The sequence below is a fragment of the Balaenoptera acutorostrata genome, chromosome 2 (assembly GCF_949987535.1).
Source record: "Balaenoptera acutorostrata chromosome 2, mBalAcu1.1, whole genome shotgun sequence".
In the NCBI taxonomy this organism is placed as follows: domain Eukaryota; kingdom Metazoa; phylum Chordata; class Mammalia; order Artiodactyla; family Balaenopteridae; genus Balaenoptera; species Balaenoptera acutorostrata.
Window position 1 is genome coordinate 68,800,789 of NC_080065.1, and position 144,179 is coordinate 68,944,967.

A 144,179-nucleotide genomic window follows, 5' to 3' on the forward strand; every position below is an offset into this window, starting at 1 on the left:
TAGGTGTTAAAACATCTTTGGGTTTTTGTCCTCTGCTTTTATTCCTGAGGTTGGGGCTTTATACCCCCTTTCTGATTCTGCATTTACCAGTGACATTGTGGAACTTTTCTCTAAAGTGGCCCACTGCTCCATAATTAGGTCAGCTGCTGCCATCAAAGCAGTATGTGAAATGTGCAGGTTGCAGGTTCTGCAGCCTGGATCATGCATCCGCAGATCCTCACCACTCTGGGGACATTTCATAAATGATGTCAAACCACAGGCAACTTCTCACGACTGTTCTCAGCTGTGATTAAATTGGAAAATTATGTAATAATTATGTAATAATCTGCTCACTCATGTACAAATTTAAACAGTAGCTGGTTTCTTGGGAAGAAACCATTCAAAAATCTGAAAAATATATAGCTCCCTTTTCCAGAAAAATGTATGTGTTGGGTATGTGTGTGTGTGTGTGTGTATGCATACACGCACAGGTACATATTTATATCAGAAAATTCTACATACAGTTTCAGGAGGTTCCTAGACCCTCTAAAATATAATCCTAGATCAAGACTCTTAGGCAATAAATCGTTCAAAATGGCTTTCTTCTATTACACACACACACACACACACACACACACACACACATCTATGTTATGTCATGGGTAGGAGAAAAAGGGGTATGCTGACAGGGGAAAAAAAACTACCTAATTATAAACATAAGAAAATGTGTAAAATATAGAATGAACAAAGTCAACTATTGTATATACTGGAATTAAAATTCTAAGGAAATACCTGGAATCTATCAGGAACCTAAGGGGGGGGGCAGTGTGGTCCAACTAGCCTGCAAACACACACAAAAACAGAATACCTGAAACTGTCGAGCTATATAGAGAAAACATATCTTCTTATCAACTGGATAAACAAATTCACCAAGCTGTTGGGGGAGAAAGATATGACAAGACAATCTATTTCATGTCATTGTTTCCAAAGCAGGTGTTAATGGACACAACGTGTTTCAACAAGTAACATTTCCCTCAACTGTTCTCAGCTGTGATTGACATAAAAAAAGAATTATTTAAAATGTGGCTCACTCTGCCCCCTATTGTACAGGTTTAAACGTTCACTGGTTGTTAAAGAGGTAAGAAAGCATTATATTTATCAGCATCTAACCTCATCTTATTTGAAAATTTGGGTATGCTCAGCATGTCCTACACTTGTAACCCAGCCAAGTAACATGACCCATTGTTCGACTTCTAATTAACTACGGTCAAAGAGGTTTAGAAAGCTAGACTTAAACAAAAACTCCTACACTGTGAGTAGATTAGACAATTCATGTCAATAATTTATTACCACAGATAAGCAGATCACTGGTAAGGAACTGCAGAGGAAGCTGACACTTCTCAGACTGGAAGGTCTGAAGGGGTGATCTGGGGCCACAATTTCCTCCTCTCCCTCCTACAGGAAAAGCTCTCCTTAGCGTCAGAATTGCTGTTTGAAAGCTTCAGATCCTCTGGGAAGCAAGGGAGGTCAATGATGTTCATCAAGCCTGGCTCAAGTTCTAAGGGCTGTATGTGAATGGCTCCCTCATTTTGAAGATACACACCACACACTGAAGGCTTAAGTGACAGTCTGAATGAGGTGGCAACTGTTTGTGTGCATATTTGGAAATGTTGGTTATCTGTCACTCCTGGGTCCCCTCAAATGATCACTCTAAAACATTCAGTTGTTAAATGTTTTAATACTTTGCTCTAAAACTCCTGTGGTGACATTACCATGACAATAAGCTTTAAAAAGTCCACTTCTTTTCCTCACATACTAGTAAATATAACATCATTTTACCAAATAATACGGATAGAAATTGTGCTAGAAACTAAGAATGCTTAGTACATCCTGCCAAGGCAGTCCCCCAAGTACAATATCATAAGAAATGTGAGTTAATACTTGGATGATCCATTTTATTTTAGATTTTATAGGTTAGAATAAAGATTATACAAGCAGCTGTTAGTGAAAATTTTATTGTAATATGGTAATTTATGACCTTAGTCTCTTTTCTCAACTTTGTGTAAAATCAATAAAGACATGTTAGCTACTTTGACAAACGTGAAACAGGCTCCAGGAATGTTACCCACAGATGACTATTATAACAAAATCCAGACATTTACCTGGACTGAAACAGAAAATTCATCTATACAAAGATATACATTCAAATTTGCTTACCTGTCAAATTAGAACTGTCTCTCAGCTCTATCAAAAAATAAAAGGAAAAAAACCCATATAGTTGAGGTACTGTGTATTTCCCTAATACAGTTTACAACAAAAACTCTTATTAAATACCCAGCATTATGTATGCCATAATTCGCTAAGCAGCCACCTGTAAGGTAGTGTTTATTATTTTGCTATAAGGTGCATCTCCTACAGGAACAGTTTAATTTAGAGGACAGACTCTTTCTCTAGTTTCAGCTATGCCAATTACTTGGGCAAATTATTTCAAAAATACTTAAGAGCTATCTTTTTCTGGCTTCTGACTTATAAAATGAGGTGGCTGGAATAGAGCAGTAGTATCCCCGTAAGTGCGGACAGCAAGGGGATAGCTTCATAAAGACTGCCTGATAGCTTGTCGGTAAGACAGATTTTTTCCAGAAATACTGTAAAGATTGTTTTCCAGAAGATCAGGAGTATTTGTATAATCTAACAAATACCTTAGGGACTCTGACGTTCTGGATTTGGGAACCACAGGACTAAGTGATCTCCAGATTCTTTCTGCACTAACAATTTCTGATTTGTTTGGGGTTTGCTAGGCAAATGTAAGAGGTCACAGAATTTAAATATTTACTCATTCACAATTTTTAAACCTTTTAATTTGTAACTAAGACTCACAAGAAGTTGCAAAAACAGTATAGTTTGTATACTTCACCCAACTTCCCCTTAATAACATACTTGATAACCAGAGTATATTTTCAAAAGCAGTAAATTGACATTACAACAGTATTAACTAAACTACAGAACTTGCTTTATTTCATCAATTCTTATATGCACTTTCTGAGGACTATGAAATTCCATCACAAGTATTGATTTGTGTAAATACCACCACAATCAGGACACAGGACTGTTCCATCACCACAAAGACACTCCCTCCTGCCACTCTTTTATAGTTTGTCTCTATCCCCATCATTCATCCTTGGCAGCTACCCATCTCTTCTCCATTGCTATGATTTTGTCATTTCAAGAAGTTCATATAAATGAAATGATACAAGACATATGTAACCTTTTGAGATTGGCTTTTTGTACTTGGCATACCACTAAGATCCACAGAAATTGTTGCACGCAACAAGTGTCTTTTACGACTGAGTAGCATTTCATTTATGGATGCAACCAGTTTATTTGCCCACTGAAGGACATTTAGGTTGCTTCTAGTTCTTGACTATCACAAATACAGTTGCCATGAACATGTGTCTACAGGATTTTGTGTGGGCAGACATTTCATTTCTGTGTGATAACTACCCAGGAGTGCAAGTGCTGGATCCTAAGCATACGTTAACTTTATAAGAAACTGCCAAACTTTTCTAGAGTGACTACCATTTCAGAGTCCCACCAACAATCCAGTTGCTCCAGTCTTTCCAGTGCTTGGTATTGTATTTTTAACTTTAGTCATTTGCTAGGTGTATAGTGATATCTCCTTATGATTTTAATTTGCATTTTCCTAATGGCTGATGTTAATCATCTTTTCATGTGCTTGTCATCTCTTCAGTGAAATGTTTGTTCATTCGTCCATTTTGTAATAGGATCGTTTTCTTACTTTTGAGATTAGGGAGTTCTTCGTATATTTTGGATACAAGTCTTTTATTGGATATGTGATTGATTTGCAAATATTTTCTCCCAGTCTGTAGTTTCTTTTCATCCTCTTGACAAGATATTTCACAGAACAAAAGATTTTAATTTTGATGAAGACCACTTTATCCTTTTTTTCTTTTTGTGGAACGTGCTTTTGGTGTAATCTCTTAGAACTCTTCACCTAACCCTAATTCATGAAGATGTTGTTTTTGTCTATAATTTTTACAGCTTTACTTTTTATATTGATATATGATCCATTTTGAGTTAATTTTTGTAAAAGGTGTGAAGTTTAGGTTGAAGTCCATTTTTCTGCTAATCGAAGTCCCCACTAGCTATTGAAAAAACTATGTGTCCGCCCCTCAATTGCTTTTATATCTCTGTCACATAGCAGTTGGTCATACCTGTGTAAGTCTATTTCTAGTCTCCTAGTTTATTGATCTGTGTGTCTGTCCCTCCTCTGACACCACACCCTCTTGATTACTATAGCTACAAATTGTCTTAAAACCAGTTTGTGATTCCTCCACCTTTATTCGTTTTCGATACTGTTTTAGCTATTCCAGTTCCTTTGCCTTTCCATACAAATTTTAGAATTAGCTTTTCTATTTCTACCAAAAAGAGCTGCTGGGATTTTGCTTAAATTTTGCACCCAAGGTTAGTGCCTCATTTCCCTCCCTAGAACTTCGAGAAGGATCCAAGAATGAAGGGGCTTTGTTCACAGGTGGTGGGGGAGTAGCGGGTGGGATGGAGGGAATACACAGGAGGCAGAGGCAACTCACATCAGGGTCCAACATTTGGGTCTGAGGCGCCTGTGGTGGATTTATGGGTCAGTCATCACAGGACAGAGGCATCCTGGGTGTACCCAGGAGACAAGTGTGAATCATCGTCGCAGCGTGTCCTAACTCCCAGGCTTGTTCATCTTTATAGGTTCGGCTGAGGTCTCAGCACTGCAGGAGCTGAGACGCAGGAGTAGGTGGCTGTCTGTTCCACCCGGCCTTATCGCCCGACCCCTCCTCCCTTCCGCGCGCCTGCCCCTTCGCAGAGCTTCCTACTGCCAGGGCCCCGCCCGCCTGCAAGGGGTGCCCTCCCAGCACCTGAGCCCGGGGGTGAAACTGTGGCCCTCAGCAGCCTCTTCTGTTACAGGCGGGCGAGGCCCAGGGGCTCCCCATTTGGGTCAGTTACGCCCATCTGGAAGCATCTGGTCAGCATTTGGGAATGGCTTAACCAGTAACTGTGCAATTAGAGGCACTAGGAACCATTGGGATGGAAACCAAGAACTGCCAGTCTAGCTACCACATACAAATGTACCAAATGACTGACACTGCAGAAATACAAAGGCTCATGAGAGATTACTACAAGCAACTCTATGCCAATAAAATGGACAACCTGGAAGAAACGGACAGATTCTTAGAAAAGCACAACCTTCCAACACTGAACCAGGAAAATATAGAAAATATAAACAGACCAATCACAAGCACTGAAATTGAGAGTGTGATTAAAAATGTTCCAACAAACAAAAGCCCAAGACCAGATGGCTTCACAGGCGAATTCTATCAAACATTTAGAGAAGAGCTAACACCTATCCTTCTCACACTCTTCCAAAATATAGCAGAGGGAGGAACACTCCCCAGCTCATTCTACGAGGCCACCATCACCCTGATACCAAAACCAGACAAAGATGTCACAAAGAAAGAAAACTACAGGCCAATATCACTGATGAACACAGATGCAAAAATCCTCAACAAAATACTAGCAAACAGAATCCAACAGCACATTAAAAGGATCATACACCATGATCAAGTGGGGTTTATCTCAGGAATGCAAGGATTCTTCAATATATGCAAATCAATCAATGTGATATACCATATTAACAAATTGAAGGAGAAAAACCATGTGATCGTCTCAATAGATGCAGAGAAAGCTTTTGACAAAATTCAACACCCATTTATGATAAAAACCCTCCAGAAAGTAGGCATAGAGGGAACTTACCTCAACATAATAAAGGCCATATATGACAAACCCACAGCCAGCATCGTTCTCAATGGTGAAAAACTGAAACCATTTCCACTATGATCAGGAACAAGACAAGGGTGCCCACTCTCACCACTATTATTCAACATAGTTTTGGAAGTTTTAGCCACAGCAATCAGAGAAGACAAAGAAATAAAAGGAATCCAAATCGGAAAAGAAGTAAAACTGTCACTGTTTGCAGATGACATGATACTACATATAGAGAATCCTAAAGATGTTATCAGAAAACTACTAGAGCTAATCAATGAATCTGGTAAAGTAGCAGGATACAAAATTAATGCACAGAAATCTCTTGCATTTCTATACACTAATGATGAAAAATCTGAAAGAGAAATTAAGGAAACAGTCCCATTTACCATTGCAACAAAAAGAATAAAAACCCAGGAATAAACCTACCTAAGGAGACAAAAGACCTGTATGCAGAAAACTATAAGACACTGATGAAAGAAATTAAAGATGATACAGATAGAGAGATATACCATGTTCTTGGATTGGAAGAATCAACATTGTGAAAATGACTATATTACCCAAAGCAATCCACAGATTCAATGCAATCCCTATCAAACTACCAATGGCATTTTTCACAGAAACAGTACAAAAAATTTTACAATCTGTATGGAAACACAAAAGACCCCAAATAGCCAAAGCAACTTTGAGAAAGAAAAACGGAGCTGGAGGAATCAGACTCCCTGACTTCAGACTATACTACAAAGCTACAGTAATCAAGACAGTATGGTACTGGCACAAAAACAGAAATATGGATCAATGGAACAGGATAGGAAGCCCAGAGATAAACCCACGCACATATGGTCACCTTATCTTCGACAAAGGAGGCAAGAATATACAATGGAGAAAAGACAGCCCCTTCAGTAAGTGGTGCTGGGAAAACTGGACAGGTACACTTAAAAGAATGAAATTAGAACACTCCCTAACACCATACACAAAAATAAACTCAAAGTAGATTAAAGACCTAAATATAAGGCCGTAATGTTTGCATATGCAAACTAACAATGTATTTAGCTCCTGCTCTCATGAAACAGATATTTCTCATCTCTCTCCAAATCCTGTGGAATTGATTAGAGAATGGTACTATGTGTGTACGTCTATATTTGATACCTTTGGTTGAAATTTTCAGTGGAGAAAGCTTGTTAAAAGATAGAACATGTCTACGAAAACCAACTTGCTCACTGCTAATTTGGTACACTCCCCTGGTATTATTCAAGTTGTGTGTGTGAATAAAAGCTTTTCCCCTATTAAAAAAAAAAAAAGTACCAAATTAACATGTACATCTTAGTAATATGTCAAATATATTTCAATTAAAAAAATAAAAAACAGCCTGTTTCCACCCTCGTGGAAGGACAATCACACAATTGCGACAAGTATAAGCACAGAAGAGTACAAGTATAAACACAAGTGTGAAGCGTGAATTTGGGATCAGAGAGGTCTGAGGTGGGAGGAGCAGCAGGTGACCTGCCAGGCACTACCTGAAGCTGGCTGGGGAATGCAGGTTTGAGCAAGTGAGAGGTCATGCTGTTGAGCAGGCAGAGAAAAGACAAGACACAACACACAGGGTCTCCTATGCCAGGTATGGATCCTGGTCTTGATCTTATGGGAGATAGCCAAAAATTTCCATTTTCCAAAGATCTTAAACATAACTCAGAGAGCAAATTAACTCATACCTACTAATGCTGCCAAAAGCAGTTCTTCAGATCACAGATTTCATAGGGCTAATAAGCTTTTTTAGATATAATTCTACCATTTTTTCCTATGGAAATCTTCAAGCAATTTGTGGACAGAGGACCCCTATGTACCCAACCAACACCCGCTTCAATTATCAAAAGACAACCAACCCATCTGGACCATTTCTACCTAGTCATTTCCACTACTTTGTGTGCCCTGAAGTAAATCTCAAGGTCAAAATCTGTATTACTGACAAGCTGAAGACAAGAGTACTTAGATCAATCTTTCCGTAACTGGTCTCCCTTACTCTTCCCTTATGCTTTAATTTACCTGGGATACACTTCCATTAACTCCTGTCTACTAAACTGTGTAGTGCCTAAGTTTTGCTATCATAAACACAAAATTACCAGATGGATCCTGATGACCTTTAGAGAAACGAAAATCACCAGAGCAGGGAGTAACCTGACCACAGTATCTATCATATTGGGTCCCTAAGGAGATGGATCCAGGAATGTACATTTAGGGATCCCAAGATGATTCCCACTAGAAGCTCAAAGAGTGTTTTAGACCCTCTACACAGGAACACTGTATATTTATTTCAGATTTAACCAATATTGTTTATTCCATGGAGAAGGGAAAAAAATTTGTTATGAATTCCATTTACTCTAGAAAATCCTGAATTAACTGTTTACCCAATCTCCTAAAATTGGTAAAGCATACAATGCATCTCCGTGCTAAGAAAAGACACAAAACATATTTTTGGCATATGGAAATTTATTACTATCCTGCTTTCATCATCAAAACTTATGATCTTGGTCTTTCCTTCTTGCCTTTGTATAAGGCCAAAAGAGAGACATTGGCTACTTTGACAACCTTAAAGCGGACTCCAGGAATGTCACCAACAGCATGACCTTTGCGACCAAATCCAGCAACCAGAACTTCATCATTTTCCTGGAATAAAATCAACAGTTTACTTCTGCTGTAACTGGCAATCACCAAAAATACCCATTCATCCTATAAACAACTGGGGGAAACAGTTGCTACCCCAGAAACAGAAGCTAACAGACTAAAACACTTACCTCAATAAAATTCAAACAACCATCATTGGGTACAAAGGCGGTGATTTTTTTGCCATTCTTGATTAGTTGAACCCTGACACACTTCCTGATGGCAGAATTTGGCTGTTTGGCTTCAACCCCTCTGAAACATAACAGCATGTAACACAGTAAGCTGGCTTTCTGAAAAGGGACACATTTTAGCTCATTAAGCATAAAACTTATTAGAAATTGTAGTATTCCTACCTTTTCAACATAATCCTAAATTGCTAAACTTAAACCAAGTTTTTCTTTAGTCTTAGTTTCATGAGACCAACAGGGGAAACTTCTGGCCTCTTTATAGTTGTAAAACATGAACCAAGAAATAGAGCTAGAAATCCTGGATTCAAATCCTCAGTACCACTAAATTTGATGGGATCATTTCGTAAAGTCAAAAAACAGTTGCGTGCTGGCAAATTCATGTGGTTCAATCTTAGCTGTACAACATCAGGCAAGAAACTTCTCCATATTAGTTTTCTCTCCGGGAAAGATGTGAATAATTGTAAAGATGAAACAGTTGATGGGTGCGAATTACTTAGAATAGTTTCCACACATATTAAGCTCTCATAATGTCCCTTGTTTCATTATCGCTTTCTCCCCTCCAATGCCACCCCAATTCCTTCCAAACTAATGTTGAAAGTTTAAAAACTTCTGGGGGTTATTTAACTTTCCAAAAGACGCAGATACACAAAGACCTAGAATTTACATCAAGCCTTCTTTAAGTGCACCTATCCCGAGTTACAATACTAAAACCATGAAGGAAACAGCGATGGACTTCGACTTACACTTTTTCAAGCACAATTCCCTTGGCATGAGAAGCACCTCCAAAAGGGTTGGCCTTCAGGGCTGTGCCCAAATGGGCTTTCTTGTACTGTTTATCATGCCACTTTTGGTCTCGTCGGTGGCTACGGAGCTTCCTGGCAGTACGAAGACCGCGACACTTGCCTATAATTCAAAATAACCTTAGATCCCCAGTAAAAACACCCAAATCTTATTTTACATTATCTCAGGTACTAGCCTCCTCTAGACTACAGGCCGGTAGGCTCTGACATCACACCCTGGGCCTGGTTCGAACCGCAGTTTCCCTTGAACCAACCAAGACATGGACACAAGCGCTCCAACAGCTGTGCTCTCCCAAACGAATGAAGCCCCGCACCAAAGCTCGGGGGAAGCGGCGCCCTCCCCAACGCCCCCGCGTCCCTCTCGAACTCCGGCTCCGCGGCCTCCGAGCAGCCCCGGCCCCTTCCCGCCCGGCCATGTGCCTGCGGTAGCGGCGCTCCCCCGGCGCTCCCCATCTGCTCCCCACCGTGGCTCTCCCTCACCGTTCTGCTTCTATCTGCCCGCCCGTCCCCGACACCCCAGTTTGCACGCGCAGCCCCCTCACCCCGGCCCAGGACACCTCACCCATCCTGCCGGCGCCACGGGCCTGAGCGAAAGAGAGAAGCAAGGCAGGAAGGAGCCACAAGCCATCGCGAGCAAGCCCCGCCCAGATGAGGACCCTTGCGGCTGTCTGCGCAGCGCCTGGTCCGGCTGGCGCCTCTCGGTAGAAAACGAGAAGTCTGCACCACTTTCCAGAATCTGCGTCGTGTTTAATTTGTGCGCAATTCAGAGATATCTAATTTACACTGTGGTTTATTTCTTTTTATGTGAATGCCTTAGACAGAAGGAACAGGGACTACCAATCCCAGAAGCCTTTGCACGAGCCCCGCTCATGGCGCAGGCGCTCTGGACAAACCCGCAGGGCGGGCGTTGTGGCGCTGGGTCGGAGGACGGAGAGGTCAGCCGTGTGGGTCTACGTGTTGTTGAGTTTGGAAAATTAGACCTCGGAGGCTTAACTCCTACTCACAAGAAGCACAGTAAATTGAAAAACATTTAGTGAAGCAAGGTGACGTAGTATTTAAAAACCCATGCTTTAGTGAGAGACCCGGCCTTAAACCTCAAAGCTGCCGTCTTGGTTGTGGAATCTTGGGTGATTCATTTAGTTGAGTCTTTAAACTTCAGTTTCTCCTGGAGAATGAAGTAGATATGAAAGTTTTCTGGGATGTTGGTTCATTCCACAACTAGTTTTTAAAATGTCTTCTTTGTTCCCGGCACTGTTCTAGGCACTTGGGGGTACAACAGTTAACAAGAGAGTGAAGGTTTCTGCTCTTATGAAGTTTATATTCTAGGTACGAGAAGACAAAAATATAAGTGTATTTAAAATAAAAAGATAGTTTTACATATGGATAAGGTGCTATAGAGAAAATGCAATTGGTTAAGTGATAGTGACTTGGGGATGCAGGTGGCTACCTTGGGTGGGGTGGTGTTAGAAGGTATCTCTGGCGATTACATCTGAGCTGAGATCCTAAAGAGAGGGAGCCATTCAGGCAAGTGTATGGGTAAAGCCTTCCAGGAAGAGGGATTCTCCATAAGTAGAATGGGCTGGCGCTTCTCAAGAACTGAGGGATCAGGGAGGGGGGAGCTGAGTGCTTGAAGAGTAGTGTGGTGCTAGGTGAGGTTTGAGAGGTGCACAGGGCCATATGGAGCCTGTAGACCATGGTCAAGACTTTGTTTATTCTTCCTGTGATTGAATGCCTTTGGAAAGCTTTCAGCAGGGGAGTAACAAGATAGGGTTTATATTTTTATAGTTTCACTCTGGCTGTTGTGAGGAGAAAAAAAACTGTAAGAGATGAATCTGTGAGGCCAGTTGGGAGGGTGTTACACTACTTCAGTTGGGAGATGATGCCCCTCTCAGTCCAAGGTGGTAAAAGTGGTTGGTTTAGATTTACAGTTTGATGGTAGAACCAACAGGATTTGCTCAGGGCTGTAGGATGTGAGAGGGAAGTTAATTATGATTTGCAACCTGAGCAACTGAATGACTTGTGTTATTTACAGAGTGGGAAATACCGGGAGAGGAGCAGATTTAGAAAGGGATATTAAGGGTGCTGTTAAGGATGCGTTAATTTTGAGAAGCTTGTTAGACTTCCAGGTAGGGATGTGAGGTGGGCAGTTGGATATACAGGTATGGTGTTCAGGAGAGTCATCAGTGAATAGATAGCATTGAAAGCCATGGCTCTGAGTGAGATCGTTTAGGGAATGACTGTAGGTGGAACAGAGAGAGGTTGGAGGCCTGAGCCTTAGGCACACGGAAACTTAGTGGTATGAAAGAGAAGCAGATGAAGCGAAATAGACTGAGGAGTGGCCAATGCTGTCCTCTAATCAAAGCCAAGTGAAGAAGGTGGAAGTGAGCAAGTGTGAAGGAAGGGTAAGATGAGGACTGAGAATTGTCTTTTGGATTTGGCAGTGTGGAAGTTGTTGGTGCCTTTGTCAAGAGGGGATCCCGTGGAGTGGTGAAGATGTAAGCTTGATTGGGTTGGAGTCAAGAGAATATGAGAGAGAAGGAACTATAGACAGCATTATGGACAGTTTTTGCAAGGAGTTTTTCTATAATGTGCAGAGAAAGGGGGCCGTATCTGGAGAGGGTTGTGGAGCCAGGATGGATTTAAGAGGGCACATTTTATGACATTTTTGTATACTGATGGGATTACTCCAATAGAGAAGAAAAAAATAGATAATTCATAGAGAAAAGGGATGATTGCATGAGCAAGTCCTTGAGTAGACTAGAGGGGTGTCTAAGTGGAGGAATTTTTTTTTTTTGGCTGTGCATGCAGCATGTGTGATCTTAGTTACAGGCCAGGGATCGAACCTGCACCCCCTGCAGTGGAAGCGCAGAGTCTTAACCACTGGACCACCAGGGAAGTCCCTAAGTGAAGGAGTTGACCTGAGGAATAATAACAATTTATCTACAGTAATAGAGAAGGCAGAGTATACGGGTACAACTGCAAGTAAATTGGAAGATCTGTTGATAGGAAGACGTGGAACTTCTCTTTTGACTACTCTTATCTCAATGAAATTAGCAGGGTCATTAGTGAAGAGAAGGAGTAGGGAAAAGAGGTTTGAGTAGAGGGGGTAAGATGTGAAATCACGTAGGGTAACAATGCTAGCATTAAACAGTATTTACTGTGTGCCACATATTTTATGTGCCTTACATATATTAACTCATTTAATTCTCATAATTCTGAAAGGTAAATGCTTTTATTACCTCTGTTTTACTGAGGGATAGTGTCTTAATCCAGTCACACTGCTGTAACAGAATACCATAGACTGGATGGCTTATAAACAGCAGAAATTTATTTCTCACAGCTCTGGAGACTGGAAAGTCCAAGGCAAAGGTGCTGGAAGATTTGCTGTATGGTGGGAGCCCGCTTCCTGGTTCATAGACTCTTTTGCAATAACCTCAAGTGGCAGAAGGTCCAAGACAGCTCTGGGGTCGCTTTTATTTATATTCTGTTTTTTTGTTGTTGTTTTGTGTTTTTTTTCCAGTTTTATTGAGATGTATTTGACATATTGGAGCCTCCTTATAGGAGTACTAATCCCATTCATGAGGGCTCCACCCTCATAACCTAATTTACTCCCAAAGGCCCCCCACCTACTAATGCTATCACATTGGGGATTCGGTCTCAACATGAATTTTGCCTTCTAATTCAGAAGTGTGGGAGGATAGATTGACAAGAGAATGTAGGATTGTTGAACAATTTTGAGGACCCATTTGAAACCGTAGTTACAAAGTTACATCAGTTAGCATGGTCTTGTGTATTCTTCAGATTCTTTCAGTGTAGTGACTGAGTAGGTAGAGAGTTGGCTTTTAACAGGCCTGGGAGTGGGATCTAGTTAAGTGAATGTGATGGAGGAAGGGCAAGGGAGTTGAGAGTGATTATAAGGAAAGGAAGAGTGATTATAAGGAATCTCTCTTTCCATGAGATTGAAGCTGGAGGAGTAAAGAGCCAGGGATAGGCAAAACAGTTCTGAAGGCCTGGCCCTACCAGATATGAGAAATTTCTATGAGGCTAAGTAAGATAGTGCAGCATTAGTACAGAAGTAGATAAATTGACTAATGAATAGAATAGAGAGCTCAGCAAAAGACTCCTATAGAATTAGTATAGAATATTATTAAATGACAGAATTAGATGTCAGATCAATGTGTAAAGGAAGGATTGTCAAACAGATGGAACTGCACAAAAAGTAGTTACCCAAATTAAATTGAATCACCATCTCAGGCTAAAAACAAAAATCAACTCCAGGCAGATTGAGGGCCTGTATGTCAGCAATACAATTTTAAAATTCTTAATAGAAAACAAAGGTGAATATCTCCATGAACTTAGGAAAGGAAAATATTTCTAAAGAAGAAGAAAAGAATGATACATTTAACCATATTAAGAACCTTTGTTCAACAAAAACACCTGAAAGAAAGCTAAAAAACAAGTTACAAACTGAGTTGATATTCACAGGAAGTGTTCATATAAAGTTGGGATGGTTTGTTGCTTGAAAGTTTAGTAAAACATCCTGTAAAATCATCTGGGCTGGGTGTTTTCTTTGTGGAAAGGTTGTAAACCTCAGCTTAAATCTCTTTAATTAAATCTCTCATTTAAACTAAATCTCTTAATTTACAGAACTATTCAGAGAACTGGGATTTCTTCTTGAGTCAGACCTGGTAAGTCATTTTTTTTAAGAGTTTGTCTATTTCATCTAAGTTTTCAAAATTGTTTCATAAAGCTGTTATGACATTCTCTCATGCATGAATATATGTATTTTATATATATTTGTTTTTGGAAGGTTTTTAACAGTGAATATATAGTACTATATAGTACTATACAGGTTATCTCTTTCTTTTTGAGTGAGCTTTGGTAATGTGTGCCTTTCAAGGCATTTGTCCATTTCATCTAAGTTGTCAAATTTATGGGCATAAAGTTGTTTGTACTATTCCTTTATAATCTTTTAAATATCTTTAGATTTATAGTGATGTCTCATCTTCCATTCCTGATATTGGTAAGTTGTATCTTCTTTCTCTTTTTTTCTTGGTCAGTTAGAAGTTTCGTAATCTTATTGATGTACTCCAAGAACCATCTTTTGCTTTCACTGATTTTCTCTATTGTTTTTCTGTTTTCATTTTTATTGATTTCTGGTCTTTTTTATTATTTACTTTCTTCTGCTTGTTTTAGATTTAAATGGAAGCTTATGTCATTGATTTGAGGTCTTTGTTCTTTTTTAATATATGTAGTATGACTATCCTAAGTACTGCTTGAGCTGCATCCTGTTAGTTTTGATATGTTATATTTTAGTTTTAATTCATTTCAAAACATTTGCTAATTTCTCTTTTGATTTTCTTTTTGACCTATGGATTATTTAGAATTGTGTTATTTAATTTCCGAATATTTGGAGATTTTCTAAATATCTGTATTATTTATTTCTAATTTAATTCCATTATGGTCTAAGAACATCCTTTTTTGATTGCAATATTTTTAAAATGTGTTGAGGTTTGCTTTATGGACCAGAATATAGTCACTCTTGGTGAATTCTCCATGTACACTTGAAAAGAAAGTATATTTTGCTGAGGAAGAATGTCCTATAAATGTTAATTAGCCCAAGGTGGTTGATAGTGCTGTTCAGGTCTTATGTATCCGTTATTCAGGATGATACTGACATTATGTGGAGAGAGTGGGGATCATAGTTGGATGTTGGGTTATGTTTACTTTAGGTAGTGGGTTTAATTATTATATTATTATAGAAACCAACAAATAAATAAAGCATGAACCAATGGTCAGAATGTGTTATGAACCATGGATTTTGATTACTATAGCTACGAAAATTTTTTAAAAAGGATTTAATTTTTGTTTTTGGAGCTTTGAATTTTTTACTTCGTGATAAAGAACTCATTATGTAATTTGGAGCCTGAAAGGAGACAGAATTTCCTTTGACCTTGGACCCTGAATTTTCTAAAAGGGTACCCAAACATGAATCAGCTTGAGGAATTAGAGGAAAAGAAAGCTGCCATGGCTAAAGTGTAGTGAGCCAGCTGGAAAACAGAGGAAGGTGAAGTCCGAGAGGTGGGCAGGATCAGCTCACGTCCAACCTGTAGGCCAGGTTAAGGAGTTTGGTTTTTATTCTGAGTGTGATGAGAAGCCACTGGAGGCTTCAGGTGAAAGAATGACAAGATCTGATCTGCATCTTAAAAATATCACTGTGCCTGCCATGGTAGGCCACCACAGAGGGACAAGAGAGGACTCGGGCTATCCAAGGAGGGAACTGTTGCAATAGAATAGGTGAGAGATCATAGATAAGTAGCTATGGAGGTGGAGAGATGTCATAAGACTCAGGATATAATTTAGAGTTAGATCATGTTGGAAAGAGCAAAATCATTGACATCATCATCATCATTATCACCACCACCACCATCATGACCATCTAACAGATATTGAGTACTGTTTAGTGTCAGGCTTAGGATTTCACATGCATAATTTCTTTTATCCTCAAAACAACTCCTATGTGGTAGGTGCTGTTATTAGACCCATTTTACCATTTAAGTTGAGACTTAAAGAAGTTAACTTTCTTAACCAGAACACATTTGTTGGTTTCCAGATTAGTTATAAGACATAATTTTGATTTTTAAAGAGTTTAGAAATATTTTTGATGAATGTAAAGTAAATATGGTGCAAAATTGATGGGAAATAATTTTCTATCCAGCAAAACACCAGGGAATCTAAGGGGTATAGTTGTTAAGATTAAAGTATTCTTAATATAAATTGCAACCCCATATCCATGGGTTACTAGAGATATGTGAAAACTGACAGACACTTTGTCACAAAAGGTCCTATTTGGTAGTTCTTAAAATGTTGGGGGAATGGGGGCAGGAAGGAGAACAAGTTTTTCCTAGTATTTCCTCCAAGCAGAAGGTGTTAAATTAGTTTAATTCCTTATTTCTCTGCCAATTTACTCATTCCATGCCAGGTGAGACGAGGTGACATCTCTCTTCATGTGGTAAATTTAGAAAAAATAGTTTAGGCATGTTCAGTTCTTCCTTTTCTCCTTTTTGGGACCCAGCCTGCCGTGGAGCACACATTTCCTCCTGTTTCTTCTGGGGCAGGCCTCTCTTCCCTATTGAGAGCCCAGTGCTGCTGTGATAGGCTGCCATGTCTGTCTTCTGCCAGGAGGGGTTCAGTTACAATCCATTTTGCTCCTGCACTAAGCTTTGTCCTCCAACCTGGCCTTTCATAGTAATAAAGATGGTATTTGGGCCTCTGCTTGTCTTACTCCTTGTTTTATATCTCAGTTAGTTTAGCACTCAGGTGGGTCAGAAGAGTATTATTATTTGACTTCTCTCAGAGCCCCCCAACTAAGAAGAAAGATTGATCTTCATAAATTAGATCAGTTGATGAGGAGACTTAGGTCAAGGGTGACGCTGTTTCTTTGTACTGTATGGGGAAGAAGTTCACTTTTGGGGAAGAATGGCTAAGAGTTTTAACAATGTTGACAATTGATTCTGGAGCATTTGGAATGGTTAGAAGTTACTCTTAGTGTTTTAGCTATAAAAATTGAGGCATTAGTTGCTGTGGAAATGTGACAAGATAAAATAACAGCTTTAAGTGGGGAAGAATAAGCAGTAAAAGTAAGACCAGTGCTTACACGCTCTGTATAACTACTATTAATAAATGTTGAGTGCTTCATTTTACCTGATTAAATTATTAAACACAACTTTTCCTTTATCCAAAATTAATGAGATTTCTTATCCTCTCATTCTAGCTACTTTTTGATGTAGTTGTTGTTTCTTCTCATATACCTATTCTGTGGAACTAAAGAAATATGTGTATTGCCATATAATCTTAATAACATTCAAACCTGATCTTTAAAATCTTGTTATTTAACTAAACCTCTGTGTAGGATCTAAGGGGAATTGACAGTGCTGTTCTTTGATGCCCTTTGTGAAGTTCCTGGAAGAGAGTTATCATTTTAATATGCATGTTAAAAGTTATTCTCCAGGTGTTCTCTAACTTGGCTGAAAACCAAACAAAAGAAAATAGGCCTCTATTTCATCAGGGACCTTTGAATTATAAGAAATGAAAGATAATTTTTCTCACTAGGAAAAGAAAATAACTTTCTTCACTCAGTGGAACATTAAGTTTTAGAATCTTATTCCCTGGAGAGGTTTAAGAACCTGTAGATGGGCCAAATCTGTGCTGTCTGAGTTCAGTGGGGACCAGTTGATGTTTGTGATGGAGAATGGCTGGTGTCACTCTTTCTGCCTTTTCATTCCATAGTAAAATGAAGTTTCACCGGGACTATTTCTAGATTATTTAAATGTAATAATATTATAATATATAAATATAAAACTTTTATGAAAGTAGATGTGTAAAATTTTGAGCATTTTCTGTTACTAAGATTTTTATTGTTTAAAGGACTTTAAATAAGGTTAAACAAGATTTTTTTCCATAAATTTAAAAAAAAAAGGAAAAAAGAAGGAATGAGGAAGTGGAGGAAGAGAGGAAGAAAAGAAGAAGTGAAGGGTTCTGGGTTTTTGTAGCTACAAAAGGACAGAGGTAATTTTTCCACTGCTCTAAACCATTACTTTTTGATCTTGTTGGTTCTAGCAGTCATTACTGATTATGAAGATAACCCAAATGAATGACTCTATAACCAGTTCATATATAAGATCATTTTTTGTACTATGTGCCGATGAATTTTGAAATTTACTTAGATAGGTTTTCAGTTAAAGTTTCCAGGTTTATGTTAATTATGTAGCAGACAACATCTTGGATTTTTACCGAGTAGTTGTACATAATGCTCTCTGAAGTATTAATTTTTGTCCAAAGAATCCATTTTGCTCTTTCTATAAATGGCAGCCTAAAGTATAGGGCAACATCAAATAGCACATATTCTCAATGTGAGTTTTATTTTATGAATTAAAACTCTGATTCCTGTCTGTTGAGGTGAGGACTCTGCAGGTGCCTGTGAGAGCATTTTTGAGAATAGTGGAGGCATTTTCTTCCCTAGGAAAGCTGCTTCAACTCTTCAAAAGAGATAGGTATGACTCATCTCTTAAATCTTTATCTATTATATACCTGCCTCTCTCCCCCTCATCTAATCAGCCATTGCTTGGAGTGGAGGTGGGACTTCAGAGAAGTTTGCTAGGTGAAACGTCCCCAAAGTGTTTACCCCAGCAATTATGTGTTCACATCTCTGCATATCACTCGCTTGGGATCTTTTTGGGGGTGAAGACTAGGTCCTTTTTACCTTGTATTCCTGGCATCTAGCATATGACAATCAATGTTTGCATAATGGACAGATTTATGAAACATCAGGCCTCCTGGTTCAGTTTAGCTTGAGAAACAAGAATGTAAAAGTGTGCCACTAATTTGGCACATTGTCCACATTCCACGAAGTCAAAGGGGGATCTCAAGTAAGAAACATTAACATTTAAATCAAAAGCACTTGTGTTTCATTTGCTAACCTGATTCTAATCAACTCAAGTTAATTTGATGAAAATTGGTAGAAATCATGGCAGCAATTAGGCTCTGAACTTGATAAAGAGTCCGTATTAGGATTCTCCAGAGAAAACCAATAGGAGATATATACATATATATGCACACATATGAATATGAATATATGATTTAATATAGGAGTTGGCTTTTGCAGTTATAGAGGCTGAGAAGTCCCAACATCTATAGCCAGCAAGCTAGAGACCCAGGAGAGCCAATGTTGTATAGTTCCAGTTGTAGTCTGAGTCAGGCAGGAAAAGACTGATGTCCTTGCTACAAGACAGGTAGAGAAAGTGCAGTCTCCCTTACTCCACCTTTTTGTTCTGTTTGGACCTTCAGTGGGTTGGATGAGGACCACTCGCCTTGGAAAGGGCAGTCTGCTTTGCTCAATCTACTGATTCAAAATGTTCATCTCATTCAGAAACACCCTGAGAGACACAACCAGGTATCTGGGTACTTAACAGCCCAGTTAAGTTGACACACATTAACCATCACAGAGTCATACCCCTGACAAGGAGCAAGAAGTACATACATACTATGGTGTTTTGCTAATAAACTAATGTAATGTGGGTTTTGTCCATTTGCATTTTCAAGTTACTGAATTTGATGGAATACTTGAATTAATTGATTTTCTAGCTACAATTGCCTAAATATTCAGGCCCTAGGAGTCACAGCCATGTGGCATGAAGTGGGAATTAATTATGTAACATTTTTGGTAAGCTCATTCATTATCCTGTACACTTTATTTAGCACCAACTTGGACCAGCAGCGTCTTGGTGTACATCAGTTAATTAGACATGTTCCCTGCCCTCATGGAGCAGGCCTTCTGATGAGGAAACGCAATGTAAATAAGTAACAAGAAAATAAATGTCTTGGTACAAATTGTGATATATGTTATGATGAGAGTGAACAGAAGGCAGGGAGAGCTAGAGGGGTGTGAGGTGATCCCTACAGGAGGAACAATATGTGCAGTCATTGAGGTGCAAAAAAGCTTGGCCTATGGAGGGTGTTGAGAAGCTGAGTGCAAGCCAGTGTGCTGGAGCATGGTGGGAGAAGGGCGGCCATAAATGAGGCGAGAGAAACCAGCAGGGGCCAGGTCATGCAGGCTTTGTAGGAGGTATATGGATTTGGATTTTGAATCAGTGTGCATAGACCATTGTAATTGATTTGAACATTTGACTAATGCGATTTTCAGTCTGAGAGCATTTGGATGAATAGAGACTGTGGTCTGACAAACGCTAGATGCTCCTTGAAGTAAATATTAGAATTAAGATAGATCCATTTTTTTCCCATGAGAACTCAATTCTGTATAGTTATATATGATTATGGAAGATAGATTTTTGATATTCATATTTTCAGGTAACATTTCATTTAATAATATATGGTAAATCAGAAAATGAAGCAAATCCAAGTATTTTCAGTTGAAAAGAAGGCACCATGGATGTACAACTTCCTGTTCTCTCATGGAAAATGTTGAGGGAATATTTTCCATGTACCTCTGTATTTTCTGTTTATCTTGTAAGTCACTGATTGCTCTTCGTTTTGGAATATCTTTAGGATGTTTGTATAGCGAACAGCCTTGAAAGGTAGAAATAATGTCTTTCTGTCTAGCAGAGGGGCAGGTTTGTTTATAGCCTTGGAAACTCAGGGTTTTTCTCCTGAGATGAAACCCACCGTGTGTACAGGCGTCCATCTGGGCCCGCCTATATTGCTTTATGGGCAAAGGGAACTAACACAAATAGACTGATGCTCATACTGCTTGTTCTGTGGTGAGTAGTAAATAAAGTTCTTTGTCTCTGACCCATGAGTCTTGTCTTCTGCTAGCATCCATGAAGCCATAGCAGGCTAACTTGTTAGCTTCCAAGCTGGGAAAAACTCAGACCTTCAAAGTTTTGGACAGAGACCCCTTAGCCGTCTGAGCAGGCAGGTACAGTGCCACACAGGTGATACCCTGTGCTTTGCAGCCTGCAAGCTATCATATTAGCATTTTTTTTGTCACTGATTTTCTCCTCCAGAGTCACAAGATGAGCTATTCTCAGACAATCACATTTTAAGTGTGACTTCTATTCTAAAATACATGTGTGAAACCTACTAACTACTAATTATTCTGCCTTAAATATTCTTAACCAAGTGGGAGAAAATTTCGACAACAGAAAGAATGCTATATTAAAATTTTAGAATCATCCAGTCATAAAATATATTAAAATGATACTTGATTTAAATAAAAAATGTTGTATATGTGTATGTGCCTGAAAATATAAATGAAGCGTATTTTCAAGAAAGTTTGTTACATGATAAGCACTAAGGGACTAACCCTGTGGTTTCTGAGTGTTCACAGAACCATTATTATCACAGTACAGGATCATCATGGGCTTGGGCTCTCACCTCCTCCTGACCAGGAGTTTGGGGAGCAATGTGATCAGGTACTACTTCTACTACCGTGGGAGACTATGACGTGTTGCTCCGGCAGCTGGAGATGTTCTGTGTTTGCACTGTCCAGTACAGTGGCCACTAGCCATATGTGGTTATTGAGCACTTAAAGTTTGGTTAGTCTGAATTGAGATGTGTATAAGTGTAGATTAAATCAATGTACCAGATTTCAGATTTAGGGCAGAAAAGGAAGGTGAAATATCTCATTAATAATTTTAAAAATTACTTATGTTTGGAATAATATTTTAGATGTATCAGGTTAAATAAAATATATTATTAAAACTAATTTCACCTGCTTATTTTTAATTCTTTCAATGTGGCTACTAGAAAACTTTAAATTACATATGTACAATAGCTCTTATTTTATTTCTACTGAACAATGTTTTATCTTCGCTACTCACAGAGCAGTCCTCGGGCAAGCAGCATCAGCATCATCCGGAAACTTGTTAGAAACAAAAACGCTCATGCCCCACCCCAGACCTACTGAATCAGAATTTGCATTTTTAGAAAATCTCATGCGATTTGTATGCATGTTAAAATTTGAGTAGCAGAGAGTCCCTAAGACTATGATTGCCAGATTTAGCAAATAAAAATGCAAGGTGTCCAGTGGAATTTAGTTTTCAGATAAACAACAAATAATTTCTTAGTATAATATGTCCCAAGTATTGCATGGGGCATACTTAGTAATAAAATTATTTGTTTTTTTATCTGAAGTTCACATTTAACCGAGTGTCCCGAATTCTATTTGGCAACACTGCCTATGACAAAACTCCTCCTGCCCAGGCCTGTCTTGCTTCTTGAAATTCCGTGGAATCAGGAAGAGGACAGAAAGGTAAAAGAAAAGGTGAAGGGTGGAAGTTGGGTGCAGTGAAAGAACAGAGAAGAAAAGAAATACATGCTGAGAAGTAGGAATAAGATGGGGCATGGACAGACCTTTTTTATTTTATAATTTTTATTATCAGTTTTCTTCCTTATTTCTGTTTTCTCCCACTTCTCCCAGTCATTGTGATTTAATCTCCTCATTTTCCATAGGGCTCCCTAGAGTCATGTTAGAAGATGGTATTTGTGCAAAGTGGACAGTGAGGAAGGTAGTATCTCATCAGGGTCAAGTCCCAAGTCTTCCTATAACACACCCTCTCTGAAATGCCACTTACAAATAGCCCCTTTCAGCTACCAGTACTTTGCCATTAAAAAGATCAAGGTTCTTAAGTGTCAAAAATGCCGACACTTTCATCTTGGAGGATTTTCTTTATTGTGGCTTTTTAATTGTATGTTTTTATATAAAACAACTGTTAGGAATTTTGTTGTTTGTTTGATGCTTTTTAGGTGGTGGTGGGTGGGAGTGGAGGCTGACAAAGAAGGAATAACAATAGATATTCTTCATTTAGCTAGGCATTGAGGTAAGAAAAGGCTTTCATCTGTGTTAATTATTTATTTAAAATTTTATTGTATTGTGATAAAAACACAATATGAGGTGCAGTCTCCTAACAAATTTTTAAGTGTGCAGTACAGTATTGTTAAATATAGATGCAGTCTTGTACAGCAGATCTCTAGAATGTATTAATATTGCTTAACTGAAGCTTTGTGCCAGTTAATTAGCAAGTCCCATTTCCTCGTTCCCCAGCCCTTGGCAACCACCATTCCACTCTTTGATTCTATGAATTTGCCTGTGTTAGACACCTCATATAAATGGAATCATATAGTATTTGTGACTGGCTTATTTCACTTAGATAATGTCCTCAAGGTTCATCCATGTTGTCACATATCGCAGAATTTCCTTTTTATTTAAAGGCTGAATAATATTTCATCGTATGTATATATTACGTATTGTTTATCCATTCATCCATCAACAGAGACTTAGGTTTTTTCTACCTCTTGGCTATAGTGAATAGTGGTGCAGTGAACATGGGAGTGCTAATATCTCTTTGAAATCCTGATTTCAATTCTTGTGGATAATGATCCATAAGAGCAATTGTAGGATCATATGGTAGTTCTATTTTTAATTTTTTGAGGAGTCTGCATATTGTTTTCCATAGCAACTGCACCATTTTGTATTCCCACCAACAGTGTACATGGGTTCCAATTTCTCCACATCCTTGCCAACACTTCTTTTTTTGATAATAACCACCCTGACAGGTGTGAGATGATGTCTCTTTGTGGTTTTGATTTTTATTTCCCTGATGATTAGTGACACTGAGCACTTTTCATATACATGTTGGCCATTTGTGTGTCTTCTTTGGAGAAATGTCTATTCAAATCGTTCGCCCATTTTAAAATTGTGTTATTTGTTTTATGCTATTGAGTTGTAGGAGTTCCTTATATATTTTGGAAATTAACCCTATATCAGACGTATGTTTTGCAAATATTTTCTCTCATTCTATAGGTTGCCTTTTCACTCTGTTGATTGTTTCCTTTGCTGTGCAGAAGCTTTTTAGTTTGATGTAGTCCTATGTCTGTTTTTGCTTTTAGTGCCCATGCTTTGGGATCATAGCCATAACATTATTGACGAAACCAATGTCCTGAAGCTTTTCCCCTATGCTTTCTTCTAGGTTTTAAGTCTTTAATCCATTTTGAGTTGATTTTTGTGTATGGTGTGAGATAAGGATCCAATTTCATTCTTTTGCATGTGGATATCCAGTTTTCCCAGCATCATTTGTTGAAGAAACTGTCCTTTCCCCATTGTATGTTCTTGGCACCCTTGTTGACCAGTTACCCTTATGTGCATGTATTTATTTCTAGGGTCTCTAGTCTGTTCTATTGTTCCATATGTCTGTCTTTATGCCAGTACTGTTCTGTTTTAATTACTGTAGCTTTGTAATGTATTTTGAAATCATGAAGTGTGATGCCTCCAGCTTTGTTCTTCTTTCTCAAGGTATATTTGGCTATTCAGGACCTTGTTTAATCTTCACAACAATTCTTTGAGTTAAGTACTTTTGTCCCCACTCTGCAAATGAGGAAAAGTAACTTGCCTAATATCAGATAGCTAGTAAAAGCTGGAGCTGGGAATGTACTTGAGTGCTGTCTGACTCCAAAGCCAGTGTGCTTTACCATTGCATTCCATGCTTCTCAGCAAATGGAGAGTCATGAATTCAATAGGAAACTGTGTTCTAGGACACATACATAAAATTAGTTTAGCCTCAGAGAGTTTTACTTAGTTATTCACCTGAAAAATGCATATGATATTGTATACTTCATAGATTTTTGAGGAGAATTTGTTTCCTGAAAAGCATTATGAGATTCTTGAGAGAGTACCAAAACTATGCCAGTTTATAAAAAGAGCTTAATAATCTTTCATTGCAATGAATAATCAAACAACCTAAACAGACTCATTAGTTTCACTCCATACTCTAAATTAAACAGTATCAGGCCCCTCCTTCCACCCTCTCCCACACATAATACATCCTGGAAAAGCTATCTTTTTATTGGTTGAATATATTAGTCAGTCACAAGGCGTAAAAAATACTGCCTCTGCTCTGTTTGCATTTATGAATTAACAGATGTGCCTGGTTTGAAAAAACGGATTCATTTCTTGATGGGAAGAAAAATCTTCTTTAGTTTTTCACTTATATTTTTATGTATGGGATTTTCACTGACCTTGGACCAGTTACTTGCCAGGGAGAATGTAAGGTGAGTAACTGCACATCTTTTAATATAATGCATCTGCGAACTTCAGTGCAAGTATGAAATTAGGTGGTTCTGTAATTTCTTTATATTGTTGCACAGCTACATTTGTTAACAATTCAAAATGGATATACTAGATTAGATCATTTGGTAGCTACTAAAATCATTGAATGAGAGTTTATAAATAAGAGATTAAAATATAATCTTTATTATAAGAGAGAAGAGTTAATTTATTTGTTCAAAATATCCAAGAAACATTTGTATTATGTATCAAAGTATATCTCTATGAGAAAATGACTCAAAGCAGTGTTCATGTTTCTTTTATACTTATAAGTAAATGTTAATTTTGGTTTCTCCTGCTGTTTTCATGTGAGAAGAGAGTAAGAAAACATTTAAAAACCTCAGAAATATGTTACCTGTCCCCCAAAGAACAGGTATTAAATCATTTTAACTGGTAGGAGACGGTAATTGTGTGGAGTACATACTATTTAAAACTAACAAGCAAAATTTCTATTTCTATTTCCTTTGTCCTTTTGGCTTCTTTCCATGCCATGTAAGGGAACATATAGAGATTTCTATATAAAGAAGAACATGCAAAATCTGCATAGCAATTAACTTATGTCACATCCCCCAGTTACTCATTATGTGCTCTCGCAACAAATCCATCAGGGGATTTAGTGTGAGCACAAAGGAAGGTGTCAAGCAGGATGATCTGCCAAAACTTGTGTTAAGGAATTCTTAAGTCATCAGCTAATAAAAACAGTAAGTACAGGTATTTTTTATTTGTTTCCCCACGTTGTTTCCAAATCAGTTAGTGCTTTCCTTCAGGTTCACTTTCAAGTAATAAGTGACCTATACTCCTTAGGTGGTTAAAGCTTAGTAATGTTTCCTCACCTGGTTTATACAGAAATGACTGATTTGTGTATTACACTGGTAAAATATACACCAAGAACTGTAAAAATCCCAATTCTGTTTTTGAAGCAAGATTAATGGGTTTAAATAATTTTAGCTCCAGAAGAGACCCTAGAAATCATACAAATCAATGATCATTTGGATCTAATAATATGTCATATTAATTCATTATGAAGGAAACAACAGTTGCTGTTTTGTGAATGTTCTTTCAAATCATAGATCTGGAATTTAAAATATATTTCAATTCTATGAGTAATCCAAGGTTCTTAAGTCTCTAGGAAGGGTGATTGTATTTTAAGCCTGACACATGTTACCTAAGCTTAGAGAAAGTAGGGGTCATCACTCTTCATTTACATATTCCTTCCTCAAATTGGGTTTATACTTAAACAAAAAGGAAATCTTTTCCCTCTCACACAGCACCCCCCGTGATCTCCCATTTCCTACTTGCCTTTCAGAGTTTGTTCGTTCATTAAATTGTTAGCTCATTTATGCATGTAACACATTTCTTTTTTAAATTTATTTATTTATTTACTTATTTATTTTTGGCTGCGTTGGGTCTTCGTTGCTGCACGCAGGCTTCCTCTAGTTGCGGCGAGTGGGGGCTACTCTTCATTGCGGTGCACGGGCTTCTCATTGTGGTGGCTTCTTTTGTTGCAGAGCACGGGCTGTAGGCGCACAGGCTTCAGTAGTTGTGGCACGTGGGCTCAGTAGTTGTGGCTTGCAGGCTCTAGAGCGCAGGCTCAGTAGCTGTGGCGCACGGGCTTAGTTGCTCCGCGGCATGTGGGATCTTCCCAGACCAGGGCTCGAACCCGTGTACCCTGCATTGGCAGGCGGATTCTTAACCACTGTGCCACCAGGGAAGTCCTGTAACACATATTTTTAATGCTTGATACTTTTACATAGGCACAGTGCTAGGTGCTGGTTGTACAATAGTGAGCAAAACAGATATAGTCTCTGCTCTCATGGACCTTTAAATCTAGAGCAGAGGTACTCATTAATCAAATGAATGATATTATTACAAATAAACTGTGAAATGTGCTTTGAAAGAAAAGTATGGTAGACTGTGAACACATATAATAGGGGGATCTGAACTAGTCTGAAAAGTTAGGGACAGTGTTTCTGAGGAAGTTATATTTGAGCTGTGATCTGGAGAATATGGAGGACATGACAAGGAGGTAGGGGGAAGGGCAGGATGGAGAACATTCCAGGTAGAGGGGACAGCAGGTGCTAAGACTCTTATGAGGGAAGAAGGGAACATGAAGCATTCAGGGAACTGAACTAAAGAATGCTAGTGTAGCTGGACGAGAGAGGGGCGGAGGCGAAATGAGCACAGCTAGCAGGCTGAGGCCTTTCAGGGCCTTGTAGGCCTTGGTAGGAACCTGATCTTCACCCTGAGCAGAGCCATGAAGGAGCTACTTCACCTTTATCTTCATGAAGGCATACTTGGGAGACTCATGATGGAACACCTGGTAAATCAAAAATATTTCACCAGCCACTGCAAGCCTAGGGCTCTTGATTACTTTTCATGTATTGCAGAGTTTCCTTTTACTGGAAAAGGGTCTGAATATTTTAGTGCTAATGTAGGTTTACTTTTTTTACATTAAAAATCAGTGTTTCTTAGTTTATTCACATGGATAATTTTAACCAGATAATCCTTTAGTTCTACTTTAGTTCAGAGATCATGTAGTGATGTGAAAACGCATGTGTACAGTATTTTGTCTTTGGTTGAGATTATGGCTTCCTTTAAAACCTCATTAGTTTAGGCTTATGGGTGTGGGCAAGGCCTATGCAAATTAGAGTTTATTTGAAAAAGAATTTCATAGATTCATTGAAATGAAAATAAGCCTATTTTGTGTGCTAAAAGCTTTTCATTAGTGAACACGTGGAAATTTTAATTAGTAGAGTCTCAAGCCAAACATATTAATGATATGATAACTCATTCATTTATTCATATACTTTTATTCAGTAAACATTAAATTCCTTTGCTGACTAGATATTTTCAAATGACTTGATATATTATTATCTTATTTAGGTAAAATATATCTCAATTTTCTGTTTTTGTTCATTAAAACATTTTAAAATTGAATCCTTAACCTTGTATCATGAATTATGATTTTTTGATAAAGTTCAAATTAAAAAAATTTAAAAATCTATTTGTATATGGTGATATTAGAAAGCTTGAAACTTTTCAAGAAATATTTCTGGGGTATTAGTGTTTCTTTCATATATTCAGTTACTATTTAACTTGTACTATAGAATTTGGAGTTTAGGTAGGTAGAGATCTTTTGGCTAAAGCATATCTCTATTGTGGTTATATGATTATTTTGCTTGGAGCCTCATGCTTGCTGCTCAGGAAATTTAATTTCTTAGTGCTCCTAGGTGTGATTTGATTCAGAGGACTGATTAATGCTAACCCTACTCACAAGAGACATAGTATAAATCAGAATGCTAATTTATAAATTTTTAAAGTAAGGCACCTTTTAAAAAAGAAGAAATTAGAAAAATTTATCAAAGTAATACATATACATGGTTAAAACAATCAAATGGTTCCAAGACACATAATAAATTATTAAAAAACTGTCTCCTATTTCGTCAGCTTTTATCTAGTAACAAACAACTCCAAAATTCCAGAATCTTACAATCTCAAACATTTATTTCTCATTCCTGTTACATGTTGACAGCTACAGGTGGGCTGCCATGGCCCTGCTCCAGCTCTGTTTCCCATGTCTTCTCATTTCAAGACCCAGACTTGAAAGAGCAGCCTCTATTTGGACATGCCATTATCATGTCAAAGAGAAAAGGGCAAGGGGTGACAGACGCATGTAACGTCTCTTAAAGCTTCTGTGGAACTGGCACATTATTGCTTCCACTCATATTCCATTGGCCCATATTCCAAGACATATAGCCAAGCCTGATGATGGGGCAGGAAATATTCCCCCCACAGGGAGGTACTACAAGGAATATGGCCAAAGACAAGGATATATTCATCTCTGGGATTGCTGTTCCTAGGGAGTTAGTTGGGAACAATCATACAGTCCACCACTGTATGTATTAAATATTATTATTTAAATGATATATGCAGATGATTTCTCAATTTATACATTTTAGATTTTGTGTAACAACTTCCTTTTATTATCAACAGAGTATTTAACATATAACATGGTCTCTCAGATCCTCCTTTTGTGTAGAGATCTCCCTCTAGGTTTCCCTTCTTCAGAGCCCTTTTGTCCTGTTACTCCGATCTGGATTGATTCTCTCTAGGTCTGATGTGCAGTAGTCATCCTTAGGTTTCTCTTCATTGTTCTTCTGAGTTTGATCCACTGTTTATTAGAACCTATGCTTTCCTCTTTCTTGGTTTTATCCCTTACTTTGGTGGAGCATGTCCTCCATTAGCTTTTGAAAGGGTGTAAGAAATACATTTTCTGAATCCTTGCATGATTCTTGTTTTTTATTTCTGGAAGCTTATAGGACATTTTCTTTCTTCCAGTCTTCAAAATGTTACACATACCTTATCTCACAAATATCAACTCAAAATTGATCCTCACATAGCTAAATGTAAATGCTGAAACTTTAAAACTTCTAGATAAAATGCAAGAAAAAATCTTTGTGATCTTATGTTAGGAAATATTTCTTTTAGACACAAAAAAAATGGACAATAAAAGAAAAACGAGTTCATTAGACTTTTGAAAGTTAAAACTTTTGCTTTTTGAAAGTCACCATTAAGAAAATGAAAAAGACATAGAATGGAAAAAATGATTTTCAATGCATATATCTGACAGAGAACTTGTATCTAGAACATACAAAGAATTCTTTCAACTCGTAAGAGGACCATGAACTTATTTTTAAAAATTGGAAAAAGTTTTAAACACACACTTTACAAAAGAAAATATATGAATGGCCATTAGACACAAGAAAAGATGCTCAGCATCATTAGCCATCAGGGAAATGAAAATTAAAACTACAATGAGATAGCAACCCACACCCATTAGAGTGGCTGCAATTAAGCAGACTGACAATACCAAATGTTATAAGAATGTGGAACTACAGGAAAGCTCACATGCTGAAACTGATTGGCAGTTTAAAAGTTAAACAAACTTATACATTATGACTCAGCCATTCTACTTTGGGTATGTATTCAAGAGAAACAAAAACATATTCCACAAAACCCCATAAATGTCCATCAATGGGTTCATAGACAAAATGTGGTATATCCATACAATGAAATATTTCTCAGTAATAAAAAGGAATGAAATATTGATACATGTAACAACATCAGTGAATTTTAGTCATCATAAATCTGAAAGAATCCAAGCACCAAAGAATATATGTTATATGCTTCTATTTATAATTGGAGAAGATACAAACTAATCTAAAGTGACAGAAAGTAAGTCTGTAGTTGCCTGTGGCTGAGGTGGAGGAAACATCTCTTCACTGCAAAAGTGCATGAGGAAACTTCTGTGGGATGTAAATATTCTGTATCTTTATTGTGGCAGTGTGTCATAGGTATATGTCTATGCCCAAATCCATCAAATTGTACACATTGAATGGATTAATGCAGTTTATTGTACTTAAATTATATGTCAATAGAGCTGATAAAGTGAAAAAATAATTGCATGCATATATGAATTTATTAACAGCATCTAGTAGACATTATAGTTATCAATTTATCATCTTAAGAACTTCTCACTAGCTGTTAGAGGTTGTATTACAAGGAGAATGGTGCATTTAATTTGTAATTGGTTCCATATAATTAATTCTAAAGCATTTCACTATAATATAGATTTAGTAACTCTTTATCCAAAATTATGTTTTGCATATAGATAATAATGTGTAATACATATATTTCTCTAATTGTAAAAATGTTGAGTTTATATGATAGTTATATATATAGGTCTTGGATAGGAGTCTCTAAATATAGAATTTGATCTGCATTCTCATATATTACAGGTACAACTTATGAAAAATTTAAAATATGCAATAAACTAAAAATTTTTATGACCTGACACAATTGGAGATTTAAACTGATGTGATATTTAATATTAAAGAATTATTAATATTTTCTAGGTATAATTGGGCTGTTACTTTTTAAAGTTCTTATCTTTTAGAAATACATACCTAAATAGATATAATTTCTGATATTTTCTTCATAATAATACTAGAGTGGGGAAGTGGGTGGGCACATAGGTAAAACAAGATTGGTTATGACTTGATAATTACTAAAGCTGGATGATGGGCACAGGTACTTGGGGAGGGTGAAGGAGCTTATATTTTTCTGTTTAAATTTGTATATGTTTGCAATATTCCACGATAAAAAGATGTATATATCTTCTAACATAGCAATTTCACTTCTAGGAATTTATCTTAAGGAACTCCTCAGGAGTATGAACAAATAATCCATGATAATGTTCAATGTAGTATTGTTTATTAATTGGAAACAACTTAAATACTTAGTAGGTTTTTAGTTAAATAAATTAATACATTTGTATGATGTAATACCACATGGAATTCAAAATTATGTCAGAAAAATATGTAATAACGGAAAATACTTGTGATATATTTTTAAGTAAAAAAAATTACATGCTTTAAAACAGGATGTTTATAAAAATCTGTTTAAATGATATAAAAAATAAATTATATTTGTGTGTAGGGTGTGTATGCATGTATGTAGAGTGAAACGCTGGAAGGATATATTATTATAATTTATATCTTCATAATTTTCAGAAATACCTTTTTGGCAATAGAGTCTGTCTTTTTTTTAAATAAAAAGGGTTGAATACTTTTGCTTTAATATGTTGACAGTACAATGTGGAATAAAATTTCACTGTAAAATATTTTATTATGTTTTATTATTTGGTTATTTGGTTATTATTTATTTTTGGTTAAACCTCAGTGTCTAGCATACTGCTTGGCACATAGTAAACTCTCAGAGTAGATTGTTTATTCAATGAATGAACATTAGGGTTGATATTTAAACATTTTTTCTACTTTAAAGTTTTCAGTCTTTTCCTTATTTTCTTTGAAGAACATATATAGTATTACTTTTTAAATCAGAAATTCACTATTCAAAAGTGAACAGTTTTGACAGGCTAAGGTTCTGCTCCTCTACTCTGAGATGTAATAAACCAAAATGTCTTTAAAATTACATATAAAATCTAAAATGTAGATATTTGTTCAGCATCTTTTTATTTTTGTTTCTTCTAGTTTCAGCTCCAACATCTTCAAATAAAGAAGTGGTTATGAACAATGGTAAGACTTGTAATTTCCCTTATGATTCCTTGGGGGGTTGAGGAAGGGTTCTGTCTGTGATGGGCTTCCCTGAACACCAGTACTGGCACCAGCAGTCTGATGTGAAAATCTCTTAAACTACAGTATTCTAAATTATGAGCCAAAAGAGACTTAAGCCTGTGCTTAGCACATTATTGTCACTCAGTTACATTAATAAATATATGACACTTAGCCTTTGTACTCATATCATTTTATTTGACAGATCAACAGAATAATGGAGGTATGAAACCAGTGCAGGATTTGACAACAATACCAATCACACAGGTATGAACATGTTAGGAAACTAGATTGTATCATAAAAAAAAGTAAACACATTTCAATCAGGTCAGAGCCACTGTGAAAATATAAGTAATAATTCTATTAATAACTAACATTCTTGAACTTTGGGTGAGGAAATGTATTATGGTAATCTTATAGTTGAGAAAACACTAAAGTTTCACTTGCTGTCATATACAGTATTTTCATTACAATATTCAGTTTTACTTTTGTTGCTTTCCAGATAAGATCACTATAGTAACAGTTTAACTTTGGTTACTGGTAAACTTGGGTTGCTGCTGCCTGTTCAATTTCTCTTTTATCTCTGTTTACACTGGAGTAATTGGTATGGAATAGTTGCTTTAGATAAGTGGATCTTCTTTCGGATAGAGACCTGCCTTTATGATCTCCAGAGTGACATACTGAAGTGCATTGTCTTGGGCTTCCTGGAAATCTGCAAAGGTTTCATAAGATGTAGAATAAGGTTAGAATACCTTGCTAGTTTATGTATATTAAATGACCTGGAACTACACTCTCCAAGACAGTAGACACTAGCCACATGCCGCTATTTAAATTTAAATTCAAATTGGATAATGTTAAGTAAAATTAAAAATTAAGCTCCTCAATTGTACTGGCTACATTTCCAGTGCATAATAGCCAATATCACAGGAAGTTCTGTTGGACATTAATGGTCTGGGGAACTACGCTTGATTTTCAGAAACCTCTTGTTTTCTTTGTTTAACATAGTAATGAATTTATTTAAAGTTCTGAATTATTTGGGTTCTTATGATATTATTTTTTGAAAAGATTACCACCATTAGTTTCAAGGCATGGTGGATTTTTAAAAAAATTTAATAGACTTTTTTTTTTAGTAGTTTTAGGTTTACAGAAAAAATTGACCAGAAGTACAGAATATTCCCATATACCTCTCCAGTCTGCAGCCTCCACCCCTGCTAATTTCCCCTGTATTTAAAATCTTTCATTAGTGTGATGCATTTGTTAAAACTGATAATCCACTAGATACATTATTAACTAAAGTCCATAGTTTACATTAGCATTCATTCTTCCTGTCGCACATTTTATGAGTTTTAACAAATGTATAATGATATCTATCTACTATTACAGTATTATACAGACTAGTAGTTTCACGGCCCTAAAAATCTGGTGCACTCCACCTATTTATCCCCTCTTCCTCCCCCAGCATGGTGACTGGTGACTTTTTCAAGTCATTATTGCTAATATTATTACTTTCAAAGTTGGTTTTTGGTTTGTTTGTTTTTATAATTTGTTCCTTTACATTTTTGGTGCTTTGTGGAACTGGGTTCATGTGCCTTTCAGGTACACCTATCATTTTTAGGCTTGATAGGTCCACCCATCTTTTCCCCACAATAGCATGGACTCTGGAGCTAGTAGAGTTTCAACAGGTTTTGAATTGGCTCTTTTACTTCCAAGAAGCCTTTTGTACCATGGATACAAATTCATATCTTACATTTCGTTTGTTTGGTTAATTAGGCTCATCAACTACAATCTGAGCAGACAAAGATTTAGACAAAGAACCTTGGAATGCATTCAGCCATCATAGCCCGGTTAATGTCTCCGTGGATGGAATTCCCTGCATTCTCTTTTGGGCCAAAAGAATAACAATTAAATTTAAGAATCAGACCTGGCTGGACCTTACAGATGAAGCCATTGGCCAGAAGGCAATAGTGGGCGCTGGCAACTCAAATTGCAGTGAAGGAAGTGCCACGTGAGTTGACTGCTTTGCCGGAGCAAACCCTTAGGGCGAGTGTAGCCTATTAACTGGGTGGTCCAGTTTTCTGCCATTTCGGAAAGTAGAAGTAGGCTCCTTTGTACGTGACCCTGACGTACACTTCTGAGGAAATGTCTAACGTCTAAAATGAAAGAACAAGTCAAGTCAGAAATTAATTTTTTTTATTTCTTATTTTTTTCCCCAGGAATTTTCTTCTGAACGCTTTAGCTAATTGTTATAATACTTTGTGGAAGTTCAGGATTCTGAAAATCAAGTTTCCCAAACTTGTTCTGAGAAAGAGAAAGGAGTCCAGGCTCTGTGTCAACTCCAAATGTGAGGTGTCAAACTACTTTTGTCCCAGCAGGAAGGAAATTGCATATCGGTGAGCAGAGTCATACATATTCTAGTGGGTGAAACAAAGAAAGCTGACTCCATCTAGCCAGGGCAGATATTTGATTCTAGGAAGTGTTCTGAAGTTATGGAACATTGCCTGTTTGCAAATGTGCAAGGGTACCTTTGAATGGCCAAATTTCAGAGAATTCTTTAGGACATGTAAAAAATGATTAGAATAATTATTTTTGACTTGAGATACGCAGATTAAACAACTATCCCTTTCGAAGAGGAAGTCGATTTCCAGTGCCTTTCTCTGCTTTTCAGCCATCCAAGCAAATATTTTTTGCTTGTATTTGTTTTGGTCCAGAGGGAGGAAGTCTGGCATGTCCCACTTGCTTTCTATAAAGCTCCTTGCTTTCAACATTTGTTGGCATAATGGAGGCTTTTGGAAGATGCTCTGCATTTGTTCTGGCCTGGTTTAGATGGACAGAATGCTTTGTATAAACCGTAACATGCTCTGTGTTTGTGTGTGTGTGTGTGTGTGTGTGTGTTTCTCTGTATTATTCTTATATACTTTGGTGGAAACACTTTTTTATTTCCGAACTTATTTAAAAATTCTTGATGATGGGTAAAAAATGGATTATATTCATGTATGCTTACAAGTTACATTACAAGTTTTAGTAAGCATCTTGCTATTCAGAATGACTATCTCTTATCAGAGAGCTAGGGAATTGTAAGCAAAATCCAGAGTCCTCCCGGATTTGTTTACTCTGTTACAGCATAACTATCAAAGAGACTCCAGCATTGCTGAGAGCTCAGGACTTTTTCCTCAGCCTCTAATTAATTCCCTACAGTGCTCTTTATTTGTGGTCAGCTGCGGGGAGAGAGGCTGATTGCCTGGGGATAGTCTTGCCTGTCCATGGCTGACTGGCCCTGCTTGATTCCATTTATCCTGACCCCAGGGAATTTGTGGGGAAGATCAGGGCACCACAGCTTTTTGCTGGACTTGAGAAACCTTGATTATCGCTGGGAACCTAGAGACAGAAAGAATGAAAACTTAGCTTCTAGGCCCAGTTCTGCCAGTGAGCTCTGTGACTTTATAAACAGGAGCCACTCTGTTATTCCTCACAATGCTATTGCGAGTAAGTCCCTGAGTCACAGGTACAGTTATCATCGGTGTTTCAGGTGAGGAAATCAAAGCTCGTGAGGTTAAGAAACTTGCTAAGATCATACAGCCTGTATGGTAATAGAGCTGGGGTCTAAAACATCTTTAACAATGCCATTTTCCCTCCTCTCTCTTGGCCCTATCTCATTGGGGTGTGAAAATCAAATGAGGAAATGTATGCATGAGAACTTTGCCGAGTGCTACTCAAAGTATAAGATACTAATGACAACTAGAGTAAAACAGTGTCTAGTTACCTGGTCGAGAAGCCTAAGGAACCTTTGGTTTTCATAATACACAAATTAATGATTTTTTATTTTTCTTTGTCACTGCCCAAGAATTCTAGTGGGTGAGTTCTGAGCGTGTATCATCCACCTTTTGGAGTCCTGCTCAGGTGAGTGTGCAGGCATCCTGGAGAGCCCACCCAAGGGCATGAGGGGGAGGCTTCAAGGGCATGAGGATGTGAGGCGTTCAAGGACCAGCTGCTGAGACTGTCCCTGACTCCTGTGAATTGCATAGATTAGTGAGATGCCTTTGTTGTGCTGGCAAGGAAATCTTACATTCAAGAACCAGAAAGAGAGTTGCGGAAAGAACAAACCCAAGCTAAGACATAACCATGTAAGGTCAAAAGCACAGATTTAAAAAAAAAAAAATGACCATATTTTAGTGCTTGGAAACAAAATGTTCAGGGAAAGGCAAATTGTTGGCAGACAGATTTGCTACAGAAGTCTTTTTAAATAGTGAAAGCCTTACAAACAGAGCATAGTCCCAGCATCTGTGTGTATTTTGAATTTAGGCAATTAAAGTCTCAAGAATTCAGAATCTGTTTTAAACATGGGAGGGTAGGGCGCTTGGAAGAGTAAATGAAGCTCTTTTTTGAGTGACTCCCTAGGTTGTATTTCCCCTTTATGGTGCAGCATGTGGTGCAGTGCTTGGCACATAAAAAAATCTCACTGAATGATTGCTGAATTTGCTTTGTTGAAATTGGGCCTCATGTTCTTTACTCCACAGCAGAGCACGTTAACAGCTTTCATTGAAACCAGGACTGCTGGAGAAAGCTCTTGGGGCATCAGAAGCATGGAGGCCATTGAGCTGCTCCACCAGAGATTCGGGTGGGCACAGCCTGGCTTTGCTTGGAGCTTTAGTTCATTAGCCGGAGACCCAATTTGTGAGTAACTAAGCTATTCTGATTCCTTGGAAGAACTAGAGAACTTCTGTTAGAGTAAGTGACCAGTCAAATTTATAAAGTACAATCCAAGAAATGCACTTCATTTCTTTAAAGTATTTTCAGTAATTTCTAACAGATTATCAGAATATTGTTAGAGAAAAATCCTCCTGAAAACTTGCTTTACCGAGTAAATTAGCTTATAAAGTGTTTGTAAATGAGCGCTTCTAAGGTATCTAAGCTTATGATGTTAGGAAATAAAGATATTTCTTTTAGCGATCTTATTAATATGGTTAATTTTGTAAATACTCCTTCCCTTTCTCCATAAGTAGTAGGAAGATAAACGAGCTCAGTCACTGACATTTCTATTTCTTGATAAGTGGGACCAAATTGATGAGATTATATTTGTGTGATTTTTTTCAAATTTGTAATTGGACATTTTATAACCATCTACTTTGGCTTTTTTGTTTTTATAATGTATATTGAGGTGTTATAACTTCAAGACATAATGTCACATATCAGCGTCATCCTTTATATATTTAAATTTCTCACATTTTCCCATTTCAATTGTATTTAGCTTTTCACCATTCTTATTTTTCAACCTTATTGAAATTTAAATGAAATATAATAAACTGCACATATTTCAGGTATACAGTTTGGTCAGTTTTGACATACGTTTATACCTGTGAAACCGTCATCACAAGCAAGACAGCAAACATTTTCATCACACTCAGAAGTTTCCTTATGCCCCTTTGTAATCCATCTCTCTGCCATTCCCACCTTTCTAGGTAACCACTGTTCTGCTTCCTATTGTTATAGATTAGTTTGCATTTTCTAGAATTTTATATAACTATAATCGTATAGTGTACACTCTTTTTTAGTTTAGCTTCCTTCACTTAGTATAATGATTTTGATATTCTTCTACGTTGTTGCATGTGTCAAAGGTGTATTTCTTTTTACTGATGAGTAGTAAGTATTCCTTTGTATGGATATATCACAACTTATTTATCTTGATGGAAATTTGTTTTTTCCTCCAGTTTTTAGATAACTTTCCAAATAAAGTTGCTGTAAATATTCATGTACAAGTCTTTATAGGAACATATATTTTCATTTCTCTTAGGTGAATACCTGGGACTGGAATGGCTAGATCATATGGTACGTGTATGTTTAGCTTATTAAGAAACTGCCAAGTGGTTTTTTAACATGGTTGTAGCGTTTACCTTTCTACCAGCGTTGTATGAGAGTTCCAGCTACTTCACATCCTTACCAACATTAGGTATGATCAGTGTGGGACTACAGAGAAAATATTATTATGTTTCTGTATGGTTAGCAATTTCTAAACAAATTTTGCTCGGACCTGGGTTAAAAGATAAGTCTTGGAGTTAGTAAGAGATGTACCTCCTCAGAGGAATGTGATTACATGTCAAGGAGTAATGAAGCTCAGTACCATCGAGATATTCCAGGGCTTAGAAACCCAGAGAAGCTTCTTATCGTCTCCTTGGAGACTTTATTTACCTACATGGGTATTAGACATGCACCCATTTGTTTCCTTTATGGTGAGCTGTTTGCTCCCATCCAAAGGCTAATAAAACTCATACACTTTTATTTTTCCAAGGAAAATTTCTGACACTAAGGAAGCAAATGTCTTTCTCCTTCTCTCAGGAGTTGAAGGAGGAACCACTGTCTCCTCTATGAGCTCCCAGGTTCATAATTTTAGTGTTCCTTACCTGTGTTGTAAATCCCAGTATGTGCAGGATGGCATCTGGCTTTCAGCAGGGGAAGAATTGGGCTAAAAGGGGAACCAATGTGGTTATTGCTCTGGGTTAGTGATAATCTATCTCCTCTCCAGGAAATCTTGTGTTAATGTTCCAGAAAATGTGAATAAATATAGATACTAAAAGCTTAAGAGTGTTTTTTTTTTTTGAAAAAAGTTTTAACCATACCGATTACTGTACCATGGCATCTTATTGTGGTTTTATTTTATATTTGCTTGATGACTAATGACATTGACACCTTTATATGTACTTACTGGTTATTTGTATATCTTCCTTTGTGACGTGCATGTCTTTTGAACACTTTAAAGTTGGGTTGTCTCCTTATTATTGAGTTGTTCGTGCTATTTCTGTATTTCAGATACAAATTCTTTGTCTATATGTGTTGTGAATATTTTCTCCCATTCTGTGACTTGCCTTTTTCATTTTCTTAACAGTATCTTTTGAAGAGCAAAAGTTTTTAAAATTTGATAAAGTGCAATTTATCAGTTTTTTTCTTTTATAGTTCATACTTTTACATTTTTTCAAGAAGCTGTTCCTTACCCCAAGATTGCACAAATGTTATTTTATGTTTCTTCTATGTGTTTTATAGTTTTAGTTGTTACATTTAGACCTGTGATCCATTTGGAGGTAATTTTTGAGTATAGTGTGGAGTAAGGGTTATTCCTATTTTGATGGACTGTGTTTCTGTTTTCTAAGGTTGTCTCTGAAGTTTGGTGATGCTGAAAATCCCAGAGGTATTGATATAAGGTAGGTATGGATAGCACTTTGGAATGTCATAGGTTCAGCACTTCAGATTAGCTCCATATAATTTATTCATTCAACGTGTAAGTTATCAAGGGGCTACTGTGTGCCCAGCATTGTGACACATGAAATGCCACATTTATCTAATTACACTGAAAAGTCAGTGATGTTATGATGGGATCCTGTAGCAATGCTTTCTTTAGTTTCTACCAAAGCAACTATACTTTTTCCTTCTTCCTTTAGCGACCTAGAAAATACATGAACCTGAACATGGGATACCTCTTTCCTCTGAGCAAAGAATAAAATATGTTTAAAGCTCCAAAACTGAGGCTCTAGTTTGAAGTTATTTTCTGTATAGCTTCTTACAACTGAGTCACACTTATCATTTAACTGTAACTAAAAATTCTCTGTTAGCTGAATTCCCCAGCAGACAATCAACATAGGCCTGCATTTTTTTGTGTTTATGTATGGAATAATGCATCTGCCAACATTGGCTTATCCAAGGAGTTAGGAACTGCTCCAGGGGTGGGGAGCAATTTGAAGGCATTAAAAATTTTTTTATATATAAAAATATATAAATAAAATATATAAAAAATATATATATAAAAATATATATAAAAATATAATGTTTCTTTTCCTATAGGAGCAACCCTTTTAGTGGAGATAAGCAGCCGTGTCATTAACATTTCTTGAAAAACCAGAAGGATGTGCTAGGGCAGTCTTTCCTAAGCTGTGTTCTATGGAACACTTTTGCTCTGTGTAAATGTTTATAATATTTCCAGAAAAGGGGTCCTGTGTTTGAGAAAGACTGCACACCGTGTCCTCTTGGAGATTCACGGTATAAATCTGTATATTGAAGTTTCCATGAAGACGTGCTCTTAAGGAAGATTGCTTCACTTGGTGACTTTGATTAACCTAGCATTTCCTGTCTTTTTTTGTTGTTGTTGATGGTTGTTCAGCAGTTAGTTGTGATTTTGGTGTTTTCGTAAGAGGAGATGAGCTCAAGTCCTTCTACTCTGCCGTCTTGTCTCCAGTCCCCCTTTCTTTCTTTTTTTGCCTCTCACCTAGCATTTCCTGTGTTTAACCTTGAAAGCTCTTTCCTCAACATGTGCCTACATATTATGGGATACGAATGTTTCACTGGTCATAATTTAGAACATACATGCCATCATCTTTCAGAGACACTTTATAGAATCTCACAAGGTGACCAAACACGTATACATATCTGTTTGATATAGGAATGGGGAATATTTTTGATTCAAATAGCACCTTTTTAAAATTTTTTCCCTAGAAGAGAGTAGCTTTTTGATTATTATTCTTTCTGATGATAAAGCTATGTGGCTGACATTGTCAGTGTGCCTTGTCTATATCCTCTTGGGCATTTCCATTTGAGAGCACTATAGTCCACCAGCTCAACTTTAAAAAAAAAAAATGATTTATTTATTTATTTATTTAAAGATTTATTTATCATTTATTTATTTATTTGTTTTTGGCTGCGTCAGGTGTTAGTTGCAGCATGCGGGATCTTGCATTGCGGTGTGTGGGCTTCTCTCTAGTTGTGCCATGCAGGTTTTCTCTCTTTAGTTGTGGAGCACAGGTTCCAGGGTGCGTGGGCTCTGTAGTTTGCGGTACGTGGGCTGTAGTTGAGGCGTGCGAGTTCAGTAGTTGTGGCGCACGGGCTTAGTTGCTCCATGGCTTGTGGGATCTTAGTTCCCTGACCAGGGATCGAACCTGCGTCCCCTGCATTGGAAGGTGGATTCTTTACCACTGGACCCCCAGGGAAGTCCCCACCAGCTCAACTTTCAACTGCCAGCCTTTCTTTGCCTAAAAGCTTTCTCTGGCCAAAGGGGCCCACTGCCTCCCATCTGTACCCCAGCAATGACTGAAAGAAGTCTGTAAATATCCTAGCTCCCTCACCCTCGGGTGAGATAACTCAGAGGTGTGTGTCCTACGCTGTCTCCCAGGATTCCCTGTGGGCATTAAGCCCCCATTGCCCATGGTGGAAACTTGCTTACCTTTGTCCTTTGGGGCTGCCTTCCATTCCTCTGTCATTTCTCTCCTCTCTATTCTACATACTTTTGTTTGTTTGTTTTTATTTGCAATACTTTATTTAAAATTTTTTTTAATTGAAGTCTACTTCAACTATAGTTCATTCACAATGCTGTATAAGTTTTGTACAGCAAAGTGATTCAGTTATACACACACACATATATGTGTGTGTATGTATACATATATTCTTTTTTATATTCTTTTCCATTATGGTTTATTTCAGGATACTGAATATAGTTCCCTGTGCTATACAGTAGGATCTTGTTTATTTATTATATATATAGTAGTTTGTATCTGCTAATCCCAAACTCCTAATTTATCCCTCCCCACCCCTTCCCCTTTGGTAACCATAAGTTTGTTCTTTATGTCTGTAAGTCTGTTTCTGTTTTGTATCAGTTTTTAGATTCCACATACAAGTGAGCATTTGTAGAGACGTGGATGGACCTAGAGACTGTCATACAGAGTAAAGTAAGTCAGAAAGAGAAAAACAAATATCGTATATTAACACATATATGTGGAATCTAGAAAAATGGTACAGATGAACCAGTTTGCAAGGCAGAAATAGAGACACAGATGTAGAGAACAAATGTATGGACACCAAGGGGGGAAAGAGGAGGGGTGGGATGAATTGGGAGATTGGGATTGACATGTATACACTAATATGTATAAAATAGATAACTAATGAGAACCTGCTGTATAACACAGGGAATTCTACCTCACTTTGCTGTACAGTAGAAACTAACACAACATTGTAAAACAACTGTACCCCATTTTAAAAAAAAACAACAATAGAATACTACTCAGCCATAAAAAAGAATGAAATAATGTCATTTGCAGCAACATGGATGGACCTAGAGATTATCATACTAAGTGAAGTAAGTCAGAAAGAGAAAGACAGATGTCATATGATATTCTACATTTTTTGAATGACTAAATTCCCCAATAAATTTGGGATCACCTCCACAAAATACTTGTACTCACATCCTTGTCTCAGGGTCTGCTTCTGTAGGAGCCTTTCAAACTAAGACAAGGTTATATATATCTGTTGAAAACAGAAAGATTGGAAAATACTGAGCTATAAAAAGAAAATGAAAATCGTTCATAATCCAACCACCATTGGTCATCGCAATTAACATTTGTTTTTTCTATTTATACTTTTTTTTATTGTGGTAAAAGTTACATAACATAGAAGTTACCATTTTAAAGCGTTCACTTCTGTGGCACTTAGTACATTCACAATATTGTACAACCATCACCTCTGTGTAGTTCCAGAGCATTTTATCACTCCAAAAGGAAACTCCCTACCCCTTAGCAGTCACTCCCCATTCCCCCTCCTAGCCCCTGGCAACCACCAGTCTGCTTTCTGTCTCTGGATTTGCCTGTTCTGGACATTTCATATAAATGGGATCATACAACATATGACCTTTTATGTCTGACTTTTCCAACGTATCCTTTTAAAAGAGCAACTTGGAAGGGCAGGAACAGAAGTAGGCACTGTGCTGCTCCATCCACTTCCCTCCCTCCCTCCCTCTCCTCGTTTAACAACAGGCACCTGTGTGATTGCCAGGGGCTCCCCTGGGCTGCTGGAGCGCCCTTTGCCTGCATGTCCACCAGAGGGCCAGACATCCCCCAGGACAGCCCTAACCAACAGGCGTTTCCAGATATCCCAGCAGGACAGAGCCGAAGTCACCCTCCAGGGACCCTGCTGGATGCACGCCCTTACTTGTTCTCCCCTCCCTCCACCTGTTTCACATCTTTCCTCTCCTGTCCTGGGATTTTCTTAAAAAATCACTCGCCCACAAATCCTTGCTCAGGCTGTGCTCCAGGAACCAGCACAGGTTTGAGAGGCCGGGGCAGAGGGTGTCATGTCCTCCAGGCCCACGGGCATGCCATTCCTGCCCTCAAGTGGGCCAAGAGACACAGAACCAAAGACACTGTGGGCTGGACAGCTGTTTGGCAAAACGACCTGGTGTTTTCACCAGGAAGAATTTCTTCGAGCCGTTCTGTTGGTGCATTAATGTTCCCACCTCACTGAGGCTGTGTCAGAACAGCCTCAATCTCAGGCCATTATCTGAAACAGGGCTGCAAACAATGTGGCAGGCTCCACCCCAGCCCTGAGCACAACAGAAGTCACTTCCAGGGAATCCAGAGCCAGCCTGCCCTTTCTGGGAATGGCTTGTCTCTCCCATTGCCCTCTGGAACAGCTGACTCCAGAGTCCAGATCTGAGATGTCCACCACCTCCGTCCTTCTGGCCTTCAGCGTTCTCGGTGGATTGTTGCAGTGGGTGGGGGTGGCCAGGCTCAATTGCATCCCTCAAAAAACCTTTCTGTATCTGAGTCAGGAGCCCAGGGTGAGCAGGGGCTGTCCCAGATAACGTCGAGTGTTTTATAACACCAGACCAGGGCTTCCCTGGTGGCGCAGTGGTTGAGAATCTGCCTGCTAATGCAGGGGACACGGGTTCGAGCCCTGGTCTGGGAAGATTCCCACATGCCACGGAGCAGCTGGGCCCGTGAGCCACAACTACTGAGCCTGCGCGTCTGGAGCCTGTGCCCCGCAACGGGAGGGGCCGCGATAGTGAGAGGCCCGCGCACCGCGATGAAGAGCGGTCCCCGCACCGCGATGAAGAGTGGCCCCCACTTGCCGCAACTAGAGAAAGCCCTCGCACGAACCGAAGACCCAACACAGCCAAAAATAAATAAATAAATAAATAAAGTAGCTATAACACCAGACCAGCACAGAGCACTCTATTTAAGCAAGCACAACCTATTTTACAGATGAGGAAAGCAAGGCCCAGTGAGGTTGTTTAACAACACTTACCATACCACTAATAAGAGCTGTATTTGTGAGAACTCTTTTGGCTGCATAAAGTCAAAACGTAACTGATTGATTAATAGGATTGAAAGTGTTAGCTTCAGACGCTTAACTTACCTCACCAGGGCAGCATCTTTCTCCATCTCTTGGCTCTGCTGTCCTTGTGTCAGTTCCATTCTCAGGCTGGAAAGATGGTGGCCAGCTGACAGTTATCCACTTAGGCAACATAAAAGAACTCTGTTGCTTGATAGCTATAGCACAGCTTACATCTTATTGACCCAGCCTGGGGCATATGCCTCTCTCTAAACCGATCACAGTGATTAAAGGGCCGCAATACACTGATTGGCAGGGTCCGGGAGACTTCACTGAGAGGGGAGAGGGTCAGCCCTATACACACCAAGATGCTGTTCCCAGGAGGAGCAGGAACATAACCTACAGGTGGGCAGAGCCAGGATCAAAACCCAGGCTTTCACCCTGAGCTATACTGATCTCAGCTGCTTTTTTTTTCTTTTTTCCATTTTAAAAAATTGAAATATAGTTGATTTACAATGTTGTGTTAGTTTCAGGTGTATAACAAAGTGGGTAATCATATTAACATTTTGATCTCTATCTTTCCAGAATTTTTTTCTATGCAGTCACACATTTTTAATGAAAAAAGTGATCATTGCCATATGCATATTATAATTTTTTATTGCTAGAGAATATTCCATTCCAAAATGGCTAAGAGTAAGCGCTCTGGTCTCAGATGGGATTCTAAGCCCAGCTCCAGTGCGTACTCTCTGAGTAAACTTGCACAAGTTAGTTACTTAACCCCTTTGTGTCTTAGATTCCTCATCTGCAAAATGAGGATAATAATATTCTCTATATCATGGTGTTGTAGTGAAGATTAAATAAAATATACATAAAGAATTTAGAGAGATGCTTGACACATAGTAAGAGCTATTACTTTTAGTTTTGACCATTATTTATTTAGCTAATTCTATATTATTGTCCATTTAGTTTTTCTCAATTTTTTTGCAATAATAAAATTATTTTAATTTAAAAAAATAAAAAATCCTCAAGCTTTTTGTGCTTTTCCTTTTGTAGGAATTTGTATTGCTCACTTTGGGGGGGCTCTCCTGTTACTTGCTTTCATTCCCACCCGTCAGGAGGCTCTTGTTCAGAACTAGAGAGTAAAAGCCTCTCTCTGAGCCAGTTCTACTACCTGACAAAAGAGGGCGCAGTTGTACTGTTCGTCAACAGTGTCCTGCATCAGCAAATGTTAAAAGTGCTTTGCGGGTAATACTGTTTTTATAATCATTGTCAGATTCACCCTTACCAGTTACAACAAGTTGTCCATCCAGAGCTGGTTTAGTTTGCACTGAGTCGAGGTTATTTTCAATAATTCAATTCCAGCAACTTTTAATGCAACTGGCATATTTGCTCTGTCAAGTTACTCCTACCACTGCCAACACGTCAGCAGCCTGCAGCGGTATGATGCCCTTTTGTTGCCCAGCGACACTAATGATATGTCAAGCCTGTGGGAGGTCACTTTTGTTGATTTCCAGGTAATAAACTAAAGCATATGCTCAATGCACCTGTGTGTTTGGTGCCAAAGAAATTCTGTTTGTTTGAAAACATAGATGTTTAAGGAAAAGAGAGGAGTAGATATTGTTAAAATTATTTTGGTATAAATTATGTTCTTTATCTTCTAAGGTATGAAATAGAATAGGGTCAAGTATTTCCTCTTCCTGCACAGTGATCCCCCCTGCCCCCCACAAGGACTTTCTTTTATATAAAGGTTTATCCAGTCACTAATAATTATCAGTGAGGAATGCCAGCAATGTAAGCCAGAGTGAAGCTGTGGCATGAGCCCAGTGACTGACACTTCCTGGAGCAAGAGGCCCTTCTGGGGAGAGGAATTGTCAGACAATTATTTTATTTCCTTCAGGGAGAGGAGCAGTGATCCTATCAGGGCAGATAAGAAGTACATCTGAAGTGTGAGTGACAGCTTTGGCATTTAGCATAGGAATGGAACTGTCAGCCAGGGAGTCAAAAATACCCTAAAGATCCTCTTGAAAGTATTTGGGGAAAGGCATAGAGGCATAAGAAGTTCCTTTTCACCAACAGAATCTCAGGCTGAGAGACATTTGTCAACTTCCTCTGACCTGTTTACCTGTGAAAAAAGCTTAACTTGTTCTTCCAACTAGCTGAAATAGGTAGGGTTTTACATGTCCCTTTTATGGGTTCTTCCCAATCTTTTACATATATAAATATATATTTATTCCCCTTCCCCCCAGCTTGGAGAAGTGTGGTGAGGTAGTTTGGGGTAGGGAAAGAGTTTGCATTTTGGAGTTCGAAAGACATGGTTTTTAATTACTTCTCAGCCACTTGGGCAAGTTACTCCACCCTCTCGATTTCTGACCTATCTTTATGGATGTAAAGAATTCATGGCCTAATATATATGTGGCAACACCCAGGACCGTGTCAGGCATGGATTAACAATAACTAATACTTATGAGTCCTCTTTGTGTGTTGGCACTGTTGTAGTTTTACATATTTTGTCTTCAAAACTTATCATAATGCTGCAAGATAGCTGTTATTATCCCTGTTTTACAAATGAGATGACTGAAACTGATGATTACATAATTGTTCAAAGTGATATAATTGGTAACTGGTAGAGGCAGAATTTGAATTGTGGACTGGCTCCAAAGACACTTTATAATACATGTAATGTATATATCTATTTATATAACATTTATGAAGTATATATTGTATCTATTTCTCTCACACTTTTAAAAGAGAAGTAGGTGGAAAGGGCAATGAGGAGGTAATAATGAAAACAAGGAATAATTCACACATAATCTTGCCAAACAGGTGAATTGACTGATTTATATCTCTACCTTGTTCCAGAAATGACTTACAATGACTTACAGAAATACTTCAAGAAAAATAACTTTGAAAAATGGGCAAACCACTTCACACCCATTAGGTTGATTATTATAAAAAAAAAAAAATCCCCCAAACTGAAAATAACAGCTATTGCAAGGATGTGGAGAAATTAGAACCCTTGTACATTGCTGGTGGAAATGTAAAATGGTGCAGCCACTATGGAAAACAGTATGGTGGTCCCTCAAAAAATTAAACATAGAATTACCATGTGATTCAGTAATTCCACTTCCAATTATATACCTAAAAGAATTGAAAACAGAGACATGAACAGATATTTGCGCATCCATGTTCATAGCAGCATTATTGACAGTAGCCAAAAGATGGACATAACCCAAATGTCTATCAGTGGACGATTGAAAAACAAAATCTATCATATACATACAATGAAATATTATTTAGCCTTAGAAAGGAAGGAAATTCAGATAAATGCAACAGCATGAATGAACCTTGAGGGTATTATGCTAAGTGAAATAAACCAGACACAAAAGGACAAATATTTGTATGATTCTACTTATGAGGTACTAGAGTAGGCACATTTGAAGACAGAAAGTAGAATGGCAGTTGCTAGGGGCTGGGGAAGAGGGGACTGGAGAGGTAGTGTTTAATTGGTACAGTGTCAGTTTTGCAAGATGAAAAGAGTTTTGGAGATGGATGGTGGTGATGGTTGCACAGTGATGTGAATGTACTTGAGGCCACTGAACTGTACACCTAAAAATGGTTAAGATGATAGATTTTATGCATATTTTACAATAAAAAATATAAAACCAAAAATGAGCCAAGACATGGGATTAAGGAAAACAAAAGGAAGAAAAGATCAGCTAAACCACTAGTGAAGTTGGTACACAAAACCATGAGACCATCTGTCTGCCCTGGCTGGAAGCAGCACAGTAATTTCGCTCTGAAGCTTTTGAGCAGCCAGCATAAGAAAGAATCACCCTTTACGTGCTCATGGGGTTCACAAGACTGCTGAGAATGTGCTTGTGCAGAGCACATTCATCCCTGGTGTTGCGCAGTGCGTGACAGCATCCTCAGCAGCAGCCTCAAGGGGGGGCAGAGGTGGGCCTTGTAAAACGCTCTTCGTGTGGACAGATGCAGAAGCAAACCCAGTCCAGGGAGGAGGTAGTGCTGGTGGTGATGGGGGTTAAGGGATGCATACAAAAGGCTGCGTTCCACATCTACAGCTTTGCTGATCTATCTGGTTTATTCTAGGATTAAAGTATAGAGTGATGTCACATGCATGGCAAACTCAGGTGCCTCAGGTGAAAGCTCATATGCCTCAGGTGGGCCAGCTGGGGACTTTGGCAAAATGTAGCTGGCATCACAAGAAGTATATTTTGTAAAACTTCAGCTAATTTTTGCTTTGTAGGAATGCAGGCCCAATCTTGCTGGATCTTCTGACTTTTCAATTAAAGATAGAAATGTAGATTCCTGGGGGAGGTTTTCAGGATGTTCAGAACTCTGGGCCAAACAAAACTTACCCGTGGGCTAGATACAGAGTGTTTGCAATCTCTAGTCCAGAACATGGATAGACAACGTGTCCCTCAGGCATCCTCCACAGATATTGTTCTCAGTCAAGTCTTAAGAGTTAAGTGGCAGTCAATGTCAGGACATTCTCTTTGGCTGGAGTTGTAGCATCAAATGAGGCCATTTTTTGTCATTGAGGAGCTTGACTCGTCAGGCTAGTGCCTGAAGAGAAGGCCACTTTGCCTCTTCATAGAGTGGGCAGGCCAAGTATCCTAAAAGCCAGGCCTAGAGTCTCCTTCAGCAGTTGTTTTGGTTCAGTCTAAGCACAGGTAGTTGGGCAAGCAAGGCCCCTAATGTCTATGGTATGATGGGTGGCTACAATCATTTTAGCATGGAAACATGGTAAAGTGCCCACCTAAGTCTTAAAAATGAATCCTCAGTAAAGCATTCATGGATAATTCAATTTTCTGATGTACCCTTTTAAAACCAACTAGGTGACTGAATGAGGTGACACTGTAGGGTTATGTTCTAAAAGCCAGCTGCATGTGGAAGCTGCCTTCTACAAATGATTGTTCTCATTTAGAATCATTACTCCGTAGACTCTGTAGCCCCTGTTTCTTTATTGTGATAGTGTTTAGATAACGGGGCCAGTTGTCGATTTGAACCTCTCCTAGTTCCACATAATTAAATCACTTCATTTGCACATATGAGAAAGCTTTTCTTTCTATTCTCTGGGCAGACTGCAAGTGGTATACAGCTCTTCCAAAAACAGTACCAAGTCTGCATGGTACAACTGATAAAGAAGGAGAGTTAGTGATGGGGGGAAAAAGAGACACAATATACCAGGAGTTACGGAGTTGTAAACCGAGAAGTGACTCTGAAACCAGACTGCCAAGGTTTGAATTACAGCTTCTTTGTACTTAATGCTGTGTGACTATGGGCAAGTTACTTAACTATTCTGTGCCTATTTCCTCATCCATAAATTAGGATAAAATAGTAACTTATTCATAGGCCCTTGTAAGTATTAAATGAGTTAAGGCAGTGTCTGGTACGTAAAAAAAAATCTTCAATAAGTGTTAGCTTTTATTATCTATATTTTACGTCACTGGGAATCATATCTTCCCTTAAAAGACTCTTCCTATCTACTTCCTGTCAACAGAATCAAAGACAGAGAAAGTGAGAATTAATGTTCTTTGCGAAATTTATATTAACACATAAAATTTTGAGTAGGCTTTGAATTTTAGAGACACCAGACGTGGTTTTAGGTGAACTAAGGATCAGATAAAAGAGGTTTTATTTCAGAGCCTTGAATTTCTCTGGCCACTTAATTATGACAACCATATATCTCAGAGTTTCTGGGTCAGTCTTGATTTAAAATTAAGTTTCACTGTCCCCAAGAGCACACTCACATTTGTTAGATAATGTGTTTAAATAATTCAGCAAGTATGGCCCCAGTATTTAAATTTGACTGATTAGGGCTCCAGAACCCCTAGCCCAACTGTGAAGCAGATTTTCAGAGGAAAGAGTATGTTACTTCAGCTCTTTTATTTCTCCTGACAGATCCAAGGCTTTACCATTAAGCGGGGGACAGTTTGCCAAGGCCCGAGACTGCACCTCTTCCTTCTCACCAGCCATTCCAGTCAGCCTGGCAATGTCCCTGATCCTGCTGCTGGTGTTGGCCTGTGCCCTGCACATGCTCATCTACCTGCGCTCTCTGGATTGGCACTATGATTTCATCGCCTCTCCGGCTCACTTCTGCCAGTTGAAAGCTTGAGATGCATCAGAAGAGAAGGAGCTGCTGAGGAGCCAGGGAGTCGAATGCTATGAACTGAGAAGCCAGCAGACCTGCAAAATTTATGCTTAACAGCACAGGTCCCTCTTCCTCAGGAAGTCCACGATAGGCTCTGAAAGGAAGTGTTCCTGTTCTGTGCTGTTTGACTTGTGATATAAGATTTTCACCAAAAGTCTTGATTTTCTTTTTTTAAGGGAAATACATGCAAAGAATACATTTTGGAACATCCACTGGCCTTCTTAGATAGACTTGGAGCAATGATAAAGGTATCTCAGGAATCCCACGGAGATAAATATGATTGCTGCCCCAAGGTGTCTTGAAAGTAAAAGAATATTTCAAGTTAGGGGCAACCCCCCCCAAAAAGAATGATGCAATATAAAGAAGGGAAAACACACTTGGTCTTCCTTGCCTTTGTCAGTTTGAATGTGAGAAATATAGAAATGATAAATATAAGGTTATCTGGAAGTTCAGAATTTAAAGTATTTTGTAACGTAGTTTGCGTTTCTCAGAAGTTTTGTCCCAATTTTGTTTTAAAAAATAGTCTTTTTTTTTCTCTGTCACAGAACTGTTTAGGGAAGACTCCTGTCAATATGGTGGAACACTTTATTCAAGGGCATTCTTGTCTTTTTCTTTGCTATTCAGAGGCAGCCCGATTCAGTCTCTGAAGGAGCAATGATAGTCTTGGCAGTATCTTACCTTTCTTATTTCATTGTGGTGCCAAGAATTGCCTCGTGTGTCTGATTTAGACTTCCATCAGCTCTCCTAGGTACCACTTAAAATAAACAACTAAGCTAAATAAAAACAATTTGCTTACTATGCAAATACATCTCCAAGTCCCCTTCCAGTGAGATAGCGTTCCCTAAAGAAATTCTGGAACCACCACTGATCTTCTTATAACCATTTTCTTCCACATGGATTTCCCCATAATCCTTTTCAGTTCTTGGCAGATAGTGAAGAATGGCTCACTCTGCATCCTCACCAAAGCTTCTCTAATATGCCTTCTGTGTTAAAGAGGTCTTATGTGTAAAAACTACATTGCATTTCCATAACTAGGGTTTCACACATGAGCTAGGTTCTACTAAGATGCCCTGCACAAAACCTCGAAAGCAGTTGAGAACAATGCAAGATAGGGAGTCATGCACAGAGAAATTGGATCCTCTGGGCAGCTGTGGTGATGGGTCTATAGTCTAGTCTCATCTTTGATGTCAAGTGTGACTGATCATGACTGTGGGATTTCTTATAAAAACAGTCTCATGTTGGACATTTCTTTTGGCTGCATTATTCTTGGCTGTGAATGTAGATTTGGTTGCAGCCCTCTCAGAATTCTGTAAGCTCCTATTAGTCTGTAGTGAATTCCTTTTTGTTTTTTTTAATTGAAGCGTACTTGATTTACATCCTTTCTGTTTTAATACCTGGAGTAGATTCTGTAGCCTGCAACTAAGAATCTTAATTTATGTACTTATTTGTACCCAAGATGATTGCAGGGAGCACACCCTCAAGAAAATGGGAATCTAGGATTGATTATCTGACTCTGTTTAGCTTAAAATTAGAGGGGACTTTGTTAGCATTAGAGGATGGAAACTGAGAGCCCATGCCATTCCATAAAGAAATTTTCATTGTGGTTGCTTTGAGTGTCCACTGGTGGTATAAATGGTTGCTGTGAGAGTCTGTAAGTACATGAAGGGTCAACATAATTTATTGTTCAAGCTGGGACACTTTTGAAAGTAAAAGTGAGTGTCATTGACCATTCTAAGATAACAGACATAAACGGGATGGCTCCAGGCAAACTGGGGTATATAGTCACCTTAGGTATGGTGGTAACCCTGTAAGGTAGGCTAGCTCTTTCTAGCTGTGCTGGAGGGCTTACAGAAAGAAAAATGATAGCTCAGGATTTTAAATTCACAGCTCAAGGCATGGTTTAAAAAAATCCAGGGAGTTTCTATAACTGATCTGCAAGGATCTCTTACCTCTTGTCAAAGGGCTGACATAGTTGACAATCAGACACAGGTCTGATCCTGCAAATTGGTAAACTGCATTGCATGTGGAATTCACAGCCTTGCCAGGTCTCTTACATATACATGAGAACATTTGTTTCAAAATAGAAGGAGACTGAAATAGGAGTGGTAACTGTTGGGAGAATTTAGACAACTTAAGGTATATTGAATCCCAAACTCCATTAAGTTTTTCTTGCTAGCAGAAGCATCCTCTCTGAGATGAAATGATTCTTGCCTTGCTTGAAGGTCCTGTGATGACCTCATCAGAGACAGTTACCTTGCCCATTTTCCTCAATGCCTCTAGACAATTAGTGTCGTATTCTAGCATATCCCAGGGAACCAATTGCAAAGTTAAACATGGGAGAATAAAATTGCAAGGTTTTGCTAATTTATGCAGCATAAGACTTGGGGAATATATGTGTGAATGGATTCTGGAGGTGCTAGCTCAAAGAGTGAGGTGTATAATTTAGATCACGCTGAATCTTTTGAGATAGGTTCTCTTACCAGATTTTGGATTAATTGTGGTGGTTGAGCAGCTGGGAGTATTTCTAACAGTTTTCTCAGTTGGTTGATTACAATCTGAAACTCAACAGTGACAGACACAAAATAAAATAGGCCAGAAATTTCTTGGTATACTCTGGAGAAAAAAAAAATTTAAACTTAGAAAATTGGGATATAGGAATGGATTTATCATGTATGACCTCTTCTCCATCCTTATAACTATTTTCCTCTGTGAAGGACCAGAGGATACTCCTTCTGTCATAGCACTGAGAAACACATTGGGAACATAGTATCAACATTTTTGAAAAGTGTTCCAGCAACTGTCCTCTGTAGTCTATGGGTGAAGGTAAGAGGTGCTATCCTTGAACTAAGGATTCCGCTTAGTCTCATAGGGAAGCTGGGATCCTGGAGGGGCAGGGGTCAAATAGCAGCAGAGCAGCCTTAAGGGGCTGAAGGGCAGGAGTGTTAATCAGATTAGATTATGTTTATTAATGGTAAAGTGTTCTATGGTAGATGTGGCTAGACAGTCCATTGGAATACTTATTTATCTTAATAATAATAATAATAATAATAATAATAAATGATCTAGTTCTGGCGTAAAAAAGACCTTACTTGAGCCATCATGGTGGACTCATGGAGCTGAGTCTGTTCATGACTTAAGAAGAGAGCCCTTGACTGAAGAAGAGACCTATTAAAAGAAGGTCTTTGATCTTCGTATCTAATGTTGAGTGTTATCATGAACAATTTTATGTTTGTCCATCAGGTATCTGTCTTTTTGTATCACTTCTGGTATGTTCTGACTTTTAGGTAAAGAACTGACACTATTCCCATGGGTACTTTTATTATTAACCTAGTAGGTATGTGATTATTGTCCTGTAATTGTTAGTGATGCAGGAGCACAGCCTAAGAGATGTCTGTCTTCCTGGGAGGTCTGGAAAAATATGGCAAAGAAAGTGATGTTTGACATGAGTAGCAGTTAACCAGACAGGTAACATGGAAGAGGACAGATATGGCAGAAGGAAACACATATGCAAAGATTAGACCTTATCATGTGCAGAGGACATGATAAACACATGTATATGGGTTGGCACATACAATGTATTTGGAGAGTGAAAGAGAGGTGCAGCTGGAAATGGAGAGAGGAAACAGATCATTGTACTCAACTAAAGACTTAGAATCATGACTTGAGTTAATGGAGAGGCCATTGATTGGATTTTGGAGGATTCAGAGGTTGGTTCAATAAGACATAGCGACCAGGTGGCAAGTCACAAATGACTGGTAGATAACTTATTTTGGGTGCTGGTGGAAGGTGATGCCGATCTCTGCAATCAGGGAGAAACAGGTGAGGGTGGGAGTGGGAAATGGGAGACTCCTGTAGGCAGGTCCTGTAGTAGAGGTCCAAGTAGGTGGTTGAATGTATGAATATGGGGTACAATGAAGAGGTCTGGACTAGAAATAGAAATTTGGAAATGTAGCAGCTGCTGTCAGTGTCCACCTTTGCATCTTACCATTTCAGTGCATCTTGGCCCATCTCCCCTTTGCCAGTGACTGCCCTCAGAGGCTACTCTGCCTGTGTTCATGGCAGGCTGGAAGTGCTGAGGAATTAATGTCCCCTGGGAGTAACCTTCATATAATGACTCTCAGGAGTTGTGTATAAATACCCCAGCTCATTTTCCCCTTGACTGGAATAATTCTAGAGTGTTTTACACCATTTCCTGGAGCTCCTCAAAGACTATGCTCTTTTGCCCATTGGGGCATCTTTGCTTGATAATGTTCATTTTATTAACTCTCTTCTTTCCCCTGTCTTACTTTCCTGCTCCCCTAATGATGTTTCCTGGCATCACCTCCAAAATAAACTGCTTGCATTCAAATCCTTGTCTTGGGATCTGCTTCTCAGGAAACCCAAACTAAGATAAGCAGTAGTGGTCATAGGGGGAAGGTTGAAAACAAGGTGGTAGTGGTGATGGAGAAATGAAAGAGATCAGGCAAGGAGAAAGGGTAGTTTGATAATGGATCTCTGGGGAATGCCATTATTTACGGAGTAGGATGAGAAAGAACTCTGTAAAGGAGCTAGAGTAGGAGCAATCAGAGAAGAAAGAAGGCAAACCAAGAAAGGAATATTGTCTTAGAAATTAAAGGGAAAAAGGCTTTCAGGATGAGGGGAGTAGTCAGTTATGTCAAATTTGGAGATAGATCAAGTAAGAAAAGAACTTAAGAAGTGTTTATTCCTTGGATTGATCAATAGGAGGTCATCGATGAACATCAAACTTCATGGAAAAAGAGAGATTAGAGATACTCAGGGTATTTATTGCCCCAGTTTTCTCCTGGAGGGAATACCTTGGACTGGATGTATCCCTTCTCTGAAGGTCATTGCCTCTTTTAACATGGCCTCCTACACATGACTCTCTCCTGGCTTTCAGTAATTTCTTATTTCCTTGTCTCTTTGGACTCAGAGATGGTAACAACGCCATTGATAGTAGCCCCAGCTTACTGCATTGTCCCTTATGGATCTCCTGTACTCTACTGGGACCTGCGTAATGGTTTCTTTGTAAATAAACCCTCCTTAAATTATCCCATTTTGAGGGTGCCTGCTTCCTGTTGGGAATCAGACTTATACAGAGGTTTAGAAAAATTTATTTGTTGCAATTTTTTATAGCTAGCAGTTTTTCAGAAAGAATTTAAAACATTTTAATAAGGTAGAAGAAACTTGAGTATGTTGTAGGGTAAGTTAGCAGTTCTGAGGTTGTGGTGGATTTTTTTTTTTTTTTTTGCCTCCTGTGACATTATGAACGATGATGTTCACATGTGTAATACTCTCCCATAGACATGCCCACATGTTGTTACTCTGTGCACCAATTTTCAGGGCCCTACACAGCCTGGTAGTCTTCTGAGATCCCTGCTGCATAAAGGTCCTTGGGTAACAGAAATAGGTAGCTACAGGCTACAGACAATTCCCAGGTAACAAACTGAGGCTTTCTTACTTAAAAAAGCATATTGGAATGTGAGAGTGTGTTATTATAGGGCAGCCCTTGACTATTCTCTTGATTTATGCAAATAGTATAAACAATCATTGCCAACAGGTTGTATGGGCATCCCATAAAGTTGATTGCCTCTATAGTTGGGAACCCTAGGACTGGAAGAAAGGATATAGAGTCCAGGGTGTAGAGAAAGGTTAAAAATATATACTCCAGAGAGGGGAGAAAATTGGTGGAACAAGGTCCTCTGTGTTATAGATTTTCTTCTGGGGATGGGGTGGAGAAGGTACTTGTGCTTCCTCAGTGGAGACACATAGAAGGAACAACTTTCTGGGGAGAATACTGAACAGTTGTCCCTTCTGTCTCTATCCCTGCTTGTGCTTTTCATGACCTCACCTTTAAGAGTTAGACGGTAATGAAATGAACAGATCCAGTTTTCCTGTAACTCTTTGGGACAATCTGTCTTTATTTCAGATTCCTCTTTTTATGATAGAACTTGCAATGTTTGCTATATGATACTTTCAGTTACTGAGATGAGATCAACAACATTTTATAAGGACCAAAAGAGCAAAACCCCTAGTTCCAAATAAATGGAATTTAAAATGTGGTTTGGACCTTCTGATATTTTATGAAGGAAAAATAGGACAAATGTTGGTAGTCAAATTTAGTTGTTCTAATGTTTATTATTTTGTAACACATGTAACCCTGATGGTGGCCACCTGGATGTCCCCAAACCCTCTGGAGTCATCCTTCAGTTTACTCTCCTAATAAAGTGGCTTGAGTCTCCTTAATATGAGAAATAAGTCTGTTCCCCAAGTTAGCTGAGAATTCAGCAGGAGGGTGGATTGGTGGCATGAGCAGTAGTGACTTGTATTCTTGTTGTTTCTTCTAGTTCTGATTTCTTGCCTGTCTTGATTTTCAGACACCCCCTCGGTGGCCTCACCTTCTCCCATTGCTCTCAGTTCCTGGAGCTGCTGTCTGACATTGACACGAGTGTCACAGACTTTTACTGAAAGTTAGGGAATAATATATAGTGTAGCTCTTAAAGAAAAGAGCCTTTCTCCCTCTTCAGAATTCTTTCTTTTTAACCTACCTGGATTAAACTGCAGTCAGGTTTAAAATAATAACATCTCTTCATCTATTGACCCATCTCTCTCTCTCTTTCCTTTATCCATCCATCTGGTACATATGTAAGATGAATGTGGTTTTACAGTGTTAAAAAAACTTGAAAGATGTTTTAAAAGTCTGTATGTTTAGGCTGTAAAAGATGCATACTAGCTCTTCAAAAGTTATCACAGAAAAGCTTAGGAAATATGAAGCAAAGAAATTTTTGTGTTCTTAGTAAAATACTTAACTGTAGAATGCATATTATCACAGTTTTTAAGAAGCTAAATTTTATTTCCAACCCTATTACAGTGATAAAGTGTTCATTTTTATCCAGCAATGGCATTCTGAGCAAAACTCATCTCTGGCCTTAAGAGTTTGTTGTCACATTTATGTGAAGCATTGGATTTAGAAACCTACTCAGTAGTCTCAGTTCTTCTCCTTAAACAAGGCATACTCTTGTTCCTACTTCAATGAATCATTTCAGTGAGATCTGAAAATCTCTTCATGTGTTACAAATTTTTCTGCTTTTTGGAGGATCCAAGGTCCAGGAGATTATGCTGGTGGAGATTTGGATTAAATGTTCTAACCTTAATTAGTCTTTCCCCCCTTTCTGCAGCTCCTGTGCCCTCGATTCCATCCCTCTTCCTGCTGAGGATGTGCATGTTCCCAAGACTGAGCCTGATTTTCCAGTACAGCCCTCCTTCTTACGGTGATGTTTTCCTTAGTGCAGACTGAAATGAGTTCACTTCATGTTTAAATGCCTTGTGGTTAGAACTCAGGACTTGCCAGCCTTCTCCACGTGTTTGCAGCTTGCATCTATTTCACCCTGCAGCTGCAAAAGGGTTTCCTGATTTGGTTTCCGGGAGATCAATTCTGAACTGACCTCGAGTGCAGGAAGACCTCTGCAGGGACAGAGGCAGATTTTGAAGCGCTATTTAGAAGACCCTCTTTAGGAAAATGAATATAAAATTATAAATATAAATTAGGCATAAAGGTGATTATCTATTTAGAAAGAGAAAACTAATAACAAAAATTTTAAAAGTTGACTGAGTTTGAAATAGTTTATTTTCACAACTTTTTCAAAAACATACTTTCATGAGAATGTAATGCTAGGGACCCTTCCAGGGCCATGGAAGAGACCTGTATAAATTGTGTGTGTGTGTGTGTGTATGGGATTTTTACAGAGATTTGACATTATACACAACTGTGGATGCTGGTTAAATAGTCTCTTTGGGCCTGTTGTCTTCATGTCAGATGCTAAAACTTAAAGTCTGCATAGCAAACAATTGGGAAGGGAAGATGGATGTAAAGTGGGGGAGAGCAAGGACAAGCTAGAATCCACGAAGAGGAGCCAGGATCATGAGAATGAACTGGGACCTGTGTCAGTTTTCACTGCCTTCATCTTTATAAAATAGTGCCCTTTTTTACAGAGCTAAACAAATGTCTCAGGAAGATGTTGAAGGAGGATCCCAGGAGAAGGTGGAGCAGCTGCAGGCCTGGGTGCTGCCCTGTGGCCAACAAGGTAAACCAGCAGATCAATGATAATGTGCTTGAGCTACAAATGTACCTGACTCCACCTTTTGAAGGTTAAATATAATATGGCTGCTGCTTCACTTCCACCTTCTAAATCTCATGCACATAGGTCTCTCAAATATGGTTCACCCTAACCAGAAACATACAGGGAAGTGAATGCTAGGAAACATGGTTCAGCCTAAGTATACTGATGTATTACAAAACCACCACAGTCTGCCCATTGTCACTTTGCCACCCATATACATCTCTGTAAACTATACTTATTTTAAAAATAAATACATTAACAAAGTCATACTTCTGCCTAACCTGATACAACTACCCTATGTACAACTGAAAATATGCTAACCCTTTCCCCCCTAAGTGGATACTAATTCCCTTTTGTGTTTTTGATCATGTTCATTCTTCTCTTAAGTTATTCAAACTCCCCCTTTGTTATCCTGTAACTTAAATACTGAGATATAAGGTTAACAATTATCCATATATCTTATGTTAGTTGCTCAGGAAATGGGAGTAGGAAAGAAAATTAAAGTATTTGTTTAGTGTATAGTATTTTGATGTGATACATTCATATCAAAATAAGGAAGAAATACAACTACCATACTTCTCATTTCTGCAGTTAGTTACATGGTCTAGCTGGTATTTATAACTGCCTTCTTCTGCTAGTTGGAGTTCCTCTCCTGGTGAGGTAACCTAAACATTTATTCCTGAAGTTTCTGGACCATTAGTAGTCTTGCATGAATTGACTTGTTTTGGTTTTCCATTGACTTTAATCACATAACAAAGGACTGCTGAAAGGCTCTCCCAGGGTTTCCCTCTGCCCCCACTGTGCAGTAGCAATCCAATTTCCTCTTGATAGTGAGGATCAATCACCGGGATGATCTAAGCAATCCAGGATTTCCATACTATTGGCATTTTGGGCTAGATAATTCTTTGTTGTAGTGGGCTGTCCTGTGCATTGTATAATGTTTAGCCGCATCCTTGACCTCTAACCACCAGGTACTAGTTCACTCTCCTGCAATTATCACAACAACAACAAAAAATGTCTCTAGACGTTACAAATGTCCTCTGGACAAAATTGCCCCCAGTAACCCTTTTCTTTTGCCAGTTGATTCATAGACATAAGTACCCCAAAGTGGCTATGTGATAGTCTCAGTTTCCAGTTAATGGAATCACTGGTTTGTCTCTTGCTGAAAGCATTGCTCTTTGGGGAACTACAGCCTCCAAATCAGCGGAGCCTAAAGTTGCAGGGATGGAAAGCAAACACTTTGTTAGTGAATCACTAGAGGTATTAGTGAGAGCTGCTATTCCTATTTCTATTCCTTGATTCCTAGATTCATGAATCCTGGTTATGGGAGAAACTGGACTGTACATTTGTTGTCAGGTTATATACTACCTCCTGGTCCATATTGCCATAGCTTTGAAAGGTACTGTCAACTATCTGGCACTATAACTGAGTGTTCAAAAAGCCATTCCGTTGTTCTATCAAGTCAGCTACTTCAGGATGATGGGCATCATGGGAAGACCAGTGAATTCCATGGGGATGGGCCCATTGGCTGCACTTCGTTTGCTGTGAAATGCTTGGCTGGAAGCAATGCTGTATTATACCATGACGGTGGATAAGGCATTCTGTAAGGCCACAGACAATGGCAGAAGCACTGTGGGCAGGGAAGAGAAATCCATGCCTATGGTAAGTGCTTATCCAGTGAGAACAAAGTGCAGCTCCTTTCATGACAGAAGTGGTAATGTAGTCAGTCCACCATCAAGTATCTGGCTGATTGTCCCTAGGGAATGGGGCCATTTTAGGGGCTCAGTTTTGGTCTCTGCTGCTGGCAGATTGAGTACTCAGCAGTGCTGTATCCAGATAAGCCTTGATGAGTAGAAGTCCATTTTACTAGGTTCATGCATTACCTCTATCCCTGCCAATATGGCCATTATATTTGAGCCCATTTGACAGTAACAGAAGTAGATGGAGAAAGAAGTTCACCGACAGCCCCAGAATATCTCATCCTATCCACTCAACTATTAAAATCCCTCTCTGTTGAGGTCACACTTTGGTGAGCATACACATGGGACACAAAACATTTTGCATTCTGTGCCCATTTAGAGATGTTTATCCAATACTTCTCCAGATCTTCATGTTACCAATTTTCCAATTGTGTTTCATCTAATTCCTTGACCACCCAGCCAGACCATTAACCATACCTCAAGAATTACTGTAGGCACATACCTCTGGTTATTGTTCCTACCAGGAAAAATGAACAGCCAGGTACATCACTCAAAGTTCTGTCTACAGGGAAGATTTCCCTTTACCACTGTTCATGAAGGCCATCCCAGCATAGGGCTATAGTGCTATAGCCACCCACTTTCAGGTTCTGCCTGCATATATTAAGTAGAACCATCTGTAAACCAAGCCTGAGTTTTTTCTTTCTTAGTTAACTGTTCATAGAGAACGCCCCACAAGGCCATAGGTGTGGGTTGAGAGAGAGAAGGCAGTTATCAGGAGTGGGGGCATGGGCATCTCGGCAACTTTCTCATGCAGCTGACTTGTGCCTTCAAGACCTTCTTGAGCCTGCTTTCTATATACCACTTTTACTTGATGGAATGCCGCAGCTGTACATGCCTAGCTTTATAGGCTTGGTGAGTCAGACTGTCTACTTCATGATGGGTGCCTCAGGTCACATGGTAACTTGGTGGCCCATGGTCAGGTGTTCAGGTCTACTAAGGTCAAGTAGAAAGCCAAAAGCTGTTTCTCAAAAGGAGAGTAGTTATTTGCACAGGATAGCGTGGTTCTGCTTCAAAATCCTAAGGGTCTTCATTGTGATTCACTAAGAGCAGCCTGCCATAGGCTTCATAAAACATCCTTATCCATCACTGACACTTCAAGCTGACTCCTTATGCACAATCTCCCAGGATTTCAGCTTTTGTTTCTCATTACTCCTAATTATACTTACTTCTAGGGGAAAGATATGTAATCCCTAAACTCTTGGTGTGTGTGTTTGATATGGACCCTGTGGTGAACAGAATAATGCCCCTCCCACAAAGTTGTCCATGTCTGAACCCCTGGAATCTGTGAATGTGTTAGCTTTCGTGGCAAAGGGACTTTGCAGATGTGATTAAGTTAAGGGTCTTGAGATGGGGAACTTAACTCTCTTTTATCCAGGTGGACCCAATGTAACTGCCAAAGTTCTTATAAGAGAAAGAGGGAGACAGGAGAGAGACAATCAGAGAGTAGGATGTGGATGTGACAACGGAAGTGGAGGCTGGAGTGATACAAGGAAGGAGCCATGAACCAAAGAATGCAGGTGGCCTTAAGAAGTGGAAAAGGTAAGGAAATAAATTCTCCTGTAGAGGCTCCAGAAGGAATACAACCCTGCTGTCACCTTGATTTTAGGACTTCTGACCTCCAGAACTATAAGATAATAAATTTGAGTTTTAAGCCACTAAGTCTGTGGTGATTTGTCACAGTGGCAGTAGGAGATCTTGACATGAAACTAGACCCAAAAGGAAACGCCAGGTGTCTGGGTAGAGTCCTCTCCCTCCCTGTGCACTCCTCCTTCCCTTCCCGGTCTCCATCATTCTCCACAAGACTGGCTCCAGGCAAACTATTGAAGGACACAAAGTCATTGCAAGACTCTTCTTTCTACCCCTTCTGTGCCCTGTGTCTTTATGTAAACCCCTGGCTACCTGAGGTTCCTGAGTTCTTCCTCTGTCTCATCAACTTTTTTTCATCAAGCCTTCCTTTTAAATTCTTCTTTTGCTCAGGATTTGAACTCTAATAGAAAAATGATAAATTGTTAATGAATCCGTGACTTCTATTTTCAAATATATCTGAAACACATTTATATTTCTATAGTGGTTTCTTGCAGACTCTAAGTCACAGAAAGAGTTACTCTAACGATGAAAAATTTCAGTTTTGAGGCAAGCTAATCCTGGGAAATTTGGAGTCTTTCAAATTACTTCAGGTAAATGCCAGTCTACATGCAGGGCATTTTCTGACTGCTTATTGCTTATCCCCAAGTGTCCATTAATGTTTCCTATTGTTGTGTCTGGAAAATCATAAAATTTTCAAAGGTTTTTGCTGTTCATGTACAAACTTGCATTTGGGATGTTATTTAGGATCCACAGCTCACTGAAGTAACTAAGTTCTCTTATCTTGTCTGGTTTGTTTTGCTATTAGGTTCTGTTAGATGTGACAGTAAGACATTTTCTGCTGCTCCATCCTCTGTGTCACTCAAATCATTGTTGCTGGTCTCCTTGGTACTGGTAGCCTGGATGAGTAGAGTTTGTGTTAGTGGCTCTGGAAAGACTGTGAGTCCATGCAAGAATGGGAGAGGTGCTTAAGGAAGATGAACTCTTCCATCTTTGTAGCCAAGGAATGTCAATTGAAATAGCACACCAAAGAGATACTGTTTTTTATACTTTGATTTTCTTTTTTTATCCCGGCTTTATTGATATATAATTGACATATAGTACTTTGTAAGTTTAGAGTGTACAACCTATTGATTCGATACACTTACATATTGCAAAATGATTACCACCATAGTGTTAGCTAACACCTTTGTAGTGTAGCATAATTACCATATCTTTTTTGTGGTGAGATCATTGAAGATACAATCACTTAACAACTTTCAAGTATACAATACAGTATTATTAGTTATAATAAACATGTACATTAGATCCCCAGAACTTATTCATCTTATAACTGGAAGTTTATAGTTAAAGAGATACTTTTTTTTTTTATTTTGGTGCTGGCATTTTATTTTTATTTTTAAAATTTATTTATTTATGTATTTATTTATTTATTTATGGCTGCATTGGGTCTTTGTTGCTGCGTGTGGGCTTTCTCTAGTTGCAGCGAGCAGGGGCTACTCTTCGTTGTGGTGCGCAGGCTTATCATTGCCATGGCTTCTCTTGTTGCAGAGTACGGGCTCTAGGCACGTGGGCTTCAGTAGTTGTGGCACGTGGGCTCAGTAGTTGGAGCACACGGCCTCAGTAGTTGTGGCTCGCGGACTCTAGAGCGCAGGCTCAGTAGTTGTGGTGCACAGGCTTAGTCGCTCCATGTGACATCTTCCCGGACCAAGGCTCAAACCCGTGTCCCCTGTATTGGCAGGCGGATTCTTAACCACTGCACCACCATAGAAGTCCCTAAAGAGATACTTTTAAATTGCCATGGTCACAATGCACCATCTCCACCCTGACACAGTTTGCAATGCTGTTCTTTGGATAGAGTCTTCTCTTAGACTATTAAAACCAGCTGTCTTAGGCTTTCCAGATTCTAGGCTTCAGTCTTGCAACCATCCCAGTCCGCGGTTCGGCTTTGTGAGCCCATGCCCTGATTTTGGTCTTCTGTGTCCTATGACTCTGTATATGACAGGAGGAAGCCAGTAGGGAAATGGAAAATAGCTTTTCTTCTGGGGCCTTAGAGCAGAGATGGACTAAGCACCATTCCACATCTCTTTTGTTAATAGACCCTACCCTAGGCCTGGGAGGCCACCTGTGGTGGACTTTTTGCAAAATGGCCACTATTATTCCCCTCTCTTTATCTGCATCCCTTGTGATATAACTGTGCAGTTGCTTACCTTAAGAGGTGGAGTATATTTCCCCAGCATTTGAATCTGGGCTAGCCTGATGATTTGTTTTGGAATGCAGCAGAAGTGTTGCTGGGTCGATTCTGAGCCTAAGGATCCACCTGTTCTCCTGGAACACTGCTCAGCTGCCAAGTAAATAATCAAAGGGGCAAAGCTTGCTAGAGGGCGAGAGACCATCTGGAAGAGAGAGGAGCCATCTGAGCAGAGGTCAGCCTAGACTAGCCAGTGTCGAGCTGACCACAGATGCCTAGTGACCCTGGCTGAGACCTGAAGAACTGCCAAGCTGAAGTTAGCCTAATTGCCCACCTGCAGAATTATGGCTAAAAATTGGTTGTTTTCAGTCACTATGGCTTGGAGTGGTTTGTTATGCAGCCAAAGTTTATTGATTTGTCATCAAGGTTAGAAGCATTTCCAAATTACAAGTTACATCCACTGCTGAATTATCACACCTGCCACATAAGAGGAAAGAAAAGGCAAAGGATGAACCATATATGGAAGAGAAGAGATATAAAAGGAGGACTATATAGGCAGGTTGCTATTACTCTCAGGTAGTTCTGATTATAATCCAGTTTCTTCTCCCACTAAATGGATCACTTTACAATTCAACTGGAATCTTTTGTTTACAAGACTCAGAAACTCCCCCACACTGGCTTAAGTAAAGGAAAATTAGTCTCAGGGGTATCTCATGGATCCCAAGACCCAGCTAGGTCTTCTTGAGTGACTGGTCCTAGAACTGGAATATAGTTTGGATACAAGAGAGCTACTTTCTCTGCCTTGTTTTTTCCACCTCTTTCTCAAGATCTCTCATCACTTCTGTATGTTTGCTTCACTTTTTCTCTCTTCAGTTCTCTGCTTGCACATAGCTTCATTGTGCCCATTCCAAAATAGCAGGCTCAGACTCCAGTCCTCAGGACCTTCTAGCTCACCTTCCATAAATTCAAATTCCCATTCAGAGAGAGTCCTATTTGGTCCACTGTGGACCATTCAGTTGTGCTTGAGTGGTGGTTGGCAAGGCCAATAAAGATACCCCTTTTTTTTTGCCTTTTAAAAAAAAATTTTTTTTTAAATTATTTTTTTAACATCTTTATTGGAGTATAATTGCTTTGCAATGGTGTGTTAGTTTCTGCTTTATAACAAAGTGAATCAGCTATACATATACATATACATATATCCCCATATCTCCTCCCTCTTGCGTTCTCCCTCCCATCCTCCCTATCCCACCCCTCTAGATGGTCACAAAGCACTGAGCTGATCTCCCTGTGCTATGAGGCTGCTTCCCACTCTTTTGACATTGGGCAGGTATCTTTTGTAAGAACCAGAGGACTGCATTAATATTCTTAATCTCTACTACTGGCAGGAACTACACCTTACTTTCTGGAACTCCTTTTTTACCAAGTTACCAAATAGATTTTTACCTTTGCTTTCCAGTGGAGGATCAACTTCTGCGTCCTTCCATTGGAGGAATATGAATGACAATAATCAGCAATTTCCTTTCCTGATCAGGCTGGGGCAGGGATTGGAAAGTCTTTCTTAGCCCTGAGTCCTGCCTCATATGTCTTTATGATGCTCCTGGTGTCCCAAGACTCAGGACTTCCAGCCTCTCCTTCCTATGAAGCTAGCTTCCAGTGTCCTTAACATTCTATTCAGCATCTGGGTCTGTTTTCCTTTTTTAAAAAAATTGTGTTTTGTTTTGTTTTATTTTACAATAGTCAAAATCTAGAAGCCTGCTGATCGAGACACTCTCTAATAGCAATTTATAGTTATATGGATTTTATGGAATAGAAAATTTTCAAAAATAAATCTAGGTACTGACATATGGTTACCAGGTCTATATTTTGCCACAGAAAGCCATTACAAGCTCCCATATCCAATCATCATCATTTAATGTTAGATTGAAACCAAGGAAATTGCCATTTTTGTAGGTCAAAAACAGTTGAATATTGGCAATTTCCTGTGGTTCAATGTAATATATTGAAGCATATTTTAACTTGAGAACTGTAGGAAGGATATACTCTTATAATAAAGAACTGACCTTTACAGTGAGTTTATTTAACTTTATGAAAAATGCGCTACACTTTCCTTAATTTTCTTATTTCATCATGAACCATGAACACTTTATAATGGTCTGGCACTAGTTTTTGATGTGTCCTTTTTTTAAACACAGGTCTGGGGAAACACATCTGCGTGATCCTCTCAGGATCACTCTCATTCCTAAGAATGCTTTTTTCCTAGCCTCCAAGGCAAGATTCTGGCCTTCCCTTGATTCAAAGTCATTTTCAAAGAGCAGTCCTCTTCTCTCTGAGGCCCTCTCAGACTGTTGTTGGGTGAATCCTTCACTTGCACCAAACTTGGGTATTTAGGGGACATGTTTTCAGCACTCAGTTCATTGTCACATTCCCCCTCATGAAGAACATGGTTACATTTACAAAAGGAGCCTCAGTAACCTCCCATGATTCCGCAATGAAATATGCAAACCAGTTTTTCTATCAACCATGAGTTAAAGATCTTCCCTTTGGATTGTGTTTCTTGCACAACTTTTCTATCTCAGACAACTCCCCCATCACCCTCTATTTCCTACCCAAGGGATCTTCATCTCTTACAAGCAAGATCCAGACAGATTGTATGACAAACTGGCTTTGGTTATTAAAAACATCTTTTTAGCTCTTGGCACAATAAGCAAAACCACCCCTGATGAAAAGAAAGTCTCTCTCTACCATATGGTTCTTGAAAGAAGTACAATTTTCTGAATTTACTGTACATGTGAAAACAATAAACAATTTGCATTTCTTTCTTTTTCTAGTAACTCAAACTCTAACCTGAGGGTTTTTAAAGAATGGATTTTGTAATTTCAACATTGTACCACTTTCTGAAATATTACTGATTCTCAGCAAAGTAACTAAGCCTTAGCCAAATGTTTCAGTTTATCTCTCTTTTTTTTGTGAATCTGTAAATGCGTCAGAAAAACGTTTACTGTAATGTTAGAATGTGCATGTGTTGGCATTAAAACTGTGGTTTTGTCCCTACGGGGAATCAAATGGAAGCAAAATTACAGTTAATTCCTGGTATCTATGGTAATGGGGAACAGACAGAGTTTGTACCAGTAATATTTGAAAAATTTATTTTAGAAATTAGGTTGAACCTTGTCCTACACTAAACCTTTTGCCAGAGATCCACAAGTAGTCAAGTTGTTCTTTACCCTCCTCCTGGTTCACCAGACTCTGGGGTAGAGAAATGGCCAGCAGGAAAGAAGGGTAGGATCAAAAAACTTATTCACAAATCTCATGATCATTAGATTTTTCTCAGCATGTTGACTATAGCTCGTTTGTGGGAAAAGGAAACTACTCTATAGGAAAAGAGGATGACAGTCTTCCTGTTCCTTTAGTAAGGTGTCTTGTCTTTCCTTATGATTTAAGAGATAATCATACACCGAAACTCATGTTACCTCCTTTCCAAATTCAGTTTTCAGTTTGTAACTGCAAAAAAGAAGTAAAAGGATTTTAGAGAATTCTGAAGCCTCTTTGAAGCTATTTTCTCAAAAAGGGAAGATTTGAAATATAGCTGAATGGGAAGGAAGAATGCTACCACAGAGCCTTCTACATCTAGCCAGTAGCCTGCAAGAGAAAGGATTTATTTTATCTGGTTCAGTCTCTGACTATTTGGGAGAAGGAGATGATATATAAACTCTTTATGGCCTCCTGGCTCCCACAAGGGTTTTCAATAGACTGGAGGGGCAGGGTCTCACTTACTCTGGATCTGGAGTGTTCCTTGAATGCAAAAGCTCATACACTTGTAGGGACAAGAGTACATTGCATTTGTGGTGTCCAGATGTAATGCTCTAATGATGTAAACCACTAATTTGTTCTGGAACTATTGTTGCTGGAACTATTATTGTTATCCGTTGAAGAAGACTTGGAAAATGACTTCCAGTTTTAAAAAGTCCTGGAGGACTTTCCTGGTGGCACAGTGGTTAAGAATCTGCCTGCCAATGCAGGGGACACGGGTTCGATCCCTGGTCCAGGAAGACCCCATATGCCGCGGAGCAACTAAGCCCATGCACCACAACTACTGAGCCTGCGTTCTAGAGCCCATGAGCCACAACTACTGAAGCCTGCGTGCCACAACTATTGAAGCCCATGCTCCGTAACAAGAGAAGCCACCCCAATGAGAAGCCTGCGCACCACAACGAAGTGTAGCCCCCGCTCGCCGCAACTAGAGAAAGCCCGTGCGCAGCAACAAAGACCCAATGCAGCCAAAAATAAATAAAAATAAAATAAATGAATTGTTAAATAAATAAATAAAAAGTCCTGTAGAATTTTGTAACTCACTGCTATTCATAGTGGTAATCCTTACACAACTCTGCAAAAGCTGTGTGTGTGTGTGTGTGTGTGTGTGTGTGTGTGTGTATGATTATGGTATGGTTAGGGATAAGGGAAACCTTAATTAACTACACTAGAAACTCAAAATACAAATGAAATGATGGTTTTAAATACGCCTGGATATCATAATTAGTCCCAGATGGTTCCTTTGTAGTCAGGAGAGTTCTCCCAAACAGCTACATTTCTTTGTTTGAATGTCAAAATAGAAATTGAATTAGACCCCTGCACTCTGTCCTCACACTCACCGCTTTTTGGGGGTTTTGCTGCATAGACTTTGGGAGATGTCCATTGAGACAAAGAGATTGTGTCCTCCATAATATATTCTTTAGAAGGCAGCAGATGTTCTCTGAACCAACTTTTACAATCTCAGAACCAAGGGTTTCTCTTTCCTACTGGTTTTCTGTATCTGCTTTTGGAGATGGAAAACATTTTCTGTTTCTATGGTTCATCTGTTCAGTAGACTCACTGCCCTGGGGGAACAGGCCTCATAGGCCTCAGGGTATCAACTCCATTTGCTGTAGGAAACCAGATTTATCATCAGATAGGGAGCTCTGATTCCCATGGAGAATAGTCAGGCAGAGCAGGGAGAGGTGTCTTTAAGCAAATACTGTTTGCCATGGAAAACCAGGGAAAATCAAACCAAAGAAAACACACAGCTGATGCCAAAGAGGGTGTTGTCTTTAGTTATTTCCAAGAGACATCAGTTGTTCCTTGATATCTCTAATAGAAAACTTGTCAGAATAAGTAAATGTATTTCCAGTTCTGTCCTACTAACAAGTTTTGCCAATTAAATTAATTGGTTGCAGTCATCAGTAAGGAAAATGTAGACACACCCAGTCTTTTCCTATAAACGATTCCCCCAAATCTGCATTTATTTGTTTTTGGGATTCAAGGTTCCTTTTGAAAATCTTCAAAATATTTCCCTTTGAAGTGGATGGATTAACACACTCAGTCTGTTTCTTCCTCACTGAGAGAAGACTAAGTTAATGATTCGTTGCTTTTCCATCAGCTGGTATTTGATTCACAACAGAATGAAGTAGGCCTTATTTCTCATGATGTAAATGGTGGACTTCTCAAAGTCCATGTGACAGCAAGGAGTGGAGTAAGGCATTTTGTGTCTAGTCAGATTCATTTGTATTTAGAGTCAAAAAATGATATTTATTATGTAATATTTGGGTGAATAAACAATGGTATTTCCTCCCTCTCTCTAGATCAATATATTCATTTTATATGCTCTTTTATTTTTGATTAGTAATATAATATAGTAACAGTATAGTATTATATTAGTAATATAATAAAAAGTAATGCATTTTGTAATAAATGTAACACGTAGGTGACCAGTGAATCACACTAAAATTAAGTTTTACTGTGGAATAAAGATTACTCATTACGTGTAACTACCAGCTTTTCAGGAGCAAACTGAGACTGTTTCTCCGATCAGGTGAAACAAAACCATCCCTTAGTTTTGTATGAGATAGCTAATGGAATAAGCAAAATATATTTCCCCTTTTGCAATAGGTGGATAATTGCTGAAATTCTCCACTTTCCTCTTTAGTGAGTATATCAAATTCTGCATTGAATTCAGTGCATTGAATAATTGAATACCACAATTTTGAAATAGAAATATGTATTTCACTTACTGATATAAAAACACCTTATTTGTTTTTAATCACCCCATTATTTGTACTTTTCCCAAAGGACATCTTGCTTTTACAGCTAATTTGAAACAAATGATCAATATGCAAACACTGACTAACCAGCAAAATTGTCATCAGCTTGGCATTCTCTTATCAATATCAAGGTGATATTGATTATGCATTCAGGAATTATCAAATGCTTGAGTATCATAATACCATCTAAATTATAGTGCATATGTTAAATTAAACTATAGTACATCTTTTATTAATATTTATATAGTTTATTAATATATCACACATACTTTTGATTTTGGGCTTTGTGCCTATAAGCTCATATAGATTCATATAGCCCTATTATTATATTTAATACCTTCTTGATGGAGCTGATTTCCCAACTGTGGCATTTTTTTTTTTTTTTTTAGATTAGGAGCACTGAAATTTTGGTATTAGAATTGTGAGAAACTGGACAAGTCATTTAAATTAGTTTTATGTTATTTAAGACTGAAAGTAAGACTGCTGTAAGACAGTAAATATGAAGTGTCTGTTATTAATGCTATATAGCATTTGTCATCCTTAAAATAGATATTTGGAATAAGTGATCTCTCATTTATTCATCATTCATTTACTTATTTATTTGTTCATTAATTCAGTAAATAGATATTGAGCACCTACTATGTGCCAGATACTCTGGTGGGTGCTGAGATACATTGATGAGAAAATTCAGATACAGGCCTTGCTTAGAGTTTAGTGGAATAATAGGTGACATTTATTGAACATCTAATCTCCAGTTACCTTTAGAATTCAGACATTCCACAAATCTAAGAACCATTCAATTATATTATAGAATCTTTAATCCTGGTGGAAGTCAGGGTGATAAAAGTGAGAGCCTGCCTATTCCTTGCTCACACCCTTAAACGTGGAGAGCAGAGTGCTTGGAAAGGTGACATGGTGGGAATGTGAGTGGAAGAGTAGGTAACTACCCTTGGGAAGCCCATGGTAGGGATGGCTTTATTTTTGTTGGAGGGTGAATGTAGCTCTATGTGTTTGTTGGGTACATGAAGGTGATGATTGTGTTCAGATTAAGGAAAAGCAAAGTGCAAATCTCCTTGTCTTTCAGTGATTGAAGGAATGTCCACACCAGCCTGGGAAATACACACTCTGGAAAAATACCTCTGAGGTCCTCTGTTTTGAGGTCTTTCCATTTCTTCTGTTGTCTAAAAAATTGTATTTTCTCTGAGATCTTTATTGATTTTACTCCTCTATGGAATGAGGAGTAAAAGAGATGCCTTAAGGCCAATGAAATAAAGGAAGTCACTTTTCTGAAAGGAATTTATGTGTTAACCCTTCTCTAGTCTCTTGAATTTCTTGGGCTTGCCACTAATGGATTGGAGATAATAATCTTGCCCATAGTTGTGTTTCTAAATGAGCAACTCTCTGGATATGCTGAGTACTGTTCTTTGTACAATAGATTTGTTAGGGGACTGAAGAGAGTAACAGTAGATTATTTGACTAGATTTTAGTGCAGCATCTTTTTTAGGATTTGATGAAATATGACCTATGAAGTGAGTTATGGATGTGCTGGACAATATGGGTTTTTTGACGTATGGGTGGAGACAGACTGCGAGAATCAAGGGCTGAGACTATATAGATGTCTACCACATTATGGAGAGACAGATGTCCTAGGCATTGAAGAGGTTGTGAGGTGCAGGCTTATTGGACATCTTTAGAAATGTTTTGCTGAAAGAAGACAATAACACATAACTGACATTGGGTGAAGAAGCGTATTAGGAGAGCCTTCCAATGCCAGTGAGCAGAGGCAGCCAGAAAAGTCTGAAGCTTGGGAGATGATTTTTGGAAAGTGTAGGTCGTTTGAGAAAGAGGGCATAGAGGTTAAAATTTGATGAACTGGACACAAAGCTGATGCTTATGTTGACACTGATGAATGGCAAACTCTATGTACTGGGAAAATGACTCTTTTAACCTGAACCTTGATTCTCGAGAAAAGCAGATGGACAGAGAGAAGTTCTAGAAATGAGCAATTCAGATGGGGAAAGTGAGAAATGTTTGAAAGAAACAAGCAAGTAGAAGAACTAAAGGTGATAATGTGAGCATAAGGAACTCATTGTCTACCTCAGTCTATTTTATATATTATAAATAATTATTCCTGCCAGGAAGAATTATCCTTCAAATAGGGTAAGTATGTTGAGAAGGAGAAAGAGCAATAACTTTTAAAACTCAGAGTAAAGTTCCTTAAGTAAGAGGGCTATTTTAGACCATATAATAGGTAACACTGCCAGGGGTCAAGGAATCCAACATGTGTAGAGTACAGAGCTTTGCCCCTAACTATCTCAGGAGCAGTGGCCCCCCTGACCCCTCAGGTTGTACACTGAGTGACTTCTTCTTTTGGGGGTGTGTCCTGAACCTTGTATTCGGACGATTTCATCCTCTCAGATCTGAGGCTATGAAGGACCACATCAAGGCTGCCATTTCCACCACTGATGGTGTGATGCTACACAGAGTCTGAGATGAATTAGATGCAGGGTTGAGCCCTGCCAGGTGCCATGCAGGATGCGTAATGAACATCTGCAGGAGTAAAGAAATAACCATGAAGGCTTCTTAATAAATTGGTTTGACTGAATGTTCATATAGAACTTAGGCACTGAAAATAAATTTCAGAAGTGTTCAATTAATTTTGAATAACCATACAGGTATTCAATAAATATTTGAAATGAATCAGTTAGGAAGCAGTGTTTATTACATGTCTAGTATGTTCCTAGAACTCTGATAGAACTGTAGGAAGATCTTTAAAAAGCTCCAAGGAGTTTATAATTATGTTGACGTTTAAAAACAGATGTACTAAATTCTTAAATCTTTTATTTAACAAACATTTATATACATAAAGAATATTATGTACTCAGGATTTTTCTAGGTGCTTTATACATATTAACTCCTATACTCATCTAGATTAAAGGACCCTTTATTGAAGTGAATTTATGTAGGACTTTTATATGTGAGTCTTTTGAGCAGAGGAATATGAGAGGTTGGATATGTACTGCGAATTTATGAAAGCCTAGAAATGGGACTGTGACCTACTATTTTTCATGTCCAGAGTGCACTCCATGTAGATTTGTCAAGTAGGCAAAATTGGCTTACATGTTATTCTGCCTTCTGATGTCAACTGAGCCCTAAGGTTGTTTTTTGCTTCATAAAAAGCAAGGGTTGTTTTTTGCTTCTCTCTCTGGTTTCCTGATTGAGTTTATCTACTTGTGATGTCTAAGACACTGCACGCTGATGCCAGTGTTGGGTGCCAGGAATTATGGTAAGCTGTTTAGGGAGCTATGTGGGATGTGTTTTGGGAAGGTGTCCAGTGATTATTCTTGTGTCTGAAGTTTTTGTCTTTCAACAGTGGAAGATGTAGTGAATTTAACCAATTAACATGATGGTTAGGCTCATGCTGACTGGAAGTACCCCTCACCTTTCATGAGAAAACTCAGAGCTACAGGTAAATTATGTTGAGGAATTGGGTTGCGGGAACTTCTGTTTACCCACAGGATGATTTAAAACGTTCAAACTGAAGTTACAATCCCCATGCTCCCTTCCTCACCAGAGCAGACATTCTTCTAGTAGAGGCGCCAACCTGATCCCATCCAAATTCAGTGTCATTCCTAGAATAGCTAACAATCACTGCTAAACATTTCCCAAGTAATCCTAGCTAAGAATAGTGTCTTATTTCTAGAGCTCTGACACAAGAAACTCAACACCCTGTTGGACTCAGATAAGCCAAACTTTTTTTTTTTAGAGCTTTGTCCAAGTGAGACTGAGAAGGATGGAGCCTGAGAAAGACTCAGGTTGATGGAGTCTAGTAAGACTCTCTATGTCATCTGTGACATGGCATTGAGTGATGCTATATGAGACTAAAAGTGCCTGTGGGTCTGCCTAAATGCTAAATCGACTACCTGTCAGTGCCTTGGGCACCAAAGAAACATTCATTAACTCTGCCCAACAATCAAATGGCATATATGGAACTAGATCCCAGATCTTTGGACTTTTCTTGTGTGATATTCTCATTACTTTATCCCATCTCTGCTCACATGCCCAAGTGTCCAAGGCCTGGTCCCCCACCTGCTCCAGCTCATGTATCTGCTTTAGTTTGGCAAGAAAAAAAGGCTTTGGGACTAGGAATAGGTCTGTGCCCACAGCACAATGTTTGAGGCAAATGCTCTAATTTTCCCCAGTACCAAAAAGGGTCATTTCTATAATATTTATTGTATGATTTTTCTGTAACCCATAAGAAAATTGCAATATTTTTTTGTCTGAAGCACAAATTATATTGTTTCAGCATGGCTGCATTTGTTTAACATAGATGGCTTGCATACCTTGTGCTTTCTTCTTTGGCCTGAATTCTTCTTTCCAAGTTAGAATGTTTTTTCTTCTTTGGCATCCATTAAAAATCATCAGTAACATGGCCACCCTCCAGAAACACTTCTGTAATGCCAACCACAGGACTCAGTGTCTAAAAATAAGAATTGAAAATGAGATTTAAGTTAATGCTCAGAAAGAAATCTTTCCATGTGTCTTTATTAAAATTTGGTAAAACCTATTCTAGGGAGAAGTGTGAAAGACGTGAAACCTTTATTGCTACTTCCTATAAAAACTTTGGCTGAGTAATTAGTGAGAGCTTGTCCTCTTTAATCTGGTTCTCTCCTATTAGCTGCGTTTCATTCTTTAACTTAAGGTTATGTAAATTCAGAGGAGATTCTCATTCTCATATCCAGAGCCCACAGCTGAGCAGGCTTCCTGGGAAGAAACATGGCTCCTCACTAATGATTCCCAAGCTCTTGAAGTTTATATTTTCATTTGGCCATCATTTGTTGCTTCCTTTATGGAACTGATTAAACTCACCAAATGATGAAACATAAAGTCAAATAGTTTTGGAATGGTGTGGGCAGTTTAAAATTTTTTAGAAATTTAGTGTGGAGACTGTAAAATTTACCAAAAAAAAAAGAAATCGAAATTAATTAGCTGGGATTTCCCCACCTTTTCTTCCGTCTAAAACTCCCTTCTGGCTTGTTCCATAAGAATAATTATATCCTAAAATAAATAATTCATATTTACTTTTTATATGCTTTATTCAGTTTTCCCCTATATTTTTCATCTTACTTCTGATTTTGAAGCACACAGTCTAATGATAAAGCTTTAAATTCAGTCTAGTCATTTACAGTTCCTCAAATGCTCCAAATCTGGTGTGTTACTAGCCCTTCCTTCCTCCCTTCCTTCCTTCACACAAACTATCATAGAAATTCTTAGGGCAGACTGTTAGGTATTAGTAAGTGTTAAGATTACCTTTTCTAGAAGTTATGAAAATAAAAATCAGGCTGAATCCAAAGATGAGACAGTAAACCCATTTAATATGTAACGATTCCTGACTTTTTTCTTATTGCATTTTCACAGCTTTTATATGTGTTTGGAGAAGTGTTAGGGACATTAAATCTGGAGAATAACAGGGCAATTCTGCAGCTGCTTTTTGCTCTTCAATAGTCTATAAACCTCACAGCACCGCATCTCATACCTTCACCCAGATTTCACTTTAGATTAAGATATTTAGTCACTCATCCAGGTTTGTAATGTGTCAGCCTTATTGTTACTTTCTAAGAAACCTTAGTTTGTTACTTTCTAAAGTTGACTGTTTTGTCTACTGTGGATTACTGTGGATTGATACAAACCTAAAACTTATTTTTTCCCAGAATAATTTTGTTCCCTATTGATCTTTTGGACTCAGATATTTCTGGCAGACCTTCTCTTGTGTACATAAATTATGATGTCACAAAGTTATGGATTTTAAATTTATATGGCAGCCCTTAGGGCGTATCCATATTTTTTCAGTAAGACAGTCTTTTGTCCCAGGCTGAACCTAGACTGATCAACTTTCAAAATGTTTTCTCTTGAGTTTCTGGGGTCATGCTAGGACCCATTGAACCAAAAAAAGGACTAACAAGTCTATGGTTCATAGACCATAAGTTTTTTTTTTCCATTTAATTTCATTCCAATTTACTTCATCTCATTTTTACCGTATTATACTCCTACTGTTTTTCAGCTTTATTGAAGTATGATTGACAAGTAAAATTGTATATAAAGTACAGTGTGATGATTGTATATACATACATGTTGTGAAATGATTACCACAATCAGGTTAACATATCTATCTCCTCATATGGTTACCTTTTTTGTTTTGGTGGCAAGAATACTTACAATCTATTCTTTTAGCATATTTCAAGTATACAATAATTATTAACTACAGTCACCGTACTGTACACTAGGTCTCCAAACTTTTTCATGTTATAACTGAACTTTTGTACCCTTTGGCAAACATCTCCCCATTTTCCCCATCCCCCAGCTACCATTCTTCTCTTTGCTTCTGTAAAAAGTTCTGTTCAGCTTTTATAGATTCCACTTATAAGTGACACCATGCCATAATTGTCTTTCTCTGGCTTATTTCAATTTTCACAGTGTCCTCCAGTTTATTCGTGATGTTGCAAATGGCATTATTTCCTTCTTTTATTAAGGCTGAATAATATTTCATTATATACATAGATTTTAGACATTTTATTTATCCATTTTTCTGTTGACAGACACTTAGGCTGTTTTCATATCTTGACAATTGTAAATAATGCTGACGTGAACATGGGAGTACAGCTATCTCTTTGATAGTTATATCCAGAAGTGGAATTGCTAGATCATATGGTAGTATAGTTCTATTCTTAATTTTTTGAGGAACCTCCATACTATTTTCCATAAAGGCAGTATGAATTTACGTTCCCACCAACAGTGTAAAATGGTTCCCTTTCCCCACACTTAGCCAAAACTTATCTTTTGACTTTTTTTGATAATAACCATCCTAACAGGCGTGGGGTGATATCTCACTGTGGTTTTGGCTTGTATTTCCCTAATACCTAGTGATGTTGAGCATCTTTTTATATACCTGTTGGCCATTTGTATGTCTTCTTTGGAAAAATGTCTAGTCAGGTCCTTTGCCCATTTAAAAGATCTGATTAGTTGTTTTTCTGCTATTGAGTTATATGTGTGCCTTATATATTTTGAATATTAACCTCTTATCAGATATATGGTTTGCAAATATCTTCTCCCGTTACATAGATTTTCTTTTCATTTTGGTGTTTCTTTTGCTGTGCAGAAGCTTTTAATTTGATGTAGTCCCTCTTGTTTAGTTTTGCTTTTGTTGTTTGTACTTTTGGTGTCAAATCCAAAATGTCATCACCAAGACCAATGTCAAGGAGCTTTTCTCCTGTGCTTTCTTCTAGGAGTTGTATGGCTTTAGGTCTTATGTTTAAATTTTTAATCCAGTTTGAGTTGATTTTTGTGTATTTGTGTATGGTGTAAGGTAAGGTCCAATTTCATTCTTTTGCAAGTGGATATCCGGTTTTCCCGGAGAAAAGCAGATGAGTCCACCTGTGATGTGTCCGCCGGCAGGCAGCATGTGTCCTGTGGGATGGTACACAATTGGGCCTCATGGATGATCTATCACATAGTCTGCACTCATTTGGTAAACTGAACATGTGACTTGTCAGGAACATTTTTCTTCAGTGCTTTAGCATGCGCCTTGTAAGGGAAATTTAATCCATATGTGTCAAAGATTCATTTACACTTAAAATCGTTAAAGCATTGTTCTGAGCTTTTGATGTCTAACAAGTCTTTTGACTTTTTCCAAGCAGTTCTAAGTGCTTTGCGGAGGGTAAACCTAATGCCCAGCACCAGAAAATTCAGGTTTTCTCCTTGAGTCTACAATTCGTACTTCCATCTTATGGAAAAGTTCCTTAGTTTCCTAAGTTAGGAAATAAGTTCCTACCTGCTTCCATTTCTAAGTGACTCAGAGCAGTGGAGCTCTGGAAGGGCAAAATATGATATGGCGTGATTTACACATCTGGCCCCTATCTGGGCCTGTTTTCTAACTTGGCAGGAAGTACAGGATGTATTTTACTTTCATCTACCTCTGCTTCATTGCATACATTGTGCAATACAAACACCAGATGATTCTGAATTCATTTGGTCTATGGAAACAGAAAGGAAGAAGCCCTTTTTCATTGCAAGGATTTGGGACAAACATATGAAAGAGCATGAATACTCAGAGAAGAAGTATTATATTTTCATTCTTTCCAAGACTAAAGCTACTCTGACACTGGTGGATCTGTGTTTTGCCAACAGTCTTATATCCCTCACCTTACTAATAACTTCAGTTATCTTGGTTAGGTTTAGGCTGATCCTAGGACGACGTGGCCATGCAGGGAAGGCTGCCGCAAGAAGGCACCTCTTTCAGTATCTCTTCCTTCTTTTTCCCTTTTGGCATTTTTCTTTAACTCTTTCCCTCACTCATCTCTGCTTGGAGACTGTCCCAGGTCCTTCCAGTCATCTAGGAAAACTAAGATAAATTAAGCCCTATGAAGTTGTTTCTGAGAATATGCTACTCTCCTAGGACTGGTGACAAATTGAGGAATGGATTATGTGCCTTTCATTTCTGTGTTCCTGGTGTCTTGGACAGTGCCTTGGCATACAATTGGTACTTAAGTCATGTTTGCTAATAAATATAGTATCTTTGTACAAGAGACAGTCAAGCTAAATTCAAAAGACTGAGCGCCTGACCATGAAATTTCAGTTGTTGACCTAATCTCAACAAACATCCTTGTCTTTCTGTATCTTGCCTAGTGGCTTCACCCATACAAACCCTAAATCCACAGCAGAAAATACACCAACTAATGACAGCCCATGGGGCAGTGTTTTTGAGTGGAAGTCTTTCCCCTATCCTTCAATCGCCCCTGGAAGTGTAGGAAGTGTCTTACCCTCAGGACAGAGTGAGGCTGACCCTTCTCAGCCAATTGGCTTGCCCTTGCATGCAGTGTGTGGGGCTATCACTTGCTTTCTGGGAGATTCTGGTCTCTTCTCTGTGAGTTGAAGTTTTCACCTCTATAGTGGGAGGGTTAGGCTACTTCAGTCATTCCATACCTTTCATTTTAAAAAACTAAAAATTTTTTTATTGCATAGTTAATGTACAATATTATACAACTTACAGGTGTACAATATTGTGATTCACGATTTTTAAAGGTTATACTCCATTCATAGTTATTATAAAATATTGGCTATATTCCCTGTGTTGTATAATATATCCTTGTAGCTTATTTTATACATAATAGTTTGTACCTCTTAATCCCCTACCCATCTCTTGCCCCTCTCCCCCCTTTCCTATCCCTACTGGTAACCATTAGTTTGTTCTCTATATCTGTAAGTCTGCTTCTTTTTTGTTCTATTCACTAGTTTGTTGTACTTTTTTAGATTCCACATATAAGTGATATCATACAGTATTTGTCTTTCTCCATCTGACTTATTTCACTTCACATAATACCTTCCAAGTCCATCCATGTAGTTACAAATGGCAAACTTTCATTCTTTTTTACGACTGAGTAATATTCCATTATATGTATGTACTGCATCTTCTTTATCCATTCATCTGTTGATGGACACTTTGGTTGCTTCCTTATCTTAGCAATTATAAATAATGCTGCTATGAGCACTGTGGTGCACGTATCTTTTTGAATTAGTGTTTTTGTTTTTTTCAGATATATACCCAGGAGTGGGATTGCTGGGTCATATAGTAGTTCTAATTTTAGTGTTTTTGAGAAACCTCCATACTGTTTTCCACAGTGTCTGCACCGATTTACGTTCCTACCACCAGTGTACGAGGGTTCCCTTTTCTCTACATTCTTGCCAACGTTTGTTGTATTCTTGTTGGTGATAGCCATTCTCACAGGTATAGGGTGATATCTCATTGTGGTTTTGATTTGCATTTCCCTGATGATTAGTGATGTTGAGCATCTTTTCACGTGCCTACCTTTCATTTTGTATGGCAATTTTTCTGAGCATAGTTAGGCTTTAGAAAGGATTCGGCCTCAGGTTATTTCGGAGAGGGACATGGCCAGTCTATTTCTGGCTATCCCTACTGGTCCCCCTACTACAATTTTGAGAACTCATGTAAGCCAATTCACCCAATGACAGTGTCAGCTTATTTTGGTGATTATTGGTAGCCTCCAACAGTTAGAAGTAAGTGGTAACTGGAAAGCCCCTTCCCTACACCCCTAACCACCAGGTGTTAGGAATCAGTGAAAGCAAGTCTCAGGCAGAATTCTACTGTAATCCAACATTTATTAGCAGGCAGTCATGCAATTGGCTTCATGAGGTTTTTGTCCTTTTAGGCGCTTGGGCTGAACATGTTGCATGAACATTCATTTTAAGGCAGTAGAACAGTACTCTTGGAAGGGAAAAATCCTTTTAGTTTAACAGGCAACATGGAGGACTGGACCAGACCTAGGGTCTCACACTGAAGGTGAATGTGGCAAATTTTTATACTTTGTTCATGCAAAGGTTGGGGTGCCTGCACAAAATTTTCATTTGACTGCAGATCTAGAATAATTCTTATTTCACCTATGAAAATTTATCTAATATCTTTATTTAAATTAATCTTCTGGTGCAGATTTGGGAAGCCATATTGAAAGCTGCTTGCAATAGGCTCCTCAGAGAATGACCGATTAGGGTCTTTTAAATTCTAACTAATCGCCCCCTGGGGAGTTACATTAGTTAAGGTTCACTTACAAATACCCTGTTTGAGGGCAAGTATTTTAGAATAAATTAGACACTATAACACAACATTGAGAACTGATAGTCTTTACGATCCTAACGATAAAGATGAGGTTAGGCTCCTTCTAAATATATGTACACAAAAGACTAAAATGTCAAACTAAAACAATTTTGAGCCCAGGTTAGAAAGTTTTGCATGGTTCTTTTACCTTAACATCAAACGATATTCAAAATGATCTCAGGCATCTGTTGTTTTTAATGTGCTTATTTTAAATGAAAAATTGAAGTAATGCTTTTTAAAATGGAATTATTTATGTAATTAATTTATTATTCACTACACAGTCAACATAGATATTTTTTAGAGTCTTGAAATATTTTTGAATGTCATTTTGATAGTTTTAAAAATTATATAATATGGCACCTTTGTGAAATCATGTATTTGTATAAGGGAATGCATTTTAGTCACAGCAGGGCAATTTCATCTGACTCATTCAAGTGTGACTCTTACATTTGTTAGGAATATGGTCAGTGTATTCTCATAGTAAAAGATTCTTTTATTTTGTCATTATATATTGCAGTTTTAGATCCAGAATTAATTTCTGCCATATCTTGTCAAAATAATTGACCCCATTTCCAAGCAATCCACATTATTTATTTGTACTCTGAGCATTTTTTCTAATATAGAAAGGTTTCCCCTTTATCATCCATGCATAAATCCAGACCTCAAAATCCAGCACTGTATATACATGATGGTTAAATATGGTGGTGGGATGTCTTGCTTCATTCAGTCTATAACTCTCTCTGAGTGCCTACTATGTGTCGGGCACTGTGCTGAGCACCGGATTGGATGTGTGTGTGCAGCAATAAGCCAACAGGTGTGTCCCCAGCCTCTTGGAGCTACAGCCATGTACCAAAGGGGAGATGTGTGCCGGATTAATTGGCCAGATAACAATCTTGTGTCTTCCCACTCTGAGTTTCACTGTGAGGTCAGCAGTTTTCTTGCTGATTTTGTTTCAGGGTATGTGTGTGTGCGGGGGGTACCAGAGAAAAGTAAAATATGACAGCAATTAATTAATTCTGCATGTAAAACACTATCATTCTCAAAGTTTTAATTGCTACCCATATACTGATAACTCTAAAATATTAATCTATAGTTCTGATTTTCCAGACTTGTATATGCAAATGCCTTTTGGGCATCTCCACACAGACATCCTTCAAGAACCTCAAATTCAAGGTGAACCAAGGTGTTGCCTCTCTAGAACTGTGTGTCTCACCCTCTTTCAGTCAGTGGTGCACCCAATGCTGGGACAGAAATTTTGGGAGTCCTTCTGGACTTTTCTCACTCTTTTAGCTGACATCCAACCCAAGGCCTATTGATGTCCTATTGCTGTGTGGGGAGCCCCAATAGCAACTGGGTTACATCTCCTGGGGGCTTGAGTTGGACTCAGGTTGATTTAAAGAATATGGAAGAAGTGTTCCCTCTTACCCACCTAGGTTCGTGGACTAAGTTTTATGTCTGTCATATTATCTTTTTTTGGCTTAACATTTGATATATATTTTTTCTTATCCCATTAATAGCTGACATTGATATAAGTACCTTGTGTACATCAGCTCATTTAATTCTCACAACAGTTCTTATAGCGTTGACCCCCATTAGTATCTTTAATTTGCAAATGAGAGAATAGTGACATAAACAACCTGCCCTAAATTCTGGCTAATAAGTGATGGAATGTGGATTTAAACCCAGGCCTACTGGATCTGGAGTCTGTACTCTCACCCCTGCACCACCCATCTCGCCCGTGCTGGGTTGTGAGTAGATGCCATCCATCCCTTTGAGGACCATACCTTGTGCTTCTGTCGTCTTCATAGGGCTCTAGTCAGTGAGGAGCATCAGAGGTGATCAACAAATATGAGTTAATTCACTGGTTGATTCATTGGCACCATAAGCACTTACCTTCCTATGGAAGGGGTCTGGCTTCTCAGTCCTGGTCCCCACCTGATGTTGTTTGGCCAAGAGGAGAAGGGTGGTTTGAGATGAACTCCTTTCCATCTTGATCTCTCAATTCTCCTGACCTTTCTGCTGCTTGCCAAGCCATGGGGAGAGCAAAAGCTGCATTATCCACCAGCTGACTCTGTGTCCTTTCTATGGTTTTGGTCTTTCAGAATGTGTGTGTGTGTGGGGGGGGTGCACAGTGGAGAGGTGAGGGCATTCTGAACCTCTGAATGCCACAGCTACTGTCCTTTCTCTGACAAACTCGGTAGTTTTACTCCCAGGAGTTTCCTTAGTGCTTGGGGACAGGAACCCAGGGGAGCCTCAGATGAACAGCAAGCATGTTTGGGGCTGTGGTGGTTAAAGAGGCAATCCCCAAGAAAAAATTTGCTTGTGATCTTTGTTAGAAGACATTTAAAAGTCTCTTCCAATGCAGAGCGATAAGGCCCCTGTGGAGAGCCAGATTCTCTCTCAAACTCACACTCTTATTTCCTGGGGAAGAGGTCACGTCGGCTTTTGTGACTTGATTTGAAACCACTGAAATTGAATGTGCCAACAGACAGAAGAGCTCTGTGCAGGGCTGTCGGCACAACAAGGGTGACAGTGTGAACCCTCACGGCACACCACGCCAGGGCCTGGCCAGGGACGACAGAGGGCGATTCATGCCCATCTGGGGCCGCTCCGCTCTGTGAACTTTGGCAGGAAGTGTATGACTGAGGGCTTTTGTAGCTCAGGGGCTAGAGGATGAAACATGAACCATTTCTGTTTCCCTGCCTTGTTCTCATCTAAGCCCAGGAAGTGGAATGGGCTGAGGGCTGAGGAGACAGTGGCGCAAGCTGTTTCTGGAAGGCTCGTGCTGGCTTCCCACAGGACCATGGGACATTTTCTGCTGACCCCTGTCAGGCTGACCCTAACCCACTCAGTGTCAGGAATGTCAGACCTCCTTTCAAAATCAGAGCAACTCATCCAACACGAATGACCACAGGCCGAATTGGCCTCTCCCCAAGGATTCAACCTTGGTTGTTTGGGGTATTGAATTTGGTGGTTTCTGAAAAGTGCTTGTGCAGCTGCAGAGGATGCCGGGGGGTATCTATCCCAGCTACATGCTGAGCATCGACTCCTGTAGCCTGTGCGCTGGCCTGGTCCCCAAGCAAATGCAGGAGTGTTATTAACAATAGGTTGTGTCTAAGAATTGCTGGAGAGAGGGAGCCGTGCACTAGTCTTCTGGCCTTTGCTTTAAGTTCCATATTTGTTCAGTTGCACAAATCTACCCCCTCCCCAAATTTGATTAGAGGGCCCAGGAGAGCCTTTGTTTCTTTACAATTACGCAACTTTTTAAACTTGAGCATAGAGCTGCTGAGCCCCTATTCACAGAACTCCAACTCTGTGTCCGGAGGCCATTCATGAGGTAACTGTTCCCAATGCTCAATTGGCCTATAGCAGGAGGATCCCAGGTTTGAGGTTGGGTACAGTGGTCATCCTGCTGCCCTCCCCTCCCCCTCATGGAAGGACAGAGGCCGATAGCCCCCTCCTTGGCTTGGTGCCAGGTAAGCCCTTGGGACCTGTGGATGGAGTGATGGGGGAGACTCACACCCTCATCTTTGCCCTCTTCCCCAGCATGGGACTCTACTGCGGGTACTGCATGGTGTGCATTTCTGCAGATGTATCTTTGGCTCTCAAGATGCAGAGTGTTGGCTGGTCCAGTGCTGGGGGCTGCCAACAGGGGTGTCATGTGCTCTGCATGTTTTTGTGTGATTTTAACATTTCCATCTGGAGTTTTCCTGCTCACTGCAATAAGACCTCTCTTCGGTGTATGTTTAGCTCTCCTCTATCTGTCTTGGTGAGGGAGAGAGATGGTTTTAAAGTAAGAAGGGTAGATGTTCTCTCACTTTCTCCCCCGCCATCAACATTCCTTTTGCCCTGTTTTTTTCTGGCAGGACCCAGCTCTACTCTGGGCAGTCCAACCCTGTAAACTGGGCACACCTAGGATCTACATGAGAGCTCAGCCCTGGGCCACTTGGGAAGAGCATCCCTCAGGGGAGCAATGTGATCTCCCACCCAGTGGCAGAGTAGGGTATGGTCTCTCTGAAGGGCAGAGAATACCTTCACCAAAAAGGGGTCTGAGCCCTGCCTCCTTCATGGCATCTCGGGCTAAATTCCTGAATGATGCAATGAGTGAATTACAGGGGAAAAAGAGAGACATACACGAGCTTGATTTTTCTGTAGTCCCCTGGGCCTGCCCTTTGTCCCCCAGACAGTGCGGCTAAGATGAGATGTGGAGCTGAAGGGCAGGCCCTCCTTGGACCTGTGTACGTGTTCATTTTGTAGTCATGCCTTGTAGCCATGAATCCTAACCACTGGTCTATGCCCTGCTTCTGACATAATCTACTTGCCCAGGCTGGTAGTAGCTTCTCTCATTTAAGGATATTTCTTCTTATGGGTAATCATTTTCTAGTTAATCATTTTCTCTTAATTTTTTGATTAAAGGAGACCTGTAGAAATGAACTTTTGTCAGAGATGATCTCGCCAGGCCTAAGTCTAAACTGTTGATCTTCTCAGAGAATGAGGGCTGGTTCTTGAATTTCAGACACTTTGGCATTTACTGGGGAAACTAGGAGAATGGAGGGAGTGAACATCAAAGCACTGTATTGAATATAATGGTGGGCAGGCTTGCCAAAGCCTGGAAATGATTTTCTTCTCCTAGCACTAAGACAATCGGTCCAATTTGCCAATTGTTGAATAACCAATTTGCTGAATTTACCGAATTTACTAATTTACCAAATTACTTTTACGCATTTATAAAGACTTGAGCAATTGGTGTGGGCTGGGTTGGCAGGGCCTGAAAGGGCTCTGGGGAGTCGGAAACAATGGTCTCTGCAAACAGCCCTGTAGGCAGGTGGGGCACAGGGGACTCCAGGGGGCGCCACTGACCAGATGGCCATGTGCACTGGGTAAATGGGTGGGGAGTTAGATGAGGATTCACTGCTGAAATACAAAGCATTTGTGACAACTGCTCAGTTGTTTTTAAACCAATTCTTACTTTTTTACCATTCTTGTTTTTGAAAGTTGGCTCACCAGGGTGGACTCTTTACTGGCTACTTTGCCTTACACATTTCCCATCCTCCTACCATGTATCATTGGTTTGGCTCTGCATCTCTCCTCTTTTCCCCTCTCAGTCTGGAGCAATACCAAATCCCTCTCATTTTCTCCTGTGGAGCTCTAGCAGGACAGTTTAGCTATCTCCTTTATTGCTTTTGTTCCTATGACCCTTGTACCTTCACGGTCCATCTTCTAGCACAACAGACTGTCCAAAAGAAAAACAGTTTCTTCCCTAAAAGCAATCATAGTGCCAGATCTTCAGCTAATTAAAATTTTTTTCCTACACATAAGTATGCTCTTATGATTTTGGAAAATAGAAGGAAAATAAAACTAAAATTTTTGCAAATTCAGTGTGATAACCTTCATATATTAGGCACTCAATAAATATTTTAGGAATTAACAAATAGTTGGTTTTTGTAATGAAATAATATAATAGTTCTCTACTCCCTCCCCTCTGAAGTTGTAGGTTTGGAAGGGTGCCAGGAGATGCACTTTCAGAGCAGACTGCCTCACTTGGCTTCACCCTAGATCTTAGGTGAAAAAGAGGAAACTGAACTCAGCAGACAGAGTCAGATTAGGGGCTAGACACAGAAGCTCTTGCTAGGAAATAAGAATTTTGTCCAGAGTCTCTGCTGACTTCTCAGAATCCTCAAGTGTGGCACCTGGGGCTGGGTGGTCATGGGCTGTAGGGTCTTTGGACGAAAGGTGAGAACACAAGATAGCAGGTCTTATATTGCACAATTAAAATGCATATATATAAAGGGGATTTGAAGGAATGACTTAAGTTTTAAGAGCAAAGGCAAAATGCCCCAGGGGAGAAGGTACCTAAGTGAAGAAGGGATCTAGATCAGTGCCTCTGGTCAGTGGGAATCAGGTCTTGGAGGGGTTAACTTCTAGACTGGTAGTATATGCATTGTGTATGAAACTGGCATTGTGTATAAAATCTTAGTCTGCTTGGGCTGCTATAACAAAATACCATAGATTGGCTTAAATCACAGAAATTCTGGAGGCTGAAAGTCTGAGATCAAGGTGCCAACATGGCCAGTTTCTGGTGAAAATTCTTTTTTAAATTTTTATTTATTTATTTATTTATTTTTAATTTATGGCTGTGTTGGGTCTTCGTTTCTGTGCGAGGGCTTTCTCTAGTTGTGGCAAGTGGGGGCCACTCTTCATCGCTGTGCGTGGGCCTCTCACTATCGCGGCCTCTCTTGTTGCGGAGCACAGGCTCCAGACACGCAGGCTCAGTAATTGTGGCTCACGGGCCCAGCCGCTCTGCGGCATGTGGGATTCTCCCAGACCAGGGCTCGAACCCGTGGCCCCTGCACTAGCAGGCAGACTCTCAACCACTGCGCCACCAGGGAAGCCTGAAAATTCTTTTCCTGACTTGCAGGCAGTCATCTTCTTGCTGTGTCCTCACATGGAGGGGAGAGAGAGTACCAGCTCTCTGGGGTCTCTTCTTATAAGGGCACTAATCCCATCATGAGTGCCCCACCATTATGACTTCATCTAAACCAAATTACCGCTCAAATACCAAATCTCCAAAGGCTGTCATATTGGAGGTTAGGGCTTCAACATATGAAGTTTGGGGAGACATGTTTTAGCCCATAGCATTCCGCCTCTGGTCCACCAAAATTTATGTCATTCTAGCATACAAAATACATTCAGTTCATCCCAGCAGCTCCAAAAGTCTTAACTCATTCCAGTATCAATTCTGAAATCTAAAATCCAAAGTCTCATCTAAATATCATCTAAATCAGACATTGGTGAGACCTGAGGTATGATTCATTCCTGTGGCAAAATTCCTCTCCAGCTGGGAGCCAGACAAAATACAATTCCTTCCAAAATGCAGTGGTAGATCAGGCATAGAATAGGCACTCCTGTTCCAAAAGGGAGAAATTGGAAAGAAGAAAGGGGTGATGGGTCCCAAGCATGTCCAAAACCTAGCAAGGCAAATTCCATTAGCCCTTAATACTCGAGAATAATCCTCTTTGGCTTGATGTCCTGCTTCCAGGCCCACTATGGTGGCAGTGTCACCCCAAGATTCTAGGCAGGGGTTCCACCTGCTAGGCCAGGGTCCCAGCCCATGACTCTGTCATGCTGGGGTCCTGCCCCCAAGGCTTTGGGAGGCCCCACCCCTGAGGCTTCAGGTATAGGCCATCTGGCCTGTGAAACTGAAGTCGGGGCTCTGATGATCTCGGGGGGTCGTTTCCCACTCTTCTTGAAGAATAGCACAGTTAAATAGCTCTATCTTCCAGTCCTGTCAAGTGCAAGAAGTTCAATGGCCTTCCTTCACTTCATGCTGTCTCCATGCCCTTCAGTTCAAGCTGACAGTGTTTCTGTGCATAAAATCTCATAAGCTCTTTGTTGATAATCTAGCTACATACTTGGTATTTTCTAAAGAACATGCTTTCTTATTTTTTGTAATATGAATCGGCTGAGAATTTTCTAAATCTTCAAGGTCTAGTTCCATTTTGCTTAACAATTCCTTCTTCATCTCTCTCCTTTCACATTTTACTATCAGCAGTCAGGAGGAGCCACGCTGCTCCTTCAACAGTTTGCTTAGAAATCTGCTCACTTAAACATCCAAGCTCATTGCTTGCAAGTTCTATCTTCCACAAAACACTAGAACACAGTTCACCAAGGTCTTTACCACTTTATAACAAGGGTTGCCTTTCCTCCACTTTACAGTAAAATGTTCCTCGTTTCTGTCTGAGACCTCACCAGAATCACCTTTAACATCCATATTTCTAGTTTGCATCTCAAAACTTATCCAGCCTCTACGTATTTCCAAGTTCCAAAGCCACTTCCACATATTTAGGTATTTGCTACAGTAGCACCTCACTTCTCAATATCAAAATGTGTCTTAGTCTGCTTGTGCTGCTGCAATGAAATACCATAGACTGGGTGGATTAAATAACAGAAATTTATTTTCTCACAGTTCTGGAGGCAGGAAGTCCAAGATCAGGGTGTCAGCACGATTTGTTTCTGGTGAGAACTGTCTTCCTGAGTTGTGGACAACTGCCTTCTTGTTGTGTGTTCACATTGCGGGAAGAGAGAAAAAGAGAGAGAGGGAAAATCTCTGATATCTCTTCATGTAAGGACACTAATCCCATCATGAGTGCCCCACCCTCATGACCTCATCTATACCTCATTATCTCACAAAAGCTCCATCTCTGAATAGCATCATATTAGGGACCAGGGCTTCAACATTTGAATTTGGGGGGAACAAAATGCAGTCCACAGCACTGATTGATGAACTAGCTTGCTTTTACACAAAGATCATGGTCCTAGATTTTGATATCCACGATAAAGATATTGTCAAGTGTTGTTCAGTTGTCTGCTATTTCCAAACTGGGTTGAGCTAAGGAAGCAAACCAAAGCAAAAGTCTACCTGCTTCTTTTTTCCCCTCCTCTTAACTGTTTGATTAAAAAGCTCTCTGATACCATAAATGTCTGGGACATGACTCCCCATTAATCAACCATTTATAACTATGAATATGTTTATTTTTTGGACCAAACATGATGGATTTTCTGGGAAATCCTATGCTTCTATGAATGAGAGGAAACTGCCCAAAGATGAGTCCAGATTAAGTAGGTCCTTCTGGGCCTGTTTCTTCTATCACTGGCCTGACCTACTCAAATCCAGACCACTCAGAATTGAGAAGGGCTTCATCTGACGTGGTGATTTTTAAAAATGAATTAGAGGAACGTGTTTATGATCTTGGACTAGAACTTCAAGGCAAAGCAAGAGCTCAGTAAGATTTATAGATGATGTGTTTGCAGCCCACACACCATTCCTATTGAGGTGATCCACCTCTTTCTATTACTGAGATATGATTAGTTCAAAGCCAAGAGGAATTACAATCTAATTCTAGAGAAATGTCCTTCTAGTACATATTGGTCAGTATATATTTTAATATATGATATATATCTATATAATTTTAGTAGTTAGATGAGAAAATTTGGAAGAGTAAAACAAAATTTAGGTATAAAAAGTATACCAAATAAAGCATCAGGTTAAAATAGATACTTATATTTCTTTTACCACAAATCTATAGAGATTATTTTTATTTGTTGGGAAGGATCATCTCTGAAAGAAAACTTGGCTGTTTCTTTCATTTTTTTTTTTTTAACATTTTTTTAAAATTTTATTTTATTTTTTTGGCTGTGCTGGGTCTTCATTGCTGGGCGCGGGCTTTCTCTAGTTGTGGCGAGGGGGGGTTACTCTTCGTTGCAGTGTGCGGGCTCCTCACTGCGGTGGCTTCTCTTGTTGCAGAGCACGGGCTCTAGGCATGCGGGCTTCAGTAGTGGCGCGTGGGCTCAGTAGTTGTGGCTTGTGGGCTCTAGAGTGCAGGCTCAGTAGTTGTGGCGCACGGTCTTAGTTGCTCCGCGGCATGTGGGATCTTCCCGGACCAGGGCTCGAACCCATGTCCCCTGCATTGGCAGGTGGATTCTTAACCCGCTGTGCCACCAGGAAAGCCCACCTTCCCTGTTCTGTTTCCTGAGCTTCACAATGAACTGAGAAATCCAGTTCTTTGTGAAACTAAAACTCAGCACTTAAAGTTGAATCCCTTGGGATAGTCCATTTGATGCTCCTGAAGAAACACCCTCCTGGCAGAAGAAGGGTGAAAAATCAAAGGCAGCAATAGTATATTCTTGTATTTATCTGAGAGTACATGTTGGTATGTATGAGAATCAAGTAACAAAAGACCAAGTGAATGTCAGGGTGAAGCAAGATGTAGGAGCCCTTTGAATATATGAGAGAAACTCTCAGTTGGATACTTTGAAGGGCAAGGTGGTTTTTGTTCTGTGAACAACCCAGGTAAAGCAATGAAAATGGACAACAAGGGCCCAGTAAGGCTCAGTGCCCTCAAAGGCACATAAGGCAAATGGGATTATAACACAGATCAAGAAGAGAAAGAATAGAGAAACAAAAGTAGATGGAAAATTAAATGACTCAAACTGTCCATTATTGAAAGTTCCAAATGTTTCCTTAATAGAGATCACCAAATTGTAGGTCTTAATTTTGCCCCATTAACATTCCCTCATCTTGCTTCGTTCTATTTATTACAAAAATGAGTTCCTATTCTGACCGCTTGGGGTCTCTAGAGAATCACTGATCAGTTTCTGAACCTGATAACCTGTTGGTTTTTATCAACCACTCTAGGAGGTGGAGGTGTTTGTTTTTCAAACAGGAATAGTCACATAGTCACAGGCGATCCAGGGCCTGAATCTTAAATTTCCAAAGAGTAAAAAACATTTGTAGTTAATTCAGTGGGTAGCTACCTATTTAACTCCAAGCTGGCACAGACCATCATCCCTCAAGCATATCCCTTGCTATATTCATGATAGAAATTACACTCTTTCACTATTATTTCTTAGAGTAACAGCACTGCTTCTTATTAAAAAGGCAATGCCCACAGGGGACTAACTTGTACAATCATTATAAGTAATTTATACCTTAGTATGAGTTACTCTGTTGGAATTTCCTCAGTGTGATTACTAAGGACAGACAGATCAGGGTGGGTGAAGAGACAATGAGGAGGGCAGTAAAAGAGGAGGTGAGGACAAATTTCATCTACTTCACACCATTGCAGAGGTCTGACCCTGGGTCCTCTTCCCACTTCCTGCCCCTCGGTGAGTGCTAACCCTTGGATCAAGAGAACAAACTGCCCTCAGCTTCCTTAAGCTCTCATATTTGAGACGATGACTTCCAGACTTTCCAGGGACACTGACACTATCACCTCTAGAGTCCTCAGTGTGTCTCCTTTCCTGGTCTCACGAACTACAGCTATTTTGGGTATGACCGACATTTCTGGTAGTGTCAGTGATGACAAGGGCACATTTCAACAGTCCATTATCTAGAATGCTCATGTAATTATTTGAATTATTTGTAATGAATCACTGATGAAATCTAAGGAAGAATGAAGTCACCCCAGTGTTTGGAGGATTCGCATGGGAAATTTTACTTTGATGATCTCTCTCATTTTTATCTCAAGAATTTTGGATATTATTTCCTGACGTACTCTGGTGTACATTACTTTTTCATACATTTATCCATCCATCAAACATTCATCGAGAGTCTGTTACCTTCCACTTATCCTGAAGTCTCTATGAATAAAAAGGTGAATAAGAATAGGTCAGGGGTTTTATTAAGTTCATCAATCAATGGGAGAGACAGATGTGTAAAGGCAATTACAAAGTGCATGATGAGTATGGAAGTACTAAGTGCTTTGGCACCAAGAGAAAAAGAGACTTAGAAAAGTAAAGATCTTTTTCTCAGCTTTTTTGAAAGCAGCCATCTGTTGTTGTTGTTGTTGTTATTGTTATTATCAGGGAACACTAGTCTTCCTGTTAACTTACCTTGATGCCTTTGATACATTTTTTTAATTGCTCCCAGATGCTTTAAAAGGCACTGACCACAGGCTTGTAGGGTAGAGTATATGAAAAGTAATCTGACCAGGTCCTGCTGGTATAACTCATTCTGTGGGAGCAACCTCTTATCTAATTCGAGGGAGACCAGTGACCAGTGGGGCTGCCCATATTTATACAATGGATGTCTTGCAACTCCTGGGTCAGTACTGCTGGCATGTGGACAATTCCCTACTGAGGGGAATGTTATAAAGTGCATTCATTCTTCACTTCTACAGTTTTTCAAGGAATGTGGCCATCCATCTCTCAGTGACCTAATCTTCCTTTGGAGACTTGCTTACAAAACAGACAATTAGGTGAGTGTCTAAGATTTGGAAGTGTATATGTAAAGAAGGGAAGAGAATAAACTGTCTTTTGAGCAGAGAGGTGGAATGGAAGCTCACCACTGCCCTGGGTCCAGTATTCTCAGTAGGCTGTCTCTTCTGCTGAGGATAGTTTCCTGCAATTTGGTATGAATGTGTTTTATTTCTGACCCAAGTAGCATTTGTACTCAGTTCTCTTCATGTGAGAGCAGGAAGAGAAAATTTCATCTCTTCTTTGTGCCTCGTGTGAAAACACATATTTTTTTATAATGAAGTAATCCATTTGGCTTTTTATTTTTAGGTGGGCATGAACTTCTATTAATGCCAGACCATCCTTTTTCCTTGGAGAATCACTTCTGTTTTTTCTTAAATTAAATAGATCCATCATTCTGTATTTTCTTTCCTCTGATACTCTTCCTGGAAAAAATATTATTATTTTTCAGACCTCCAAACCACAAAGTGAAACAACAGGAAACAGTGTTCTTACAACTGGGAAGATGTCTGTGTGTGTGTGTGTGTGTGTGTGTGTGTGTGTGTGTGTGTGTGTGTGTTTGTATGGGGGAAGGGGGAGAGGTGAGCAGTAGATAAGCATAACCGGCATGTTCTGATGTCATGTACAGCAAGCTATTAAATAACTGAATATATATGACGACCTAAGTGGGAAACTCACCAACCAGGAATTAAAAAGGATTTCTGAATCTAAGCTCTAACTTATTTTCAAAGTACCAATGTAGGTCGGTTGACATTTACCACACGCACTTTGTATCAGGCATTGTGAGAGCAGATTGTGGAGAATGTGGGAACCTGAGATGAACAGTTGCCAAGTTAACATCTTTATGTCCCTGAACAGAGGAAGGGATGAGGTTGCCATGAGATTACTTGGGGAAGGCTCGTGCATCATTCTCCCTGTCTCCCTTTCACAACTAACATGACTTAGAAATCCCAGAGGCCTTTTCTTTGTTTTTCTGCTTCTGTGCTTCAGGGGACCCTGTGTCAGGCAGTCATCACATGGATGCCCAAAAAAGCCCAGAGTGTGTAATTATCTGTGCATCTGGTGGACAGATATTTACATAGGTTGCTATCATCATCTTATTCCTCCCCCCACCCCCGAGGGGCTTTGGAGCTAAGACTACTCATCACCATCTTTGAGGAAACAATTTCCCTCTTTGATACCTTTGGATGCTGGGGTCTTAGAACAAATCTATCTCGTGTGAAAGTGACAAAGTCTAGAGGGGGATTGGAGAAGAGAATGAGGCCATTAGCAGCTTGATAACCCAAGAGCAGAGAAAGTTATTTCAGGATAGGTTTTCTTGCTTTGGATGTCTTATGTCTGTCCCAGTTTTAGAAAAAGGAGCTCAAGGGCTGCATGAGGCCTGGAAAGCCCTCAATTTGAGGTCTTTAATCCAGGCCTTTGTTTGCCATGCCTTAATGTCACCAGGACCAAGGGTGATGGAGCCAAGTTCAGATCAGCATTAGAGAGAATGCTGTCCTCACCCTGTCCTCTGCTCGAATTTTCTCAGATCCATTACAGGGGCAGGGTAGGGGGCCACTGGGCTTTAGGTTCACATAACTGATGGGGCTCAAAATTTGACTTCTGAAGTTATCTTCGAAAGAAGACATATATGTGCTTATTAAAATTATTCTTGGATCAAAAGCATTCATTTGCTAAATGTAAACATATTAAAAATATAATTTTTGTCACCGTGTTTCAGCATTTATTCATTTTTAAATGTATTCATTAAATTTCCAAATTTGGAATTGGCTCAGACCTCTCTCAGCCTCTGAGAGGCCCCTAATTTACCATCAAACAGAAGCCAACATTTGAGGTCCCTGGGGCTTTTGTCCCATGCCAAATGACCCAGCTGGTTCCTCTGCTTATAGATCCAAAGAACAGATTAGATTCACTACAGCTCCTGATTTTTCTTATATGAGTACTTCAAAGTGGGTCTTGGACATCAGTTTTTAAACTTTACTCTGCACACTTACAGAACTCTAGCACTTTTTGACTCATGAGAATTAATATTTTACCAGTTGAAATAGTGCCCTAATTGAGGATATTTCTAACTATTTTAAGTGGAAAAAAGGCTGAAATTTCCAGATTACACCAAGAAAAAAGTGACATAGAGTCTGCCAATATCTATCTGGTACTCCATAGGAACAAAGCAGGGGAAATGAAACCCAATATTTGGGTTGTGTGTGTGTGTGTGTGTGTGTGTGTGTGTGTGTCTGTCTGTCTGTCTGTCTGTCTGTCTGTCTCTGTACAGGTGGCAGATGAACAGGTTTGTGTGGCTGAAGCTTCACGCATACACAAATGGAACTAGCTCAGGTGGTGGCCTCCGACTGCAAAAAATTATTTTGTCTTTCTCTGGGCTGAAAGTACTACCAATATTATTTGAGCAATCCATTTCCATTTGGATTTGGAGACTTAAGGCTCTAAAACTTTCCAAAAGAAATGTCCAATGGAGCCAGTAGGGAAAGTCATGATGCAATCATAGTGTACTTATTTATTGTTTGATTGCAGTTTCCTGAAGATACTGTGTTTATATACTATAAGGCATATTTTCCTTAAATGTATTATTTATGTATTTTTTGTTCTAATTTTTCTGATCATAAAATAATGCATGCTTTCTGTAGAAAAGTTGGAAATGTAAACTATAAAAAAGCTAAAAAATCATGCATATTCTCAGCAAGCGTTGTTATTTTAAGCTGACTTAATTCTAAAAGAAGTTTTACTCTTATTACTTCCTATGCATGCAATCATTTCATTGAAAATAATGATAACATAAGCATTAGAGTTTTATGCTTGACCATCTAAACCTATTTACTGTGACCCTAAAATACTACGAGGACCTGTTGAGATGCCATCTAACATCCAGAAATTATGTGATATGTGTCCTGAATCTTCTGTTTCTGTTTTAAAATGAACAGTGGGATTAATACTTATTGCTTCCTCTGTATCTGCCACTGGACTTAATTCTTTACATGGATCAACAATTTTAACACTTACAACAACTTTATAACAAAAGTGCTATTGTTAGATTTCCATTTTACAGGTGGAAAAGTTGAGGTAAGAGATATTAAGTAACTTGACCAAGGTTACTGACTAGTAAGTGGTAGATGGGATCCTGACCAGCCCCTGTGTTCTGAAACCCTCAGAATCCTTCTCCTAAACTTGAAAGTGCTTAGTTTTTTAAAGAGATAAGGGCCCAGTCACGTCAGTCAGGACGTATTTGAGAACATGAAAGGGCAGCAAAGCACATCCCTTCACTTTGATTTCAGCAGAAACACGTCCCCTGTATCAAGTGATGACAAGCCCCATGGGGGCTGTGCTCAGGCGACAGGCTGGAAATGCATGTGTGTGGCAGGCAGCCTTGTGAGATCACATCCGAAGACTGGCTGGACTCATTTCAGACCTTTGGAGTGTTGATTTAGACAAGGGGGAGAAGACGCAAACCCCTCTTCTTTGGCTTAGAAGATTATGGATCTGCAACTTCAAAAGCTGTTTGCAATTTTATATTCACATCTCACTGCCAAGGTGCTTGTCTCATCTTAAGTCAGTTAGCTGGGGCTGCTCTGAGTAAGCTGGGCGGTTTCCTTCTGCTTTTGGAAGGCAGTAGCAGGGGCAAGAAGAGGGGCAGGCTGTGGAGAGGTACGCATGGCTGAGAGGAGGATTCTAGTGAAGGAAGGGTACTAGGCTGAGAGGAGGGAGCGAAGGAGGAGCAGGGAATGAGAACTGATGGGGGGGCAAGAGAGGAGAGGAAAGGCCCTTTCCTAATCTGTGCTGCTGTGGGAGGGGCGACGATTCAAACAGAAATCACACAGAACCCAGGGTCAGACAGACCTGGTTAGAGTTCTGGCTCTCCAGCTTTGTGCTTGGTCGACGTACTAAACCCCTCGAGCCTACGTACCCTTTTCTGCACTGTTTGTTCTATTGTCTCTGTTTCTTGCTGGGCTCAGGTGGTAATGTTGCCCTGACGTTCCATGCCAAGCTTGATCTAGAAGGAAGAACGCTGGTCTGGGAGGCAGGGGTTCAGGATTGATATTCTGTCTTTACTCCTCATCAGCTCTCTTACTCTGGGCAAGACAAAGCTGCAGCAGCTTCCGGTTTCCTCACCTGTCAGATCTGTAATGTACATGCCCTTCTCACTTCACAAGGTTTTTGAGAGACTCAAAAGGGATCAGGTATTTGAAAAGATTTTGTAAACCTAAAAGGATTATACAGTCATCCCCTATTATCTCTGAGGGATACGTTCCAAGACCCCCAGTGGATGCTGAACCCTATATATACTATGTTTTTTCTTATACATACATACCTATGAGAAGGTTTAATCTACAAGTTAGGCACAGTAAGAGATTAACACAATAACTAATAATAAAATAGAGCAGTTATCACAATATACTATAATAAAAGTTATGTGAATGTGGTGTCTTTCATCCTCTCTCTTAAACTATCTTACAAATTTAATGCCTTTTCCATCTTAACTGTGGCCATAACTTCTGCTTTTTGAGGAGTGATAGCAAAACTAGCACGAATTTCTTTTTCCTTCTTCACAATTTCACTGATCGAAGATTTGTTCCTACCGTGGATCTTAGCAACCTCAACATATGATTTTTTTTCATTTCTTAGTAAGTTGAGAACGTTCACCTTTTCACTTAGGAAGCACTTTATAGCTTCTCTTTGGCATATCCGAATTGCCAGCATCATTACTCTTGTGCTTCAGGGCTGTTATTAAATAAGGGTTAAGTAAAACAAGTGCTTGTGTGGTAACATACCATGACAGTGGATCTGATAACCCAGATGGCTGCTAAGTGAACAACGGGAGGCATACTCTGGACAAAGGGATGATTCACATCCAGGGCAGGATGTAGCAGGATGTGGTGAGATTTCATCATGCTACTTTGAGTGGCACACACTTTAAAATTTATGAATTGTTTAGTTCTGGAATTTTCCAATTAATATTTTCGGACTGCAGTAGACCACGGGTAACTGAAACCGAAAAGCAAAATTGCAGATAAGGGGGGACTGCCGTACAATGGAGCTATTCTAGGTGCCAGGCTAAAGGTGCAACTGAGCACAAAATGTTGCTGGGCTAGTTGATTCTCACTCAGGGATGGCAGATAGGTTTCAATTTATAAGCCAGCTCTCACTGACTGGTGGTGGCTGCCTGGAGTTCCACATGGAGAGGAATTCTGAGACTTTGGCTAGGTTCAGTGGAAGAGTGCTTGTATTGATTATTAATGTCTGCCATGGACAAAGCAGTAGAAGAAGAGACTCATGTACCATATGTTTGTCCTTTTGCTCTAGGCCAGTGAGTCCTAAATCTGATTGATCATTAGATTCATCTAGATACTTTCCTAAAACTGCCTCAGGCTGCAGATTTCTGATTTAGTAGGCCAAGGGTGAGACCTGGGGTTAGGGCAGAGAACCTTCATTTTTTAAAAAAGACTTTCTTTCCAGGTTATTCTGATAGTTGTGCAGTTTTGGGCACCCTCACTCATATCTAAATTAGAGGAGGGGCAGAGATTGAGTCTCATGGAGCTCTGAGAGTTGAAAGAACAGGGCAGAGAAGAGTTAAGCAACTTTTCTTGACATGGTCAGAAGTTTAAAAAATGTAGATCAGGCCTGTGGTTTTTAGTAGGTTGCCTAACTCGTTCCCCACTAAACAAATTGGTTGCATTGTCTGTTGCGATGATTCTACCGCTGGCTTCAGGCCAGATACTTTCTCCTTGTGCTTCAGGCACTCGCTCCAAAAGGGCCAGATCCTGAGACCCGTTCCCCACCCCTGTCTCCTACTTTGAGTCTACATCAGTTTGTGACTAGTTTTCATAAATCAGGAAAAAGAAAAAAAAGACGAAATTAGCTTCTATGTTAACTAGATGTGCTTTGAGATGTCTGCTTTATATTTAATCATGTTGACTTTAGCTTTTATTATGAATCAAAACTGCAAACAACATTATAATTGCGAATGTACCTCCCAAACGTGCTGAGGAAGCAGCCTATATTTCATCATATGAGAACAGTTTGTGTCTTCAAGTGACAGAGGTGCAGGAGGAGAGCAGTAAGGAAAGGGATGCCTGTGTACCGTTCCTGTTCATCTTCATTATCTGAGCTGACAGATGGCCAGCATGTTGGCTGAGAAAACTTTTGGAGAGAGAAGAAAAATTTAAACTTTAATTGAAAAAATGAATTCCTTCTCATTCAAGTCCACCATAACTTTGGAGGCTCTGGTGCTGTTGTCAGCCATTTTGTTAGAAGTCCCAGGCCAGCCTGCCTTAGAGCTTGCCATAGTGGGGACCCTTGGCCTAATTCGAGTTCTGCAGAGGAGCTCTTGGAAACGGTCATAGCCTTTTCTGAGCAGGAGTAACTACATCTCTGGTTGCTTGAGGAGTAACTAGGGAGAGTAGCAGTTCTGAGTAAGGGAATTGTTTTAGTGCTCACAGAGTGGAGATGGGGGCCAAGTTAAAAGTGTTTGCTACTGCAGGAATCTTGATTATCAAGGAATATGGGTGCAGGAGCTCTTTTTCTTTTTGCAGAAGCTGACGCCTCTGAATCCTGCCTGTATGAACTATATATAAACTAAGAGTCAGTATTCTTTTTTCTACCCTTTCTCTTTTAGTCTGAAACAAAAATACACATGTGCCCATAGGAGAGAAAGGAGGAGCTATAATACACAGTACGCATACTGTGTGTGTACTAAACCAGGGGTTGCAAACTGGCAGCACAGCACATGCCGTGAATTTGGCCCTCAGATGTGCTTTGTTTGGTTAGCACAGTGTTTGAAAAACTGAGTGGGGATGCACACCCCAGTTTCCATAGGTCCCGACTTTCTTACACCTAGGATTTTTATAATTTACATCAATAATTCTGGTCACTGAAGCTATTGGAGTTTGGGACTGGTGGATTAAATCTTTGCCTGTCTTGCACTTTCTGAGATCTTGTGTAAGAGTGAAAAGAACAAACCCCAAAGCATTCTGACATGAGGCTATGGCATTCATTTCTCTGAGGCAGTGTATCATTTTATAGCATTTAATTTCCTATGTAAGGGATACATTAGTTATAACAAATGAACCTTCAAATTCCAGATACTTGAGGACATGTACTGACTCGAACTTTGAGGGATTTTAATTTTTTGCTTTATTTATTTATTTTTTTAAGGATGGGAGTGAGAGGAAATTCAGGGGCACCTAAGAAGGCAAAAGGGCGGGAATGATTGATGGCCATAGAAAGTCCTGACAAATTTGTAGTCAATATTGTTTGTCTAGAGCAGCTTGTATGACAAAAGAAGTGTCAGCAGCTGCCTGAATTCTCATTCTTCAGGACCTGGCCTTTGAGTAAAAATAGACCGCTTGAGTGAAATGCCTGTCGTGGTTAATTGGAAAAATCACTCCGGATGAGTGAGGGAGGCTGACAGTTATGCATTACATGAAGAATTTAGTGTGTCTTACAAGGTTGATAGAGGCACCAAAAGTGACTGGCTTTAGTTTTTCCCTAGTTAGGAAGGCCATGGAAGGATAAAACCTAAGAAAAGAAGCAACGTATTATTGCAGATTCATACACCCTTGTAAAAGACTTCTAGCCCCATTTGCTTCATGGTTACCCCCAATCTTTGCCCCAATTCCTTTCTTTTTTTTAAAATTTTTGTTCTGTTCTTGCTTTCTAATGGAACAGGGACCAAGGACGATTTTAGTGAACATGTGAGAGGAAATGATAGACTGTTATTCTCTCTGCTCCCTCCCTCACACTTTCTGAATGCGAGTATTTGCTTGGCTCTGTGGAACTGGTCAGAAACATTTCCAGCTATTGCTCCAGTGCACAATAGGCGAAGCTCACTTTGTCATTTAGTAACTTGTTTATCTGTCAACATTTCTCACCCTCAAATGATGTGGCTTCTGAGAGAGCTGTGGTTTCTCATCCAGATGAAGTCGGAGAACTTATGATGCTGTTAGGGCTGGAGAGCTTGGTGGATAACTAGTTCTCTGAGCTTCCAGGAGACTGCTGTCTCAGGGCCATGACCACCAACATTTGGATGTGTGGGTACAAATCGGTCATGGGCCTCTTCAGTTTAATTTTCATCTTTGCATCCTGAGTCCTGGCATTGTTCTCTGTAGGGCCATAGATTTTTGAGAAGTAGAGGACAGCTTTTTGGCTTGAGGCTCCTGAGTCTGTTTAGCCTCCAAGGCTTTGGCCATCAAGCTATAAAGTAATGTTTCATTTGTGTTGTCTTGTGGTGATGTGTAGAGGCTGGTGGCATTTTATGAAAAGGATGTGGCCCTGAAGACTTTGCGTAATTTAAAACTTGCATAATTTAGGCAATAGCCTCCACTCAGTTTTACAATTCATTTGGCTTGGCAGCTTTGAAATTATGCGGTCCTTGAAAAGAACTTAAATTTGGGAGATTTACATTACTTCAAATTTTGAACATGAAGAGATTTTATTAATTTTTAAATATCACACATTTCAAATTTGCATGAAATATAACCAATCTAGGGTATTCTGTTGGGGCTTATGTGTGGTTCTCTTATAATTTTTTAGAGCATACTCTCCTTTCTGGAGCCAAGTATCCAAAATCTTGCTTATATAGAAATATAGGTCTAAACCTTTTGTAAGAGAGAGGGTAACCTAACAGGACTTGGAAAGAAAATTTGAGATCATTGTTGGGGCTCTTATTACTACTTTTATATGTAGCAGCTTGGAAATGCCTCAAAACAAATCGATTTAATTGAATTCAATAAAGATTTATTTAGTACCTACTAAAGACCAGGCAGTGTAGCAGACATTGGGGCTGCCATAAGGATCAGGAGTTGAAATGAAGTCAGTGAATTGAAACTAAATGTTTCAAGAATTTTAAACTAAAACCAGCCATGCATGGCCCTGAACATTGCTTAATTTTTCTTATTCTCTACATTTTTATCCTATTCTTTTATGAAGATGAACATAACATTGCCAGTTGATGTAAAGAGAAATCTAAAAGTATTTAGGACATTTGGGGAATGCCCAGAGAGGTAATGGAATATCTACAAATTATTTTATTTGAGTTTTAAGTATAAAACTTTTAATTTTCACTGTGGGGGCTCCATGACATTTCCTAGCTGTGTGTCCTTGGCCAAGTCACTTAACCTCTCTGTGCCTTCATTGTCCCTTCATTCAAATGAAGGAATAAAAGCAACTGTCACAAATAATTGTTATGAAGGTTAAATTGAGTTAGTATTTGTAAAACTCTCAGCACATGCCTGACATATTCTAAATGATATATTACTTTTGATAAATAATATCTTTTAAAAATGTTTTCATTCAATATTTAAACTTTGGTATGTATGGAATGCTTATGCAATGGAATCTTTGTCTATGATATAGAAATCTTTCAGTGCCAATTCAACTTTCATTGTCCAGAATGACAGCTCTAAAAGTTCTAGAAAGTGGAGCTTAATATGTACTGACTATAGAACTCAACTCAGGTATCAAATTGTTTTAATGAGATTTATTTCTCTGGTGAGAGGGTGATTCAGAAAACATTCCAATCCCAGTTAATGCAGTTTTAAAGTGTAATTGTAGTCTGGAAGTGTAGGATTAAGTGGTGTTTATACTCTTATAAATTCTGAGCTCCGTGATGGCACTGATGGTCCTGAAAATGTGTTTTTGTCAAGTGCTTTTAAAAGTGAAAAAAAATGTAGCTAAAATGTCGATTCTTTGTTCAAATCTGTTCAAAATTTACTTTTTTGGAGGAATTTTTCATTTTCTGAAAAAAATCCTGTCGAGCTTGTTGGCACATGTAAATATGGATTCACTAAATGTGGGTTTACTTAAAAATAAGATATGCCCAACTAACCTCATTTCCTTTTTTGATAGAGTGGGGAGACTGGTGAGGAGGGGAAATGCCACAGACAAAATGTGTCTGGATTTCAGGAAGACCTTTGATAGAGTCTCTTATGACGTCCTTGTGGTAACGATGAAGATATATGAGCTGGGTGATAGTTAAACTAGGAGGACTCATGGCCAGTTGACGGTGATATGCAAAGGGCATTTGGGAGGGAGGCTGCAGGGCTCTATTTGTGGACCCCACCTTTTGAACATCTTGACCTGAGATTTTGATGATCTTAATAGAAAAGAAACATTAAGAAATGAGAATAAAGAAAAATATGAAGTTTAAAATAAATAAATTCTTCCTTTTGGTTAATCATGTAGTGTGCATTTGTGGGCTGGGGGAGGTCTCACTTTCTGGATGAGAAAGGCTGAGAATTCTTGCTGACTGTGAGCTCTGCCTGAATATCAATTGGATGTAGGCTGCTGTGAGAATCAAGGTCATCTTCAGCTGCCTTTTAATTAGAAATACGGTTTTGACAAAGGAAGTAATAGTCCCACTATGCTTTGCTGTAGTCAGACTACATTTAGAGTGTTGGACAACACTGGACATTAGGTTTGTATTTTGTGGGGAGAGGTGATAACAAGCTGGAGTGAACCCCAAAGGTGAAAAGCCTGGAAAACTAATTATACAAGTAAGAGTTGGATGACTTAGGGAGGGTTAGGTTGGAGAAAAGAAGGCTGGGAGATGGGGCTGGTGACCTGATACTTGATTTCAAATATTTAAAGGCATGTCAAGTAGAACAGGGATTAGCCTCCTACATAGTTCTAAAAGACAGAATAGGACCAAACGGTACAAAGCATGGGGCGACAGGAGTTCTTTAAGCAATAAGAGCTGTCAGATAATAGAATGATTCGCTCATTGTTGGATAAATTCAAGGAGAGGGGACAGGACAGCTGTTTAGGAGAGTTGTGGAGGCCATATGTCAGGATGGCTAAAAGCACGGGCTTGCAGCTTGAACTGGTTGATGTTTGAGTTCTGGTTTCCCTAGTGGCTGTGTGAACTTGGGCAGTTTATTTAATATCTCCACGCCTCAGAGTTCTCACCTGTATAATAACAGTTTCCTTCTCCTGTGGTTGTTTTGAGGACTTAAATAAATCCCTGTGAAGTGCTTAGCACATTACCTGGCACCTAGCAAATACTTGACAAATGACGGTTATTACTATTAGTAGTCCTGGTGTGAGGGAATGGTGAAATGGATGGTCTCCTTTCCAAACCTAACATTTTATATTTTGAATCCATATACGGTATAAAAGTGTCAAACATATCTAGGTCATAGTTGTAGAAAACCTTTCATTGCGTTGGAGTCTCCCTTCTTCCCATTGCTTCACCTCAATGCTCCTTTCAACTTTTTCAGGGGTATATCCTGGAGCACAAGTATCAGTCTTCTTTTTCTCAAATATATATCACCACAAATGAGGTGGCAGTGGCCTTGAGAAGACGGGTTCCATTCCAGAGACCTAGGGGTATGCTTTTGTTCATTTTCTTGGGAAATGGTGATCACATTATACAGCAAACTGGAGAAGGATATGCCTAAATTAAAATTGTGTTAGAGAATTTTATGCCTACCAATTTGTTATTGTTTCTATGCCTTGTATTAATATGAGTTCATAAGTATTGAAATAATTGTGTAATTAAAAAGAATGATAGTCATTGTTAGAGAACAGAAGACAAATGCCACAGAGGCGTAACCATGTATTATGTATTTACCTTACTTCCTGGTTGGATCCTGCCACAGTTTTCTCACAGAACACCCACGCCACAGGTGTCCATTTCCAGGAGTCCAGCTTCTCCGTGTCCTTTTCCATAGTCACCTCCTGTCTCTAAATTGCCTGAACACGCAGCAGAAAGTCACCAGAGGGCATTCTCAGACCATCTGTTATCAAGGGACTCCAGCTGGGAAGTACCAGACAATTCTCACTTAGGTCTCCTTTTGGATAAAGAGGCAGTTTCTGACTCTCACTTGGAAACACTTGGAGCCTGAAGGCTGCCTTGCTAAATAAACCAGCACCCCACTCTGGGGTATCAGCAGAGACATTTTACTGAGTCACCACAGACTTCACATCTTTCTCTTACTGTACTGATACCAACTAAGGCTGTCCCCAAAATCTGGACAGCCCACATGTCAAGCAGAGAGACCTCTGGCCGGAGAATCCAGGGACATGACAAATTTGGCTCCAGCTTTGACTGATTTCTTGACCTTCAGCAAATTACTTTTATGCCTCAATTCTCAGTTTTCTCCTCAGTAGAACAGAAGACTAGAAAGAATGCTTGAAGATCACTTCAAGTTCTAACAATCAATGACTGAATTGCTTCTTTTCTCCTCCCTCCCTCCTTTCCTTCCTGATTAAAGGAGAAACTGGGATTTACTGACACTGTGTTTGGGGCAAGTGTGTTATGAGCTTGTAGTGCTGAAGAGACAGTCTCTAAAGGATTGGCAAAGCATACCGGACATTCTGGAGTTGGAGGCTGAGCATCTAGGTTCTGAGTGTAGATTTCCCCCACTCAGGATTACCAGACTGGGGCATGCGTGTCTTCAGGGATGGAACAGCCTTGGGACCATTATAGTCCAGGACCTTGGAGCATTGGAGCATTGATTCTACTCAAGAATTCTGGGGAAAAAAAAGAAGACATGTTTTATGTTAAACACAAATATTACGAAATATAGTTTAAATGTTTGCATTTTTATTGTGAAATAGATTTCAAAATGTGGGGTTTGTAGTTGAATGCTTTGGGTTACACTTCTGGATTTCCTAGAATTAGAATTATTTCCTCATTTCATTAGAGGGTCCTTGGAGGGAAAGTTTAGGAAAGCTTAACCCTTGGAGTATGTTACAAAAGTATCTTAGGTTGGCTTTCCTAGAAGCAGAGCCTGAGGTAGGCATTCTGATACGTTAATTTACTAAGGTTATGCTCTTTAAAGAAAAAAGCCTTCTAATAAGTGAGGGACACTGAATAGGAAAGAGGAAACAGCTGAATAATGATATAGTCTCAAGGAACATAATCTGATTTATGGGGGTAAGGAATAAATCACATCATAAAATTGACTACGCTTGAGGCAAGAGGGCTGAGATTTTGTATCTCCATATCAGTTAGTCATTGTCTGCAGGCTATCCCTGCATGAAGACTGAGAGGTGACTCCCTTCAGTGGGAGTAGGAAGGAAAAATGGGGGGCATTCCCCAAAGAATGGAACAGCTGTGTGCAGCCATTGCAGCCAGTGGTGTGCTGGAGTCGGCTCATACAGCTCATAAAAGCTGGCTGTGTGCACTGCTTCCTAACTCCCCATTCAGTCACCTCATCCTGGTAGTTTGGAATCAGCCATAATGAGAACATTTGCATCATGAAAACCAACAAAAGGTACAAATCAAGAACTTCTACACCCCCAGCAAGAACTAGTTGTTAAACATTTACTGGTACACCCCTGGCCAACACTCTCAGCTGAGTAATGGTGCCCTGGCTGGTGAAGGGCATCTGGGCAGGACACCGACAGCATCTATTACAGAGGCATTACTGAAGACCTGCCCCCAGATGATCTCCCCAGCTAATTTGTCAGTTGGCAAGCCATTCTTTTAGGGTTTGCTTTTCCTAGCCTCTTGTAAAATGTACACAGTATTGGGAGGCATAGAACTAATAATTCACAACAGGCTGGTCAAAACAACTGATCATGTTTACTAAAGTGCAAGAGAATGGTAGAGTAGAGGTAAGGAAAGAGCATGTAAACTGAATTATCTGCAGTAAGGGACAAGGAAGGACTGTGCTATTATGCTTAGGGACAGAATTTAGGATAACTATGGCATATAATATTTTCTGGAAGATATTTTTCAGAACTTATTTAAAATACTACACTCTCCTGAGAGGATGGAGGGTGAAACTTTTTATTATGGAAAATTTATTAGGAAAAATTTCAAAGGTACAAAAGTAGACAGAATAGTATAATAAACTCTCATATACTCATCACTCAGATTCAATAGTTATTAACTTATGGCCAATCTTGTTTCATCTGTACCCCCATTCGCTTCCCCCTGGGGGTATGGGATGTTTTGAAGACTTAGTTAATTGGATACATGTTGAATGTGGTCTAGAAAAAAGCCAAATTCACTAAGGACAGGGGGAAAGTTTTTTGACAGAATGAAGCCCCAGCAGCTATGACCACTTTTCCTAACATATTAGGATTTGGTAGGAATCATTAGAAGACACACGAAATGCATTACATGGGAACTGTATTCTGATTAACCTCAAGATTTTTTGTCTCCAGTTCCTCCTGAAATGAAGAGCTGGTGATGGAGAGAAAAGAGGAGAAGAATTACAGGGTTTCTATCAAAGGAACTCAATACTCTTTGCTGTCTAAATATTTCTTACCCTTGGGCTTTTTCTTTCAGATATATAGGAGCAAAATATTAGGACAATTCTAAATGATCTCCCAACCTAAGAGCAAGGTTTGTCACACCACAATAAGGTAAAAATCTTGACTCTTATTTGATAGGCAAAGAAATTTCCATAGAAATAGAGATAAGATTGGGCCTTCTTATAATAGTTTTACTATACTTACAGGGGTGGATTATAGTCACTGTACTTTTCTTTTTCTTTTTTCTTTTTTTTTCCTTTCATTGTCTTTGAGGATTTGGGATAAGAGATGGCCTCTGACCGTTTTCTAAGAATAGCAGGTTTCCTTCTCTCTGCTTTCTGACCATTCTACTTTCCTTCTCACTAGTTGTAATTCCAAAGATAATGCAGATTTGAGCCCTTGACCAGCTGGAATTGAAAGAATAAGTAATGGGGGCCTAGGAAGAGCATGTTTGGAAAATTAATAATTAATTCAGTATGAATGAATGAGTTAAGGAAGACTTGGTTTAGTCATTATGTATTTATCACTAGACTCTTTTACCAAGGTTAGTTGGAAGTAGACAAATGACTTGAAAAATGAGACCGTTGGGAGCTTCAGGAAGCCAGTGCTGAGGGAGGAGTAGATGTAATAACAGCAGAGAAATAGCACTGTCTAGATTACTGTCTTGCTATTTTCTAATAAATTGGTTGCAGCTACTTTATTGGAACTGCTCATGATAAAGCCTGGTCCTTTGTGCCAGCAGAGAACCTGAGAAAGAAGCTACTCTGATGCTGTAGACAAGTGTGTGAGCTGTTTATCGACAGAAGATTTTCACTTGCTGGTTGCTTGGAAGAGGTTGTTGACAGGTTGTAAGCCTGGGCCTGTATGGATCACAGGCAGAAAATAAAAGAAAGCATTCTTTCCTAAGGGATGGTTACTGCCGAAGATTGAAAAAGGCTGTGCAAGGATCAATTCCTACCCCTCATCTCTTCTAGCTAGTAAATCTTGATGATATATTTGTTAAATTAAAAATTGATAATATACTGGCTGAATTTCTGTTGAGGTTTTCCCACAGTTATTGGGAATCAGACTTAATTCTTTTAGTGTATTTCTTGGTGTCTTTCTTGGAGCCCACTTTTCATTGTCTTTATACTGAAATGTCATGATGTCAAAGTAAAAACAATCTGCAATCAAGCTGCATGAATATTTCTTTTTTTTTTTTGGCTGCATTGGGTCTTTGTTGCTGCACGTGGGCTTTCTCTAGTTGCGGCAAGCGGGGGCTGCTCCTCGTTGCGGTGCGCGGGCTTCTCACTGTGGTGGCTTCTCTTGTTGCGGAGCACGGGCTCTAGGCACACGGGCTTCAGTAGTTGCAGCACTCAGGCTCAGTAGCTGTGTCATGCAGGCCCTAGAGCACGCAGGTGTCAGTAGTTGTGGCGCGCAGGCTTAGTAACTGTGGTGCATGGGCTTAGTTGCTCCGTGGCATGTGGGATCTTCCCGGACCAGGGCTCAAACCCGTGTCCCCTGCATTGGCAGGCGGATTCTTAACCACTGCACCACCAGGGAAGTCCCAAGGTGCATGAATATTTCTGACATCTCATCAAACAAAAAAAATGTTTTCTAGAACATATGCATGTGTGTATGTATAGTAAGAGAAGTTTGATTTCATTTTTTAATAGGCTTTACTTTTTTAGAGCAGTTTTATTTATTTATTTTTATTTTTGGCTGTGTTGGATCTTTGTTGCTGCACGTGGGCTTTTCTCTAGTTGTGGCGGGCGGGAGATACTCTTCATTGTGGTGCGTGGGCTTCTCATTTCAGTGGCTTCTCTTGTTGCGGAGCATGGGCTCTAGGCACATGGGCTTCAGTAGTTGTGGCGCGCAAGCTCAGTAGTTGTGGCACACGGGCGTAGTTGCTCGGTGGCATGTGGGATCTTCCTGGACCAGGGCTCGAACCCGTGTCCCCTGCATTGGCAGGCAGATTCTTAGCCACTGCGCCACCAGGGAAGCCCTAAAGCAGTTTTAGATTCACAAAAAAATTGAATGGAAGGTAAAAGATTTCCTGTATAACCCATACCCCCATATACGCGCAACCTCCCCAACTATCAACATTTTGCATCACAGTGGTACATTTGTTACAGTTGATGAACATATACTGATACATCACTATCAAGGACATGATGATGCATCATTACCACCAGAAGTCCATAGTTTACATGAGGGTTTATTTTTGGTGGTATACATTCCATGGGTTTTGACAAATGTATGATGACATGTATTCACTACTATAGTATTGTTCAGAATAGTTTCAGGATTTTATTTTTAAAAACCTAAATTCTTACATAACTTTTTTTCTCTTTGGCTGCCCCAACCTGTCCCCCAAACAAGCAGTATTCATGGTGATTACATGTTACAGTATGCATAGAAGTACATGTTATAAAAAGTAGAATTAGGCAAAAAATTTTTGTCAGAGCTTATACTCAGTGAATAAGGGGTTAAGAATTTTGAAATGTAAAGTCGTTATCCCAAACAGTAATTCCCTGACAGAATGAGGATGTTGGTGTGTATTTAGTCAGCCTAAGAAGAGGGCTCCTTCAATTCAAGATCATTGTTGGGCATTGATTCTGGTAGAGGCCAGCAGACAACAGGTCTTCTTCAAAAACTCTTTTACAAGAATCTCCTTTGAGTTCCTTTTGAACTTCTGTCACCCAGCCTCTTTCAAAACGCAGAAAACATACTCACCTGGGAGTGAGTTCCCATCAACTTGATTCATACTAGTTTATCTTTATGGTGGAACAAGCAACCAATACCTTTAATTTCCTCAAGTGGTCCTGGGATAATCTAAGGCAACCTAAGTGATCAAGTGCTAAGTCCTCTTGACCGTAGATACATGGTAATGGCTTTAGTCCCCTTAAAATTCTAACTGTGTAGTGAATTTATGACCTAAAGGCCAAGTTAAAGAAATTCACAGCCCTTATTATGCATTTACTTTGTTGTGACAGGGATAAACAGATATAGAGAATTAAGATTAAATGAAGGATAAAAAATGTAGATTAGGAAAGTGGTGGAACATAAATGTCAGAAGTGTAGGGGAGAAAAAATAAATTTCCCCCTAACCTTCATTGTTCTTTGCTAAAAGCCCCTGTGAAAGAGACAGACTTACAGGAGGAAACAAACAAACAAACAAACAAAAATTTAAATGACATGGGTACATACAGGAGCCCCACAAAGATATGAGACTCAAAAGGCAGCCCAGGGCTTCCCTGGTGGCGCAGTGGTTGAGAATCTGCCTGCCAATGCAGGGGACACGGGTTCGAGCCCTGGTCTGGGAAGATCCCACATGCCGCGGAGCGACTGAGCCCGTGAGCCACAATTACTGAGCCTGCGCGTCTGGAGCCTGTGCTCCGCAACAAGAGAGGCCGCGAAAGTGAGAGGCCCGCGCACCGCGATGAAGAGTGGTCTCCACTTGCCGCAACTGGAGAAAGCCCTCGCACAGAAACGAAGGCCCAACACAGCCATAAATAAATAAATAAATAAAATATTTAAAAAAAAAAAAAAAAAAAAAAAAAAAAGGCAGCCCAAAGATTGAGGCTCATATACCATCTTGAGCTAGGGAGAGGGATAGGGTCTGGGATTTCAAAGTGAGCAAGGCAGTTCATGGGACGATGAGAAGAGGAGATGATTGGTAACCACAGATTACCCTGATCTTAGAAGTTCTCATCGCAAGGAAAAAAAACGTAACTCTGTGAGGTGATGGATGTTAACTAGACTTATTGTGGTGATCATTTCACAATATATATAGATATCGAAGCATTATATGGTACACCTGAAACTAGTGTAATGTTATGTGTCAATTATATCTTAATAAAAACAAAACAAGAACAAAACAGAGGTTGCCCTGCCCTGTAGATAAGTCTCAGGTAAAAAAGCGATCTCTGGTAATAGTTCTCTTCCTGGTACATGTTTCCTTTCTAATGTAAATTTCCCTTACAAAAGGGTAACTTCTACTCTGTTTTCAGAGCTTCACTTGTGTCTGCAGCTCAAAATAATCCTTATGCCAAAGAGGCATAGTTTGGGCTGGCATGTTCTGCTACCCTTCAAAAAGCGTATGGTTAAAGAGAAAATGTGAACTGCTACCAAATGTACGTATCAGTTCTTCAGCCCATGGACATGTGTGTTAGTACTAATCACCAAAGGGCAGAGCAGCAGTGAGAGGAAGAAAGAGTTTGGCTCTGAGGCTCACAAAACTAGGCAGATGCAGATCTACCTACTTCCTGGGGTTGCTGAGAGGATTAAAGGAGGTAACATTGTGTGAGAAAAGTACTTTGTGATCTACAAAGCTCTAGTTACAAGCAGATATTTTTTTTTTTTTTTTTTAAATCAGGAGTTTTTATAGCTACTTTATTTATTTATTTATTTATTTTTGGCTGTGTTGGGTCTTCGGTTCGTGCGAGGGCTTTCTCTAGTTGCGGCAAGTGGGGGCCACTCTTCATCGCGGTGCGGGGACCGCTCTTCATCGCGGTGCGCGGGCCTTTCACTATTGCGGCCCCTCCCGTTGCGGGGCACAGGCTCCAGACGCGCAGGCTCAGTAGTTGTGGCTCACGGGCCCAGCCGCTCCGTGGCACGTGGGATCCTCCCAGACCAGGGCTCGAACCCGTGTCCCCTGCATTAGCAGGCAGACTCCCAACCACTGCGCCACCAGGGAAGCCCACAAGCAGATATTTTAACATAAGAATTGGCACTTATTCCTAAAGATCTTGTGACAAAACTAAGATGAATGAAGCAAAATGACATATAATCAAATTCTAAATTAGGTTATATATGGAGATGGTAATTACTTTAGGAGACCAGGCATGAGGAAAATCCAAGTAAATTGAAGTGCTTAGTGAATGTTCCATGGAAGAGAGCAGACTTGAGCTTGTCCTTTAAGTGCAGGTGAAATACACCATGAGAAGTGTGGGTTTGGGGAGAAGCATTCCAGTCAGGGAGGACTTTAAGATAGTCTAGGTTGGAATGGGGAAGGTGTGTGAGGAGATCTGTGAAGAAATCTAGAACAAACAGTATCTATTTATTCATCCAATAATCACTTATGGAGCTCCGACTCTGCGCCAAAGACAATAATCCAAGGTCTGTGGCCTCAGGGACTCGTATCTGGAGCACCTGTGTTGAAAATTGTTGGACAGTATGGCAGAGGTAAGGTTGGAGGAATACAGGAAAACTAGTCAGTGATGAAAAGTGAACTTGAACTATGTGATTATGATCAAGGAGCATGAGAGGAAAGTTCAGAGGTAGGAATAACACTAAGGTAAGAATGAAGATTAGTTTCTAGACTGAATCTCACTCCCTACTAGCAGTGGGTCCTTGAAATTTGTTGTCTAACTTCTCCCTGACTTCTTAGTTTCTTTAAGTGTAGGCGGGGATGGTAGACAGTATGGGCAGACCACTTGTCTTTACCTGATATTATTGGTAAGGTGAGGGTTTGGGGTTCCCAGTGTCAAGGGGAGAGCAATTGGAAGTGGAAGGTAAAGAGAGTATAAAGAAAGAAATGTAGAGGACTGGGAAAATAGAGAAAACAGAAGCATGAGGAAAGCAGGAATAAACAGGTAAAATCCACAAGAAGATGATTTCAAAAAGAATAGGGAGCACATTCAAATGAAAAGTAATAGGAGGCAAAGCTAGGGGAGAAAATGGCTCTCCAAATAGTGGGTGGCAGCTGCAATGTCAGGGAAAGGGCTAGGTCTGGAGCTTGAATGCCTGCTCAACTACCTGATCATTTAATGACTTAGAGCAAGTTACAACCTCATTTGGTTAGTGGATATAATGCAGCAAGAAACACCTGACACATAGTAGGCACTCAGCAAATATTTAAAAGTGTAATCTATTTTTACTGTAAATACAGGTACTTATGAGGGGAAAACTAAATAGCATACAAGTTGAACATAAGGGACAATAAACAAAGTGAAGCAAACAGGATACTCAGCATGGTGTAGCTGTGAGGCTAAAAGTCCAGGATTTTGACATACTTTGGCAAAGGGTTATGTATTTCTTCTTCCTCCAAGGCAGTGATATTTACTGATGAGGTAAACCTAATGAGCATCTACTAGATTTTCCTGCCAGTAGCTCACTGATGTTGCCCACCTGCTGTTTCTCCTCAGAGGTCACTTCATTAAGGAGTATTTTTTATATGACACCTCATTAGGCTCTCCATACCTCCAGGATGCCGTATGCGGGAAGCCATTCAGCAGGAACCCTGGTACTTCCCGAACACACGAGGGTGGCTGCGTGGGAGAGATGCTCCTGACCAAAAAAGACCCTGCATTCAGCAGCCCTTTGAAGGCGAGGTCTTTGTGGCCACAAGCCCGGCCCTTGGTCCAAGTAGCTGATGCTGTGGTTGTGCTTTGAGTTAAGGCATGAGAATCATGAAGAGGTGTGGGTTTGAGGGATGGTACATCATAAGGCGCTGTGACCACAGCAATGGTTTGGTAACATACGTCTGTGACTGAGCCAGAGGGCTGACAAAGGAAGAGATATCCTCGCACTTGATACTGGAGGGAGCTTGAGGTCTATAGATGCAGCTGTTTGTGGACTCTGAGAAGCAGGGTGGGTTTGTTTTTTTTTTTTTAATCTGACTTTTAATTAGATTATTTCAGCTGAAACTGGAAGTCATATATTGAATAAATATCTCCAAACTTAGTTTAAGTAATATGAGAACCTATTCAACCTAGCTGTCTGGAAGGCTTGGACTTGAATTTTTTATTTTATTAACAATTTTATTCTCTACTATTTGCCAAGCTTTGGTTCAGGCATTTTGCTGAGTTGAAAACTGTGGAAATTTGTTGTAATTGGAGGGGAAAGAATCACATGCGGTTTCTTCCAAAACTTTTTCCAATTTTTTTTTGTTGTTGTTGTTCTGAATTCCATGGGAAAATTACCCAGAAGGGTTATTTTCTCTTTTAATGATGCAACAATGTTTGGTTTGCTTTGCCTGTTTTTATTTTCTAGCTACATTATAATTACATTTTCCCACACAAGTTATTTTTTTTCTTCCAAATTAGTAGATATAAAATTCTGATGGCTCTTTAGGGAGCTAATCTTCAGCTATTCTCTCCTTGGGGTGTCCTTTGTGTGGGAATAGATGATGCTGGACAGCCAGGCCCTAGTCTACCCGCTTAGTGGTAATCCATCACTCCAGGCTTTTTAATTAGCAGTTGCAGGTGAATCACTAATTGGTCTCACATTTGCATACATAAGCCAGAGATCTGCAGGTTTACAGTTATAAATCTTAGTCATTAGGGCAGGGCATAAATGTCAGAATTCATCGTTCATCCCTTACAATTGCCTCATCAGCTCTGTACAAAGTGTTGTTTTATATTGGTAATTTTAAATGGGTGAAAAATGACTTGCTGTATTCATTTGTTAGAAAAACATGGTGTTTTGAAGAAGAAAGTAGTAAAAAAAAAAAAAAAAAGCAAAGGCACTTATACAAGGCTTCTTGAGATAGCGGCAGGGGGACATGGTACTTGAAAAACGGCACTTGGTTTAATTTTGTTATTGCTTGGAGTTCTTTGGTGGCATTAGCATGGTAAACATGAGCAAAGAGAAGGCTCGCAAGGAGTTTATACTTTCTGAGACAGATCAGTTTAAGAAACAACAGGGAAGGCTTCTTTACCTTGGGCCCATATTGACTTCTACTTTTAGGAACCTGAGAGGAATTCAGGTTTACTCACACTGTATCTCATCAAAGGTCAGTCTATTCTCAGAACTCATCTTGACTGCAATCAGTGAGGATGCTGTGGGCCTTCAGGTGGCCACTTGACTCATCAACGTTTATGATCCTCCATCTGTCTGGAGGCAGAGATGCTCTCAGCTCCTGGTCATTTCTGAGAACATCCCAATTGATAATTCAGTTAAAGACATAATTACCAACACAATATCCAATACTATTTACCAAAAGAATCACATGCGTTGAGAGCTAGACTATTCATTATGTTCATAATGGAGCTAGACTCCATTATGAATGGAGTCTTCCAGAAATGGAAGTAAATTATTTGAGTTACTTTTAAAATTACTTTTGGTATTTGGACTTTATTTTCTTGAGTGTAGTATTACTCCAATCTTGGACCACATAGGTCTCCTGGATTTTATGGGTTACATACATATTGAATAAAACTTGGTGGCAGACCTGTGGAGGGTTTGAAGTGAATTAGCACCATCACTGACTTGTTTGTGAATATTCTCACTCATCTTCTGGGCCTATGTTATTCACTACTGTGCCCATTCAGTCCTTGGAAAAGGGAATGTGATTTTTATTGGCATATCATTTTGGTTTTCTCTATGGAGTTATGCACAGCAAAATTATTGGCAACATTCTGATTTCTTACAAGCTTTATCTTTTAGTCAAGACGTGTACCACTCTATAGGCATATTGAATATATGTGTTATAGTTTATCAAGTGCTCTTTTAATATAAGAGGTATTTGGCAGTGTGCCCCCAAAGAGATTAGCCACGTTGAGTAAAAAATTTCCAAATTTTATTTAATTCCAAATATTCCAAAAATTTAAATAGTACCTGACTGTAAAATTTTCTATTTGGAAGTTACTTTTGCACTGCAGAAGAACTGATTAATATTGCCAATACATTGACTTCTGCGGCATTAAGTTGTAAACAACAGCTGACTCTGAGTTGGGCTGGTTGTGAACTTATACAAATTACTCTGTTGTCACTGTTGGGGGTTGGGAGAGAAAAATCTCTCTTGCCCTCTCTGCAAATTCTTTTTATAACTTTGGTGATTCTTTGGACATGATATTTATTTCCCGTGAAGAAATAGCATTTCTTGATAAGCAGACTTGTTTTCTCCATCAAATACCTTCTTTTTCAAATCAAAACTGGTTCTTTATTCTATTATAGTTATTCAGTAAAAGGATGGAAAGAAATTTTGGTGAGTCAGTTTGGTAGTAGTCAAAATTGTCTGTTTTGGACTCAAAAAAACCTGAGTTCCTCTCCATGATCTACTTTTATATATTGCATGTTCTTGGTAAGTTGACTTCATCTCCATGAGCTGCAGTTTCCTCCTCTGCAGAATGTGGATAATAATAGTAACTATCTGACAGAGATATTGTGGGGACTAAGTGAGGTTATGATCACAAATTACTCAGCACAATGACTAGCTCATAGTAAATGTTCAATAAATATTAGCTACTAATATTGTTAGTAATTATTTTATTAGTGCCATAGATAATAAATGGACATGTGAACCTGAAAGACTGACATTTGAGTCATTTAGCTATGAACTTTCTATGAACTTCTTTTTTCTTTGAAAGAAAAAGATTAAGGTTTTAAAAAAACTGACACTTGATCTATAACATACAATAGAAGTGATAAAAGAGAAATAACCATTGTAACCTATTAACTGAACATCATGTAATTTTTTTCTTTTGGTTGTACGGAATTTTAACAAGTATATTTTCTATCTCTGTTGAAGTTATCTGGAAACCCTATCTAGGGTTTTTGAAACTTATGGAAATTGCAAAAGCTCCTTGTCCCTTCTTCATATCCTATGTATTCACTCCTATTCTACTCTCATCTCTACCGTTTAGACCAGTAGTTTTCAACCATGGATGAATTTCAGAATCACCTGGGAGAAAATATTTGCAAATCATATTTCTGATAAGGGGTTAATATTCCAAAATATATAAAAAACTCATACAACTCAATAGCAATAAAACCAAACAATTCAATTAAAAAATGGGCAAAAGATCTGAATAGACATTTTCCCAAAAAAGACATAGAGATGGCCAACAGGCATGTGAAAAGATGTTCAGTGTTGTTAAGTATCGGAGAAATGCAAATTAAAATTGCAATGAGATATCACCCCACATCTGTCAGAATGGCCATCATCAATAAGAATACAAATAACAAATGTTGGCGAGTATGTGGAGAAAAGGGAACCCTCCTACACTGTTGGTGGGAATGTAAATTGGTGCAGTCACTATGGAGAACAGTATGGAGGTTCTTCAAAAAACTAAAAATAGAACTACCATATGACCCAGCAATTCCACTCCTGGGTATATATCTGAAAAAAACAAAAACACTAATTCAAAAAGATATGTACACCCCAGTGTTCATAGCAGCATTATTTGCACTTGTCAAGATATGGACGCAACCAAAGTGTCCATCAACAGATGAATGGATAAAGAATATGTGGGGTATATATACAATGGAATACTACTCAGCCCTAAAAAGAATGAAATTTTGCCTTTTGCAACTACATGGATGGACTTGAAGGGTATTATGGTAAGTGAAATAGGTCAGACATAGAAAGATAAATACTGTATGGTATCATTTATAAGTGGAATCTAAAAAAATGCAACAAACTAGTGAACATAACAAAAAAGAAACAGACTTACAGATACAGAGAATAAACTAGTGATTACCAGCAGGGAGAGGGAAGGGGGAAGGGCACAATAGGGGTAGGGGATTAATAGGTACAAACTACTATGTATAAAATAAATAAGCTGCAAGGATATATTGTACAACACAGGGAATGTCGCTAATATTTTATTCTAACTATAAATGGAATATAACCTTTAAAAATTGTGAATTACTATGTTGTACACCTGAAACTTACATAATATTGTAGATCAACTATACTTCAATTAAAAAAATGTATGAAGAACTCATACAACTCAATAGCAAAAAAACCAAACAATTCAATTAATAAAAGGGCAGGAGATCTGAGTAGACATTTTCCCAAAGACAGATGGCCAACAGGTACATGAAATCATGCTCAACATCTCTAATCATCAGGGAAAATGCAAATCAAAAACCACAATGAGATATCACCTCACAGCTGTCAGAATGGCTATTATCAAAAAGACAATAAATAACAAGAATAGGAGAGGATGTGAAGAAAGGGGAACCCCTATTCACTGTTGGTGGGAATGCAAATTGGAGCAGCCACTATGGAAAACAGTGTGCAGATTCCTCCAAAAATTAAACATGTTTGTGAATGTGATCCAGCAATTCCACTCCTGGATATTTATCTGAAGAAAATGAAAAGACTAACTTGAACATATATATGCACCCCCATGTTCACTGCAGCACTATTTACAGTAGCCAAAACATGGAAACAGTGTAGATGCCCATCGATGGATGAATGGATAAAGATGATGTGGGGTAGATATACAATGGAATATTATTCAGTCATAAAAAAGAATGAAATCTGGGGCTTCCCTGGTGGCGCAGTGGTTGAGAATCTGCCTGCCAATGCAGGGGACACGGGTTCGAGCCCTGGTCTGGGAAGATCCCACATGCCACGGAGCAACTGGGCCCGTGAGCCACAATTACTGAGCCTGCGCATCTGGAGCCTGTGCTCCGCAACAAAAGAGGCCGCAATGGTGAGAGGCCCGCACACCGCGATGAAGAGTGGTCCCCACTTGCCGCAACTAGAGAAAGCCCTCACACAGAAACGAAGACTCAACACAGTCATAAATAAATAAATAAAAGAACGTGAATTTCTTTAAAAAAAAAAAAAAAAAAAGAATGAAATCTTGCCATTTGTGACAATGTGGATGAACCTTGAGGGCATTGTGCTAAGTGAAATAAGTCAGAGAAATATACTGTATGATCTCACTTATATGTGGAATACTTAAAAAAAAAAAAAAAGCATATGGTTACAGAGAACAGATTGGTGGTTGCCAGAGGTGAAATGTGTGAAATAGGTGGAGGGAGTCTAGTTATAAAATAAATAAATCATGGGGATGTAATGTACAGCATGGCAACTACAGTTAATAATATTGTATTGCATATTTGAAAATTGCTAAGAGGGCTTCCCTGGTGGCGCAGTGGTTGAGAATCTGCCTGCCAATGCGGGGGACACGGGTTCGAGCCCTGGTCTGGGAGGATCCCACATGCCGCGGAGCAACTGGGCCCGTGAGCCACAACTACTGAGCCTGCGCGTCTGGAGCCTGTGCCCCGCAACAAGAGAGGCCGCGACGGTGAGAGGCCCGCGCACCGCGATGAAGAGTGGCCCCCGCTTGCCGCAACTAGAGAAAGCCCTCGCACAGAAACGAAGACCCAACACAGCCATAAATTAATTAATTAATTAATTTAAAAAAAAAAGAAAATTGCTAAGAGAGTAAATTTTAAAGTTCTCATCACAAGGAAAAAAATCCAGAAAAGGCAAGAAAAGCATGACCAGGTGTTGTCAAATTGCGCTCATCTCTAGCACATAGGGATTTGTCATTTCATTACATGTTACTTTGAATTTTAGGTCTGGAAGAGCCCTTAGAAATAATGTGGTTTAACTTCCTTGTAGACTTTGGTTCTTAAAACTAAGGTGGGGGCTTCCCTGGTGGCGCAGTGGTTGAGAGTCTGCCTGCTAATGCAGGGGACACGGGTTCGAGCCCTAGTCTGGGAAGATCCCACATGCCACGGAGCAGCTGGGCCCATGAGCCACAATTGCTGAGCCTGCGCGTCTGGAGCCTGTGCCCCGCGACGGGAGGGGCCGCGATAGAGAAAGGCCCGCGCACCGCGATGAAGAGTGGCCCCCGCTTGCCACAACTGGAGAAAGCCCTCGCACGAACCGAAGACCCAACACAGCCAAAAATAAATAAATAAATAAATAAATAAATAAATAAATAAATAAATAAATAAGAAAATCCTTTAAAAAAAAAAAAAAACTAAGGTGGATTCCAGTTTGTTTATTTTTAAACAAAATGATCAAAACAACCAATGTTGTCAACTCATTTTTCCCAACGAAGGACAAAACAAACTTATTGGTGTGGAGAGCTACCGGGAAGAAATGCATTTCTGCATCTAGCTGCTGCTGAGTGCATTCTTTTTTTCAGGGGGCGTATGTTCAGGCACATTTGCAGAATGGTTACCTCTTATTCCTTGTTGGCCTTGTGCCTACTTGTACTTTAGTGATATTAACAGCTACTAAGGAAATAAGACTTTTGGAGAAAGCTTTATAATCCTGGTCATTCCAAAGTTTTATTGAATACATTTTTACCATGAAATAGCCTCGAGAGTTAGGCAGACTAATAAACCAGACATGATAATCACTTCACATGTATAGCAGAAATTATGCTTATTCCTCAGTGAAATAAGACTTCTCAGGTCTCAGTGGAGACAGATGAATTTATCATTCTGTAGCAGCAGGGTGGGTCATAGCCTGGGTGGCAAGCTATGTAAATATTAATGGAGATTCCAACTCAACTGTGTTTGCAGTAATTTCGATGTCATGTTAGCAGCTGAGGGTCAAGGCAAAAAAAAAAAGAGAGAGAAAAAAATGGTGTGGGGGGGACTTGGATCTTTTCTAATGTAAGGAAAACCCTTCTGTTTATTTTTTAAAGTTCTTTTTGTCTCTTCAGTGTCTGTGGCCATCTTAAAATCTCAACATGATGCCGGGAGAACACTTTACTCTGGAAATCCACTGACACTTTTGCCATAAGGTTATTTGACCTCTTTCTTTCTAATTTTACAGTGTCAGTCTTTGGGCTGAATAATTTCAAACAGATTTGCCTCCCAAGAACCCTTTTCTTTGTGGAGCAAACCATGAAGAAACACTTGACTAGCGGGTGAAATGACAAATACTCTCAACCTCAAAACTATTAGAAATCAATTTCTCAGGCATCAGATCTAATTATTCTCCCTTCCCCATTTCAATTCAGGAATCCCAAGGTTAAGGAAAAGCAGCTGAGAAAACAATATTCTTGGTTGATGTTCATGTACTGCCCATTTTTTATGTAAGTAAAGGATAGGATGGGGAGACAACTTCCAAAATATGCCCCTTTAATTGCCAAAAAAGACACAGAATGTTCAGAGAAAGAAAATATCTCTGCTATTATGCAGAGATAACAGTGTTGATAGGAATATTGGAATTCCTCTTGTCTAACGGCTCTCAAAATGTGCTCCCTGTTGCCAACACCAGGTATTCTTTTAGTTGGGAGGAACCTAACAAGGAAGAGCTGGAGGTCCAGCTGATGTGGCGGCCCAGATGGCCAGGAGGGAAAAAGGGGTTCACCTAGGCTGCTGTGAAAAGGCAGAGAATGTGCGGGTGACACTGGAATGTGCTTGTATGCGTGGAGGTGCAGAAGTAGCAGGATGACAGCATGTAGAGGGCATCTGAAATTAGAAGGCAGGAATAGGAAGTTGCACTGCCAAAAGGGGTAGGTGATCTTTGGGTCATTACAACAGACCCCAAATTTGTAGAACAAATAGTTTGAGAAGTAATCATCCATCCTAGGCCCTGTTTCTGTGTGTTAAGTTATTCAAGACAGTTATCCAAGATAATTTGAAGATGAGGGATAGTTTCCACATATACACTTTATAGCAAGTTTAGTGTTCAAGCTCCTTTAGAGTCAAATTTTATACATAAAATAATAGTCACATTCATTATGTAACTCTTGTTGAAGTCTAAGACTCTTTCTCTTGTCAGGTGTTCTGGAGATGGAGAACAACAGATGGAGTAATTAAGACATGTTTTGATTGCAAGTGACAGAAGCCCAACTCTGCCTAGCTTACCAAGAAGGGGATTTATTGGCAAACATAACCAAGCTATGGAAAGGGCAGGGGTATGGATGACCTCAGGGCCCTGGAAGAAGAGCCTACAATGCTATTAGGTCTCTCTCTTCACTCTGCTTCTCTCAGTTTGTTGGCTCTATTCTCTCAGCCTGGTTTTCTCTGTGAGCAGCAGCAATTCCCACTGATAGTTCCAGCCTTGTGCTTCCCAAAGCTTTCCACTTGAGAAGAAGCAGCTCCCTTTAACTTCTGTATAAAAACCATCCAAGGGCAGGACTGTGATTGACCCAGTTGGTGTCAATGTCTACCCACCCCCCCCACCCGCCTCTTACGGTCTGGAGGGAATGAACACTGTGATTTGGCAGCCCCAGCTTCAACTACAACATCGTGTTACAGTCAGGCAGAAGTTTCTCTCTTCAGAAGGGAAATATTGCAAATGTCCCTTCAACTGATAAAAATCTTTCTTTTCAACCTGAAAACTCTCAGTTATCTGTCGGGCTTTAGTTTTCTAGAATCGTAATCTTAAGAATTAAACTGGAATGGATAATCGATTAGAAACTCCTTGAGGACAGGGGTTATATTTTATAATACTTTTATCCTCTGCTTTTGCTCAGAAGAATTTTGAAAATATACTAAATATTGACTTGGTTTGGATTACTTGTGATAATAAATAGATTCATAAAATTAATAACAATGATGGTGTTGGGATTACTTATGGGAAAACTTATGAATTAAATATTAAAAAGGGACTGGGTGAGGTTGTGAGTAGCTTGGGTAGTTAGAGAAAGTTAGCAGTTTCACTTATATGTAAGGCCTTATTTAAAGTTCTTTTTTGTGTGTGTGAGGTGGTGCTTTTTAAAAATTATTTTTAGAAAATAAAAGAATCTTAGATTTTGGACAACAGATTTCCCTACATGATATACCTTACTTGAGATTTTCAAAGTCATTGTTAAAAGTGCTTTTTATAATTTTTCATATCGCATTGTAGGAAGGGCCAGTGTCATTGTGAACACTATTAACCATGCCTGATACCCCTTTTCCACCGTAAATTAAGGTAGAATGTTGGTTGAAGTGAAGCTAGATGGATCAACCTGTCAGAAGCACTGATTTATAATTCTGCTACTCACATTTCTTACACACTGCTGCCCTCCCTCTTGTTGGCTCACACAACTTTGAAGTACACAGGGAATGAACTAATATGGTAGCTCCTATACCTCTAACTAATCCTGTCTAAAGTGTCTCCACTGGAAGTATTTGAGAGACGTATTTATTTTCCCAGTGTGATTTATGTAAACTTTTGTCCCATTTGAAAGTGGCATATTAATGCCTAATTCTGGAAAAAAAGTGGGGGAGGTAAAAACCTTCTCTGCCTGTCTAGACAGAGCCTTGTTAGTGTATGTCTGATCATACGGGGGCTCATGGCGGTAATATTAATCGGTGGGAAATGAGCCAAGGAAAGACAACCCTATCTACCAATTAAATTTACTGAGCTTACAGGGTGGTTTATAAAGTCAACATGCCGGGCAAGGTTTACATCTGACCAGGGTAATTGTTGTTTTCTGATCCCCAGTTGGCCGTCAGCCACTCCAAACACAAGACAGATGTTGGCTTTACTAGGGTCAGGGTTATCACAGGGTGGGATGAATAGTCATTGGCTCTGGAGTTTGCTACTTTTCCTTTGCTGATGAATAAGAGCAAATAAAATTATTTCTGAATGTCTTGGGGGGTGGGGTGGGTTCGTTTTGCAAAGCTGGATTGGGGCACTGAAAATCAACATCACGGCAGCAAACTTCTCGTGTCTCTGACATTTCTTAGTTCAGTTTGATCTGAGGACAACTGATTTGCTATCTCGAAGGGCAAAGGTTAATGCCTTTTCATAAAGATAATGATAAACACAAACAAGGTATTCACTCTGATATATTGGTTTCTTAGCCGGGGGATCAAGGCAAAAATGTGGGAGAACTGAAAACACAGAGTTTGAAGTAGCATCAAAGTAATTTGTTGGTTTTTGAAGTAGGAACTTTTTTATTAAATGTTTTCTTCTAATAGAATTGAGGTGTATAATAGCATGAAACCCAATGAAAACTGTGAAATTCAGAGATGTTTTCTGTGTTTGCTGTGTGTCAAGTGTGCAAACCCTGCACATCTGATTCCCACCCACTTGTGTTTGTCTTTTGGGATGGTTTAGTTTCCATTAGGTGCTAGGAAAACTAGCCATGCACCATGGTCCCCCCAGGATGAGAGCCAGACTTGAAAGAATCCTGTCTGTGGAAAGGCAGACTTGTGGTGGGAGCAGAGTGATGAGCCCCAATGCTGGGGCTTTGGGATCCATGTTGGGGGCTGCCAGGAATGTCATCTGACACTGGGCAGCAAGTGAGAGCAGGAGGCTGCAAGTTAGTAAGACGTTTGGTGCACTTCTGGGAGAGGAAAATACACACAGCCTTTAACGAGGCTGGAAATATATAGCTAAGTTGACATAATTTATTCTGGGAATTGCATGTTAAATTATATTCCAGATACCAGGTTATATTTGGTGGTTGACTAGAAAATAGTATACCGTTTGTCTATTTAAGGCTAAAGATCTCCAACATTGCCTTTTAAGCCTACAATTGCCCATGAAAATAAACAGATATTTCCCTCCTTGCTTGAGCTGCCTTTCTCATCTGCTCATTCTGGAATGCTCTTATAAAAGTTATCTGCCTCTCTGACCACATTTATCTTTCAAATTCTTTTTCATTCAATGGCGGCTCCTCTCATCACCTCATCCACGTTATGCCCCAGACTTCGCCTCGCTTTGGCTGCACCCAGGTTTTCCGGGCCTGGCCTCATTCCCGTCCTCCTGGCTCTCAGTGTGTGGTCACCCCCAGGCCAGCCTCCTCTCCCTGAACTCCTCCTCCTCAGGCTCCCTGATGGCTTCCTCAAAGCTCCTGTGGTCTGCCAAGCTGAGCGCTGACCCCTTTCTTTTGGAAGATTCCTTTGCTCCCACATGCCCAGTGCTCCCTGAATTGAGGGCTCTTAACCTCTGACTTTTCCAGCTGGAGCCTTTCAACCTAACTGATGCTGTCCAATCGTGCTTGCATGCCTATCGGGTGCTTTCTTATTATCACTTCCATTTATCAGTCCTAATGTGTTGGGGTCATTTTTGGCTATTTCTTCTTGCTTCTTCTCAGCCTACATTAATGCGACTTCAGCATTAACATTAATGAGACGCTGCCTGTGCTGGACATGAGGACCCAACACAGTAACCTTCCCTCTGCAGGTTGTCCTCCTCACCCCAGGGTGTGGTGGACAAGCCCATCTGTACATGTTGGCTGGGCTGAGGCAGACAAGGCCTTGAGACCATTGGTTATGTTATTTTTTGGTTTTTTTAAATTTATTTATTTATTTACTTATGGCTGTGTTGGGTCTTCGTTTCTGTGCGAGGGCTTTCGCTAGTTGCGGCAAGCGGGGGCCACTCTTCATCGCGGTGCGCGGGCCTTTCACTATCGCGGCCTCTCTTGTTGTGGAGCACAGGCTCCAGACGCGCAGGCTCAGTAATTGTGGCTCACGGGCCTAGTTGCTCCGCGGCATGTGGGATCTTCCCAGACCAGGGCTCGAACCCGTGTCCCCTGCATTGGCAGGCAGATTCTCAACCACTGCGCCACCAGGGAAGCCCCATTGGTTATGTTTGGATGAAGCTATTTGAAAAGTCATCATTTCAGGCAAGTTTCCGCCCTCCATGTGCTCCTTCACAAAGTGATTAAAACACAGATCTGACAGTAAAATCATGAGTCATTAGGTTCATGGAGACGTTAGGCAGCAGAGATGTAGTTATGGAACTCCAGGTCACAACTTTTTATCATTTTTTTGTTTTTTGTTTTGATTCTGTGGCATCACTGCTGTCTTCTGGAAAATTTTCTTTTGGGAAGTTGTCTGGCTGTGAGTCAGTTTCTTTGCCTGAGAATGTTGTCTGGGACAGTAACAGAGCTGTATTGTATTTTTCCTTCTATCTCCCTCTTTTTTTTTTTTTTCTGTCCAAAGGAAAAATTTGGCCAAAATAACCTGTGGGTTAGATTCTGGGTTTATAATTGGCTGAAGGAAACTCTCCTGTTTGAGAGTTGGAAGGAGAGTGGGAGATGATGGATAGGATTTTGGCTGAGAGGCAGTGTCCCCTACTGTCCAGAGGGACCACAGGTAGTTGTTCCTTTCTCATTGTTGCTGGGACAGTGGCCGACTTGTTATATATGGGCCCTGGCCATTCTTTCTGTCTTTTCTGTGCTGCTTGATGCCATAGAGAATGTGGACTGTGGAAGGGCTTTTACCCTGTTCAGAAAACCAGAAAATTTCTATTTCTGTATCATAATTGGGCTACATGTGTTTGTTAAAAACAAACAAACAAGCAAACAAAATAGAAATCCCAACTTCAGAAACATCAGGGACCCTGTATTCAGGAATTGGTCTCTTATATTCTCCCTGTGAAGCTAAGTCTGAGAGTCATATACACACTGAATGAAAAATGAAGTAAAAATAAAATATTGTAAATCTCATAATGTCCAGAGATTTCCCATACTGTGTGCTTCTGCTTGGCATTCATTCATACTTGACTTATCTGAAATGACCCTGCCATTGACGTTCAAAATCAAATTCTATTTCAATTTTTTCTCACATAATGTCATCATAGAATAGGACTCACTGAGGAACCTAGTACTTTTATGAAAAACTATCCCATGATGAGAACTGTGTAACACAGTGTTTTCCTTTCTGGCCTGGCCATTGAGAGCTACCTTTGGGGCTTAGTGGTAACGTATCCTTAGCATAGGTTTTCTAGTACATAGTAGAAAGAATAAATGTCTCTCTACTATGTGACCTTTTTTGACTTCATATTAATGATCCATTTGCATATTTTTCTTTTATTATAACATATCTCAAATAATTCTGAGAGAATTTCTGACTTAGAGATCACTTAATGGCAATGAAGAGACACAGAGAGCAGTGTTTATCAACCTCAGAGCTGTTGACATTTGGGCACCTGGATTTGGCAGGAGGAGCCAATCAGGTCGTGATGCAGATATGAATGATGTCTCTGCCAGCCCACTGGGGGAATTCTGGACTGAAGTGTGCCTGCTGGAGGAGTCCTGCACTGGGTGAAAATGGCTAAGCCCTTGTTCCGTCCCTTTGCTTGGTCGTTTGTTGGGTTATCAAAAGAAATGTGATTTTGGTTACCACCACTAATCACTGGCCACACCCAAAGAGGAGTGTGGGCTCAGGTGGCACACTGAGAGGTTGCTGAGATTGCTGACAGTTGGAGACTATCAGCTAATCATATTCTTTGAAGCTGGGCAGGGAGATCTGCCAAGGTTACTCTGCCCATTGTCTTACCTCTGTTTTCCTATGAACTCCTTTATACCGCTGTGTCCATAGACCCTCTTCCCCCTGTTTTCCTATGCCATTGATCTTAACAGGACAGCTTTAAGGGGCCCTATTTTGTTAGTTGAAATATTAACAGAGTCTGAATAGACTTAATTGGATACTAGTTGGGGTTAGGTGTCCACACATGGGCAAATCTATTACAGTGTCACAGAGAAGAAACATGGCTGCAGGGCGCCACTTTGGTGGGTAGAAGTTCTCAGGGAAGGAAAGCCTCGAGCTGAGATGATACCTCCAAAAGTCCCTCCTGCAAATGTGTGATTATGTGCAGAGTTGGAACGTGAAGCCAGGCCCTGTGCCTTTAAGTGCAGTACTCTTGCTAAAAACATGGTGTCTTTCACTCTGTCCATCCTTTCCTTGATTTTAACCCATCCTGAACATTGCTGCCAAAAGGAATCTTCTTCCAAACCTAGCTACATGTTGTAGAACCAGGCTCACCATGGCTCCATGGCTCACCATGGTCAACACGATTAATTCTAAAATAATTGAAAACCCTTTAAGACTTGCTCCATTGAGCATTATAGACTTAACACTAATCAGCTATTCTGCTAGAGCATAGACTATAATATCCCTTGAACATGCCAACACATTCCTTAGTGGAAGAGCTGTGTGACAGAACCTAGTTCTGTCCAGCATCAAATTCAGAGTATTTCTACTTTTCATGCTGCCTCTTCACCTTGTTAAGTTCTACATAACTAAAGGTCAAGTTCTACTCTATCTACCTAGCTCTTTCTGATAATTCCAGTGCAGAGATCTTAATTATGTTCTCTATTTAATCATAACACTCAATTAGTATTTAATGATATCATGCTTTATAATATATTTAAGTGATCATGTGACTATATTTTCCCACTAGACATAAGCCACTTGAAGACATGACCATGGATTCAGTGCCCCATTCAAAAAGTGGATGAGGGATAGCTCCATAGGTTTAAGATTCAATAGAGGCAGAAACAAAGTTCACTAAAAACCAGAATAAGCCCAGAGCAAGCTGTCAAATTACAAATAAACAGAAAATGAAATATGATAGGAAGTTATGAAACAAAGGTAATTAAGACAAGATAGGAATATATTTGTAAGATGGAAGTAAAATTCTAGAAATAAATAAGCAAGAATAAGTATCTTGTTTTTGATGTGTTGACAAGACTCCTGAGTATACTAAATGTACGCAGCAACATGTCTTGATTTTGTAGTGAAGTTTTGTTTCCCTGTATGAAATCTTTGTTAGAATGAATTCAGATTAGCTTTAAAATTATCTCCAGAAAAATATACAGAAATGTATTGAAAAGAGAAGGGATTATTCTCTATTATTTATTTTACAAACAAGCTTTAATTATATCAGAGCCTAGTAATTTCAAGTTGATAATTTAGATGTATCTGGAATGAATTATGGCATATATACAAAGCACATGTATAACATAAACATGATGATGTACAATTTAACCTATTTAAAAGATATTTTAAATACATTAAAATAATCAATTAGCATATATATATATTCATGTATTGTTCTTCATTAAAATAGTTCATGTTAATAATTGTAGTTGAAAACACCAAATTATATTTTAAAATCATGTAATTAATATTGTTGGATTTATAGAATAATATTACTGCTGATTAATTTGAATGAATGATAAAATCTTCAATAAATCAAATATGTCCTAAGTCTTGTCATATGCAAAGTACTGTGGCAAATAAAAAGAAACATAATTTAGCTAGGGAAGGTATTTAATAATAATTAAATTTGAGTAACAAGAAAAAATCACAGTTGATGCAAACATTGCCAAATGAGATCAGCAGAAGGAAAGAGCAATGTAGGTTGAATGGTGTCAAAAGGTTATAAGGAAGCACTTTGAAGTGACTTATAAAGATCATAAATGTGGTCAGGTAGAGGGGATGGATCCAGCATGCTAACCAGTCTGGCAGTCTGTGAATAGAATCTTTTAGCATGAATTAAGATTCCTATAGGAGGAGAGTCGGAAGGTAAATTGAAGCTATATTATGGAGAAGTTTGAATGGTAGGCTAATAAATTTGAACAATGATAAGTTATTGAGTGTTACTGTAGTCATTTCTCACCAGAAGGTTTATCTACCTTCGCTCAAAGTACATTTATTGAGTATCATCCATTTGTAAGAGGCACTGTGCTAAGTATTATAGGAAGTTAAAAAATTAACAATGATGACTTCTGCCCTCAAGCAGTTGATGGTCTACTACATAGGAGAAAATATGTGTACGTAAATGACTATTGAATAAGTCAGAATATGACAGGAGTTACAAGAGAAGGAAGAGAAGTGTCAACCAAGTATTAAGATAAAACAGGGGAAGAGAAATTAATTCCAGCTGGGAGGATTCAGGAGCACTTGAGGAAAGAGCAGGCATTTCAGTTGGTCCTTGAAAGAGGGAAGAAATTTTGACAACACCTTTTCTCCATGAGGGGAACATGCTTTTTAAATAGGAAAACCAAGGGCACAGGAGTAGGAAATTACAGACAAATTAAAGGCCTAGAAAGTAGTTTAGCTTGGCTAGAATCCAAAGACCATAAGGAGGAGGAATGAGAGGTAAGGGCAGAAATGCAGAGTGGGGCCTGGATATGGAGGGGCTTTAGTGACAAGCTTAGATGCTTGCACTTTATTCTTTCCTCTTTTATTTCTCAACCATGAATGGTTGGGGAGAGGGTGAGTCTTAAAAAGACCTCCCCTGAAGTTCTCATAAGCACCTCCAGGGGTTCATGTCCTGGTGACTAATACATACATGATGAATGATAAGAACTGTACTTTGGGGGAATTACTAGGGAAGGAGAACAGTGGTGGGATGAATTAGAAAGGGAAGTTACAGGCAGGAAGAAGTTTTGGGAGCTGTCACAAGGTGACAGGTGGGTCTATGAGGGTTAGAACTACTAAGTTCTTTCTTTTCCTTCCCCATCTTATTGAGATATAACTGACGTATAACATTATGTAAGTTTAAGGAGATTTGATATATGTATATGTTGTTGAATGATTACTGCAGTAAGGTTAGTTAACACATCTGTCACCTCACATAGTTACTACTAAGTTCCTAATTGACCTCTCATCAGTCTACACTTTCTGCATGGACAATGGAAATCCAATGACTGACTAGATATGGGAATCAAAATTAAGGAGGAATTAAGGATAATTTCATGATTTAAGTCTTTGTTGACTAAAAGATAATATCTGCCTTAAAATTAAACAAAACATGGAAAAAGCAGAGTAAGAAGAGTTATTTTGGTTGCCTGCAATATAGTACATTCGGGTCCAAGATTTCAAGCCGGCAGACCAAGCATGTTTATTGACTTGCCCTCCATCTCTAATCCAACTGATGTCACAGTAAAATGGTTAGGCTAGAAATTCATAAAACAACCAGGAGAAAGGGAGGCAGAAGTTATAAGAAAATGAGAGCTTAACAAATTTCTGGAGGACAGAACACAGAGAAATGTGAGGAGGGACACAGAATAGAGGAAGTAGCTGACTGCTGGGCATATGGGAAATGGAATGCAAGATGGCTGGGCTCTAGTTGGCAGATGTGGAATGCAGAAAACCGAAGTGATGGTTTGAAGGTTGGTCAATGCAATATGATAGGTGCATCCTTCCCTACCTCCATGCATAGAACTGCTAGGAAGCCTGAGAGGTGTGGAGCAGCAAGAACTCCTGGTGGATCTTCTCTGCCTGGAAGCAGTCCAAATGCTCCAATAAAAATACCCCTTCCAGTATATTTGTTGGTGTGAAAGAGTTTGGCAAGCAGTGTTCTGCTGAATTAAACTGTCTGAAGAAAACCAAGGCTTCTAGAGAACTACTGTCCTCACTCTGACCACCAGTTTCCCTCTTGCCCATTCAACACTTAAAAACCTCACAACCCATGAACACATAATTTATAGTCAGTCTTCCTGCTCAGGGGAAGAGCCATGCCTAAAAACAGTGCAGAGGAAATCTCAATCAGTTATCTAGAATGATAAACCCAGATCTTCATTCTTAAACATAAATGGAATCCAAGATACCAGACAGTAGAGAAAAAATAGTAGTACTGAAAAACATTGAGATAAGAAAATATATTAAAATATGTTACAAATATATAAAAATATATATTGACTCTGGAGGAGCTAGAGGTAATTTAGGGAACAGAAGAGAACTTTAAAAAATTCTATCCCGTTAGTATTGCCATTAAGATTTGAGAAGATATTACATCCATAAAACAAAAGCAGGTTGCCATGAAAAAAGAATAAGCAAAATGAGAAATGACTTTTATAAACTACAAATGATTGCTGAAAAGTAAAACTCCAGTAACATCAAGCAGAAACAGATGAAACCACCAAAATATTAAAAACAAGATATGATAGATCTGGAAGGTCCAAAATCAGATTAGCAGGAGTCCCAGAAATGGAAAGCAGAGAAAAGAGAGAAGAAGAAATGAACAGAATAATGAAAGAAAATTTCCCAGAGCTGAATGTAAGATTAGGAGAATTCATCATGTGCTGTTAAGGATGACTAAAAATACCCCCCCACAGATACATTCTTATGAAATTTCAGATCATTTGGGATGCAGATAAGAAGTTTTCAGAAAGAAAAAATTTCCCTTAAAAGGATGAAGAATCAGACTGGTATCAGACATCTCATCAGTCATGTGGGGTGTTTGAATAAAATAGAATTATGCTTTCAAAGCTCTGAGGAAGTTATTTTGACACAAAATTTCCATAACCAACCTATGAATCAATTAGGGTAGAAAAAAGACATTTTCAGACATGCAAGGATTCAGAAAATTTGCCTACCATGTATCCTTTTGAAGACATTTCTCAGTGATAGCAAAATGAGAAAGGAAACCCAGAAAGAAGACATAGCGTTTCAGCCAGATGTGCAGTGTGGGAAAGCCCAGGATGAGAGCACAGGATGAGAGCTGGGGGGAGGTGGAGGGCCCAGGTCTACAGGAAAATGTCTCTTGGAAAAAGGAGATTTTGTTATATGGTTGAGAGTAAATTTCAGGATATAGTAGAAGCATATATTTCTTCTATTTACAAGAAGAAAACAAGATAATTAAACATCTCCTCCTCTCTGTCCTCCAAACCAGATCAAATACAAAAAGTATAAGAAAGTCATGGACCAAATGTGGAGCAAAAAGAAATTTGACAGGATTTGGTATAACTGAAGCCACACAACAAAATAATTCATTTGACCCTTATGTAGGATTTCTGTCCTTGGGGTCATGCAGCACAGGCACATGGGACTTGAGAAGTAAAGGTAAACTAGCATATTTCTTGGTTCTGCAGTAAATAATATTTAGATAGTTACAATGACATAGATAACTGTTTATTGGTTTTTAATTTTTAGAATCTATACACAGACCATTAAAGACAATTACAGTTACAGTACAGAATATAAATTATAAAATTAAAGGTTAAATAACAGGACTTAGAAGAGATAAGGAAGAAGGAAAAGTGAAGTAAAGGGAAGGGGACTAATATCTTTAACTCCTGATACAGTGGGAAGTTGGTAGATCAGGTCAAAAGTTTACAGAATAAGAATACAGATTTTAAAATATTTAAAATTCCAGATGTGACAGGGAGAGTAATTAATAATGATAATCAACAGCAACAACATACAGGGAGGATGAGGAAGGATGAATTAAGTGAGCTAAATGGTCATCATTCATAAGCTTATCTTTGATTAAAAAAAGAAAGAGGTAAACAGCAGAGGAAACAAAATCCAAATGGTTAGAAGTGCTTACCTCTAGAGAAGAGATGGTGCAGGCCATTTATTTCAGCTAAAAAATAGTGCAGTTTAGTAAAACTCAACACCTGAAAACCAAAAGAAAGAAAATACCAGGAATATTCAATGGTAGATAGGTCTGAAAATTTTCTTATGAAACAAACAAACAGGTACATTTATAAGACTGAAATCTGCCTAATGGGCAAGGACTGAGGAAACAGTCGACAAAAAATTCTAGTAGGTGAAATCCAGAGGTCAAGTTTGAGAATCAGAAAACTGAGTTAGGGTGTGTATAAAAGTTAAACTTCAAGGGAAAGATGTTTTCAGGTAGTTTGCTGAGTTAGGAAGTACTGAATTCTGTGGTAGTTTCTTAAGCGTGTGGTAGTTCCCAGCTTAAAGAGTTTAAAAATGTTTTGTTTTTCTGATTATAAAAGTAAATAGATGTTCTTGTAGAAGATTAGAAAATTAAAGAAAAGTATAAAGGAACCCCAAACGTAATTAGTATGTGGCACCTTACCACTCCCAGTATTTTCACTTCTTTCCTTGAGGTACCAAATGAAATAAACTCCCTCCTCTATCCCCACTACCAGGTCAGAATCACTTACTAGTGGCAGGGCAAGAATCACTAGTTAAGAGGGTAAAGTAGCTTAGCTTAGCTTGCTCATGGTATTCGTGAGTTCATGATATTCCTGGCCGTGGAATACTTCTGCCCTGCCACTGCTGGTTTGGCTGCAGTAGGCAGCTGTCACCACAGTAACTGACTGAGGTAGGCTCAGGTGTTACCCTCCCAGGGGTGGCAGAGTGAGCAGACAGGAATTTAGTATGCATAAGAATCATCAGAAGAGCTCAAACAGTACAATTTCCATAGCTTCATTTGGTCAGGAGTGGAGACTAGACGGCTGAATTTTTAAACAAGGACTCTAAGTAAACTTGCTACTCCATTGCGGCCCATGGGCCAGCAATGTTGACATCACTTGGGAGCGTATTAGAAATGAAGAATCTCGTATCCACCCCAGACCTACTGAATCCGAATTTACATTTTGATAAGATCTCCAGGTGATTTGAGAAGCACTGGGCTGGGTGATCTTATAATTGCTCTGGGAGCCATTTTGTGTAAAACACCACCTAGCTGCTTTTAATTAAAGCAATCCACTCAGAGCCAGCAGTAGTAGCTTCCCGTCACCCTCTCCTCTCCCTCCGCCTCTTCCTCTTCGGGGCTTCAGTCTTTTCACTGACATTCAGGAGGATGCTGACCACAACTTTTTCGGGTTTAACCTGAGTCTGAATCAAAGGAAGGAGGCCCTGAAGACCCCTGAGGACTTTCAGGATGATGGGTAAGCTGGGATGAGGGAAGATGGGTATTCACAGAGAGAGCAGCTAGCAGGGACCTGAGGGGTCCTTTCTAGTGGGGTCTTCCTTTGTTCACTGCTGAGGAATATAGCAGGTATCAGAGTCAGCTATCTATGCTTTGCAAGGTCTGTGGTATTCTGTGGTACGTTAATGCACTGCACACAGCAAGCAAGGCAATTAGGTAAATTAGCACTCGTTCTTTTTTTTTTGTTTTTCAGTTTAAATAATAATTTTATTCCTGTTATGAGTTGAATTGTGTACCCCTCCCCCAAATTCATATTTTTAAAACGTAACTCCCAGTACCTCAGAATGAATTAGCACTTGTTCTTAGGTTTCAGCTCCAAGAGAAAACAAGCTATAATCACAATTCAAATTCACAGCTGAGGGGTTTTAGTAGTTGATCAGAGGCTTGACCTCCAGAACACTGATTATTATGGGAAAGGTTCGTGCAGGCCGGAAAATATTTAAGTGGGACTAACATTTTGAAACTATAAAATAGGAACCCTTTGATGTAGTTATTTTGGGGAGTGAAAATTTAAATTTGTGTTTTCTTTACGTATTTTACTTCCTTTGAAATTTGATTGAAAACAGTCTGGGGTATGTGCGTCAAAGTTATATTTTATTTGTTGCTGGCTTGTCTCTTGCCTCTGGGCAAGAGTATGTGGGGTTCTTCATGCCCAACAATATGAGATTTCTTTTTATTCTTAAAACATTCTTCCTCAGAATGGACTGTAGACCTTACTGTAACGTGTGATGATTCAGTTGCTTAGCACACGGTTCATTCTCTGGCTGCTCTGGATATGGGTACACTGTGCTTGTCTTGGGTTTGAGCCAAGTCTGAGCCACGTCTGTCTGCACTGGCGGGCCGGCTGTGCTCTGACTCTGGTCAGCACTGGCTGTTACTCTCCTAGTCATCTTTTTATCTTTCTGGGTAATCTTGGGCTTAACTTGGTTCCTGCCTTTAATACTCCCATGTGGCTTCTTTCTTTATTTCTTTTTTTATAAAAACATCTGTCTGAAACTTATATAGTCATCCTCATGACCCCTTGGTTATTTACAGTAATGTTCCTCTTCTTGTGTGGAACTGGGGTCTACGAAAACTCCTTATATAGAACATGAAAGAAATTAGCTGCAAGTTTGTGTAACTCTTTAGATGGCTGTGAGGATGTTCAGGTCATTTTCTTCTTTGCTCTCTCTGACTGGTACCTGTTCAAAGGAGAAGTTACCCTGGGGACAGAGAGTTTGTCCTCCCTCCCCCTGAAAAATATCCATTGTCTCTGAAGACGATAATATTGCGTAGGCACTTTGATCAAACTGATACAGATAAAAGTAAGAGCTATTATATAAATTAACTGTTAGATTACTTTTCTGGAGGAAGTTTATCTTTTTGCCTCTCTTTTTTTGTTAAGTATCACCTCTTGATTTTTGTTAAGTACGTTTTTGTTAAGCATCACCTCTTGATTTTTCATTATTCTTCTTGCTACATTTACTAAGGGATTAATTTAAGAGATCTCAATTAGAGTTAACAGCGTTTGTCTTTTGCTTACCTTTTGCTGGTTATAAGATTAGTGGCTAAATTTATTAACCTCAGTGCTTGCTTTAAAACATAATTTGAAGTAAAATGGACATGTGGAAATTTTCGATGTGATGAACTTGTACCGTACATTGTGTTGGTCATTAAGCTACTATATACATTTGTCAACACTCATCAAATTGTACACTTAAAAATTGCCAAGTTATGTGTTATAAATAGTACCTCAGTAAAACTGATTAGAAAGAAAGAGTGCTAAGTAAAAATGATCCAAATCTTAGATTTTCCTACCCCATATTAGCACTGTTTCCTTGAAACCACCCCAAGCTATCTTCTTCCTTTTGTTCCTTAGGTGTTGTATTAAGTCTGTTTGGGCTGCTTATAAAAGAATACCAGGCACTGGGTGGCTTATAAAACAGACAGAAATTGGAGGCAAGAAATTGGAGGCAAGAAATTGGAGTGCTGCTGTAACAAACAGCAAACCAATGGAAGAAGCTTTGGAACTGGACAATGGCTGGAGGCAGCAAGAGTTTCAGGTGTGTGTTAGAAAGAGCCTGCGTTGTTGTGGGTCGACCTTTAAAGGAGATTCTGGTGAAAGTCCAAAAGAAAAGAGGAGAGCTGTAGAGAAAGACTCAATCTTAGAAAATACCGAAGTAATCCTAAACAGAATGTGGGTAGAAACAAGGACAGTAAAGGCCATTCTGATGAGGCCTCCGTTGGAAATGAGGAGCCTGTTATTAGACAGTAGAGGAAAGGCCATCCTTATAAAGTGGCAAAGAACTTGGCTGAATTGTATTCATGTTCCAGTGTTTTACTGAAAGTAGGACTTGAGAGCAATGACATTGGATATTTAGCTGAAGAAATGTCTAAGCAAAGTGTTGAAGGTGAGCCATGGCCCTTCCTGACAGCTTATAGTAAAATTAGAGAGAAATGACTTAAAGATGGAATTGTTAAGCAAAAAAAGAACTTGAAAACTTAGAGAATTCTCAGCCCATTCATACTGCAAAAAATAAGAACATTGAAGATGTGGCCAAGTGACCGTTTGACTAGATTAGTATGGATCAGCCATCTCAACGGAAGCCAGGAGCTATTCTCCCAAGCAATGGAAGAATGACCCAGAAGGTGATTCAGAGAGAATCAGAGCTGCCAGTCCCATCACAGGCCTCTAGTGCAGGGAGAGGGGGTTGGAGTGGTAGGCAGGGTGGTTTCAGAGGAGGGGCTGCCGCGCCTGCGGGCCTTCGGCGTATGATGCCAGCGCCGCCTCACATCACAGGCTGTACCCCCGCCCTCTGGTTCAGTGCTCCTTGCTCCTGGCCCATCCCAGGCATGGCTGCAGTGGGCCCAGCACAGCTCAGCCACTATGGCCAGCCCTCCAGAAGGCACAAGCAGCAAACTGAGGTGGCATCCGCGTGCCTCTGTCTCCACCGGCATATGCAGAGTACGTGGCCGAGGGGCTTAGCAACCTCCACCTAAGTGTAAGCGTAGAACTGCCTAGAGCCACAGAGAACCTGACCCCAGCCCAGGAGAACTGTGGCATCGGGAGGATGGGGGCATCCCCACCAAGCAGTGGGGATGATGTTGCCACCCTAGTGGGCCTGGAAGGCAGAGCACTGAGCCAAAGGGGATTATTCTTGAGCCTTAAGGTTTAATGTTGTCTGCCTTGTTAGGTTCTGGATTTACCTGAGGCTGTTACTCCTTTCTTCTCTCCTATTTCTCCCTTGTGGAATCGGAATGTCTCTCCTATGCCTGTCCCACCGTAGTTTGGTTTCACACGTTCACAGGTGGGGAGGAATTTGCCTCAGGATGAATCGTGCCTCAAGTCTCACCCAAATATAATTTAGATGATATTTATTTATTTATTTGTGTTATTTATTTATTTATTTATATTTGGCTGTGCCGGGTTTTGCGGCACGTGGGATCTTCGTTGCCATGTGTGGGATCTTTAGTTGCGGCATGTGGGATCTAGTTCCCCGACCAGGGATTGAACCCGGGCCCCCTGCATTGGGAGCGTGGAGTCTTAGCCACTGGACCACCGAGGAAGTCCCTAGATGATATTTAGATGAGACTTAGGGCTTAGACTTTAAACTTGATATTGCAACATGTTAAAACTTTTGGGGCTATTGGGATGGAATGAATATATTCTGCATGCTAGAAAGATAAGGATTTAGGGGGGTCAAGGGAGGAATGCAATAGATTGAGTGTGTCCTCCCCCAGATTCATATGTTGAAACCTACTCCCCAACGTGATGGAATTTGGAGGTGGAGCCTTTGGGAGGTGATTAGGTCATAAGGGTCAAACCCTCATGAATGGGGTTAGTGCTCTTATAAAAGAGGCCCCAGAGATATATGTATATGTATAGCTGATTCACTTTGTTATAAAGCAGAAACTAACACCATTGTAAAGCAATTATACTCCAATAAAGATGTTAAAAAAAAAAAAAGGGGCTTCCTTGGTGGCACAGTGGTTGAGAATCTGCCTGCTAATGCAGGGGACATGGGTTCGAGCCCTGGTCTGGGAAGATCCCACATGCCACGGAGCAACTAGGCCCGTGAGCCACAACTACTGAGCCTGCGTGTCTGGAGCCTGTGCTCCGCAACAAGAGAGGCCGCGATAGTGAGAGGCCCGCGCACTGCGATGAGGAGTGGTCCCCGCTTGCCACAACTAGAGAAAGCCCTCACACAGAAACGAAGACCCAACACAGCCAAAAATAAATAAATAAATAAATAAATAAATAAATAAATAAATAAAGAAGACCAGAATTAAAAAAAAAAAAAAGAGGCCCCAGAGAGCTTCCTTGCTTCTTCTACCAGCGAGGACTCAGCCAACATTCTATAAACCAGGAAATGGGCTCTCACCAGATCCTGAATCTCCAACTGCCTTGATTTTGGACTTCTCAGAACTGTGAGAAATAAATGTTTGTTGTTTAAGCCGCCCATTCTATGGTATTTTTGTTAGAGCAGTCTGAATGGACTAAGATATGTGTTACATTCTTGGTTTCACCACTCAGTGCTGGTCGTAGGAAATGGGTTTTCAAGGTCCTGTCATTTTCACCAGATTTGTGCTGAGTTTTCTTAGAGAGATTGGGTAAATCTAGTATGAAGCAGATCCTTGTTAACTACCACTCTTGCTGCTTATAAGGAGTAGTCAGAGGAGCAACCCACTTATCAGTGATCAGATATTTGCATGTGTTCACTCATTGAATAATTATTAAATGCTTATTGTGTTCCAGGCTAAACAATAATACGTGTGCTTAATTGCATTTCTCTGGCCCTCGTTCATGAATCCATAGCCTAGGCTGGCTTTCGAGAATCAAGCCAGTCTCCTGATTTTGCACTGCTCCGTTGTCTTTCTGGAGTTAAAAAAAAAAAAAAAAAAAAAAAAGATCAAAATCCTAATCCCCTCCTTGCTTCGAAAAAATGCTTGTGTGTTATTTCATTTTTAACTCTTTCTATGTATTATGTCTGGAAATAAGACTGTAAGGCCCACGAGGGCACACACCGGGTGTCCCTCATGCCAAGCAGAAAAGACGCCATGTGCTGAGTAGGTTTTAAGTTGATGTTCTTCTAGCAGCTGATTGCTTCTGTTATAGCATTTACCACACTTGACTAAAATTATCAACTTGTGTGGGTGACCTTGTGAAATCATAAACTCCTAAATGGCCTATGGGGTTTTTTTTGTTTTGTTTTGTTTTTGTTTTTTTTATTGTATTCTCAGTGCACAGCCCAGAACTTGGTAAGACATTCAAAAACCTTATTGAAAAAGCAGGTTTATTAGCATGAGGGGTGCTGAAAGACACAGCTAACCAAAATATTTACCCCTTTGTTCTGCACAGTTACTTGAAATTGCAACCTCAGATTTCACACTTTCATTCTGAAATTGTATTGTCACCTACTGGGGACCACACGTTATCTGCGTGGAATAATAACCTTACAAAGCTAACAGCCACGTTTAGTTTGGCTAGTGTTTCTCAAATGTTTTTTGGTGGTGATCCATTTTTAAAAAGTATTTACCCTGAAATCGGGACAAAAAAACATACGTACACATGTACAGATACATATATACAGAATATGTATATACAGAGACCATAGTTATACCTACCTTTAGCCTTACTTAATACTGTGATGTACTCTGATATTTTTTTCCTTCTCTTATGTTCTATTTATATTTTTGAAAATACAGGCTGTAGGATCCACTTTATTGATTTCATGCTCACTAATGCAGTTTGAAAACACTGGTTTGGTTTATTGATTAAACCATTGCCATTATCACACATCTATCTGTGCTAGGTGTTGAAAAGAAAAAAAAAGATTTCTGAAATATAGGTCTGAACATTGAGTGTTGCCAGGGGAGAGATGGTAGGCCAAGAAAATATCCTGGGGCCCTGGACTGGATGAAAGGAGGGCATTCAAAGAAAGGGAGATGTGAGAAGAGGCTACGAAAGATAATTTCTCCTATTTCCCATTGCATTTTCAGTCCAACATACACCTGTCTTTCCAGCTGGTCTGCGAACACTTCTAGGACAGGAACTATACATTATTCGTCTTCATAACTTCATTGCCTAATAAGGGTCCTGGGCTCAAGGAATATTTACTAGGTTGAGGGTAAAATAAAGAGCTAATATTTATCAAGCACTTACAATGTGCCACACAAACATGTGAATAGTTGCTGTTGGTTCCCTGCTCAAATCCTCTTACCTGCTAATGAGGACTGCTTGTTAATGCTCACAGCTACCCTCTTCTTCATAGAATTACCAGTTGGCCCTTCCCTCCCTCCCTTTCCCAAGCCTCTAGCCAATGGCCAGTGACTGACTAACTCCAGAATATGAAAGCCCACCTCCTGCCTCCAGATGGGACCAACTCTGTAGTATAGTTCCTGCTCCAGAGCTTGCCATGGATCAGGCTAAAGGTAGTCTCCAGCTGAGACCACATCCTTGCTCAGCTTTCTTACTCTGCTCTATTCTGCTTCTCTTACTCTCTCAAAAAATCACGTTCACGAGAAACCCAACCTGATACTCTGCTACTAGGGAACCATCCCAAGAACCTGGTTCCAAGCAATTTATAGTATTGTCTATTTATATTGTCCTCAGAGCAAGTCTTGGAGATAGTGATTTACTGATGAGGAAACAGGCACCAAGCAGTGAAGTCACACAGTGGTGCCCTGAGATACACACAGAGACAGTCTGATCTGTGCCAAGGCTCTGCCCCATCACACATACTACATCCAGGCTTGGGACTGTGTCTGGCTGACAGGACCAGTGGGCACACCCCTGTTGGATGGGCACTTCAGGAATGGTGGCTGGTTCCCCAGTTCTGCACATTGACTTATTTATTAGCACTATTCCAGTTACAGATAACATTATTTAAATTTTTGAAAAGTACAACATAGTTAGAAATATTTATTAGTTTATTCCAAATTTTGCAGGTAGATAGAGGAAATCTCAACTTCCATCCTATCAATTCAGCAACAGAGAGTTCATTTTAAAGGTAAAACTAACATGAAAGGCGATATTTGTATACTATCAGTTTTTCACTGAACTTGACTAATCCACAGACATTTGATTGAAAATCTGCTAGTGCTGGTGGTTGGAATCCAATTTGCAGTAAGTCACTTGTTCATTGCCAAGGTTAACAGTTTCTAAGCTACAGAGAGATGAGGAAAGTCTTTGTACTCAGTAAATTACCATTTGCCCCTTTTTGCAAAAGATGATTCTGGGTTTCTGTTTCATTTATTAGCTCTGTGGTTGCTGCTGCCTGTTCTTCTATAACCAGATTATCATTCGCTGAAGCCAACACCACATATACTTACCACAGTATAGGAGTTTTTAGGGTTTTCTTTTTAATACTGACATTTTGAGTATTGAGCACTTGGTTATTTACTGCCTAAAGTTAATAAAAGATGCAAAGTAGCATAGCAGTTCAGCAGATTTTTGGTATCAGAACATGCTTCAATTTTCTAACTGTGTGACACAGGGTATGTTATTTAATATATCTGAGCTCCATTTGTTTTTTTTTTGAATTTTATTTTATTTTATTTTTTTAATACAGCAGGTTCTTATTAGTCATCTATTTTATACACAACAGTGTATACATGTCAATCCCAATCTCCCAAGTCATCACACCACCACCACCACCCCCCACCACTTTCCCCCCTTGGTGTCCATACGTTTCTTCTCTACATCTGTGTCTCAATTTCTGCCCTGCAAACTGGTTCATCTGTACCATTTTTCTAGGTTCCACATGTATGCGTTAATATACGATATTTGTTTTTCTCTTTCTGACTTACTTCACTCTGTATGACAGTCTCTAGATCCATCCACGTCTCAACAAATGACCCAATTTCGTTCCTTTTTATGGCTGAGTAATATTCCATTGTATATATGTACCACAACTTCTTTATCCATTCATCTGTCAGTGGGCATTTAGGTTGCTTCCATGACCTGGCTATTGTAAATAGTGCTGCAATGAACATTGGGGTGCATGTGTCTTTTTGAATTATGGTTTTCTCTGGGTATATGCCCTGTAGTGGGATTGCTGGGTCATATGGTAATTCTATTTTTAGTTTTTTAAGGAACCTCCATACTGTTCTCCATAGTGGCTGTTTCAATTTACATTCCCACCAACAATGCAAGAGGGTTCCCTTTTCTCCACACCCTCTCCAGCATTTGTTGTTTGTAGATTTTCTGATGATACCCATTCTAACCGGTGTGAGGTGATACCTCATTGTAGTTTTGATTTGCATTTCTCTAATAATTAGTGATGTTGAGCAGCTTTTCATGTGCTTCTTGATGATCTGTATGTCTTCTTTGGAGAAATGTCTATTTAGGTCTTCTGCCCATTTTTGGATTGGGTTGTTTGTTTCTTTAATATTGAGTTGCATAAGCTGTTTATATATTTTGGAGATTAATCCTTTGTCCGTTGATTGATTTGCAAATATTTTCTCCCATTCTGAGGGTTGTCTTTTCATCTTGTTTATGGTTTCCTTTGCTATGCAAAGGCTTTTAAGTTTCATTAGGTCCCATTTGTTTATTTTTGTTTTTATTTCCATTACTCTAGGAGGTGGATCCAAAAAGATCTTGCTGTGATTTATGTCATAGAGTGTTCTGCCTATGTTTCCCTCCAAGAGTTTTATAGTGTCCGGTCTTACATTTAGGTCTCGAATCCATTTTGAGTTTATTTTTGTGTATGGTGTTAGGGAGTGTTCTAATTTCATTCTTTTACATGGAGCTGTCCAGTTTTCCCAGCACCACTTATTGAAGAGACTGTCTTTTCTCCATTGTATATCCTTGACTACTTTGTCATAGATTAGTTGACCATAGGTGCGTGGGTTTATCTCTGGGCTTTCTATCTTGTTCCATTGATCTATGTTTCTGTTTTTGTGCCAGTACCATATTGTCTTGATTACTGTAGCTTTGTAGTGTAGTCTGAATTCAGGGAGTCTGATTCCTCCAGCTCCGTTTTTTTCCCTCAAGACTGCTTTGGCTATTCGGGGTCTTTTGTCTCTCCATACAAATTTTAAGAGTTTTTGTTCTAGTTCTGTAAAAAAATGCCATTGGTAATTTGATAGGGATTGCACTGAATGTGTAGATTGCTTTGGGTAGTATAGTCATTTTCACAATATTGATTCTTCCAATCCAAGAACATGGTATATCTTTCCATCTGTTGGTATCATCTTTAATTTCTTTCATCAGTGTCTTATAGTTTTCTGCATATAGGTCTTTTGTCTCCCTAGGTAGGTTTATTCCTAGATATTTTATTCTTTTTGTGGTTGTGGTAAATGGGAATGTTTCCTTAATTTCTCTTTCAGATTTTTCATCATTAGTGTATAGGAATGCAAGAGATTTCTGTGCATTAATTTTGTATCCTGCAACTTTACCAAATTCATTGATTAGCTCTAGTAGTTTTCTGGTGGCATCTTTAGGATTCTCTATGTATAGTATCATGTCATCTGCAAACAGTGACAGTTTTACTTCTTCTTTTGCAATTTGTATTCCTTTTATTTCTTTTTCTTCTCTGATTGCCATTGCTAGGACTTCCAAAACTATGTTGAATAATAGTGGTGAGAGTGGGAACCTTGTCTTGTTCCTGATCTTAGAGGAAATGTTTTCAGTTTTTTACCATTGAGAATGATGTTTGCTGTGGGTTTGTCGTATATGGCCTTTATTATGTTGAGGTAAGTTCCCTCTATGCCCACTTTCTGGATAGTTTTTATCCTAAATGGATGTTGAATTTTGTCAAAAGCTTTTTCTGCATCTATTGAGATGATCATGGGTTTTCTTCTTCAATTTGTTAATATGGTGTATCACATTGATTGATTTGCATATATTGAAGAATCCTTGCATCCCTGGGATAAATCCCACTTGATCATGGTGTATGATCCTTTTAATTTGTTGTTGGATTCTGTTTGCTAATATTTTGTTGAGGATTTTTGCATGTATATTCATCAGTGCTATTGGTCTGTAATTTTGTTTTTTAGTAGTATCTTTGTCTGGTTTTGGTATCAGGGTGTTGGTGGCCTCATAGAATGAGTTTCGGAGTGTTCCTTCCTCTGCAATATTTTGGAAGAGTTTGAGAAGGATGGGTGTTAGCTCTTCTCTAAATGTTTGATAGAATTCACCTGTGAAGCCATCTGGTCCTGGACTTTTGTTTGTTGGAAGATTTTTAATCCCAGTTTCAATTTCATTACTTGTGATTGGTCTGTTCATATTTTCTGTTTCTTCCTGGTTCAGTCTTGGAAGGTTATACCTTTCTAAGAATTTGTCCATTTCTTCCAGGTTGTCCATTTTATTGGCATAGAGTTGCTTGTAGTAGTCTCTTAGGATGCTTTGTATTTCTGTGGTGTTTGTTGTAACTTCTCCTTTTTCATTTC

At 39.4% G+C, this 144,179-nt stretch overlaps 2 protein-coding genes across 2 annotated transcripts; one reads left to right on the forward strand and one right to left on the reverse strand.

Moving 5' to 3' along the window:
- Positions 1-8,259: 8,259 nt before the first annotated feature.
- On the reverse strand, positions 8,260-10,166 carry RPS23 (ribosomal protein S23). The gene is made up of 4 exons (XM_007193049.3): positions 10,017-10,166; positions 9,398-9,557; positions 8,598-8,718; positions 8,260-8,469 (listed from the first exon to the last, which is right to left on the reverse strand). The coding sequence occupies exons 1-4, from the start codon at positions 10,018-10,020 to the stop codon at positions 8,323-8,325; spliced, it is 432 nt and encodes a 143-aa protein (XP_007193111.1). The 5' UTR covers positions 10,021-10,166; the 3' UTR covers positions 8,260-8,322.
- A 14,757-nt stretch (positions 10,167-24,923) lies between these two features.
- LOC103017232 (V-type proton ATPase subunit S1-like protein) lies at positions 24,924-68,370 on the forward strand. The gene is given in 16 exon segments (XM_057540353.1): positions 24,924-25,018; positions 25,115-25,122; positions 32,132-32,170; positions 32,412-32,473; positions 32,878-32,938; positions 34,001-34,211; positions 39,346-39,396; positions 45,558-45,798; positions 50,207-50,218; positions 50,220-50,704; positions 57,632-57,724; positions 58,446-58,537; positions 60,036-60,235; positions 61,709-61,872; positions 66,937-67,028; positions 67,596-68,370. Coding segments are annotated over 10 exon segments (1,071 nt in total). The 3' UTR covers positions 50,511-50,704; positions 57,632-57,724; positions 58,446-58,537; positions 60,036-60,235; positions 61,709-61,872; positions 66,937-67,028; positions 67,596-68,370.
- Positions 68,371-144,179: the final 75,809 nt, after the last annotated feature.

What these genes read in the sequence shown, in the direction of transcription:
- RPS23 (XM_007193049.3), bottom strand. An exon ending in GGAATTGTGCTTGAAAAAGT is followed by an intron (nt 8,719 to 9,397) that starts GTAAGTCGAAGT and finishes GTTATGTTTCAG; the next exon opens with AGGGGTTGAAGCCAAACAGC. An exon ending in GTTGTTTGAATTTTATTGAG is followed by an intron (nt 8,470 to 8,597) that starts GTAAGTGTTTTA and finishes ATTTTATTCCAG; the next exon opens with GAAAATGATGAAGTTCTGGT.